Genomic DNA, 144179 nt, shown 5'->3' with positions numbered 1-144179 from the left:
TCAAGAACATGGCCCACAACAGAGTGCGATGGCGAAGCTTTGTAGCGGCCCTATGCTCCCGCGAGGAGTGAAGAAGGAAAAAAAAAAAAAACTCGTATATGTATGTAAAGATTCTAAATATGAAAAACAATGTAACGACAGTATTTCGAACTCCAAAAGTTCGAGTTCAATACAATATGGAAATTGAGTCACTTCGTTTACAAAGTTTGAATTGAATCGAAATTTATTTATTTCAACTTTGTGAAGGAAATTTTATTAAGATGCACAATTTTGAATCACAGATTCCTTCATGTGATGTTAACGAAGCTAGAACGAGCTACAGTGAATTTGATCGAATACTTGCATAAGAAAAATGTAAATGCGTAACAAAACTCCGTGAGAACGAATGCCAAAAATGCAAAAAACGAATTAATTTCTATACCAAATTCATTTCAAATCAATATTCATTTGTACATATGAGTAGACAACGAGGGTTATTCACTGATGAGAAATGTTCATTGCTATACAAAGTTATCAAATTGACTTAAAAAATAAAATTTGAGAACATAAAACTTTTTAGTAAAAAGTTACGTTTTTCCCATTATTACTGAAAAACTTACTTTCAATTTCCATTATAATTTCTTTAGAATTATTTTTCATACTCATATTGAACCCATAGTACTGCAGGTATGGTCTCTCTGAAAACAATTTTTAATAAAGGTAAATATATTTTATTGAATAAAAACGGTGCAAACTAAAAAATATAAATAAGAAAGAAAAAAAACACTTACAATCGTCATTTACTCTAAATTACCCATATAAAATTCAATTCACATGCTCATGCTTAATATAAAATAGTGGGTAATGGCACATTATGAATGAACTTAAGCTTCACAGACTCTGTTGTTTCCGCGCCACTCATATGTGTATTTAAGTGTGTATAATAAGTATGTACGGGGTGTAACGTGCGAATAATTTTCTTCTATGTCTGAAAAATTTAAAAATGATTTTATTACCAGCATTTCTTTATTATAATAAACATTGAATAATTCGTATTTTTCTTTATTATGTTGAAAAATAAAAATTTATACTTTTTTTATTATAAATTTCCAATATTTTTGCATACATTCCTGATTTCCCATTTGATTTGGAATTACAATATATTTAAATTAAATAAGAGGCAATGATATTTTTGTTCATAACACACCACATCGATTTAGAAAATTAAATTAAAAATGCAATTGACTGTGCATTGCACACAATGTAAAATTAAAAAGTTGAAATTTATTGTAACACTATACAATTTTTACTTTTCAATTTCTTATCAGTATTATCGGAAAAGGACGATTTTCCATCGGGGTACCAATACACCGTGACCCCCATGGATCTATTGTGTCCCTCGCATACCATACCCCCTTGAGACGCGCACCACCTCAATGAATTCAAGTAATTCGTGGGAATTACTTCGATTCATGAATGGATATCTGCCTCAGTTAGTGTATAATTACACAACGTTTTCGTTTTCTTCCGGTTTAGTGTTCCAAACTCCCCGAGAACCGTGAATATTCTCAACTGGTTCTTACCCTTTTCAATAATTTTCTTAAAGTGCTTTTGGCTATATCAAAAGACATTTAGTCTGTCGAAACCCCGCAAACCCTACATCCATTCTTCCGATTGTCCGTTAGAAATTTTAACAAAAATTGTGGCAGATGATTCGTCTCTTACAATATTTAGGGAAATGAGTATATAAATTATAAACGTCAAGCTTCTTATAATATTTTTTTTCAAACGGAAATTCCTAAGAAATTAATTTCTCGCAAAATTACTGTCAATGGCCAAAAGTCATGTAACTGCGCTTTTAAATTGGAAAATTTATTCAACTGGTACCTTAAGGTTGTCAAATTTAAATATTATTATATTTCCTTATTTTTATATTGCATTTTCCTTATATGCAAATGAGTGACACATGCATAACCATAAAAGCACGATATCGTATATAGTCTATATAACATTTAACTACTAACACACAAAAATTTTTTACTGCAATGAATTTATTAAGAAATCATTTTATTTTTTTTATACGAATATATACGTTAGCACGAGTTCATATACTGTAGATAGTTATTTTATGATAGTGAGCATACATATGATGTATATTTATAAAAAAAAATTTACAGGCTAATAAAGTTGATAAATTTGAGTGAATAGCATACTATGGGTGTCAAAAATATTTAATGATTTTATCTTTTTATTAATATTTGGAGATTAATTTAATAATTTAATACAATTAATCCATATAATTTCTTAATTGTAATTTTAGAGGTGCGAAAAATTTATTGAGTTTGAGATTTTTTTTATTAACCAAAAAATTACACATTTATTTCTTTAGCAAAATATTTATTTGGCAGTTCTGAGCATTTGTAAGGTATTAGAAGAAAATAATGGAAAAGAGAGTGGGCGAAGATGGAAAAACAGATTTTATTGTTATATTTAATAAACAAAGCGCATTGCACAAGCAGGAGAAAAATTAATAGTTTTAAAAGTGTGGTGTACGCAGGAAAATTTTCACAAAAACTATTGATTTTACATCTTTTATATAGCTACCGAATAAACTTTGAGACTATTTATAGGAGCTGTTTAACAAGGACAGAAAATTGAAAATTCATGCCATAATCATATTTGCCAATTTTGGAAACTATTAAAGTAGTTTAAAGACTACATTTTTTGACAAAAACAATAAATTTTTGTTTGAGTTTTGTTGATTTATTGATCGTTTGACAACATATTTATGATATTAAATTTATATGAGATTTTGCCACATGAAAAATTTTTTGTATATTGGCAATTTCACGTATTTTTTTTGCTATTATTCACAAATATTGAATAAAATTGGATTTTTTCTATGTCATTTATTTTAAATAAATGCAAGTTATTTTCAAAAATATTGTAAAACCATTTAATAGGAATACAAATTTAGGTTTACCAACTATAGAATACGTACCACTGAAAGCCGTTTCAAAAACTGTTTGTTTGAAGCCTCTATCATTTTTGACATGCAAGTTATAATAAAAAAAACTCAAGTATGCTAAAATTTCACCAAATTTTCTTAAAATCCCTGTTTGGAAACGGTTCCGATTTGACACTACATATTATTTGAACAAAAATTTTACTCATTTTCACCGTCTAATCGATGATATATGACTCCTAACTTGTTACTAAATCATCCTGTATAAGTTTCTAGAAGTAAATGAATTTCTTCAGAATTTTTTTGGTCCAAAATTGAATTTTTCCAATTTTTGACAGATTTTCGTCGTTGTTCCTTCCATTTATAATTATTTGCATTTACAACTGCATTTAAATGTTTTTTTTATAATTTTTTTATAATAGCACAATAAATTATTTTTGTTGACCAAGTATTTTGCAAAAAGAAAAAAAAAATAATTTTGATTAATTTTTATAAATTTATTAAGTTAATAGAAAATTAAATTTTCAAATATTTCAACATTATATTGGTAAAGTTTCGATGGGAAAAATCGATTAAAGACTTTTGTAACATAAAATAAATGTTTTTACCCAACTGACCTAATAATTAATTTATTAACAATGATTAATTTTGTACTGGAATATTAAAACTTTTGATTGTATTTGATTTAAAATCAGATTAAAATTATTATTTGCAATTATTTCCGCTGTTTGGAAAATTTACAATATTAAATTTTAAAATTAATTTAAAGATTTTTTATTTAAGCTCACACGCAATTTGTAAATTTATGAGGAAATAAAAATATAAAAAAAAGTATGCAAGTATTATACAAGGAATTATTAATTTTTAATATTGCAAAAGTGTAAGCTAAATTGTTTTTCACTATACTAATTTATTACAATATTTTTTTTAAGAGTATATAATTAAATAGAGTTAAACTAATCTAGTTATTTGTAATTAATTTATAAATGTTTTCAAATTAAATAAAGAAAAATCTTTTTGTTAAGATTCGAAATGAGTGACGCAATCGATATAAATTTCAACTTAGGTCTTAATTTAGGCTTCAAAATTTGAAATTAATTAAGGCATAGTCATATTGATAAAGTAGGTCATTGTTATGAAGCTGAAGAAGTATAATTTGCGGATATTTTTTGTTAGGTTATATTTAGGTTCGGTTTTAACGAACATTTAAACAAATTTCCGAAAATTAAGAAAAACTTTCTCCAAAAAAGAAGCATTTGAGAGCGGAGATAATTTATTTTGCAGAAAATTGTAAGGAATATGCACATAATTACACGTGAAAAAATAATTGTCAATAATTCAGTGTTCTTATTGCTGTTTTTGCTATCAATTAGTTGGAATTTTAAATTTTTTTTTTATAATTGGTAACCAGCAACAAAAATGAGTTTTTCAAAAAAAGTTCGCTTACTCTTTTGTAGCAAATGAAAGAATTACACCCCAAGTTTTTTTCCTCTTGTGCCAAATTTGTCTTAAACTCTTTATCCTGAACTCTCAATTTTGTAAAAAAAAAGAAGTAAACAAAAAGACCTACTATTTCATTGTATTTCATTGTACATATTGCATATCGCAACAATTGCAGTGTGCCACGTTGTAAATTCTCATTTATTTGCATACAAGTCGTGCTCTTCTTTAATATGTTTAGTTTATTCACTATGTCCCGTTTTCCTTATCAACAAGTTAAGTTTGTAGTTCTGTAGTTGTAAATTTTTTTCTCTTGTTTAGTATCAAAAATTTTTTGATTTATCATGTATGGCAAATATGACGATTTGATATTATGTATAACCAATTCAGTTAATTTTCTTGCGACTATTCAAGATTAGAAAATAAGAATATAATGTGACAAGTACACGGATTCCCAAAATTACAAAAAATATTGTTTTGACTGTTTACTTTAAAATCCTGTCGATATACTGAAATACTGCTACTGCGTATACAATAAATATGCGTATATACGTCCATCCATCATGTATAATATCAAAATGCAAGGGAACTTGGCAGTTCAAGAGAATTTGCCGCTACATAAAAAGCCTATAAATCTCAATTATAAAAACAGTTATCATATTGAAAAACTATTCAGATTATAAAAGCAAGAGCATGGTGATATCAACATATTGTAGTTCAAAGCGATGGCATAAAAATGTTACCCTATTCATTCAATAATATCGTAAATCAATATATAAAGTACAAATCGTGAAATATCAGAAATATCAACAATTTATCCAAATTTAATATTAACTATATAAATAAATTTTTTTTTTTTTAATAATATTTATTATAATACAGTTTGGAATTTCACACAAATGATATAAGAATTTAATAATAATCTTATTCAGGATAACTTACATTTTTGCCCGGAAAATTTTTTTTTAATTTAAAACAAATATGTATTAAAATTGCTGTTAAATAGTTGCAATTGAATTAAGTCAATGATATAAAAATCTAAAAAAAAAAATGAGAAAAAAAAACAAATAGGAGGCAAAAGCAGAAACAATTTCTTCCTGAACTGGTTTACAATTGTAATAATTTGTAAATTGTAATACCATTAAATTAAATAAGTTAAAAATGCAAATATTTCACTAACCTCATTATATCTCCTTCTTCCTTATATTATTGTAAATTTAAAAATATTTATTAACGTACGTAAATGTAAATATTTGCGATATTGAATAGCCGTTATACCCGTGTATACAAGTATTTGACATCCTAGTGTTATCGTTTCAAAATAAAATGACATATTATTATGCAGGTTGGTACGAGTATATGTGATTTAATCAACATAGTCAGTCAACATTGTCTAACACTCTTTGATTATTTTAACAATAATTTATATAATATAATAAAAAATTGATAATTAATCTGGAAATATATAGAAAATTTTAGAAAAACAAAAATTAAAATAATTAAGCGTGACTCACATTGAAAAAGAAAAAGAGGTAAATCAAATTATATTTGTGTGAGAGAGTACATTATTGTAAATTAAGAGACTTGTTGAATTACATAATATATACATAATATTTGCTGTTAAATTTAATTTAAATCGTTGAAAAATACATGATTTAACAGTTCAATTAATAATTATTAAAAATTAATGAGATCATAAATTAACACAACTTTCTTATGTGCATAAGTAACATTTTGTGGTGTAAAACGAATTTCTCTCATTTTATAAGAGCTATTATTGGAGAGTACTTATGACGAGTGCTTCAAATCAAACTATGACTCTGTTACTCTATCGGTAATCTTTTTTTACTCATTTTCAAATTTCAAATGTAATTCTCACTTGTCTCAAAATAATATGTCAAAATTTTAAAACATCAGCCAGAAAAAGTAACTGCATTTAATGTATTCCAAAAACTTTCTTGTCACTTAAAACTTACATTTCAACATGAACATATGTTGAATATCATTATTCTTGTGCATTCTCCGTCAAAAAATTTAGAATATAAAATATCTTGGTCTATGAAAGGTAGCACACTTTTGAATTTTACGTCTCACTCATTAAAAAAACTTATTTGTATTTGCCAATGTATTTTCTGCCTAAAATAACAATAAAAATATTATGTTAACAACAAAAATTTTTTCTATTTTTTACCTTATTTCATTTTCTTGTAAAATGTTAAAAATGTGAATTATCTACGTCATACTTTATAATAGTATGTGATGTATGTATAAAATATATACAAGTATGTCAATCTGCATGATTAAATTGTTGATTTGTTTTGATATAATTTTTATATTTTTAATGGTCATTTTGATATTATTACTACATAATTTAAATTATACCAACCGATAAAGATATAAATAAAGACAATAATAATTAAAGTAGTTTGGCAACATAATTTTCAGTTTCAATTATTTAATTGTTTAAGCTTAAAATATTATAAAAGAAGATAAAATAAAGTTTTAGATTTAATATTATGGATTTGTAAACAGCAATTTTTTTAATTTTTTAGATATTGATACATGAATGCATATGTGTGCGTTATTTGATATCAACAATTGGAGTTTAAAATTTGACTGGAACTAGGTGTCATTCACTCAGTATTTTTGGCAAATAATGGTAAGTAACATTATCCAATAATTTATAAAGTGTTGAGAAAATAAGAAAATTAATTTACGATAATTTTAGATACTTTGGTACATCGCTTTTTCTCGAGGATCGAAAAAGAAATTTCGACAATTTGTATCAAGTACCGAATAGAATTAAAAAAATTTATTTTGAACTTTAAAAATTACATACTCGTATTTCAATTTTCAATGTAGTTGTGCTAATTACATTTTAGATTTAAATGTTACAGCTTCCGAATTTCTAGTCACGTGATTAAAAATCAACAGTTGAAGAAAATATTTAGTCAACAATTGATTGTATGCGCTTTATTTTTCTTTTACACTCAAAAACTTTTTTGTTAAATTATCGAGAATTCAATTTCAATTTTCTTAGAAATAGACCTATTTAACAGTTTACTAGTTAGGAAATTGACCTATTTAACAGAAGGTCTTATCTTCCTTGTCTCAGGAGAAACATTTTCTTGTCATTATACTTTTAGAGATAACTTGTTGTATTCCTTCAAATGGAAGAACAATTCAAAAATTTTTAGCAAATATTTTTACTTATTGGTCTTTAAAACATACCAATAGCCGATTGTGGGATTATTAATGCACTGTCTAGCACACATACTTAACACATTTGTAATGATATTTAGTTACTTAGTGATCGGAAACAAAAAACAAAACAAAAGTTGAGTTTTTGTTTTCTGTTTTTTTGATTACAGCGCTACTCATGAGTGAAATGAAAATTAATATTTGTACTTTTCTTCCACATTTCTTTTTTTTCTTCTTTACTTTTATTATTGTTTTCGAAGAAAGAAGAAAAGCAATTCAGGAATTATAAAAAAAAAGCATTTTTTTTTTTAATTTTCTTTTCGATATATAAAAGCAATAAAATATTGTTAGGAAAATACCAGTCTTTCAATTGAATCGGTTCGGTTTGGATACGTTTTTAATACAAAAAAAAATAACTATAATGAGACAATAAAAAAAAATAAAAAAGAAACAAAAAAAAATTTTTGATTTGTTTCAAGTTCCTTTAACTAACGGTAAAAACGTGAAGGAAATTCAATAAAACAATACCAAAAAAAGTAGCTTGTATTTAAAAAAAAAAAAAACAGTTATAAATATGAAGAAGTTTTCAATTGTCAGTTTAAAACAACTTGCTATCATAATAAGCATAATAACAGTGATTTCCGGTATACATGTACCAACTGATACACATTATACATTCGGTCGTGGTGGATCTTTAAGTGCTGGATTATTAGGAAATTATGCTGGTGGATATAGTGGTAGTCAAATTTTAGAACATTTAAGTAGAATTAGAGATGATACAAAATCATATGAGAATAGTGATAATATTAAAACTTTACAACATAATTTTGATGACAATATTAAATATCATACAAGTGATGATACAAATATAAAAAGTTTTAATGAAAAACCTAAAATATCAAAAGCAATAAAATCATCATCACCAAAATATTTATATTCGAATGGAAAACATTATGGTTTTGGTGGACCATCCGGTGATATACATTCATTTCATAAAATTATTGCTGATCATAATGATGAATATGGTAGTGGACATTATAAATTCTATACAAAACCAGATGAATTAAAAAATTTTAAAGGATTAAAAAGTCATGGTTCATCAGATGGTTTTAGTTATTATGATATCGAAACGGAATTTAAAGGAAAAACAAAAGATTCAAATGAAAATTCTGATTTAAAGAAATATAATGAAGATCAAGTTGAAATTGATTATGGAAAATATAAATTTAAAGATGATTCAAGTACAGAAAAATATGATTTTAAGGATAATGAAAGTGATATGGTGAAATATATATTTGAAGAAAATGGAGATATGGTGAAATATGATGTTAAAGATAATGGTGATGTGGTAAAATATATTTTTACAGCTGATACTGAAACTAAAAATGAAAAATATAATTTCAAAGATAATAATAAAAATGAGAAAATAATTTTAACAGAAGATGAAATAAAAAAATTTGAATTAGATAATAAAGAATTATTATCATCACATGATATAGATAGTTTAAGTCCAGGTTATGATAAAAAAATGATTGAAATACATTATAAAGATTATGGAAATGATAATATTGAAGATGAACATAAAAATTTCATTAATAATGAAGAACTATTAAAGAATCAATATAAAAATTATAATAAAAATAATAATGATAATCATCATGAATACAATGATGATGAAAGTCATCTATTTAAATATGCTGATATAGAAGACATGAAAGATCATCCTATATTAAATATAAATGATGAGCATAGTGCATCTTTATTAGAAAGTTTCGGTGGTGAAAGTAATTATGATCATTCACCACGTGAAACACCAGAAGTTAAAGTAAAACTTAATGAACAAAGTTATGGTGGTAAAGGGAAATTTATTAGTAAATATGAAATGCATATAAAACATGATACTGGTATTCACCATCAAGGTGTTATTAGGCATTTATAGATTTATAAAAAAAAAAAATTTTTAATACACAATATTTTTTTTTTTTAAATTCTTAAATTTTAAGTTTTTATATTTGTTAAATTTACTATATTTTTAAGATATTAATTAAAATAATATGATTTTAAAATAAAAATATAAATAATTATGTAAATAGGAATTTAATTCAAAAAATTTAAATAAAGAAAATATAAAAAATCTCGACAAACTTGTTCGTTAATGAAAATGTGAGAGCAAAATTCCATTTATTAAAAATTGCATACAAAATTTTTGATATTTTTGTGCTGCACATATTGCGTAGATTTTAAAAATTGTGGGCATGTAATAATGCGGTTATACAAATTTTCAAATTTTTCTACACAGAAATCCTATAAAAATTCCTATGGAATTGCTATAAAATTCAATTTACTATTGAATTGTGTATAGACTATATAAAAGGGGCTTAAGACATTACGAACATGCTTTCTAAGTAAATTTATGGTCATAAAACTGAAAAGAATTATGCTTAGCTTTAAATTATTTTCTCAATAAAATTTTTGCTGCTTTAGAAAAGAATTCTCCTTAAATCTATTTACAAAATACACGGAAAATACTAAAATACCAAAATTTTATTTGTATAGCTACGTAAACTGGACATTCTTTAGAATGTAACGGTATTTTAAAAATATTTTAATCTCAACATAAATTTAATTCACCATAAAAAATATTTAATAAATTTGCATACTTATAGGGAAAATATCATTATATTTTCTTCAATTTAATAAACTGGGGAGTAACAATAGCTTTAGGAATTTCCTATAAGTATGCTTTTTTTTTCTTAATAAAAAATAATTTTTTTTTATGTTTAAAAATAAAGCTGTCCGAGCTTTTTTCCTCTCAAAGAAAATGTAACGAAGAAAAATTTTTTTCCTTTTTTTTTTTTAAAAAAAATTTAAAATCAAAAAGTTCAGCTTTAGAGGCTATTTAGAAATATTCAGATAATAACTTTTAATTTTATATAATTTAAATATTTAAAGTTGCAGCTTTTGTTGCCCGCCCGTACATGCTTGGAGTAAAATATAATTGTTTACGGTAAAAGGAAGTAAGTAAAAGGAAGTAAAAGGAAGTAACCATAACGAAAATAATCATGAATTAAAAATTTGCAATAAAATATAATTTTTACCCAATGCGTCGTATTGGTAAATTCTTTAGGTTTAGAGGAATGATACATATTCCAAATATTGAAATTAAAGTTAAAAAATATTTTTTAATTTTAAGTAAATACTGGTTATTGCAGTTGTAAACAATTTTCTAAAAATTTTATAAAAATTTCCTTCTTCCTACCACATTATAAGCCCTTAATTATGAATGAAAATGATAAAATAGGAAATTTTTCATGAGCAACCATGAAAATAACTCGAAAATGAGTAAAGCGTATGAAAGCGAAGAATAAATTCAATTCTAAACTATAAGAATAATGTTTAGAATTTAATGCATTTATTATAGCAAACACAAAGTGTTTTATAATCATTATAATACCTATTTTGTTAATTAAGAAAAGATTTCATTTTTTCAAGAAAATTTTAATTGTAATTTTTCTTACAAAATCGCGAAAAAAAAAATAAACCACGCTATACATGAAAAATTTATATAAACTCATACTCTGTTTTTTCTTGTTTGATAAATTAAAAATTTGAATACATGAAAATCACAATTTTACGAGATTAACGTCAATCCCATAGTAATAGAAGACATTAATTAAAAATTGATTAGACCAAAAACTTCACATTACTTTTAATTTTTTTTGCTTATGGAATGTTTTTTTCTTCTGTTAACTTATTGGTGAGTAATAAATTTCATGTTCCAAATTTGATGATAGATCAATGAATTCAATATGATTTATGACACCTTAATATATGAAGTATATCGATGACATGATTTATTGCATATTGTTTACAACAATGGTATATTATTAATAATAGAAAAAACGCATAACATGTACACAATTGTGAACATATAGTGACATATAAGAAAAAAAATTACAATACAGACCCCCGAGGAGAAAAGATAATAGAAAAGCTGTAAAAATCGATAATTATAAATTTCATTAATGTAATTATTCTTTTTCAAAATAATATTTGTGTTTTGATTTTGCTTTTTCTCTTGATTTTGTATTTATTTGTTGATCTATTTTTTTTTCCATTTTGAAAACTGACTTATGTAGATTATTGATTTTTATATGCAGATTGGAGAAGAGATGAAAAGGAATGAAAAAATCTTTTTTTTAATTTTACTTTTCAGGAGTCATTAATTTGCATAAATTTATTGTCATAATTTTTGTGTTTGCTAAGATTTATGAAAATTTAATTTTTGAATTATGTTTGGTGAGAAAAGAAATTAGAAACTTTTTTGTTGTAGAAAAAATTGTTAATTTTTTCATTAAATTTGGAAGATTTGAAAAAAAATTTGGAATTATTGGTAATATAGGCTTACTAAAATAATTTAGTTTATGAAAAACCTTTTCTGAAATAACCTTCTGATTATTCCAGCCACCTGATAAATTTTAGCAAGCTGTCATACTTGTTAAACAGAAGCTCCTGCTTTGTTTTTTTATAACTCTCCAATATTTTGTTTCTTTAATATTCTGATTGGATTATTGGATCAAAATTGCAAGTTTTTACATTTTACCCAGAAAATAGCTGTTGTTTTTTAGAGTATGACAAATTCAAATTTCGATTTAACATGACATAAGTAGATTTTGTTTGTAAAAACAAAATTTTTATGAATAATAACTATTATAAGCTGATTTCTGTTTGTCATTGTGAATTGTTTTCATATTATTTATAATTTTCACTTTATATTTGAACATTTAATTCATATATTTTCTTTTTAAATTAATCCAATTTTTATTGTACTCTTAATTTTATTTATATTGAAAATTTCACATGTCATTTATTAATTTTTTTACAAAAATATTATTTTCAAAATAGAAAAACAAAAAAACGCAACAATGTGTTTTTTTCTTTTGGTGATTCACAATCTTCCACTTGTTTATTTTCCAATTGATGAGCTATAAAACTTGTTGAAAATATTATGAATGTATTGAAATATCGATAAAATATTAAGTTTTTTAAAATAAAAACATAAAAAAGAAAAAAATTAAAAAATTATAAATATAAAAATAAACAAGGAAATGAAAATATTAAAAATAATAAATCGATTCAGTTTTTTTTTTTAATTTTTTGCTACTTCAAATTTATTAATCGATACAATAAGTATTATTTAATCGATATAACTATTGTTGTATATACAAACATTTGCACACGTATATAAATTTTCAAAATATAAAATAAAAATCTTCATTTTATTCTATTGTTATTTAAATTTCTGCATAGTTTTGAACTTCTGCATATTAAAAATAAAAATTTTTGAATTGTTTAACATAACAAGTGAGTTAAGAAATCAATTAATAACGAATATGAAACAAAACAAAAATAAGGAAAGGTTTCTGGCCTATGACCAGCAAAAAATGGAAAAAAAGTGATTATGAGTTTTAATTTGCTCGTCAGTCCACCTGTTCGTCTGACTATGCGTTCTTTTTTGTCATCAATAAAATCATCTTTGAAACTCCTATTTTCTTGGAAGAAAATTTGTTCCTTCCTCCTCTTTTTTAAAAGTTATGATCCCTCAAAGTCCTAAAAATGCAATTTTTTTTGAAAATTTTTTTGTGAAAATATATCTATAAATTACTTACTTAATTCCGCAAACACAAAAAAAAAATCCGCCTTTCTTCTTCCAGTACGAGACAGTATTACCAGACATTGAACATTGAAGTGACCGCTAAAATTAATCGCTATTCTTGTTATGCTTAAGCCATTTCGTTTGAATGTTTGATATTGTTTTTCTCCTATATTGTTCTCTCCCCTAAAAATATGCAACATTTTTTTATTTTTAATATAATTTTGGCAGATCAGCTATTTTTTAAAAAAAAAAAAAATATTTTCACTCTTTTAAGGGAAATGTGCTACTTTATTCAAATTTATTTTAACTTTAGATTTTTTGATGAAATTTTTAAAAATTAGTGGCATAAAATTTTATTAACATGATTTTATAATCAAATCAACAAAATGTAAATTTTTCATTCAAAGGGAAAATGCCATTTTGCCTATTGTGTTTATAAATACACTTAAATATACCGCCTATACCATAATAGTTTGAAATGAAATGTTAAGAAGCATTTTGGATCTGATTATATTTCATTTTAACGTAATAAACATTATAACGTAATTTTTATATTTTGAATATTAAAATGAGTCTAGTTCTCATGATATTTTGTTAGATGTATTATAATTTTTTTGATTTATCTATTAATTTAAATGATGTGAAAAAATGGAAAATGTTTCAAAATTTCTCTATATTTTCAAGATCTCATAAAAAGTTAAGAAAAAATTAATTGTGGTCTCAACGAAATTGATAAATAACTCGCTTATTACAAATGACTTTCTTTCTTGAAATGATTTCTTAAAATTTCAGATTATTAAAGATTATGTGTTAATTCTTTCCCAATACTGGGTACAATTATAAGTACTCGGCCGAGAACTACAAGCTATTGTTAAACTACAAAATTTTCAGAACTCAGAAACGAGGTGTTCTGGTTGTAAAATTAATATTCTACTAATTAATTATTTAATTATTAATATTCTATAGAAAAGTTTGGCCAAAATTAAACCCGTTTTATAAAAAAGCTAGTGAAAATATACAAGGTGCTATCGTAATAATTTTAAAAATTTGTAGTACATTATAGAAAACCAAACCTGGTTTTCTTAGAGTTGTGTGCCTTAGAATATTTTAAATAAATTGATATAAATTTCAAGTAATATTTTTATTTTAGCACAAATTGATTAAAAAATTATTAGATTTTTTTCGCTTACGGCAACAAAATATTGTTGCCAACAACATGTCGGCTTACATATTTTCTGTGTAGGACTAAATTTATTCCGTACTGAGAAATATAATTATAATTTATATAGTAAGAAGTAAAACAATTATAATTTAATTACTAAAATTAGTGAATTCTCCTAAAACAAAATTAATAGTAAAAGAATAATTTTCAAAATGGTTAAATTTTACTGTATGTCATAAAACACTCAGATTGCATAACAAAAATTTAATGCTTATGTATTTAATCTATAAATTTTATTTAATTTATTAATATCAGCAGGTAATCCTACCCATATGCGCTTAATTATTTAATTTTCTCTTAGAAAAATAAAACCAAATCAAATTAAAAGTATAAAAATATTTTCCATTTTTTCTGATTTAAATTTTCCAAATTTGAAAAAATTCAATTAGAGAAAATGAGAATAAAAGACATTAATTACATAAGTATATATACAAATATTACCACACGACTATATTGCATGTCAAAATTTCAATAAAATTATGATGAAATTCCAAAATAAAAATTGATATTCGGCTAATTCATCTCCCATATCTCACTGAATTTATAACACGGAATGCTAATTTAGTATAAGATATGCACACATAAAAAAAAATTATCCTAAAATGGTCATAAAACAAAATAAAATAATTTACAATTTTGTATAAAATTTATTTTTTCAGTTAGATTAATTTTATATTTTTTAAATAAGCATTTGAGATGTCGTAGTGGTAAAGTAGTTCACCAACTTCTCTTTAATGTCAGAATAATGATATTATAGCCGTCTTATTCCAGCAGTCACTATTACGGCTATAAATCGAATTTAGTAAAATTTAAACACAATTGTAATTAGAAACTTTATTATCACTTTTTTTTATATTGCGAAAAAAAAACTTATAATTTTTAATTGAAACCACCTCATACAGGTCAACACACTTTGGAGAATAGCATAATTTTTACAGATATCAAGTGACTGTTAGAATAAATCCATTTATTTTTCACTCTTCTAAGTACAGATACATATTATTGTTGTTGTTGTAATGTATAAGTTGGTTTTTATAAATTTCTATTTATGAATTGAATCTTTCTCCTTCCACTTTATATCACGAATTGATTTTAGCAAATAAGCCTCCAATTTCACAAAGTAGTTACCCAGAGTTCATAAAATAAGTAAGAGTTCAGAAAATGAGTAAAATTTTAAAATCTTAAAGAGGCCTTAAAATATTCTGCACCACCGTAACTTTTCGAACTAATTTTTTAATTTCTTATTTTATTTATTTATCATTTTTTTATAATTTATGTGTATATAATATTTCTGTATTTTTATGACAGAAATGTAAATTTGTTTACATAAGCTTGAATTTCATACTTGTGATACAGAAAATCTATGATTTGTTTTTGATAAAATAATTTTTTTTTTCATTCACAAAAATAGTTACTATGTTAGTTAAATATCGCGTATACCCATTAGAATAACAATTCAAACTTTTAAAAATTGATAGTTATTTTGTGCACGTTTCACATAAAGTTATTAAGTATTTTATTTAAGATTAAATAAGAGGCATATAGCTATACAAAGGGGCATATTTATAAAATAATTTCCTAATTTTAAAAAGTCTAATTATGTGGGATGCTCTTATAATATGGAAAGCGGTACTAATTATTTTACCAAATTGGTGATTTTCTGAAAATAATTAATTGTTTACAGAAGCGAATAAAATTTTTGGATAAATATTTATAAATTCCTAACTTGATTGCCGTCATTAGATCCTACATAATAGTTTGTTTGTAAAATTTTATTTGTTTAATTTTTAAACATATTCCTTTTCAAAAGAATTATTGTGAATGAAATTATTTTTCTTACCAAATTTATTGTTGTCATGAAAATACAGAAACTTTGCTTAAAGTTCAACGCGTATGTCAGAAATAATGCATATAAGGTTAAATATTTTGCTGCTTTAAGAACTATTTTATAAATATTTTCGACTTAATAAATATTTTGTGAATTAATTCAAGTAATTCTGTTTAATGTTTTCACAACCGCTGACACCATCCAAATTTATGTTAAGAGTTTGAACTTTGTTTATGAATTATGACATTATGTATGTGGAGTTGTCATGAATGAGAAAATATTGAAGAGAAAAGAGAAGGAGAAATTTTCGATTCTTATATACCATAACCTTACTTAATAATATTGCAATTCTAACTTCCTTCTTCTCTTATCAAAAAAATCTTTTCAATTATTGAATTTAAACTAACACAAACTTTCTAAGGCCTTGTTATTTTAATTGCGTCTTATGGAATTTATTCGATTTAATTATCAACCACCATTAACTCTTTTCTCTTCAATTTTAATTTTAATTTAATCAAGTCTCATAATACTTTGCCCGTCTTTATGGGGTTTGTGATGAAATAATCTTTAAATTAATTCAATTATTTCTTAATAACAAAATAAACTATAATAATCATCTTCAAACTTTATTGGCATATTTATATCAAAGATCTGGCAAAAATTTCTCTAATAATTTATAAAATTTTAATTTTATATAAATTATTTCTGGCTAAACGATTGAATGTGCGAATCGATATCTCATCAATAATTTTGATGAGATATTTTGAACATTGTTATTAAGCTGATTGATTGGTTGTATTCAATTTGATAACATTATAATTATCAGTTTTCAGTTTTATCTTCAATGTTCGTTAAAATCTTCAATGCCTGTTAATTGGATAGACTGAATAGACTAAAAAAAAAAATTATAATTTTTATGTTAAATCGATGAAATTAATTTTTTTTTATTTTCGTTTCGCGTATAGATTTAGAGAAATTTTAGTTTTGTAAATGACGAAGAGTATTAAGATGCATGTTATTTTTAATCATATACGAAAATTGAATTGATCAACATGGTATAAGAAATTTATAATTCCATTTTGAATTCAATTAATTTTTCAGAGATCATGAGTTCTTATGTGTTTTGTTTTATTTCTTTTATTTTTCTTGAAAATTTGTTTATCAAATAAAGTGGTTGGATCCTTGCAAAGCCTACTATGCTATTCTATATATGTATTTGTATTAAACTTAAAATTTTATTCAAACGCCTGGCTATCCTACAGTTGACACTGCCAATATTCATTTATTTTATTTTTTGTCTTTCTCTTACATGAAAATAAATAAAAATTAGTTTATTTTATTTTAAAAATTTTAAATAATAATGACTGGCGTGAAATGCTTTTATGGCTGATATAATTTAATTAATAAAAATTAAATGCTTTAATTTCTTTTTAAAAATTTTAGAAATTATGTAATATAAAGCGAGTTGATTAATTTTTTTCAATATATTAAAAAAATTAAATTACATAGTAAATTGTAAGGAAAAATACAGTGGAAAATGAATAACATCTACACGTACATGCTTTCTTTTCATTTATTAATAGTTGGTGTGCACCAACATTTTAATTTTAACTTGTATGTGTTTAAATCATAAAGAATAATATTTATATTGTCCAATGAAATCCGCTTTATTTCGTTCGTCCTTCCATCCATCCATCCATCCACATTGTTGTAAAAGTTCTAAGTGCGAAAATCCCACTTCTCTATAGAACAACATTTCCATATAAAAATCTCAAGTTTAAAAGTTATTGAACTTTAAAGTCGTATAAAAATACCATTTTTACCGACCGCATTGCATACAATAAAAGATGTTATGTGATAGCACCAAATTTCGGATGTCGAGTTTTTCAGTGGAAACGGACTTCCCCATATCTCAAGTTTGGCTGAACCGATGTTCATGAAATTTTATGTGTGAGTTTATTTTGGCTATATGTGACGAACTGATCAACTTTTGGGATATGTCAGGTCTCGGGAACTAGACTTTTTTGCCGGCCGATTTTACAGTTTTGCACAAAAATACGAAATAATCAATCAATTTCCTTGAAATTTGAAAGTATTGAAAGGTGTATAACAGCTTATAAATTTTTTGGAAAGATTAGGGCTCAGAAACCAAATTATGGGTCGATTTTACATTTTTTACCATATCTACGAAAACAATTGATAGAATTTCTGGGAATTCATTATTTGAGTTCTGGTTGTTAGAACCGGACATTACTGTTGATTGAACTGGCTTAATTTTATTATCCTCCAAAAAGTATGCAATGACACCACATTTAAAATAGCAAATCGTTTTTATACAAAAAGTGTACGTAATAATACACATAAGAGCATAAGTGTGAAGAGGTATGTGTAATAATTACAAAATAATTTTTTCCAGTATTATTTCCAAATAAAGGTTTAATTATTTACAGGACCTGTAATAATTTCGTAAATTTTATTCCCTTTCAGATTCTACTTCAAGTTCAAAAACTGTACTACTACACCCAAAAAATCCAATACTTCTAAAATTTAATAAAAAAATTATCATGCAAATTTTAAGATCAAGTTTAATGGCTCTGAAAACACGATTGCTTATTAAACAACACTTTGCTCTCTGAACTATTACTTTTATACTTGATTTTTTTTTTTTCAATTTTTGTTATACACAAATTTTTTGTTTGTTTCATCTATTCTTTTGTATTCATTTTATAATACAACAATAATAAAAGTCTGCCAGTAGCTACAAAAATGTTGTACAACAATTTATCAAAATAAAAAAAAATTTTATTGTTTCCAGCAAAATTAAAAACAAATAACAACAACATTTTATAAGCTCATCTATCAAACAAATTATTAATGATAGTAAGGTTAATTGAAACATAAACCAACCAGTCATATCAAATATACCACTTGACGTACTGTATAACAAAATTTATTGTTAATGTACATACACACAAACATTCATATACACACAATGTTTGGCAATAATAACATCAAATATTCGAAGCGCCACTTGAAATTAAAACAGTTACACTTCTATCATTTCATTCTTCTTCACAATAATAAATTGATGGTAATAGAAAAGAAATGATCGTGGGAGTTCATTAAAAATGCTTTTATTTAATTTTACTTTGTATATTTTCGTTTTTGAAGTTTTTCTGATTTTTAAATTATAAAAAAATGTCTATTGATGATAAATTGAATTTTAATTTAAAAAACAAAAGATCGAACACATAAGAGCATAATAATATCATGTAACCTCTATAATACATTTGTAATACTGCCATACATTAATAATAATTGTTATTGCTTTTATTTAATTATTAGTTTTGTTAGAATGAACATAGCTAAAGTGGAAGGATAGGGTGAGTACGAACTAGAGTATATAATAGTCCGTAAAACAAAATTTTAAAAGCTTTTGATATCTTGTAGTATGTAGAAGTCATGTTTTCTATGAATATAAAACTTCGAAAGCATAAATTTTTCTTGCAATAAGCCAATATATTCGCTAACAACCGAATTCCGCATCGTGATTTTCAAAAATGTACACATAAATTTTGAACAATGGCAGCATTTTCTAAAGAAATAATCGAAAATATCAAGATCTGCGTATTAATGGTAACACTTTCTTTTACTTCAACTTACACTAGTTTCAGAAGAAAAGAAATGAGAAATTCCAAAATTATTAATTATCCCGGGTTGTGGCTCTAATATTTTTATAATAAAAGTAAATACGGAAAAATCCTTAATTACGCTTTTATGACAAAATCAGCTTTCAATTTATATATTCTACTCATATTTTTCTCTCCAAACATAATTACTAAGACAACCTTCGCAATTTTCCTATTAAATGTTTCAATTTTCAAATAACATATTTTTCTCAATAATTTTTGAAAATCACCTCTATAATTCACTAACAACACCTTGTATTCATATAAACACGTGTATTATAAAAATATTTCCGATGTTTCCTCTTGAATTTCATCATTCATTAACATATTATTTCTCATTTAATTCATTAATTTTCTTATTCAAAATGTCTTCTTTAATGCCAAATTTCGCTTGAAATCTATGCTGTTTGTCGCTATTTTTCCAATACAATTGCATTAAATTAAAACGAAAGAAAGATGAAATGAAATTAATAATCAAGAAAGAAAAAAAAACAACAACAAAGTAAAAATTCACACAAATTAGATTGCATACGTGCGTATAGTTTGCATTTCATTAATATTTTTCGTAATTTTTATTAGGTAATAGACGGTTGAACCCTGATCGTCAAGATAAATAATATGAATAATTAAATAATGTAAGTTAAAGTTTGTTACACTTGAATAGGACATTGAAATTTTTAATCAACTTGAAGTCATTTACTGCAATAAATATGTGCCCTCCCTTTTGTGTAAGCCGGGACGATTTAAGAAACTGCCATACATATTCTGCGTGACTATCCTACTCTGGCTGTCAGAAGGCACAAATGGTTTAGGCGGGGCTTTCTCAGTTTTGGGGAGCTAAAATCTAACTCCTTAAGACATTTCTTAGAGGATTTACTTGGAATCGAAGTAGTATAAGTGGGATATGGGAGGGCTACAGTAAATCATTGCTGGTTCCGCTGGTTGGACCTTCAGTAATCTATAATCTACAATCTAGATTTACTTAAATTTAACGCGAAGTACAATAAATATAAGATAAGCAGTAATATAAATGCAACATAATATTTTCTATGATTAAATTTAATAAAATTTATTAGCTACATTTACAAATAAATAGCTACTTCATTAGTCTGTTATTTTTAAATGACCGTGAGTGTGCTTTTCAGAAAAAATATATAAAAACTAATATATTTTTATATTATGTTTTTAGGGGTACAATAAAAACATTTTTGTGCAAAATTTTTTTTTATATGTTATAGAGAAGTTAAAAATTCATAAATATGCAAAATTAATTATATTGGTCCATGAACTTTATTATAACCTAATAATCAATATATTATACAATACAAAAATATTTCATTATGTCTTAGAGTTTAATTTTTTTTTAAATCCCTCATAATATTTTGTCAATAAAAATTATAGTAATTTTGATTTTGAGCTAAAATCTTTGGAAAACTATTTTATTATAAAATTATTATAATAAACATTTAGAATAAACTTAAATATAAATGGTTTAACATTTTGTATAATTAAACCTGAAAAATCAAGAATATACGTATATTTGGAAAGAGTTCCAAAAACAGAATATATGTATTCATAATGTGGACATACTCTACTCAACGCATCGTCACTCTTATAAGTCGAAAAGTGCATTTATTCGTTCTTTTGTCGAGTTTTATGCGCATACTTGCATTTAGGCTTAGATTAGTTTGCATTTACAATATCCACAATTCTCTTTATACTTGTAAATATTGTAAATGCTGACTTAAATTTTTAGGCCTATATACGTTACTAAAGGAAAGAACTTATCTCTCTAAATATTTCATCGTTTCTCTTCTACTATATGGATTTCTGAAATACAATAATATTAGTATGCAATATATATTTTCTGTAAAAAAGTAAAGTTTCTCGTTTCAGTCTTTTGTTTTAATGCAAGTGTTATTGTTTGTGTGTTGTTGTTACATTTCATTTTACACTTTTTTCCCTACAAATTAATTTTACACTAGAATTATTTGGCATACAGAGAAATCACAAATTTAATGATAATATTTTGAGCAACACGATATACGTATAACCACTAATATTACTTTACAGACTGTATTGAATGTTATACACATAATACATTCCTTTATATTATTATTTTGTAATAGTTTAATTTGTATAACATTAAAATTTTAATAAAATTATTTATTTTATATTAAAAGCATATTTAATGAAAATAATTGGCACATCTGCCAATATTATAAACTTCCTTATTAGAATAATATTTTGTTTATTTTTATAGTTAATTATATTTGTATATGAATTTAAAAACACTGTTATATTTGCATAATATGTCAAATATAAATCATTTTAATGTCGATCAAAACAAGATTTTCCGTATATATAATACCAGACGTACACAGATGTTCTACAAGAATTGAAATTATATAAAATGTTATATTATATGAAAATAAATAAATTCAGAGTGTTCATTAATATAATTTTAGCGCGGCAAATTTTTCACAATATTCAACTTTGTATAACAATCATTTTTATGTATAACATTTTAAATACTATAAAATAGTAACTTGAAATTGTTTTACGCTAGGCGCGTAAAATTTTTCTTACTTTATTTTACTTTTCATATTATGTGGGCAGACCTGTTATTTTTCTATACTTAAATTAATCGGAGATAAATATTGTATATAGATTGTATTGACAGATAAACGTAATATATATGTATGTTTGTATAACATACTAACAATAGGAAAGAAAACCAACAATAGATGACCGTATCATCATAATTTTTAAATGTGTGTCAACTTTTTGTTTTGATTTCTTTTAAAATTTTTTTTGGAATTTAACTTATCTTTGGAATTCTTTTGATACGCTTACCTTTTATTTTTGTGTTTCTTTTATACGCACCTTATCAACTTGTTTCTTTTTTTTTTAATTTTAATTTGAAATACAATATTATTTGCAACTATACATACAGGTTTACACTTTGTATTCATTCAATATTAACCTTAAACTTCAAGAAAATTTTCATTAACAATAAGTAAAATTTTTCTTATTAAATGTACTTTGTTAGTAGGTGTAAACTTTTATAAATATTGAACTAATTGTACTCGCTCTATGTACATGAAATATTTTTTTAATTAAGATTAGATTTTAATCGACAATATAAAAGGGCAAAATGAGGGATGTCCTCGTCAAAATATATCAATTTCATACAAATATTTAACAATTTTAATATGCCTTTTAATTAATATTTTTGGAATTTATTTTACAGTATATCAACTTGCATATAAGTTTCAAATTATAATGAGAACATATCATAATTGCAAAATTATTTCATTATTGCCTCTAGATTTTCGAAAAATAATTATGTTTTTTGTTAATTTAAAGAATTGAAAATATTTGAATACTGTAGGCTTGAAACACGATATTTTATACAAAAAAAATATTTGTGGTTATGGAATTGCGGAAATTCAAATTAATTTTTTTATTTATTTAAAAATTTAAGAAACATTTAATTAACTCGGAAATATAGAAATAATTTGATTTTGAGGAATTGTTTAATTGATTGTTATAGGATCTCTAAGATCCCACTCTATTGTGAGGTATTACTTTTACTTCTGGCCATGTAATGCCGGCAACGCTATTCCTTCTTTATTTATTTCTTTATGTACTATTCTCCGCCACGTGTTTTTGGAACTCCCAATACTTCTCCCTTGCGGGTTCCACTCCACTGCCTGTCTAGCTATCGTTTCGTGTGGTCGGCTTATATGACCAATCCAACCCCATTTTCTACGCCTAATTAATATTCCAATTTTTTCTTGGCAAGTTAATGACCACAGTTCATTATTGCTTATTCTCTGGAAAACTTCACATGCGTTTTTCTTGTCATGTGTGAGGACTTCCAAATCGCCCACAGTGTACCAAAAGCAACTCTTCCATCTTCAACCTCTTGTTTATATCCTCCTTAGTGCCTCCCGATGTTGGTATGATGCTGTCAAGGTAGTTGAATTTTTCCACATCTTTTACTGGCATAGCGTTGACGTTGAACGGGACTGATTTTGTTGAATTTATGCGGATCGACTTGGTCTTACTTGCATTGAATTTGAGCCCTACTTCTGCTGTTTGCGTTTCTAAGTTGTTAAGCTTATTTTGCATGTCTCCATTTGTGTGGACCAGTAGAGCTATTTCGTATGCATACTCCAGATCGTCTAGACGGCTCATTAGTCTCCATTGTATACCTTTTGGGGAGGATGTTACGTTGCGCATTACCTCGTCAAGAACCAAGTTTAATTAGGTTTAATGGTTCTCTGTTACTATTGAAAACTAATATATATTAGTAAGAGTGGAGTTTAATATGTTATTTACTTTGAAATAAGTCCCACATCCTTTTAATATTAAAACTTTATGTACTCTTGTAAATACAAAAAAAAAATTAATAAAATATTTAATTTAATTAAAACTAAAGAAATAAATGTCTTAAATATTTCGATTTCTGGTAACGCCTTGTTCCGAATTCTGAAAATTGCTTCGATAGTGCGGAAATTCGCTTTTTTAAATTTTGATAGTTTGTTTATAAAGTAAAAAACGCAAGAAACCAATTTTATTTCATCTTGTTTCTCACAACAGACATTCAATAAAAGTGCAGTTTTCATGATTTTTTTACATCTACTTTGCAATTGTGTACCACTTTGGCAGGACTCACTTCAGGTACAAATTCTTAATTACTACAAAATTTACAATGTAATTCACGTAAAGTTCGATCGTCGTGCGGCTTTTCAAATTTCTTGATTTTTTTCATTAAGAAGCCTGCAATCTCCAAATTTTTAATTAGGTAATCTATAAATATTTAATTAATTTTTAATTTTTACTATTTCACAGGAAACTCTAATAGGAATTCCTAATTAAGCTCTCAATTTTACAATCTGTTAATTTGGATCCACATAGGGTAATTTCTAAAAGAAGAAAGTAAAATAAAATAAATAAAAAAGAAAAAATTAATTTATTTCTCATACATTGAATTAATAAATTTCGTATAAATATGCCGGCTGCTATATCTAATTTTAGAAAATTTCCAAATTTTATTAATAAATTTTTAAAATTAACATGTTTTAAAATTTTTAATGAACTAAGTATGTATGTATGTGTATACGAGTATATAGTACGCGTGTAATACTCTCGTTCACAATATTATTTCAAACCGGTTTCATATCATTATTACTACGTATTTGATAATAAGTTCACAATATTTTTGTTTTTCAAATTACAAACAAATTATGTATTGGCCATAGTTTTTATATTTTTAAAATCACCAGTAGCTTTATATTTTATTTACTTAATTTTTATTTATTTAATTTGTTTAATTATTGAGTACATACATAATTTTTAAATCAAAACAAAACTTGGTTAAAGATGGAAGCTGGATAACAAATTAAAAATTCAAAATTTTTTGTTTTCAATATAATGCTTGGGAATTATTCAAATTTAGTGTACAAAATGTATGTAAGTTTAAAAGTTAAAGTAAACAATTCGTCATTATGTGTGTATGGCATAACAAATTTTTTTTTATTTTACAAAATTTTAAAAATACTAACTTCAATATTAGCTATATGAACCGAATGTTCCAAACGGTTAAAGAAAACTTGATTCACAATATAAAAGAAGTTCAAAACAAAACTGTTCATCCATAACTTTAATGTTAACACCTTAATATGAATTTTCACCTGCGCGATCTTTTGTTTTCAACCATATATAAGTATTATGGAATGAATTTTATTTTAAATTTTTATTCATATTTAGGAAATTGAACAACAACACCCACATTTATTATTTAAATAAATAAAAGAAAAATACACAAATACTTGCAGTATGCACATTTATTGCCAAAGATCATTTTAATGTTAATCACAGTGATTTGACCAATACTGGAATGAAATGTAAATAATAATATGCTTGTATATATAGATAAAAAATATTTTAATAGGGATTGATTTTATTTAACCATAAAATAATAAATATATATTATGTTGTAGCTTAATAGCTAATTTAATGAATCTTAAAACATAATATTTTCCCCATTCATAAAAAAAAAAATGTTTGCCTACGATTTTATGCGTACTATATGTTGATCATTATAATTTGATAAAAATATAAAAATAAATTTATGATTTTTCGTGTAGGTTAAAAAACTCTATATAAATTTGATTTTTGTGATTTTAATTGGTCTTAAATTTATGAAATTGTCCCAATAAAATATTTATGATTTGCAAAGAAAAGTATTTCATAAATAATTTATATTTAACAGTATAGAAATTTGGGGGATTCTAAAATAACCAGGTAAAATAATTGTTTAAAAAAATATACCTGATTTGCGTCATATTGCATACGAAAATCTTTTACAATGCACGGAAAAAGGAAATAGTACTTCAAAAATATCTTAACACTCTTTGTAAACTTTGACAATTCAATGTCATAAGTTCGTAATGTATTGACAATTTATATTATAAATACGTTCCATATTGCAGACTAATACTTTAACAATTTTCAATATGTTACAAAATGTAAAAATAATGCACACTGCTGAACGATTGTTTAAAAACTAAATTGAACGAAAAAAAAAAAAATATTTGACAAAAAGTTAATTTACCAAGTAAAGTTTTTTTTTACTAAAAAGAATTTAAGTCAGGAATACTTTAAGTCAGTAACGTAAATTTTGAAAGTATTATATTCTTTTCCATGACATTCGTCAATTGATATTACTTTTGACAATTATGTCATTTTGTTTTAATTTCTTTTTGTTATCAAGAGTATCATATCCTCTCAATGGGTTTAGAATTGTCTAAACTACGTCTTTATCTAATTAAATCAGAAGAATAAATTTACTATAATTAAAGATTAAGGATTACTTATTTTTCTGTACAAGATTATTATTGACGGGTTGCCTGAGTTTATGATTACATTTAAAAAACTCAAGTCATTAAACCTTGGTGCAATCAAAACCGTTTTTTGTAAATTGGTTGTGAAAAGCATTAACATTGGAAATGCACCTAGGCAACTAGTACTGTTAGCTAAATTAACATTGAATTTACAATTTTTTTTTCTGAAAAACGAGTTTAAATTTCTATGAATAATTTTTTTAAGTATTAAATCAAAATTTCACATTGATTCAAATTTTAAATGAACGTTGTATTCGTAATCGTAATATTATATTTGGCCAAAAAATTTTGCATAAATTTTAAGTACGAAAATTTAATTATAAATTAAAAAATATTATTATGAATTTTTCATTTTTACAACATTTTTATGGCCATATAATTAAAGTTATAAAATATATGAATATAAAATTTATATAAAAATCAAAAAAAAATTTTAATAATTAAAAAATTGGATAAAATATTAAAATTATAATTTAATAAAATATTCATATAAAATATTTATTTTTGACCAATTAAATGTTTTTCTTTTTTTTTTGGTGAAATTATTAATTTCGAAAATTGCATTTTGCATATTAATTGTGAAAGACATTAGAGACATCAATTTTTTGAGCAAATTTTTTTTTGTTTGTCTCATTTGGGTTTCTTTATAAATCTAAGAGACCTTTGGTGAATTTTTTTTTTTATTTTTACCTAAAAATACATTATTATGTAGGTTAACGAAATCACATGTAATATATTGGAATTGTGTAAGAAAATTTAAAGTCATTAAATCTGATTAAATTTTAGTTTACCTTAAATATAAGATTATCGCTTTAGTTCAGTACTATGGTATTATAGAGTTGCTATTATTGTAATATTTAGTATTACATCTAATATAATAATAAAAATTGATTGAATGAAATTTGATGAGCTCGTTATTTTCAATAGTTTAATTTATTAATGCAGTATAATATATAATAAAATGAAACTATAACAACAATAATTAGATCAAAGTGTGATATGTCAAAATATATCATATATGTCATAATATAGAGACATTTAAGTAATAATGAATAATAGCACATTGTTAGTAATTGTTAAAAGAAATTTAATAACCATATTATTGTAAAATCTTTGACTTACAAACCAGACTATTCAGATTTGCAAAATAAACAATTATGTCTTTGGTTATTAGTACACATAATGTCATTTAACAGCTGTCAAACGTAACAAATTACATCTATTTAAAATATAAACAAAAAATAAAAGGTTCTAAAGGTTAAAAACAAAAACAAAGCCACCAAAATTATAAAAGATCATTTGAATTACCAATATGACTAAAAAAATCAATAAATTATTAAAAAAACAAATAAGAAAATTCAAAACTACAGTATCGAGAATCGATTGGTTACCTACTATTTAAATTTTACAGTAATTTATTTGTTTAGCAAATGACAGTTCATTTTTTTTTGTTTGTGATACGAGTATGATAATGACTTATGATAATGTGATATGAAACAATGCAATCTTTAATCAGATAAACGTTTGCCAATTGTTGCAATACAAATTATATAATGCCTAACAATTTGTAACAAAAAAATTATTAAAACCCAGTGCATGCTTTACACATACAATGGATTAAATCAGTAAAATGTGCATGTATAACAATTATAATTATTTTTTATTGTCTTTATGAATTTTATGCATTTGTTTTATACGTGATATTTTTTTTTTTTTTTAGAAAATTTCCTAATCTTATAAATCGCATCTTGTTAGGAATAATGAAAATTTTATGCGCACAATATTTAAATTTCGTAAGGAAGTGGAGAAAAAAAACACCATTAAATATTATGGTATACGTGTTGGATTAATAATTTTTCGCCCACTGCATTATATATGCAACTATTTTATTATACAAAACTTTTTTGTACAAAAAGAAATATTTCCCAAAAAAAAAAAAACAAGAAAGACAACAGGTTCATTTTCATTTCACTGATTGCACATCAACACTTTTCATATTATTCATGAATATTTTTTTAATTTAACTTATTGTTTTTATTAATGATCTACTTTTTATTCCATTCCCTATACAAAATAATTATGATTACCTTGGTGTTATACTAAGTTATGACCGCATTCATTGCTATCTAGCAAAATTTTTATGAAACATTTCTCAAATGCATTAACTAGCAAAAAAAAAATATTTTAATTTAAATTTTCAACTTTGTGAAAATTTACTAAAAATATACTTAATATATCAGCTACATGTCAAATTTATATTACGTATGGAATTTGAATTATTATAATAATATGTAAATTTCCAGCATTTGATGCATTATACTTGTAACTAAATTTAACATGTATAAAAAAAAAATAAATTTTAGAAATTTTACAATGATTATAAATTAAATAATAATTAATGACTAAAATTTGTATTTTAATATTGAAATTTTACAATCAAATAAATTTTAGACTTTATAACAAATGCAAAAACCCAGTATATTGATTTTGTTTCTTAAAGTACCTGTTAAAGTCTATATACTAAAAAAATACCTAATTAATATTTCATATACTTATATAAAATTCAAATATACTCTTATATATTTAAGTATGATATACGAATGTATGGCACCCAATTAAAAGGAAAACACCAAAATATTTGAATTTTATTAAGATTAATTTCACGGATTAAATATAAGTTAAGTAACTGACAAAAAAATCTATACAATAATTAATTATTTTGCGGTGCATCTTAAAAAATTTTTTTTTGTCTAAAAATTTATTGACAATTTTTTTTTCTATGTCAAATTATAAACAACTTTGTAACATATAAAACTATGTATTATACTTGGTTAAAATGAGCCAACTTTGGAATGTTCGTATAAAACGGTGTGAACTATTGACGTCTAACAAAATGCATATATTTAATGTCAATTTGACCCATTCAGCAATTTAAATTGCATTGCTGAATAAATGAAGTTGATCGTGGATTTAATAATCACAATATAATTTTGCCGTAACTTCTATAAAAACGAGTATCTATTTCAATCTTTACTAAGATTAATCATGAATGTCAACGGTGACGAGAATATTGACAACATAATTAAAAAACTACTTGAATTGAATTTTTAGTTTATTTTCCGTTTTATAAATAGCTTGGCATCCAAAAATCAACCTACAGTCTCGGAATACACAGGAAATATAAGAGAATTGTAACCGATTTTAAATTTGTGTGGTTGTGCGGCCCTAAGGATCAAATATTTTTCTGTCTGAGAAATATCAGGCCTGTAATAAGGTTTACAATGAGTTATTGCCTAATTAGCACATATCCCTGCAGTAACTGTTGTGTATAAGAGGAGTAGTCGAATATGAATCGAAGGAAAAAATTTTTGAAATATATTTCTTTCTGGACGTTTTGAGGTTAGCGCATACAATTTCTAAGTCTCTTTAATTTCATGTTGGGATTAAGATAATGTGCAGATAAAATGGCAGTAATAATTAGATTATGCAGATAATAATTCTTAGGCTTACCGTTTCAGTTTGAAAAAAAAGAGTTGTTTTATTAGTAGAATGACTGTTTGACGATTTCCGGTAGACATTTTAATAATCAAGAGTTTGAATATTTAATTTGAATACCATTTAATAAAAGAAATATCACACATAAAATAATAAATTTTTATTATAAGACTTTATTTTCAAAAATAAATTTATGTAACTCCTTATACATTTTACGATTTTTAGAGCAATTAACTTTTAATAGAATTTTGTATAAGATTGTGATTGTTGACATAATCACAATTAACAAAAATTTTTTGGAACTCTTACAATATGTCCGGAAACGATTATTTAAAATTTCTTTTTCTATAAAATTTCTATGAAATTTTTCATATTTTAATTTCTTTGTTTTGAAAATAAAACTCTACAAAATTTAATCTCTACAAAAGAGAAACGAAATGGTTTCAAAAATTGTTTTATCAATTTCATTGCCTTTGTTTATATTTTCAATATTGCAAACTTCCGAATTTCAAACAAATTAAAAATTTCGCACATTATATTTAATTTAAAATTTCGCACAGTTGAATAACCATTTAAAAGCAAAATAAAAAATGTAAATTGTAAAAATAAAATTTATATGAAATATAATAAAATAATAGAAAATAACGCAGTAATTAAATTAATCTGTAAATAATGTCATTAATGACATTTCATTTCACGCTCTCTAAATAAATTAAGAAATTTTTCGATCAATATTTTGTTATACGAGCAGATCGTTATTGATTAGAAGTGATCGAATCATCATTATTATCGTTGAAAGATTTGTTGAAATGTAGCAATCTGTTGTTCAATGAGTTGTTAATTTTAATGCTATGTATGATTTGCAGTGAATCTATCAAAAAGAGACAATTATGGAATATTGTTTTGAAATAATTTAATATTTTTCTCAAGAGTTATTTAAAACTTAAAATTATAATTAAAAATATTTTAAATTTTAATTTATTTTAGTACATAAATTACAAATTAAATTGATTTACATATTATTTACAACTGCATCAACCGCGCGCATCTCATTTCGTGCATATCATAATTGAGATTCAAGTATCTTGCTAGAAGACCGATTACTATATTGGCATTCTTTCTGCTAAAGAGTTAATCTGCGTTTGTAATATGAAATGGAGAGTTTAGGCTGCCTTATAATCCATCTCCGGTACAGGACTCCTACAAAATTATTTATGTATTATAAATTTGATTAAACTTACTTAATATAAAAATTTGACTTAATTCTAAATCCCTTCATCTTACAATATTTTTAAAAAAATCATTATGTATATACATATTTGCAATATATTTATTTATGTAGTTACGTAGTTTTATTTGTAACAAAAGTACCCATTATTTGTAAATTTTATGCACTCCCATAAACCTAACCTTACCTATAAAAACAATTAATATCAATTCATTCAATTTATTGAAAAATCAAATAAAGATTCTTTAACAATTTTTTTTTTTTATTTTAATTTTCAATTATATTGGACTTTAAATTACAAGATTTTATTTCAAAATCGAAAACTATTAAAATTGAAGAATTAGGTATGTTGTTTTTTTTTCCTTCTTCAATACTTTTGATTAGTTATACAAAAATTTGGTCATTTTTTTTGCTTTAAAAAGAAAATATTGCACAAAATTTAAGAGGAAAAAAAATTAACACTTGCTTATTTTTAGATGTGTGTGTGTGTTTATGTTTTCGAATATGATTGGCCACACTTATTTATAAATATGCTAATTAATGAATGAGTAAATTGATCAAATCACTAACCGGCGTGTTACAGAAACATAAAAGTAATAAAATTGAGCAAAAAAGAAAAAAAAAAACAAAAAATCCAAATAAAATTGAAATTGAAATTTTTAATCAAAATTTTTTTAATTTTTAATAAATTGAAAATTTTAACATAATTATATTGTATAATTTAAGTATGAAAAGAAGGCAAAAATATCAAAATGATAAGTGATATTTCAACATAATATAATTTGCAATAAAAATAGGAAAAAAATATCAAAACATTGGCAAGAGGTTTGACATTCAATTTTTTTATCAAATTAATTTTAATAAACCAAAAAACAAAAATTTCTGGGTGAATTTCTACGCAAGCACAAATTACCTATTGTATTACTATAATGACCAAAATATTGGAAATGCCAACAATAAGTAGCAAGTTAATAATATCAAGAAAGTATGAAAAACTTTTTAATGCTAGTATCATGAGGGGGTAGTTTTCTTATGTGACTTAGATGGCATTATCTGTAAAAATATGACATGTTGTTGTTACAATTTAAATGAATCAATTATTTATAAATAAATTACAGAAAATAATAGGAATTCAAGACAAAAAGCAATCAATAATACTATAAAATAATTTTCTTAATGGTAGAAATATGAAGCAAGGAGATAGCAAAATGCTTATATGTATTTCTGCAAAATATTGTACAAATATTAGCCCCAATATACTTTTAAATTGATTTCCTTAAATATTTAATTGTAATTCAAAATGCAATGCAATTTAAAAATAGTGCAAAATATTTTAAAACATCAGTTCTTGTCTGTAGCAGACTTAAGTATTGACATCATATTATTTAAAACAAAATTTCGTATTGCGTATAATTGGGCGTATGTACGTTTAAGCAGAGAAAAAAATATTTTATTTAATATCGCACATTTGCGAGAACAATCAAATAAGTCAAAATGCAGAGTCGCAAACTGATTTTTATTAAAAGCTTTTCTGTACCAAAATAATGCAGAAAATTTGTTTTTACACGTCTTGTAGAATAGTTCTATACCATCATTTTTTAGTATTCGATAGTAATTTACACAAGAAGTCGAAGCTTTATTTTTGAGTTGTGTCGTTATTCTTTTCAATGTGCGATATATCAAACTCACGTTTATCAAATTAAATTACAAATAATAATTTAATACCTAAAGTAAAAGATACTTCTGGTTGAGTTTCTAAAATTAATAGCATTTTCCGGTGAAAAAGGCTAAACACTCGTATGTGACATAAATTTAGTTAAAGTTTAAATTGTAGTTATCATCATTTGAAATTATTTTCATGTATTCTTATAACTATGTTTTACTAACAACAATAATATTTGTACCTATGAAATGTGTTTACAAGAGAAGAATTTGATAATTTCAGACGGTAATAATTGAAACGTTTTAAAATATAATTGTGATGACAGTAAAAATGATATTATGTTTGTGCCTTGTCTAATGTGATGAAGTTTTTACTTTTATTTTTCAGTAAATAGTGTGATAGTGTAAATTTGTGTTCAGATAGTTATTGCCTATTACCAATAAATTTTTTCCTTATATGACGTTTCACTTTATTTTTATTCGCATCGCATGTTTACATTGTTTTTGTTTCCGCTTTAAAATATATTTGGATAAATTTTATAATTATTTATACAAGCAACAATAAATTCTTAATTTTTGTTAAGTAAGTAGTTTTTAATTATATAAATTTTGTTTAAAGAATATTGTGTAGTTGACAATATTAACAGTGACTTTTAATAAATATTTTTTTCTATAAGCACTCAAAATTTGATATTTATATTGTTTACTATTCTTACACTTAAAAAAACTAAGAATCTAAGTTTGATTTAAGACACTTTATAATCTTGTATATATAAATTGGTTATTAATCTTCATAAATTGAAAAGGAGCCAGTATGTGTATGTGTATAAATTTTAAGTAGAGTATTAAGCTATCTATCGGAGTAAATTTGTGTAAACACCAAGATTTTAAAGTGATATATATCAAAGAAAACAATATGCCGAATGCGAGAATATAAAAAGCGAAAGTATGTTAGTAGAGTATGGAGTAATTCAAGGAAGTTCGCTGGGGCCGGTTTTGTTTGCGTATTACATTGACACCTTCTCTAAATTAAAATTAAGTGGACGAGTTTTTATGTTTGCCGATGACATAGCCATTGTATATAATGAAAAGTCTTTTGAAATTATGGAAAATATCATTAATGATGACATGAAATCTATACATAAATGGATATGTCAACATAAATTATCGGTAAATGTAAAAAAGACTAAATATATGCTATTCAACTCCAAGGAAACTGAAATTAATATAATATACGACGGAAATGTCATAAGTAAAGTAAAGAATTACAAATACTTGGGCGTAACCGTGGATCAAAATTTAAATTGGAATCAGCATGTTTCCGAAACTTTGAGTAAAACTAGGAGAATCGCTGGGTTATTTAAAATACTAGGCAGACGTATACCTGAAAATATCAAAATTTCAGTATACTACAGTCTATTTCATAGTATTCTGACATATGGAATAGGTATATGGGGCAATACATATTCGAAAAACATCAATTCTCTACAAAGAGTTCAAAATAAAGCTATTAAAAATCTTTTTTGCCTACCAACTAGAACTTCAACCAGTGAAATACATAAAAAATACAATATTTTAAAACTAAATGACTACAAAGAAATTATTCAATTATGCCATATCTTCAATATTAAAAACAAGTACATAAAATCGAACACAATTCTAATAACCAATAATGAAATACACAACTATAATACAAGGAGTGCCAATGAATTCAGATACATCACAGGACCTGGTTTGAATGGTATCACACCAATTTCTGCTTCTTCCATAACATTATTTAATAATCTTCCCAACTACTTCAAAGATTCGTCCAAAACTAATTTTAAGAAAAGACTGAAGAAATATTACATGGATAAATACAACACCTAATATCCATAAAACTTACACGAACATTATATATAATTAGTTGAATTTATATCTTATTACGTTGGAAATTTACAAATTCTAGTTAATATTACTTATGTATGTAAATTTTGTTTTTATTTTCTTTTGTTTTTATTTTCTTTTGGTTAATGCTTGTTTTGTTAAAATACCTGAAATTAATGATTAGCTTTTTCTTTTATTAATCTTTTAAATTATTGTTCTTTTAAGAATTAGTTTAGACATAATGTATTCTTTTTTTTTTAAAGTTATATACTCTACGCGAGCTAAAACAGCTCATTTGAGATTGAATTAATAAATAAATAAATAAATAAAATTTCTAACAATTTTCCTTAAAATTCAATTAATTTTTTTTGGAAAATATAAAATTTTATTCCCTAAAATAGCTTTATACCGTATTAAAGTCACTGTGCACAGTTTTGGAAGTTTACTAAAATTTGCAATCGAAAAATTTCTTTCTGTCATCTTCATTTATTTTGACAATTTTATCATATTTTTTTTTTTGCTTTTGCATCGACGTTTTAATTATTTAATCGGCATTTTCGGCAAATTATTTTCAATTTTTTTTTTCTAACAGAATTAATTTAATTTTTTATCTTATTTTTATTTTGTTAACTTTCGCTCTCAATTGCGACATAGCAAAAAAAAAAAACAAAAGAAAGAAAAGCAACAAAAAAAAAATATCCAAACTGAACCAAAATTAAAAATTTTTTTATTTCAAAAAAAATTCACAAAAAAGAAAAAAAAATTATTTTCTTCTTGAATGAAGTTCAAGTTGTTGCTTTTTTTATGTACGTATACATATTCCAACACATATAAACAATTTTTTTTATTAATAAACGAAATTTAGATTTGCTTTTGATTGAATTATTCGGTCAAACATTTAGGTGAGGTGCTGTGAATTAATTTCTTAAGAAATTTAACAGTTTGAAAATTAAAAGATTATTCGAATTTATTTGAAAATGCTATTGTAATGCTAAAAAATTATTGTACTCTGTTGGCCATTTCAAATTCATTACAAGTGTAAACGTCAAATCGGCTCAAATTAGATTGAAATTTCCACGTAAAGGATCTGTTACCTGATTATTAATAAATATCCTTAATAAAAAATTAAGAATAAGTTGGATGAGCAGAGCTATTAAAGCCAGATTGGATTGTCGTGTAAAAACGTTTAGGTATGTAGATCTTTCTTAATTTGAAATCACATGAAAGATCTAGTTCGAATTAATACAGCGTTTATGCATGTCACTAATTTTACTAACACTATTTACTAGCATTTACTAGAGAAATGATGATAGTATTTGTTATGCTTATACATTTATATATACATGTTATCTAAAATTATAGCAAATGAATAAATTCGCAGAACAAAAAAAAAGTCGAAATTGATATGAACCCATACACAGACATTGAGTCACCTAGCGCGGGATTGCTGCAGCTTTTACATTTTATGCGTATTATTAAATACATATATGGATATACTAATGAATACATTCATAAATTCGTAGTCTAATATAAATAACGTTTATTTTAAATTAACCATAAAACTGAGATTCACTTTTTTTTTTGTTATTTCATGATATTTTCATGTATTTAATTTTTTGTTGTCTGTTTGAAAAAAAAAACATACTTTACACATAAATCGAGGTTTAATAATGTCCAACATTTACATATTATAATAGCAGTAACCGGTGCTCATCATTAGATTTATTATTTGTGTGTTCGAATCGATTTTAAATAGATTTTTTTTTTACTTTCTTGAATTCTCTTACTTCTTCATTTTTTCTTTATAACCATAGTATAAAAGAAGAGTTATACCATCATTGTAGTACCAGATTAGTTTTATCATTTGTGTGGATTAGTTCGTGACATACTATGAAGGTTTGTTTTATATTTTCATATCGATTTTCAATTGAAATATTGTAATTTATTTTCGTATCATTTGGATTTACTTGCATTTATGTGGATTAATGTCAAAAATGGATTTAAATATACATTTACAATATTATCATTAATACAAAATATGGATTATTAATTAAAACTAAACGTTTAATTTTTTTTTGTTTCATTTTTATCATAAACGTTTAGGTACTGTTACTTATTTTAGCAGTTGTATACTGCATTAACGGTCATGCTTTACGTAAAGATAATGGATTACGTCCAGCTAAAAGAGCTGTAGATGAACAAGGAGCCGGTCAGGTTAACTCAGATACTTATTCGATACATAAATCTCGGGAAATATCCAAAAGTGCATATTTACCACCAGTTATTAGAGATTTACCTCAATCATCTGAGCAATTAGCTAGACAGGGGATAACTCAATTGAAACCAGTTTCAACTAAACTAAATTCAATTTCTCAACCGAATTCTAATCAACCATTACAAGCTGGTTTTACACCTGTAAGTAATGCGTTTGGAGCTCCAGTAAGAGAGCAATCTTTGTTATCGCAACAACAAACACAAAATCATCATCAACCTCAACGTCAAACTTCTTCAATTCAATTATCACCTACAGTACAACGTACCCCTCATGAAAATTACGGAATTCCACCAGCTTTTACTCAATCTCAAATTTCATCGCAATCTCATTCTGGATACCAATCTAATACACCGCAACGAACTCATCAAATAGCCCAGCAACAACGTATACAGCAAAATCAGCATACTGAAGCAATATTTACTCAGAACAATCAACTGTCAAATATTCAACAATCACAAAATTACCAAGCCCCAGGCTATTTGCCACCAACACAACAAAGTATCGCATCTCAAGTGGCGCAACAACAACAGCAACCTTACGAAGCTCCAGGATATTTACCACCAACACACGAAGAAGTTTTACCTCAAGCTGTACAACAATCGAGTTATGCAGCTCCTGGCTATTTACCACCCAGTCACGTAGAAAACCAAAATGGACAATCAGCATCAATACAATCAACATTAACGAATCCAAGTACATCGTTGCAGCAAGCTCAAGGAGAAATTGTTTCTCAGACTCAATCAAATTCACAATCTGGCTATTCATATCAACATAACAACGAACAAATTGCTTCTCAAGTTTCCGCGGAACAGCAACCAGGATATGATTATAACAGACAACCCCAGCAACAGATTAGTTCGCAAACACAACAAGCTTCAGCATCACAATCTGGTTATGCGTACCAACAGACACATGAACAGGTGTTACCAGAAGCTGTTGAACAAAAGCCACAATCTGGTTATTCATATTCAAATAACCAGGAAGTAGCCCCAAATGCTGCCATATCACAACAACAAAAATCTCAAAGAGTTGAATCTGGTTATTCGTACTCACAAAGTGACACTCAAAGAGTACAATCGTCATCATCAGCCGTAGCGTCTTCGAACCCAGCTCTGCCCCTAACATCATTTCCACCAAATCGAACTCCATATCAACATCAACAACTTATTAACTCCGCTTTAAATAATCCAAAACCTTTGACTTCATATGATCCACCACCTTCAGGAATTCCAGAAGGACTGATTCAACCACAAGACGGAGGTCTCCCAATCATTAAGGAAGCTGAGGGACCACAACCTTATGACCAAATTCAGCCTATTTATAGACCTGAATATAGTGAGGGTGGTCAAGAAGGTTACGATTATAGCCCGCCAGAACAGAAATTTGAAGATGGGCAAGTATCACCCGATGCGGTAGCACAATCCATTCCTGATAATCAAAATTATGACGTGTTAAGCGGTTCTAGTCTGGATTCAAGCAATATCAACATAAAAGATGATTTCAATATTAAACACCAAGAACAACAGCAACTACAACTACAATCCCAACAAGCTCCGCAAGAACAACCGCATATACACCCAGAAGCTCCTTCTGGTGCAATAGGTCCTGTAGAAACCATTAGAATTATTGATGAATCCAATAGGAATGGTAAAGGGCGATCTGTTAAAACGGTTCAGATTTATAATGAAGTCATTCCAAGCAACTTCCCCGGACAGATTGGGCCAAAAACTATTAAAACTATAAGAGTTTTAGATGCACACTCAGCTTTAAGTGGTGGGGCACTTCAAAGTAATAACAATGGATACTTACCACCGGAGAATTCAATTTCTCAGGTAGATTCTGGAAAATCAAACGGACAAACCAACAATGGATATCTTCCTCCTACTTCAGAAGAACTAAAACCTGAAGCCGTGTCTGACAACGGTTACTTGCCACCTCTTCAAGAAACTGTACCGCAGTCTCAGCCAGAGGTGCCAACTATTCATCAATTGCTTCCACCACATCCACATGTAAATATACCAGAAAATTCAGAAAACAATGGCTATTTACCTCCAGTTGGTGAAGTCCCAAGACCTAATTTACATTCCTCCGTCGCGTCTTCTCAACCTATTAGACAAGAAACTAATAATGGATATTTGCCTCCACCACCACTTCCTCAAGATATAAATCAACAAGATAACGGTTACTTACCACCAATACAAGAGCCTTCAAGAGGTAACTTGCACTCTTCAATAGCATCTTCCCAACCAGTAACACAAGAGACAAATAACGGATATTTGCCACCTCCTCCGGCTTTAAGCCAAGAAATTCAACAACAAAACAATGGTTACTTACCACCTATAGGGGAAGCTCCAGGAATTAACTCACACTCTTTTGTGGCTTCTTCACAACCGATAAGACAAGAGACAAATAATGGTTATTTACCTCCTCTATCATCTCAAGGCCAACAAAACAATGGCTATTTACCGCCCATTGAAAATCCACCGTCAACGAATTTAAATGTTCATCAGCTGCTTCCTCCTTTGCCTGAACTACCAAAATCTCATAGTCATAATGAAATTCTTCCTATTGAAGAACCCCAAACAAACAATGGATATCTTCCACCGGCAATTCATCAACATGAAGCTCTTTTACCAACAGCGGCAGAACAATTGCATAATGGTGGTCAATACCAAGCACCAGGTTATTTACCGCCAGTACCAGAAACACCACCGGTTCCAGTATCATTCCCACAAGACCCATCATCGTCCTCAAATGTTGGACAATATCAAGCTCCTGGATATTTACCACCACATTCAGAATTGTCTGAATCATCCCAAACTAATAATGGATATTTGCCACCTACTTCAAATTCAATAGAATCAATAGCACAACAATCAATTGCAAACAATGTGCAATCATTACCACCTCAACAATCATTGCAGCCATCAAGATCAAATGTTAAAGTTTTAAGAATAATACATGAAAAGAAACAACGACCAGTTTCATTACCATCAGCGCAACAACAGCAACATCAATTACCACAATTACCACAAGCGGCTCCTCAGTCACAGCAAATTATTCCACAAATTTCATCACCAAAAGCATCAATTTCTGATCAACAAGCAATTTATGCAGCTGCTGGACAAGCTGTTAATAGCAATGTAAAAACAATTAGAATTATACACGAAAGAACTGCTAAAACATTACAAGGCCGATACGGTAATTCCAAAACATATTTACCACCATCAATCAGAGTAATTAGAGTATTTAAAAAGAAATAATCGCCATATTTGTTTTTAAATTTTTTTTTTTTTATATAACTGAATAATTGTTGTTATAGATGTATTATTTTTTTTTTGTCAAACTGATTTAATGTTTTTGCAAATGTTTTGTTGTAATATCGCAATTCTGGCAGATAACATTAAAAATTTATATATTAAGAGACTTCATGAAATTAGCATAATGGTTATATATAAAAGAGCAAAAATTGCTTTAAAATGTTCCATGTAGATGGCATACAGCGAACCAAAAAACACAAAAAAAAAACCTAGACAACATGTCTAGACACGCAAAAAAATTAAAAGATATTAAATGCCATTTTCATAAATTTTTAATTCCATATAGCTAATCCGATAGGTTTCAAAGCATATTATTATAAAATTAAATATTTTTTACATAATAGATTAGACATAAGAAAGAGAGAAGAAAAAAAATGGCGCCTATAGTAGGTGCAAGTGATTTTTGTTACTGTTAATTTTTAAGTGAAATTATTATTTTTTTTTTTTTATATAAAATCAAAAATCAATTTTTTTTAATGTGTTTCTAAAATAAATTGTGAACAAAAAAAATTTTAAGAAAAACTTATTTAAAATTGTAAATTAATTTTTTTTTTTTCATTTTGTTTCAAAATTAAATTTTTTTTTTTGCCTTCAACAAATATTACAGAATCAAGACAATATTAATGACCTTCCAAAATGAAATAAAAGTGAAAATTTGATTTAATTTCTTCTTATAATCATAATTAACATATTGGGATGCATATATGGATATTATAATGAGCTCCTAAATTATTTTAAATCTAATTTTTATGTTTTATTATACAAGTATTAATTTGATAATATAAACAAATTATCATTTAAAATTTAATAAGATTTTCGATTATATAACTCATGTAAAATGTTTGAAGTTGACGATAAAATTTTTAAGTGAAAGCTTAAATTTACATATTTTTTTTTTTTTTTTTTTGTTACATATTTCAAATATGTAATCTGAATAGAAAACGTGCAGTAAATTTTATTTTTAAAATTTATTGATATTGTAATATTCATACATAAATTTGTTTTTACTCTTCCACAATAGTTTTGCTATTGATCTTACATAATTTCTAAATTAGTTTGTATGAATTTATAAAGGACTTTTTAGAGTATACTTTATACTCTAAAAAAATAATTCTTTTACCATTTGATTTGTTTATTTAATGTAAACATAAACATTTAATATTAAAAGAGAAAATTTGCATAAATTTCAAAATATTTTTTTTTTAAATAAAACAATACATGCAAATGTTTCTATGTATTTGATATTATATAATCATTATTCTATTAATATTGCAAAAAATCAAAAAAGCAGAGAAGAGAAAACAACACTAAAACAATATAAAATATGTCAAAAAACAACACATAACACATTAAAAAATCAACAATACAACATAAAAAAAAATCGTAACACTTAAAATCATGTTACACTACCTACTACCATTTGATTAACTTAATGTCAAACCTTAGCTTGAGGTCACTAGAGAATATGTAAAAATTACTGTTATTTTTACAGAAATAATAATCACTTTCATTTTCTTGATTAATTTTTTTGTGTTGTTTATCTTCTTTCACCGGTGATAGGCGCATTCGTTTTGTTTGTGTTTGTGTTCAACATTTTATACAAAAAAAAAATTTATTATACTTTATTATGAAATTTACGAAAAAAAAAACAGATAGTATGAAAAAAATGCAAAAGTTTAAACATAATTTAATTAACATACTATTTATCAAAAGATAAATCAGTATCATCGTCACTATCATCATCATTATCATCATCATCGCATTATTAATATTATTTTGATACTCCAACATAATTGACATAATCATCAACATGATCATTATCAATAATATTCGAAAAAAAAAATCAAAAACGTACTAACATTTCGAATTTAAAAACGAAACTATCAGATCAAGTCATAAATCTGGATGAAGTATTAAACCAGAGGAAAAAAATTGAGTTCAAAAATTATTGTATGTATAAATATTTCAAATTACGAGTAAGTATGCATGTATATAGTTTGCACATAATATAATAAAATTTTATTGAACCACTTTAGGATATCCATGTTACATGGATAATCTTGATCACATAATGATATTTAAAAGCATGTCTCATTATTCAATGATGATTTTATGAAGCCTTTTTCTCTTGTATCATAGTTACTGATGGTAGATAAGCAGATGTTTGCAAGGAGATTATACTATCAATGCATAATAGAGTTAATGGAATCAATCAAAACAATATATTTATATATATACTCGCATCTACTTTAATTGAGGAAATTTTTAAGGAAAAATTGCAAAACTTCAGCAGAAATTTGCGTTATTTGCGGTGATTAAATTTAATTTCTATTAAAAATAAATTGTATATTATTAAATGCAGTCCTGTTGACTTTATATTAATTTAATTGACTTACTTTGGCATCGTTTCACTTCAAATATTGTCACGAAATGTCATTATATTACAAACGGCAAAGAATATGTTGCATATACGTATAAAATATTATAAAATAGCATTTTATATTTACGTATGTGTGTATATGTAAATGAATTTTCGTTATGAATGAAAAAATTATAAAATTAATATGAATATGTAAACAAAATGTTGAATAAATTAAATGTCATCATAATATACATATATTTTTGAGTACGACAATGTATTTATTATAAAAATTATATGTTTACTAATCTATATACATATATATACATGTAAGATTTTCTGTAATATTGATGAATGATTATTCAAATATAATTTTAACCACTTTTAATTAATGAATATTTAAATGATATTACATATTATATATGTATGTATGTATATTTATGTATATTTGTGATTTTTGATTTGACAAATAAACAAGATGTTATCAAATAATATTAATGTTAATTTGAAATTTTTGTTTTGAATGCAAAATTTAAATGAAGATCCGTTTTTCATATAAACCTAATATATATGTATACAATAATAAAAGAGCTTAATGACCTTGATTATTGATAACAATTTATAAGCAATTTCTCATTTTATTATAACACTGTTAAACTAATTTTTTATAAAATAATTTGAGTATGTGCACAACTAGTACGTAATGTGTTATCATCATAATTAATTCTGGCAAAATTTCATATGAATTTCATATAACAATATTAAGAAAAGAAGCGACGAACGGCAGATTGTACAGGCGGGATAACAGTGCATTAGTTATGGGATACGCACCTACCCACTTGAAAAGTTCGGCAGATCGTAGCTTCGCCGGAGTAACAATGTGATTTACCAATAATTACCTTCGCCTACTGGTGAGGGCTCCACAATCTCCAGAAAGTATACTGAGCTCTGCTCAGCCTTTCCATTAAATTTGCAAGTGTCTCCATTATCCACGCCAAATTTTCTCCCTGAATCAGTTTGACTCTTCTAAAACCCAAATAAAACCAAGAAAATAATATATTTAGTCTTAAGTGTGGTGGTTACGCCAAAAAAAAAATTTTTTTAATAACATTATAAATTTAAATATGTCGAAATATTTAACGTTTTTCCATGTTATTCTATCGGAATAAAATCAAAAGAAAGTCATAAAATTATTAATTATTTAAAATAAATTTTTTTTTTTATTTTATTACGTGTGCTTTTCAAAATTAGAGCACTCCATAATATTTAAGAGCAGTGATTTAAGTGATTAGATAATAAAACTAATAAAAAATAATATTTCCTCTTTTTCGTTCGTTTCATTTCTAATTTTAAAATCAACAAAATTTTTATAATTTTTGTATGAGAATAAATTTTTTATTCAACATTTTATGGAATTTTTATACTTAAGTAAGCAACGAATATGTAAATTCTATTCATATTAATTGAAAATAAATTTTTACGAGATTGGTTTTTAGTGCTAGTTTGCTCCTCGCTGACAAATTTTCTTGGAAGCATTTGGAAGCATTTATAATTTTTGGTGTTTTATGGAATATTTGGACATAATAAGTCAAAAGCGTTGATGTATAAAATAATAAAGCTAAAAAAGGTGATAGCTAATATTTAAAATAAGCGAAATATTGTAGAACACGTACCGAACTTTCATTTTATTTTATTTACTCGTTTACAAAACGTAAATAGTTTTATTTATTTGATGCAAAATCGATTTGTCAAAATTACATATCTAAATCTCAATTTGGAATGCAATGCTATTAATTTTTTCAATATAAGATATATCGGGTTTCAGGAAATGAACCCTTATTAAAGAAGCCCATAACACATCAATGTATGGATTGACTTAACATTTTTTATCTCAACTCCATTCTTTTGAAGAATGATTTGAAATAAAAAATTTAAAAAATATCATCGAGGGTCCCGTTTTATGTTTTTGAAAAAAATCTTAAACGCCAGTCCCTTAACAACAACAAAGATACTTCGGCGGCAATACATGATAGAATACGTGCTGCACACAAAACATATTTTGCCCACATAAAACTTTTCAAATCCAAATTGCTCTCCAGCAAGTAAAAATTACATATGTACAAAACATTGGTAAGACCAGTTTTAACAGATAGCTGTGAAACTTGGACTTTAAAGAAGGCGGAAATTAACAAACTTTTGAGCTTCGAACATAAAATATTCAGAAAAATATATGATTCTGTACACAATGTCGCCGACAATATCTATCGAATAAGATATAACAACGAGCTTGCGAATCCAATAGGAAACGAAAGTGTCATTAGATTTGTAAAAGTCGAAATAAACAGGTGGCTGGGATATGTGATTCGTATGCCACAGGAAAGAATGGTAAAGATAGCATTTAATAGAACCCAGGATGGTCATAGAAAACGTGGGCGCCCAAGAAAAAGCAATGGTTCATACAAGAAGAAACCTCAGTTCACCAATGTGGTTTGTAATAATTTTATACAAAACATTTTCACTTATCGTAAATACTACTGCTTGATCATTTGGGAAATATACAATGGCGGTCGTTTAAATGCTGTCCACATCAGTTTATTTTTGTTTTTTTTTTCTAAAAAAAGAAAAGGTCAACATACTACGGCAGTGCCCATAATTATGCTCGTATTACTTTTATTTTATAACATTTTTATAATAGTATCGATTATAATATTGCAATATTGTAGCTTCTATAATTAAATTATAAAAAAGGAAAAAAAAACCATTTTGTTTACACATTTTAAATTTAATTTGATGATAATTTTATTCAGATTTTATTTAAATATCTAAATTTATTTATTATTTTTATACTCATTCATATACATAATATAAGAGTATAAGTATATGTGTATGTGTAGTGTAATAGTATATATTATGTAGTTGGTAGTTATTTTTAATAATATTGTGAGAAAAATTGAATTTGGGTTACAAACCTAAGGGAAATAATTAAATATTTATAATAATATAATTTTGATGTATATCAGTATTGCCTTTGGCTAATTTAAATGGCAATATACGCATAAATTAGCCGTATATTGTTGTAGTATTATACTTCATCCATATATTATATACATTTATACAAGTGTATAACATGATATAGCAAGTAAAGAAAAAGAAACATTGCTTAAATAATTAAAATTTAAATCATTTTAAAGATTTTTAATTTTTATTTCAAATTAAGATTGAAAATTATTGTAAACCAATTTTTTCGGATTTGGACCTAAGAAGAAAAATATATTGTTATGTTAATGTTTTTTAAATCAATGTAAAAATAAAAATTTTTCAAGATTAAAACGATTAAAATTAAAAGTTCTTTATCTTTGGATTACTTAAATACATAAATGTAATTTTTTTACAATGTCATTCATTTTAAAAATTCATTCAAAATCGGAAAAAAATGTTCAATTGTTTTCTGAGACACAATTTCATTCATCTATTAAAATTACCGATTCGGTAATTTTTTATACCTTATATCAGAAATGTAGTATATAGATATACACAACCGGCTCTGGTTAAATTTTCTGACATTATAGCCCATACTTAGTCAAATAATTTTGTGCTACTATTTTTGGTGATCATCCCATTTAAGAACGGTCAAATGAATGTACATAATATGTCTACAATTTTATATAGTTTCAAATAGCTTATATCCCATAATTAATCATTGTTTTTGAGTTAACTAAATTGTCACGATCATTACCATTAAATGATCAACAGTAAAATTAGTTGTTTGTTGACAAGTCTTTGATAATTTGCATTTGACATTCGATTAAATCTTTTGTAGAATACTTGTCATTGAAAATACTGGAACAAAAGTTTCTTGCCCAACTCATATTTTAGAATGCTATGCCTTACAATAACCGTCGGCAAACTTTTGTTTTTTTCTATTGTTGTAAAAAAAATTTATTGCGAATTGTCATAGTCCGCCGTATGAATATTGTTAATTTGATTTTAAAAAAATATATATATGTAATATTTTAACTAATCTAAATTTTTATTTTCAAAACTTAAAATTTTTAATTAATTAAAAATTTTGAAATCACAATATCTTGCAATCGATATACAAAAATTAATTGCATATTTACTATATGCAACAAATCAACAGTGTGTTTTACAACATTGTCACAAATATCCCAATTTAATATTAATTTTATTCAAGTAGATTATGCAAAATAATTCTGCTCTTAAATATTTTTTAACACTATTAAATTTGTGCAATAAAACAAAATAAAGCAAAAAAAAAAAAAATTTACAAGTTTTGGCAAAACTTTGAATAATTTATAAAAAAAATTTTATTATTTTTATAGAAATTAGGTTTTACGTTTTTGATTACCATTAATTTTTTAAATGCCTAATATTTATAACAGTGTTAACAAATACTTGAATTTTTTTAGATATAAAAGAAAAATAAAATATAAAAGTAAATATTTGATAAAATTATTTGTTTAATTTTATTGATAACTTCGAATAACATTTTATTTTTAGTATTTGAATTAATTAGGGAATTTATGGTCAGTAGTTATTTATATTAACATATAATTAAATTTTGACATAAATTATAATATGTAAAGAGTGTGTCATGTTTTTATTATTTTGTTGGTTTTTTGTTTTAAATTGAGTTATGAAAATTGTAACAATATTGATACTTAAAATGAAATTACATAAATATATAAATTATAAGCTCCTTAATCAAATAATCAATTGCAACTAGTTAAAATTTGCATATTTTACACAATATTATTGAAAAAAAAACATATTCATACATATATATACAAGGCATTTATAATTACATTTATTTTATTGTTTCCTGCCCAGTTAATTTGCAAATAAAGTCCACCAACAAGAGTTACAATATTTTTTTCCAATTACATAAGACATCAAATGACATCTGCGTTGTTCCTTGTTTGGGTTAATATCCAATAATAATTTTGAAAAAAAAAAAAATGGTAGAAATCTTTGAAATCTTTCTATAACAACACCCTCTACTATTATATTTGCTGATGTTTTTCAAAAATCTTTTGTTTTCTCAAAAGCACTTTCAGAAGAAATATTGAAAAAATCTTTAAAATTTTGAGAATGACGGCATTGTCTTAACAGATTGTTGACCGGGTGTTTTTTATAAGAACTAACGCGTGTGTCCGGCGATTTTTGGGAAAAATTGAAAATTCTCAACACTTTTTTACATAATATATTTATTAGAAACTTTTTTATTGCATAATATATTTATAAGGAACTTTACACACATTGTATTAAATTACATGTTTTAATATTTTTTAAGAGTATGATAGGCTGTGAAGCAAGCACCTGGGTGGAGGGGAACGTCACACTGATTACAAGTGAACCTAGTTTCACTGCGTAATCCTTTGGAGGAGCAGACTTTGCACCTCCTGTAGGCCCTTTTTTTTACTCCAATTATTTTGTCTAGGATATGTTCATTTATTTTACCGCTTAGTCGGCAAGGAGGATCTTGCTGAGAGGTTTTTTTAGTAGCAGAGGAGGATGAATCAGTTGCATGACTACATTCAGCAGAATGGTCATTTACCCATTCTCTAGCATTCCATAATCTGAGAACTTTTCAATAATACATTTACAGTTTCAATTGTAAATATAACGAATACAAATGGTAAACAGTAACCACAATTTGAACGTATAATCCTTCGCTAATTACATTAGCTTATCGAAAAACGTCATATGACGTTGCCGATCAATAACGTTTCGTTATCGAAAGACGACAATTGCATAAATTCATATTTGAAAATTGAGCTCGTACAATTTATAATGCTGCAACAAAAATCTTACAAATAAATTATTTAATACTATTTACATTTATCTAATATATTTTTCATATAAAGCATCTAAGCATTATCATTTATAATATTCCATGAAATAATCATAATAAATAAAAGTATTTTAAATTTATTTTTCTTAATTTGCTAGTGTTAAAAGGAATATTAAATAAAATGTGTAATTAAAATTAAAATGTTGCTATTTAAATACTGAAAGAGAAATTCAGAGCACATAACTATTTGATAAAAACAATTAAATTATAAGAAAGTTGTTCCTCAGATATTAAAACTAAGACTTTTAAAATAATTTAAATGTATGAATAAAGCTTTCCGTTAAGAAGAACAAGTACACAAAATACTGCATTAACTATATTCGTATGGCCAGTATTTATTACAAATGAAATAATCAAATCACCATATAACAGGAGGAGCAATCGGTATACATTTCCTTATTTTGTATACTGTTTTTAAATTTCACACAAAGTAATTTAGACTTTCTTGAAATAGGTTCTCTTAGCCATAAAATAGGTACAATTACAACATTTAAATACAATAATAGAACTTTTAAATTAGCAACAAAATTTTTTTTTTAGAAAATACCATTAATAAACTGTTATACTAATTATAAATTGAATTTAAAATAATTATAACAATATTATTAATAGTAAAGTTCATTTGAAATAAAAGCTTTATTTCTTTAGCTCATCCTATATTTATGCAATATTTTTACAATCGCGATAATTTCAAAATAAACAATGGTAAAATATTTCGTTAAAATAGCTGATGCTAAACGGTAATTGTTTGTATGTAAATTTCTATAGTACAAATGTATATACATACATTCATATATATATATTTTTAACAATAGCCAATACATTGTCAATTACATATAAATTTATTCAATATTATAAAAATAAAAATGATTTTCAAATCTCGTTATGAAAATGTTGGTAATAATTAAAGCAGATTAAAATTTAGAAAAAAAAATAAACAAATTCTAGTTAAGTTTTTTTCGCCTTCCTGTTCTAATGCCAATACGAATTTAAAAAAAAATTCCATCTTAATATATTTTAATTTTTGTTTTTTTATTTTTGGTATTCTTATATAATTTTTTAGTTCTAACTTCTATAACAATAAAAATTAAAATTATAGTCTTAACTCACAATTATATTTACAAAATAAATTTACTAGAATTATTTGCATTATTTATGCTTTAAAATATTATTGATTTCTAAAACAAAAATTTATTTTCCCCAGCCCCCATTTCCACCTCCATAGGCATAGCCACCACCAGATGAACCATGAGCAACATGACCAGCATGTCCATGTCCACCAGCATGTCCATGTCCACCAGCATGTCCATGTCCTCCACCATGTCCACCACCATGAGAACCACCAACTGAAGTAAGAATAGCAGCAAGTAAACCAACATCTAAATCGCCACCACCATGACCATGACCGTGTCCTCCAGCAAAACCACCTCCATGACCGCCGGCTCCAAATCCACCACCATGACCACCGGCAGCGAATCCACTACTATGTCCAGCGTGCCCATGGCCACCGGCTCCAAATCCACCACCATGACCACCGGCAGCAAATCCACCGCCATGTCCACCATGTCCGCCAGCTCCAAATCCACCACCATGACCACCGGTAGCAAATCCACCACTATGTCCACCAGCTCCAAATCCACCACCATGACCACCAGCAGCAAATCCACCACCATGTCCACCATGTCCTTGAGTGGCAACTAAAGCAGCAACAATCGGTATAATGTCTATTCCATCTCCACCATGACCTCCAACAAATCCACCGCCATGACCACCACCATGTCCTCCTGCGAAACCTCCTCCGTGGCCTCCACCATGGCCTCCACCATGGCCTATAGCATGACCTCCACCATGACCTGCACCTCCGCCTCCTAGAAAACCGGCATTAGCAGCAGCTATCGTTAACAATAAACAAATAAAAGCCTAAAACAAAAATATTGTTAACATTATTTCAAATTAAAAATTTATTAAAAAATATTCTTACCTTCATTTCAAGAACTACTTTTTCAAGGAATTGTAAAATTAAAACTAAAGTTAAAATTTTCATAGAATTTGTATTTATATGGAAGACAAAAAATTTATTATAAAATTCTTTAAAAGAATTATCATTTCTCATAATATAACAAGAATTAATTTTTATATTAATTCCTCAGTTAAACATAGTTTTTGCACAAAAGTAAACAAAAACTTAAAAAAAAAAAGTGTTTGCATCTTCATCTTTAATTAGCCTTGAAAATTTGTTTCGTTTTTTGAATGAATTCTAAAACAATTAATACACAGAGAAAAATTAATCTGTGCAATTCAGTAAAATACTTTTTTATTTATTTATAATTCAAATACTGATAAAATTTAACGAACCTACTCCCAAAAACACATGATTTTTAATAGACTTGTATACAATTTCGAACATTTTAAATATAGACATAATTTTGTGGTTTTAAGGAAAAAATCGCTAACTGGGAAAAAGAACATGGTCCGAAAAATTTACTATTTAACAATATTTAATGTATGATTTCGGAGTTAGCTCCGAAGTATGCATTTAGTGAGGAGCATTGGCAGATTCAACTATATATAGCGAGAAATTAATTATCCTTCATATAAAAGTTCTGTATTGTGTTGGGAATAATGAAATCTTTTAAGTAAAATATTTTGCAGTATATTTTACAAGAGTGTAATACAAAATTAATCAGTCAGTTTGAAAAGCCTACAACATTGGGCAGATATATAACCCACGTATAATATGAGATATATAGCCAAGGCATTAAATTTAAGTATTTAGCAATATTCTCAAAAAATTGTAATATTAATTTTATTTTTTACTTCAGTGCTATACTTAAACTATTTTAGTCAATTAATGAGTTATACTAAAAATTATACTTGACTATACGGTCATCAAGTAAAAATACGATCGAGCCTACGTTATAATTGTTATAATAACTGAAAAAATAGTAAAACTTCTAGTTTTTTTTTATTATACCATTGTGTATGCTTCTCTATGACTATTATACAGATTTGCTAGACAAAAAATAATAACATTATTAAATTTTTTAAGAAAAACCAGTCAAAAAACAAATCAAAATTCAATCGATAACAAAATAAAAACTTAATTTGTACTTAAAATAAGATTGCCAACTATAATTATCTTAAAAGAATAATAATTTTTCATTAAATTTTTTATTAATTTTTATGTATGTAGTAGGTCACAATGAAATTATTTAAAAAAAAAATTTACAAATTTCAAATTTATAAAAATCCTTATTTTCCGAATTAAATTTATTCAGTCTTGTAATTTAGCAGTATTAAAGTTTTTGAACTCACATTTTTTCACTGTATATAAATCAGGAATGTCAACAATATTATGTGTAAAACGATGTGTCAATGATAAATCATTTTCAGCACTATTATTAAATTTCAAAAGACGCAAATTAGAAAATCTTGTACACTCTAATATTGGAGATTCAAATGAAACTACCGACGAAATATCTATAATATTTGAATTCATAGGTACTGAAGAATATAAAGATGAATCAATTGTGTCACGAATAACAAAAGACCATACCAAAATAATTGACAAGAAGCGTTCAAATCAAAGAATTGAAATCGAACAGAATGTAAAATATCAGGAAAATGAAAATAATTTTAATATTGTAAAATGCTACCATGTTATTAAAGATTTAAACAATAAAAATAATGATCAAAAAGAAATTACAGTAATTGATGTGGAAATGACGTCTAACAGTCAACTCAATGAAAACAAATTGGACACATCAAGCTCTTCAACAAATTTCATTAATTCAGGGAATAAATTACTACCTTATGTATATGACTTTTATTTATCAAAAAATGATGAACAAATGCCCTTTGAGCATATCGATAATTACAACGTAAGTATTAAGCTAATTGATGATTTAATCTTTGAAGATCTGTTACAAGAAAATAATGAAAATCCCAACAATTTCGATAACATTAACAACTGTAATAGAAGTAATGAAATAATTGATGAACTAGTTTATGAGAACACATGGGGAACTCCTGAAAAACTTGATTCAGATGATTCTAATTGTGAAAATTATTATAAAAATGATTATCCAGATTCTGAAGACAATTTGTATGGTAATTCTTTGGATGATGAAGATATAAAAAAATCTTTAGAATGCTCAAATATTGATAATGAAAATAATTTATCAAATGAAGATCTAGATCACAGTAATGCTTCCATTTATTCAATTGAATGCGAAAGAATAAATAATTGCTATTTAAAATGAAATTACAAATACAATTTTGATAATTGGAAAAAATTATACTTTAACTAAATTTTTCAATTCAAAATTAAAGCTTTCATTCTATTATTTTAAATTTTTCATACTTTTTGAAAACAACCGCCTCAAGTTGAGCTTCGCAAATTGTGATTTTTTAAATTAATTTTCCATATTAATTTTTTGCATTGTATTGTGTTTTAAAATAGAGTTATTTTTTTTTTTCCTAAATTTATGCAACATTTTTTTGTACATTGGAGAATACAGATTTTAGAAAATTGTTTGTAAAAACATAATTGCCTGGTAAAAGAAGTATTAAAATGATTTCATAAATTATTTCTGTTTAATTTAGTAAATATTTAATTTTGTACTTGTTTTATGAGTGTTCTTATTTATTTTCACGTAAATAATGAAAATCGCCTTCAAATAAATTGAGCAGAGAACGCGTGAGTTAGTCGATATTCTTACTATAAATTTAAAGTAAGTCGAAGTTTGAATTCCTGAACGTGAAATGAATCAGAGACTTTCAAATATAAAAAAAAATGTGACTGAACATGTGAGATATAGGGTGAGACTAATTTTGTACAAAATAGAATTAAACAGTTTCATTAGAAATATTTTAACTTGATAATTTATTTGCGGGTATATTTAGATAATTAACTTCAAATTTAGATCTTATTATCAAATATGTTCGACATGTATTGAAGTGATCTTTTCTCATCATACTTTTATTATAAATATTTGATCATAAAGCTCAGTTCTCAAATAGAACTGATGTATGAGACATTGTTAATATTATTATTATTATTAATATCAAGTATATTAAAATTAAACCACATGACGTATCCGGTAGGATAAAAATCTACACTCCCAAAGAGAATCTCACAAACCAAAACTGTAATCGAACATTATATGTTCAACGAATATTTGCTACAAAAGAAGAACGTCAATTCAAAGCTCTTTTCCATTTGAGAGAGATATACTACCTCTAATAAATTTTTTATATACAATTATTATATTTAATATGCCATAAGTAACACAGCATAATCATTGACTAAAACATTTTTAAAATTTTATATTGGAAAAATTCAAAATAGTAGATATGTTGTTGCATAATTAAAACTAAAAAAACGATAAGTGACTCATTTAATGATTATATACGAAAACATTGATTATGTGATAAACAATCACCTAAAAAAACTTTCAATGGCAAAAGAAAAAATCTAATATTGTTGCTACCTGAATTAAGCAAAATTTAAATAAACAACATTTAGTATAACATAATTTTTATATTGGAATTTTAATTTTTTTATCAATTAATTAATTATCGATACAAAATCGAATGTTATAAATAATTACAAAAGATGCCCAAAAACCAAAACAAAAGAAATGGCACACACTCTACCTTTGCATATTAAATTAAAAAAATTAAAATATTTGTTTGTATGTTTCATTGTATTAAAACTACAATACAAAATATATTCGAAAAACATAGTCTGTGGTTACAAAATAAAAATGCGTAAGTGAAATATTTAGTAATTATTCCAAATTTTGCTGTTAGTTCAAAATCTCTATCTTTAAAAAAGAGAAACTTTCAAAGTGATTCTCTTAATTTTGTTGAAATTCTGTTTTTTATTTCCTATATAACTTTTAAAAAAATAATTCAAATTTAATGGAAGACAATTTCAATAAAGTCTCGTCCATATATTTTGTCTGCATATAGTTGTCTCAATCAATTCTGAAGAATGCATAAAAGCTTAAAAATGCTTTCAATCTAAAATTCCTTTAAATCAAATCTAAATTTTGAATTTAGTCAGTTTTTTCTCACAACCACCGAGATATTTTTTTATAAAATTCAATAAAAATTGCCTATTAAGTCTGATATGTGCACTGATTACGTCTACATAACAATAAAAATGTGTAACTATTAAACTAAATTTAGATGTAGGTGTTTTATTGGGTTTAAAATAGACCAAATATGGATGAATAAACAAAATTTTTTAATTGATTTAGTATGCGATTGTATAATTTTTGCATAGCTGTTCAAAAAAGATTAAAGTTTGAATTACATGGTGCGTGCCTATTAGTCTCATAACATGATTACACGATTCTGGTAATATGATGACGTATTTAAATTCAATTTGATTCAATTCTTGAAGTTTTATTTTATTAAAATTATACCAAAATTTTACTAATGAATAAAATGTTAATTAGTGTTGTTTTTATATATTTTATTTTAATAATATAGACAGTACTATTCTAACATGATAAATGTTATACGTCATATGTAATTTATTTTTCATTTGAAGTTGGTTCACTTTTTTTTGCTGAAGTATAGTGAATTATGCGATTAATTTAACATGGCCATTATAATTTTTAACCTTGTTCTTAAAATGAAAAACTAGTTTGCATCAATTAATTGAAATAAAATGGTTCCTTCCTCTAAGTTGTCTAAATGTTTAATTACTATTGACCAGCAATTGAAAATCTCGATATTTCACAAATCCTAGTTAATGGATAATAAATTTGGCAATGCAGAATGCATGGAATAAATCACAGGTTTTTCTTGTTAAAATTCTTCAAATTAAATAAATTACTTATACAAAAACTTTAATCTTCGTTTCTCTTTAAATTTTCATTTATTTTATTATAAAATAAGAAATTTATATTGTACATTTTATTTTATTTTAACTAGCTATATAGAATTTTATAAAAATAACTATAAAATTTAATCATATAAAAACCTAAAACATTTAGTATGAACAGTATAGCAATTTTATTTAACCCATCCACCAGGTGGTGCCCATCCTGGTTGAGCCCAACCACTAGATGGTATCCAACCATGATTTTCATGAAGAACTTTAACAATAACTGGTGGAGAATGATGTATTGGATGAACATGCTCTTTAATTACTTTTATAATTTGGGGTGGTGGTGGTGGTATTGGATGATGATAAGGTACATGAACATGTTCCTTATGAATCACTTTAATAATTTGTGGTGGTGGTGGTAATGGTGGCGGTATTACTTTATGTACTACTTTAACAATTTTATGTATTTCTGGTTGATGAATATGATGATGATGATGTGGATGTATATGAACAACTTTTAAGATTTTTGGAGGATGAACATGATGATGATTATATCCATATCCATAATCTATATGTGGATTATTATATATTCCAGCATTACAAATTGTTATTGTACAGTATAAAATAAATATTGTAGCTAAAGAGATCTAAAAAGAAAATTATTGAAAATTTTAATTAAATGAAAAATGAAGAATTTAGAAAAAAATTTACCTTCATTATGAGTTCAATTTGCTTATAATTTTGCCTCTATGATTGAGTTGATTGAAACTCAAAATGTTAAATGATGCTAAAAACAAAAAAATATTCACTTTTATATACTAGGCGCGACTATATCGAAAAAAAAAAGAGAAAAAATAAATTAAAATTTTCATCTAATAGTATAGAAAAATTTTGAAATTTTATTTTTTATTTTGAATTAAATTTTGAATTTAATTATTATTATATAACACAGCTAGTGTCTTAAAAAGTGTTTTACTTTCATGTATGACACATGAATTTTTTGTTTTTAAATTTTTTCTATTTTACTTATTTACAATAAATTCACCCTCTATTTTCAATTAAGGTTATAAAATCATCTAAAATTAAATACGAATTTTTAGCACATTCCGAACAAAATTGGAAAAAATATGCTTTTTATTTTCCATCTGTATATGCGTCTGTTTACAAAATTTCTACAGGCTTTACGATAAGAAGCTGAAATTTTAGTCCACCTCTAATTTTTTCCAATATATATGTTATAGCATCTCCAAATTTTCTTTAATAATTTCAATTTTAATTTTCGGCTTGCCATTATATCCAAAACTGCAAGCTTTTTCAAATTTCTATAAAAATAAAATACTTACATTTAAATAACCTCTCACCAAAAAATGTAATAGCTATTTGTCTTAATTCAACTAATCAGTTGTAAAATCGGAACATTATGTAACCCATATTTTCTTACTCTCATCCTATAAATATGCAATTATTTTTTAATTGCACAAAATTATTTTAGTACATTATTAATGTAATGATTCTTAAGAAAAAAATTATTTATTTACTTATTCAAAGGAAGTGTACTACTTTAAAAACCATCAATTTCATCCGAACTTATAAATCTTTTATGACATTCAAATTTACTTTTATGTACACTTTACTAAAATAGTTTTGTTTTTGCATCTTTTATTTCCTTATAAATTACAATACTAATAAATTTTTGGTCATTTTGAATTTCGGATGATGGCGACACATAAAACGTATTTTTGTGCATTATTTACATTTTAATGCCATAGTATATATATATAAATATATATATAGATATATATATATATATATATATAGGTATATATAAAACATTTCTTTTTACTTAAAAATTTATTTTGTAATCAAATTAAAAATATAAAATGAGAGCAAAAAAATTGCAATAGATCTTTCATCTTATATTTTTTAAATAACCTAAGCTCTATAATGTTTATGAGTTCAATAATATTTTTGCTGAAATTCAATACACTGTGTATGTCTTATGTTAATTTGTTAATTATTACATTATAAAAATGGACAAACAAAGTAAAATAATAAAAATAAAATTTATGAATTCATTTTGTTTTTAATTTTTTGTCGTATAACAATTTTAACATTATTATGTGATTTAAAACCAATAAATTATTAAGATAAAAGTAAACTTAAATAAAATAACAATAATGCATTGAATTTATTCAAAATTTATTTAATAATAATGTAAGATTATTTTACTTTTACTACATTGTACACAAATTTAATTCATAGACGAAAGAACGCACAAATTAAAATACTCTTGTCGTTTATAATGTTAGTTTGCATTTCAAATGTCAAATTATACAGATGGATGGCGTATACAAGTATATTCAATTTGTTATTACAATGTCATTTCCAAAATATTAGCATTTATTTGAGTTTACGAATTAATTAAGATATATATATACATACATACATACACATACTCGAAATCAAATCCTGAGTCAATCAAGAAAGGTCTGGATTTTATTTTGGCAATGAAAAGAGGTACAAAATTTTACTTGGGGCACATATTATGTTCCTGAACAAAATCATCGTAATATCATAATGCGAAAATTTTTAGGCTTACTTCTACTTACTTGATAACTTTACTTGACATAACCAACTTATTTAAGATCAAAGTAAATGGTTCTTTTTAGGTAAAGTGATTCATGTTCAACTTTATTCAAGCTTTTGAATATTAGAAAATTTTCAAAATATCAGAAATTTTGAATGGGTTCTTCATACATTCTTCTGGGCTATTGCAAGTATCTGACATTCACAATTTTTTAATTGTTATAAAATGCATTCCTAGATTCTCAATTTTTCTATACATAAGTATGAAAATTAATGTATGCCTGTCTGTCTACTCGTCTTTTATGCTGCTAACACATTATTAATAGAATCACCGTGAATTTCTGAGGAGTTCTTAAGAGTAACACAGGGATATTTTCCAAAAGAACAATTTTAAAAATCAGTCAAATCACAAGTTATATTAATTAAAAATAAATTTGTTTCAATTTTGGCCCTGTTATACCAATATAATATAATTGAAAGTCGAAAAAGCTAGCGCCTACAGCTAATTAGACGCGTGTTTCTGCTAGCGTAATTCTGCTAGTAATTATTAAAATTTATATTCAATTATAAAATTCATTTGAATTGGAAAATTAAATAATATATGAACCCGAATATGTTAAGAATTAACTAAGATAAAATTTCGAATATTTGATACAAAAGTATTAAATTGCATTTGAGTATGCAATTGAAATTTACTTTTGTAATAAAATTCGAGTATTAAAGACTTGAATCAGTTCATTAACCTCTTGAATATTCTGCATTATATTTATGGAGAATAAAAATAAACCATGAAAAAGAAATCACATTTCATAGATTTTTAATCAAATTATTTGTTAATTGTTAAAATTGTCAAAGCATCAAATAATGTTTTCGAAATGCTATTCAACCTTTTCTATGAATGCACTATAAACTCTAATAATCGGATTACAAGTATAATATTGCGCGATTGTATTTAAACCAAGGTCAAACACAATAAAAATCAGAGTTTTTAATTAATAAAGTGAAATTTCATAAAATAAACGATTAACATAAGAAAAATATATAGAAAAATAAAACCCAGAAGAGAGTAAAATTTAGTTTATATTTAACAGAAATTGCTCTTTGTACCTTTAGAGTTGAGGTTTTTTAATTTTCTTGCCTAATCAATGATCAATGAATCAAGATGCACTCACAGCTTAAACATAATAAAGCTGGGTCAAACCAATGGTTTGTATTGTAGCACTTTTCCCTTCAACAAGTGAAAATACTGCTTTTAAAAACAGTCTATGTACATCCACCACACTATTAAAATTATTTTCATTTATAAACGAAACTATTTCTAGGATTGCATATATTTAGGATGAACCATTTATGCAGTCTTTGAAATAAAGCAAAATTTAATATAAACAGGGGTTAACATAATGCTCGATTTTAAGGGTTAATTGTGTGAGTTAAGAAAAATAATTATATTTTTTAATGTCATGGAATTTACCGTTAACTTTTTGCGTTTATAGAAATTTGAAAAAACTTGCGGTTTCAGAAATATAAGGTGTCAAAAATTAGAATTTTACAAATTTCAAGAGGCGATACCTTGAGAGGGGGTGGAGATGGAAAAAAATTTTCTTCTAACGAAATGAACTACTTGTTAATGTCTAAAAGCTCCTAAAATTTCAAGCTTCTACAGTTTGGGGTCTAGAAGAAAAACGACATCAAAAATTTGGAAAAAAAGGACTTTAGATAACGGTAAATTTGAACGGCCATTTTGTTTTTCTAAAATTTAACTATAGTATACCGTGGGAGGGGAAGCAAGCCACTACCTTTCTGCGTTTGCAAAATTTCAAAAATGCTTATAGTTTCATTGCAACAAATAGTTATAATAGGCCGTTTTTAGTGCTTTGGGGGGGTATAACTTCTAGAGGGGGGGAGATAGGTAAAAATTTTGTTCTACGAAAATAAGTTTCTAGTAAAGATCTATGTACGTATTAAATTTCAGCTTTCTATCTTTAAGAATGTAGAAGTTTTGTAAACAGACACACGGACGGACGGACGGACGGACGGACAGAGTGAAACTAATAAGCACTTTTTTTCAAAAAATTTTTGGAAAAGTGCTAAAAAATTAAGTTTAATTTTAAATTTAAATATTTTACTTTCTTTTTCATTAGCCTCAATATATGCAATTTTTTTTTAATTTTCTTTTATTTGCTTGCATTAATTTTTTTTATCATTCCAAAAATTATATAAAAATTGCAAATAAAATTTTTAGTTTCCAAGATTACTCCTGGGAAAATATGCAATCAAATTCAAGAAAACAGTGTGTTACTTTGAGGGCAATTATAATTTTTATTATTGTTTTTTTGACTGGTATTAAATTTACGACTCCTTTAAAATTTTTTCACCAAGTTTGCAACGTTAAATTGGTATATGAATTTGGAACTCGAAATTTTAAATAGATTTTTAATTGTAGTTTATGGTGCTGTGCTATTCCTTACCGAAATGTTTATAAAAAGGCGAAATATTTAAAAAATTTTTCAACCTAAAAAATGTTCCGTGAAATGTTCATCAAAATTGTCTTGTTTGAAATTCGATTTTCCAATAGAAAATCTTATTCAACTTGCAAGAATATTGATCTAAAAATTAAATAAAACATTCTAATATTAAATTTTTAAAAATAAATTTATATCTATACATTAATAATACTTAACATTGTATAAAAATAACAACTTATACTCGTATAAAAAAACAAAAAAAAAATAAAATAATAACAACAATATTAATCAATAGAAAGTCTTCATTAAAAAAACAATAAACAATTATTCATATCCTGAATCAGATTCTGCTAATACCCTTAAAATTAAAGGAACAGAATCATGACCATCATCAGAAGCACCTTCTTCACCATGTTCATTTATAACTTTAACTACTTGCTCGTGTTGTCCATTGTGTTCATTTCCTCCATGCTCTTTAATAAGTCTAACAACATGTTCTTGTGGTGGTGGAGGATTTGCACCATGTTCTTTAATTACTCTTACAACATGTTCTTGTGGTGGTGGTGGTGCAACTGGTGGATGAGATGGTGCTTCTTCTTTAATTAATCTAACAACATGTTCTTGTGGCGGTAATTGTTGAACAGGAGCTTGTTCTTTAATCAATCTTACAATATGTTCTTGGGGTGGTAACGCTTGAACTGGTGCTTGTTCTTTAATTAATCTAACAATATGTTCTTGTGGTGGTGGTGGCCCACCAGATAAACCACCATCTTCTTGAATTAATCGAATTGTATGATGTTGAGGTGGAGGATGTGGTATACCACCACCATGTCCAGATTCTTTAATTAATCTTACTGTATGAACTTGAGGTGGTGGTGGTGCATGATGATGTCCTCCTGAACCTCCTTCATGTATAACTCTAATTACACTTTGATGATGATGATGATTTGGTGGTGGTCCAGATTGACCAGGATTTTGTAAAAATCCTCCATTTACAAGCCCCAATAATGCTGTTATGTGAATAATTAAAACCTAATAAATCATATTATTTTATTTTCATTACAGAATTAAATTAAATAAAAATTTTTAATTTTAATACCTTCATATTGAAATTTGTTTTATTTAAAATCAATTCAAACAACTAAAATTAATAACTGACTTTATTTTAATTTCTGTTTGAACTTTTATACTCACTTAACATTTGAAATTATTCCCGTTATTTGTTTTATATTAATATTACCAAAAAAAAAACAATTATGCAATTCGTTGTTTTTTTTTTCTTACCATACGATCTAAATAACTCCTAAATCTCATTTCAGTGCCATCTTCTGTCTGGCAAAATATTTCAGTTTTTTTTTTTTCTGTATTTAATTAATTTTTCAGTATTTTGTTGAATATTAGTAAAACTTTGATATTTCAAAATTTTCCTATAATGGGATCTTCATTATAATTATGAGGAAAAGAAAGAAAAAACACGCAAAATATTTTATCGTATAGCGTAACACAATAAAAACAAACGAAAACAACGAAACAAAAAACACATTTAATAGTGATTACCTGAGTATCACTCAATGACTCCTTTTTTTTGTGAAATGATACACTAAAATGGTCACTGATAACATTTGAAATTCAAAATAAAAATTTTCTACAACAATTTGTCTGTAATTTTCTTTTCAAAAATTTTTGTTACAGTACTGAACAAAAAATTTTCAATAAATTTTAAAAATAATCAGGATTGTTTCGTAAATTTTTAAGGGCATAATTGTTTTCAACAGAAAATGTCGTGTGTTCATGTACCAGAGTAAAACTTTGAATTTACTACAAGAAATATTTGTGTGGAATAAAAATTTCCCTATATACAGCTAGTTCAAATTTCTTCCGCAAAAAAAATGGTTCACAAATCTAGAATAATATTGTAAAACTTTAAAGTGGAATTACACGATATATTTAATTAATTATTGTGAATTAAAAAATTCTGATGTGGTCAGCACATAACTGACCACAATGTATATTGTCTAGATTAGTAAAAGTATTTCAAAAGATTATGAAAATGCATTTTAAACACTTCTTTACAATTCTAAGGACACTAATAATATTTTAGTTAACACAACCAGAAAAATGTAAATTTGGCTCTTATTTGAGTTTCATTTTGTGCCGCCCGAATTATACGAAAAGTTTTACTGACGAACTGGTAACCAGAACTCAAATATTAAATTGCAAGAAATTCCATTAATTCGTTCCGTAGATATGGCAAAAAAGTTCAGTTCTCGACCCCTGATATATCCCAAGTTGAGATTTTGGCTATGGGAACCGAAATATACTCACATATAAAATTTCAGGAAAATCGGTTAAGCCGAACTTGAGATACACGCGTGCACACACATAAAGACAGACCGACACCTCTCTAAAAATAGTTTATATTTACACTTCCCTACCATGCAGAAGTGCGCTCCTACCAAAAATTCGATATGCAAAATTCTTTGCCTTCACATAACCTCCCTTATTGTATGAAAACGCAATGCGGTCGGTAAAAATTAATTGTTTTGATTATTTTGATTTTTGAACAATTCATTAGATTTTAGACTTTAAATATTAGTTATAAATTGGCTCAATGAAAATGAGGTTGTACTCTACCTTTTCCATCATCAAATAAAGTTCACCGAAAATTTTAAACAAAATCAAAATCATGTTGTGTAAACCCTGACAAATAAGGTTATACAATCACCATATTTTTATGTCAATTAAATTCAAAAATAACTTTTTCATTTTTGTTGTGGTGTGTATTTTTTTTTATCTATAACGCTCTTATAAATCATAGGCAGTTTCATATATTGATAGCATATTTAGTACATTTAAACAAAATCTACAAAATGCACGTTTGACTTTAATGCTATTGCCTATTAATTATTAAGGCAACATTTTTTTTTTTCTCAAAAATTGTTGTTTCCAAGAAATTATAAAAACAAATATTGATTAGCAAAAATATGAAATTAATTTTTAGTGTTTTTTTCTCCCTCGACGTCATTAACCCGTTTGTAGGTTATTATTATATTTGTATGTGATTTTGTTTATATATGTATTTAAAACGCAATCATATTAAAAAACAAAAATATATAACAGAAAATTAAATAAGAAAAAAAGTGAACCAATTAACTAAGGCGTCTGACTAAGATGATTTCAATCATTGAATAAATTATTAATTTTTTTGTTCAGAATTTATTGTTTTTGCTTAAATATTAGGTTTTTTGATTGTATGTACGAATGTATGTGTATAGTACGTGTAACTGAATTTATGAAGACAATAATTAATGATAAAATTATCTACTTCTCTTTTAATAAAACTTCAAACCAGAGTTTTGCTCTAAAATACCTTACATTGTTTGTAATCTTAATATGTTTGTTAAACATATTTTTGTACAATAAATTTGGCCAAATATTTCAACCGATTCTATTGACCAATTTTTTTAGAGGACAGTAATCTCCTACTCATGCTAAATATGCGTACATTATACTTACCTCAAAAATATGAATTTTGTCAATTTCAATTTTCGATTATTTTACAAAATTTCGATAATTTGTAATAAATAAAAACTAAAATATCCACAAATCTCGTACCTTAACTAAACGACTTCTAAAATTTAACAAAATAATCAAGAATCTATATTTGAATTCCCGGTTGAAATTTCTTCTGAAATGTCAAAAATAATATTAATGCCGAATGTCGATTCTGAATTTTGACTAACTTTTTGACTTACTGAGTTGCCAATTAATTTAAATCATAAATATTGTGGCCAATAAGAAGAATTAGAAAAACATGACGTTTTACTCTTTTTAAATATTTTTTTTGATCTAATCAAAAAATAAACTGGTAAACAAATAGCTGTAATGCGAAGTCAAGGGTTAAAAAGCATTTCATTCATAATATCAACAATAAAATGGCGGGAAAAATATTAAATAAATAATTTAATTATTTTTTTTTTATTCATTTGAATATATTATTGCTTTATTGATTGCAAATATTAGTAAAAATATTAAACATTTTTAATAACAAAAATAATTTAGTATTTCACATGAATTGACTAGTCAAATTTTAACAATATTTTTAACCTTATTAAAATGACAATTTTTAAAAATTTATTAAACAAATTCCAACCAAAAAATAATTTTTGATTTCTACAATTTAAATCTAAATATTATGTAAAATAGAACGAATTTTTTTTTATAAAAATCACCTATGTATTTATAAATATTTTAAAAAGGTGTGATCAATTCAATAATTTTCATTTTATTTATGCATATTTTTAATGAATTTCCTTATTTTTGGGCTTAATTATAAGAATTACTAAAAATTTACATAAAATTAATTTTATTTTAACAATATTGGCAAAATCTTAATACATACACAAATATATTGTTTAAACAGAATCTGAATATGATTGTGAGAATCCCAACCAACCAATTTTTTCAAAAACGATTGAAGTATTGAAACGTTTCTTTATTACCTAAACTGATTTACTTTTGATTAATGATTTGTACTCAATACTTAGTCAATACTGTCACGTATTTAATACCAATGAACAATTCAAAATTAGAACAAATAAATAGTTTGATAATTTCAAAATCTTAGATGGTTCCGGTTCTTTTGATTTGAACAATTTAAATGAATCACATGTAATTTTTCTTTTCATCAAATATAACTAAATTAAAAACGTGTTTTATTGTTATATATATTAGGTTTTCGTTTAATAAAATCGCATTCAGAAAATTTTAGTAATAATCATAATATTGTCAATTAAGTTATAAAAATAATATTTATGAATCTTTTGGAATTAATTAAATAAACGTTAAAAATTTATCGTTTGAAGAAAAAATGAATGATTTTATTATAGTAAAATTAAATTCATTAATTTCATTTTGTTTATTTTTGAATAAATATTATTTAATTATAAAAAAAAAATTATAACACAATATGCCTTTGCGCATATAAAATGATGCTAGTGGCATGAAAGCATAAAAAATTGCTTACAAAAAGCAAACCAGCACAATATTTTCTGTACCTTGTTGAAAAAACTACAATAGAATTTGATCAAACCAATGGTTTGTAATGTAACACTTTTATCTTCAACAAATGAAAATACTGCTTTTTAATGGCATGAATTTAACGTTAGCTTTCTGCATTTATAAAAATTTGAAAAAGCTTGCAGTTTCGGAAGTACAAGGTGCCAAAACTTCCAATTTTACAAAATTAAAGAGACGATTGCTTGAGAAGGCGGTGGAAATGGAAAAAAATTTTCTTCTAACGAAATGAACTATTTATTAGTGTCTAAAAGTTAAACTTTCAGACTTTTACAACATTGGGGCTAGAAGATAAACGACATCAGAAATTTGTGCAAAAGACGAATTTTAGATAACGGTAAATTTTAACGGCTCATTTTTTGGGATTTTTCAGATCTTTAGCACTCTTCACTACGACCCGATTCAGACTAGATCACGCGTTAGCAAATAGATTTTTACCACGGGTCAAATTTGCATTTTTCTTCGTGTGCAATGAAATAGTCTCGGAAACAGAACTTTCATTAAGAGCCGATTTTACATATTGACCATATCTCAAGAATTAATCAAGGAAACTTCTTAAACGATGTTCTGGTTAAATTGCCTGAGAAACTGTGTAGAAAAATCGGTTCACGGATAAGGAACCTCTTTTAAGAACCAAATTTACATTTTTCGAAGTATATTAAGCCTACCCTCTATCTTTCATAGAATTTGAAATAAATATTTAAAGAAAACTTTCATAATCTTATGCAACACTTTGAGAATTTGGTCGGTTATGTGTTCCATCAAATTTAATTTTATGTGTATCACAAAATTCAATTCATAATTTATTTATAATTTGATTGCAATTAATGACAATCTTAATTAAGAGATTGTTTTTTAATTACATTATTTTGTATTGAACAGAAAACACAATTGATAACGGTTTCATTTAGTAGCCTATTGTATGTATAAAAATACTTTACTAAATTTGTCTTTTAGAATTACTCACTAACTAATAATAAAATTCTTAAATTTTTAATCCTGTTTTTTAAATTTCAACAATCATGAGCTCAATTATTATTAAAAATCATGAAAAATTAAACAATCTTATAAACTCAATCAATTTTTATTTAACTAAATTAATTATAATGTGCTGTAGTGTAAAAAAATAACAAAAAAAAAAAAAATCATAAATGTCTTAAATGTATTGGTTTCTTTTTTACGGTATAATTTGTATTAAATGAAAAATCTTGAAGCACGTGTAGAGATTATTATGGATTGATGGTAACAAACTATTCAAAGTAATTTTGGAAAAACTCAAAACATGTTTAAATGAAAATAAAAGCATTTATTAGTTCAAGTTATTTGAATTGAATGCTAACATGGTGAATTGAAAAATTCTATACTTACGATCGGAACATTACATCAGAATTGAGGAAATAAAATCTTATGGTTAAATTAAAATTTGAAAAGTATTCAAGATAAAGCAAGTTAAATAAATATTGAGCTACTGTCTTAATTGTGGTACTTTCTATAGACCTGGGAATTGAGAGTATCAGAAATTCTAAAAAACACACATTGCTTCCATTAAAATTTAATACGAATTTTTAATATTTTGTTGACAAAATTCAAAATTTAATTTAAATGAGTGCGATATTTGAAATGAAACACTAAAAAACAAATTGTTCTTAATTTTTGTTGTGTCAAGATTTGTATGTAATTTTTTTAAAAGGTACATTTTGTAATACAACATGGTTAACATGCTGGACAATCGTGATGAATTCTTACTATATTGAGCAACATTCAATGCAATTATAATATTCGCTGAAATTTTTAGGTTAAATAAAATCCATAGCCACACACATCATAAAAACAAGATTTTATAAATGCTTTATTTTGCTTGAATTCAAGAGAACAAGTACATTCTGAAATTAGTTACTTCAATTGCATTTTCTAAGTTATAAAAACTACACTGTTTAAAAGCTTGAAGCTCCTTAAAATGAATTTATACTTTACTTGTAGTTTCAATAAGTGCCAATATATATTTAATAACTATTTCATTCCACACACTTAATCCAACAAAATTTCCAGAAAAATTAAATAACCACACAACAGTGATGCTTATTTGTTTTAAATTATGGAAGTGTCGAAAATTAATATTTTGGTGTCAGTACTCCCACATGTATGCAAATTTTTTTATTATTAAAAAAATATTGAATTTCTTACTTTGGTCATTTCAAATTCGTTAGCATTAGCTACCATTCTTTGTTTCATTTATAAATCGTTTGAATAGGCTTGGTTGCGTGAAAATCTTTATCAGGTTTTCATATAAATTTTGATTTCAATATTGCAGAAATTCTAAAAAAAAAATTATAGCGAACATTTGATTCTGTACGTAGTTGTACAACTGTTCGTGTATTAGTGTATTTGAATACGAACAAATATTGTACAATATTGCGTATTTTTTGAAAATATTCTAAAAGATCATTTTAAAAACTACACCTATAGATTAAATTAAATGTGAAGGCCATCTTTATAAAAGAAAGTATTTTTTTTTTTTTAAATTATCGTCTGTATCTAAAATATCATAGTATTTCAAATTAAAACAAATAATAAAATCGAATAACCATACTTATTTAAAGCGTGTCAAATAATGAAAATTAACTGAAGCAAATAATGAACGTTAACTGTTATATGAATATTCCATTGATAGCATATGATTTAAAAAAAAAAAAAAGATTTATTTTTTAAGGTGATTTCACACTGCATTTCACTCACAATCTATATTGCTTTGTATATAGAATTTATGTTGATTTTATAAATGACTTTGAAAGACAGTCTAAGAGCGAAGTATTTGACTTTGGTTCTAAAATCAAAACACATTAATTGACAAAGTAAATTAAATCGGAATAATACTGAAAATTGAATATTTCATTAATTTCCAATTTTTCCGTATTATCAATTTCAGAAGTTTATACATCACAATTTAAAAATAAAGCTCCTGAAACACAATATTGAAGTCAAACACTGTAAAAAGCAACCTCAAAACAAAAATATAGTTAGGGCAAAAAAAATTTGTGTTGTAATTTGAGAACAATTTCTTAATGGGGTTTTAAGCTAAAAACCAGTCTTAAAAATTAAATTGTATATTACTTTCTCAAACTAAAAATCACTGTGACAAAATTTCATAAAAAATATGGTTTCCGGAGATCTTGTAAAACAACATTAAAAATGTATACCAAAATTTGATAAAAAGAAAGCATCGATTACATACTTATTAACTTACATACACAATGACTCGTCGAAAAAATGTTCTGACATGAGGCCACACGGCTTTAGAAACGCACCTTAATCTCAAATTTAATAGTGTAAATCAAACTTTATAATTTTTAAAATTCGATTTCTATGTATTTAATCGAAATATGTTAGAAAATAAAAAGTATTAACAATATAATTAATTAATTAGTAATAAATCTATCATTTTAATATTGACAAAATATAATAGAACAACTTTGAAAAATTAAATAGACTCAAAAAATTTTTAAGCTTATATTCAAAAATTCAATAATATTTTCAATTTAATAAAATCAAAAACTAATAAGTTTGAAAAGTCAATTATAAGATATTTGGATTTTATTGACATCTATGGGAGTCAAAATTAATGGTAAGAGGCCGTACAAATAAATCAATTATTTCGAATTTCGTAGTTGATTTTACTTAATGAGCACGTGAATTACCTCCGAATTTGTGAAAAGATTTCATAATGAACACATAAATGTCAACTAATCAATTAATTTTCATATTTTACACTAATTCATATTTAGGCTTAAAAAATGCGTGAAATTCGTATTGTAATTCCTTGCACACCAACAAGTTAACCGAAATACCAAAAAAAAAAAACTATCAAAATGGTAAATTATTAAAATTCTTCCTCCTTACAGAAATATTGACAATATCTCTGATTAAACAAAAGAAATCATATTATAAGTTTTTCTATTTAAGCATTATGTGCGGAGATAGAAATCAAGAAGTGCATGCATATATCAGTTTTACATATGTACACTTAAAGAGCTTTCATTATTATCTTCAATTTGATCACAATTTATTTGTGAAATAATTTGGTAAATTACATTTTGTTCAATATTTTGCTAATATTTGCATAAATTTTGAGGTTATAATAATCATAACTAAAATTGATCTTGTTTTTCCGGCTTTTTCTCTTTTCTTTACCGTATTCTGAAAAAAAATGTAAAGTACTTTATGTTCAAATGTCCAGAGTATATAAAATGATTAAAATTAGAATTTTTTATATCACTTCTTCTTAGAAGATCAACAGAGTTAAAACAACAAATTTATTGGATATTCTGCAACAAAAATGAAGGTATACAAATCACATAGCATTGACAAGGATTACAAATTTTTTGGATTACAACTTGAAAACTATTCTTTCTTTTTTTGTTATTGATCCTAGGTACTTGCATGTTTTTTGGCTTATTTAGCTGTTGCAAACGCTGTTCTTCCAGCCAATGATTTAACAGCTCATAAGCATCAAGGACTTGGTGGTCGACCAGCTTTAATTAATGTAAGACAAGGTATACCAGGTCAACATATACATGTATCACAAGCTGCACCTCCAGCTGCTTTAGTTCGTGTTCACCAAGCTCCAATTATACCACCACAAGTACAAGTTTCTCAACCACCAGTTCCCCCACCAATTGTACGTGTACATCAAGCTCAGCCATTACCACCAGTTGTACATGTACAACAAGTGCATGCTCCAGCTCCTCATGTTCATGTTCATCAAGGTGCTGCACCAGCACCAGTAGTTCGTGTACATCAGGCAGCGGCACCAGCACCATTAGTTCGCGTTCAACAACAACGGCAACCATCTCCAATTGTCCAAGTACATCAAGCAGCCGCACCAGCACCGTTGGTTCGTGTTCATTCGCCAGCTGCACCACCACCATTAGTTAGAGTACACCAACATGCTGCTCCAGCACCAGTAGTACATGTACAACAACATCAAGCTCCAGCGCCCGTAGTTCGTGTTGTTCAACATCCTCAACCAGCTCCAATAGTTCGTGTACATCAAAACCCAGTACCTGCACCAACTGTACACGTACACCAAGATCCAATTCCACCACCTATAATCCGAGTTCAACAAGCTTTAGTACCCCAACCGGTAGTAAACGTACAACAATTACAACTTCCACAACCTGTTATATCAGTACAGCAAGATCCTGTTCCTAGACCTGTTATAAGAGTTCAACAATCGCTTGCTCCTAGACCAGTTGTTCACGTAGCACAAGCACCAGCTCCAGCCCCTATAGTTCGTGTTTCACAAGCAGCAGCTCCTCAACCCCTTATACATGTACAACAAGCTCCAGCACCACAACCAATTGTTAGAGTATCCCAAGCACCTGCACCTGCCCCACAAATACATGTTACTCAAGGTCATGCTGCAGCCCCAATCGTTCGAGTAAGTCAATCACATGCCCCAGCTCCAATTGTAAGAATATCTCAGGCTCCTCTTCCCGAACCAATAATTTCTATAAATCATGGAAGAAGAAGACGTCAACATTAAAATTTTTGAATATCATGGATTGAGACACGGTTGAGTGATTCCTCTTTAAAACCAAAACACTAGATTATCGCGAGATTTTAGATAATTATAATGTGATTTCTAAATTCAATGTGCTCTAGAAAAACAAAAATGAAAAATAAATTAGAATTAATGATAAAAGATTTTTATCTGAATTTTTACAGCAACTAGGATTAAAGGATTTTGACAGCTTCTGACTTTCAAATGGACATTGCCTCGGAAGAATAAAACTGCTTAAACAAGCCATGGACCTCAATAAATATAATTCTGAAAAAGGAAGAAAAAATTTGGAATACTTTCTTCTTAAAATTATTAATCATCAGATAATTAATTTTGTTCAATTCTAAAAATTTAAGTATGCTCCAATTCTTAGCAAAACCAAACATATCCGTCTGCAAAATAGTTAAATCGAAACTGTAAACGGTGAAATGGCCTCTGGTTCTACAATATATATTTTTCTTATTCATTCCGGACTAGACCAATTCACTTAATTTTAATCTTGATATTTTTCCTAATATATTTCAAAATATACAATAAAACCTTCGGGAGAGTAAATCATAAGTCAATCAATCAAATTAAAATATTAAAAGTTCAAAAAAACTTCATCTGAATATCAATGCTATAATTTTTTAAGACCTACCATAAATTCATCGTTTGTCATTATCGTTCATCAATCACTATATAACAAATATTTGTTTAAATTTATTTAAATTTTTTTAAACGTATACTCTGATAAAATCTCTAATAAAATATGGCAATGATAAAGTGTAAAATATAGCAAATTACAAAAATTAATAAAAGCCTATAATATGTAGTTTTTAACGTGTGCTTGCATTTAATTAAAAGTGAAGAAAATTTTTCTCATTTCAGATGAATTCATAAAATGTTAGTGAGGTTATTAGATTGTCTAAAAATGTTAATTTAGCATATTAAAACCAAAACGAAAAAAAAACTATAAAGTTTTATCTCGACTAAATTTAATTCAGTCTTTAGAAAACCATTGAACATGCTATATTAAAAGCGCATTCATATACATAAGCTATTCAACTTGCATTAGGACTCACATTAAAAATTTTTGTCTTTTATAAGAAATATTAATTGATATACGATAAAAATCATTTAAAATAATAGAAAAATTTACGATATGGTGCCGGGAAAACATAAAATTAAAATTAACTGTCTTAAATATGCTCTTCCTGAACCTAAAACAATAGTTAAATTTGTGATGTGTGACAACAACAGGACAGCAATGCAACAAAACAAAGTTAACAAAAAAAAAGTCTAATGGTTAGGAAAAGCACTTTCGAAAGGAATTTACTATCGAAAAGGAATTTCGCAAAAATATTACCATTTGTGGATTTTATAAAATAATTTTTTCGAATAATAATTTTCATATGAAATTTTTTCCTTTGAGATAAAAAAGTAATTTAGTTGCTAAATCAAAATAATTTTTACAATTTTTACAAAATTATACAAATTTCAAATATAATTAAAATATAAACCTACAAATCTTCAAATGCTCTGATAAAATCGCTAATAAGAAATATTAGCGTTTGTATATTGACGTAACATAATGATATCGTAAATATTTGACATAATGTCAGTTAACAGCGTCAATCACATAAATGGACCATTTTACAACATAATGTATAACTAATTTTTTTTACATAGGTGCATGTATTATAAAGATTAATTAGGGCAATGCTAAGGTTGAACATTAAAAACATTTATTGTAAGCATTTAAAGTCTTTAATTTCTTTTCTTATATTCACATCTCAAAATTTCGTTAAAAACTTTTACGTTTGTAAACAAAATTTCGAAATTAATTGAAATTTAATGATTTGAAATATTCACATAATTCACACCAAGTTTAACAAGCATAACTTTAATATCGAAAACAAAACATTAAAAAATTTTTAGTCATCAAAGTCCAAACTAATTAATCTTAGTTTAATGAATATTTCTTAACATATACAAAGGTAGTCTGTTTATATATATATATATATATATATATAAATATATTCGATTAAACCTATGGTATGCAAAGAAGCACATTTTCCTTTAACCATGTAAGTTTGCTCTAAAGCTATCATTTACAGACATCTAGGTAGAGGTAATCAAAACGATCTATTAAAAAATTCTCTTATTTCCTGCAGCTATCAGCAAAGTGCGGTCCATGGACAGCACCCGGCCCGTTAAACTTCAAATTGCAACCCATCATTCTGCTTGCAAGAAAAAAATATATTCGATTGCGACTACTAAAATTTTTCAAAAAAATTTTAAGAGCTCAATCATAGATACTAGATATAAAATGGACATATAATTGAATACAAATTTATTACTTGTCAAAACAAAACAATCAATGTCAATTGAAAATGTCATTTCTTCGTGTAAGTTGCAATGTAAGAAAAACGAGCGGCCCACACCCATATAGTGCATATGTTATATGCCCACAACCCACAAATATTTGCCGCCCGTTGGGTTATAGCATAAGGGTTCTTATGCTTTTCGACAAAAATACTCCTCCTCGAAACTGCTACATTTTTCATTTTATAGAAAAGTTCGGTCAAATAATTAGGTGTAAAAGCGCGATATGGACGGGAGTAATAATGTTTTTCTACTAAAATAAATTATTTTTCGGTACCTATAAACTGCTTAAATTTAAGACTGCTATATAAAAGAAAACTTCCTCCGAAAATGATCGAAAAACCAGTGTAATAGAATGATAGAAGGAATAATTTTCTAACTATTTTTCTCTTACAGAATACAAAATACAATTACTTTTATATTTACAATTTTTGAGATAAATGATTACAACTGAAATGAAAGGGCTAATCATAACAATTTGTTCTAGAGAAATAATAACTTTCCTAAAATCCATTTGTGTACAAAATTTCGTGGTCGGTTTAAACGTGTCGGTTTCCCATGAATATGGCAATAAACAGGGTAAAATTAATTGGCATATTTTTTTTAAAAATTTGATGGAAATGCGCCAAAACAGTTATGATAAATATATCAGTAACAATAAATTTTCGCAAAACAATATTCTTTGCAATTAATAAATAAAAAAAATTTTTTTGCCGATCTTATTTACGAAATAAACTACTAATTTTTTACGAATTTGTTTACGAAGAAACAACTAATTTTTTTTCTTGAACTTCTTTTGTTTTTTCATTTTATTTTATTGCATAAAATATGTGTCAATACAATAAATATTTTAATACCATTATTAGTTCTGTCACCATTTTTGTTAAATTGTTTGTTATCGATTATAATTTAAGACCTCTCTATAAATGACAGTATGGTAAATATTAAATATATTTAGTAAAAATTTTTTTTGACAAAATTGTTTTATTAAAACTATTTAGTTAGATTGATATTTGGAACCGATTCGAGCAACATTAGACTTGACACAATATAGATTTGATTTAAAATAGCAAAACATTCCTAATAATAAATTTAATAAAGCGAATCATATAATAATTCCATTTTAACATTTTTTTACTATTTACAATAAAATAAAATTTGAAACTAGATTGTACAATGACTTCCATATAATTATACTTTTTTATTTTATTTATACTTATAATTTATTAAAAAATTCATGTGGCGAATAATAAAATGTAATAGTGTCAACTGCTACTACTCATAAAATTTTAAAAAATCAATCAACAGGATATCTTGTAAGAAAAGAATTTTCTAATATTTGATATTTCAACATCAAATAATTCTAATTAATTTCGGCGTACCAACATGAAGATTATTCACTCTCTATTCTTTTCAGATTGTCCCGATATTTTGAAATAAAAATTATGATAATATTTATCCGGTCTACTTCTCTCGACTCATGGTCTACCTCTCAACTGCTTATATAAATTATTTCTATGAAATCGAACTCATATTAATCCCTTTATATGCAAAGATTCCGGAAAACTAAATTAAAACCAAAACAAAAATTCGTATAGTTTTATCATAATTGCAAATTAATTTTTTTCTAATTTTTAATAATTAAAAATCGGAAATACTATTAAATTATCGAATTTCCGATTATAACAAGCTTTTAATATATAAAAGAATAACATTATTATGATAATTAAAAATAAAAATGTATAACACGTTTAAAAAAAAATTATTCGCAAAAGAATTTGCATGCAAAATAACAAAACAAACAACAAAAAATAACAACAATATCTCCACTTTACTTTTTCTGTAATTTCAATAAATTCGATAGAAAAATATCAATATATAAATAACATAACTCTTGGCAATACTAGGATACTTGTAATTTATTTACTCAATTCGATTTCTTATACTTCAATTAGGAAGCCAGTACTAAACCAAAAAATACTGCTAAATAATTTTAATGTCGGTGCTATTACGGTATAGATGGAGATGAGAGATCAGGTGGTCTCGACCGGTGGGGAGCGGCAATTTCTTTCTTTGGGCCGGAGTCATGCTTTGTGGTGCCAAGGGCAACGGCCAAATAAGTTTATTACATGTAAACACTGATTTGTACTTTAATTTTTGCCTCAAACCTTTTAAAGGTTCCTAAAAATTGTATTCGGAAACTCATTCGTACGATAATAAAAATAATCTCCAGTATAACCGATTAACAAATAAAGTAAATTCAAATTTTTTGATTACATCTCCATATTCACAAGTTTCAATTGTGTCTTAATCCATCATTGTTACCTTGTACTTAACGTTCTCGTTTGAGTGATGTTAATCCGATTCGATTGGAATCAATGACATTATTTATAATTTAAATTTAAAAAAAAAAATATTGGAAATTTAGCAAAATCATTTTAGTAAAATGAAAAATTTATCAATTCTAAATGGAATACAAAATCATAATACATTTATGAATTGCTAACAAAAAATCCAAATTTTGTTTTTTTTTCTACTTTTTTTAAGATCCAAAATGTTTAATAGAGAGCGACATAAAAAAAATGGTTCAGTTCAAAAATCTCATTTCGCTTATAGCGAATAAAGGTAATATTTTTTAATCCAAACTATCTAATGTTATTAAACATGTTTTTTAATCTCATCCCACTCAACAAATAATCATTATTATCTAATTTCTTTAATGGATGGTCTACCAATTACATAAGAAAGACACATATACACAGTAGAGTAGTGTTAAGGCTGATGTTGTTTTTTTGGTGCAATTAAATTTTACCTTTGCATAATTTGGCACTGTTGTTTTTTGATATGGGCACTGATCTGTTTTGATTTTTTTTTTATTTTCACTATTATGAAGACGAGGCGAAACCTTATAATTTAAGAAAAAAAAAATAATAAAAAAAATAAATTTAAGTTTTTGATTTTTTAAATTAATAAAAATGAAAAATTTACCTTATAAGAAGCAAAAAATTGCATTTCATTATCGAATATAAAATTGGCAATATTTAGAAGAGGAAAAAGTAGTAAAATTTTTAATAAAAATTGACTTAGTATAAAAACGATTCAAAGATATCAAAAATTTATCAGTTAACTAACTACATTAAACCGTTGAACAACTTGATAGCAGTTACAACCGCAATTAAGTTTCAATATAACAAATAATGAAGGTAAAATAAAAGTAAAATTAATTTTGACATTGAATTGACATTTTTTATAATTTTAGGTTTTCATTTGTTTGGTTGCAATAATTGCTTGTACTAAGGCTGGCTTCTTAGGAAGTAGTGGGGGAGGAGCTGGTGGCGGAGGATTCGGTGGCGGTGGATATGGTGGAGGTGGTCACAGTGGAGGAGGAGGAGGACATGTCCAAACTATTCGTGTAATTCAAGCTGGAGGACATGGTGGAGGTGGCCATGGAGGTGGTTTTGGCGGCGGATTTGGTGGCGGCCATGGTGGGGGTGGCTTTGATGGAGGTCATGGTGGTGCCGTCGAAACCATCCGTGTCATACAAGAACATGGTGGTGGCGGACATGGAGGTTTCGGTGGAGGTGGTGGTTTTGGAGGTGGTCATGGCGGTGGTTTTGGTGGTGGCCATGGTGGTGGTTTTGGCGGAGGTCATGGCGGTGCCGTTGAAACAATCCGCGTCATACAAGAACATGGTGATGGCGGCCATGGTGGCGGCTTTGGTGGTGGTCATGGCGGTGGACATGGCGGTGGATTTGCTGGTAGTTACGGCGGTGACGGCGGTCATGGTGGAGCTATTGAAACGATACGCGTTATTAAAGAGCATGGTGGTGGTGGAGGTTTCGGAGGAGGTCATGGTGGATTTAGTGGAGGTCATGGCGGTAGTTATGGTGGTCATGGAGGCGGTCACGAAAAAATTATTAAAGTAATTGCTGCTGCAGCTGGTGGTGCTGACGGGGGTTATGAGGGTAATGGTGGCGGTGGATGGGGAAAATAAAAAAAATTTCTCTTTACATCACTAATCATAAACATCTTCATGTTAGTATATTTATTAGATTACATTATTTATTAGTTAGTTAATTGAAAAAAAAAGCCAAATAAAAGAGAAAGTCTTTGTATTTTTTTTCTAAAAAAAAAAATAAGAAAAATCGAAAATTAGTGGTTTGCATTTATGAAATTCCCAAAAAAAAAAACCTTTTTTTATTTTAGTTACCTATATTTTTTCGCATATTTGTTAATTAATCAAAAATCTATCGAACGTTAAATTAAACCATATAATTAGTGTAAAAAAAAGGGGCTTAAATTTTATCCATCTTCAAGCACCTCAAAATATTAATATAATTTTTTCATGTCGTTACAGCCAACATAATTATTAGTTTATATTTCCATTTGAAATTTATTTTAAAGCAATCATTGTGCGAAATAGTATGTGTAGAATGGAAACACTTGTTGTACGTAAAATTGTTAAACCTTTGTACATGTTGATCCAGCAAATTTCGTAGTTGAATAAAACCGTAAAGAAATTCCAAAGCAAAATTAACGAATATTATTGGGGCAGCTGATTTTCATAAAGTACTAAAAAATACCAAATGTCAATTGTAGTTTTTTGAATAAAAACTTACATATACATACCTTATGTGTTTACAAAAATAATACCCAGTGTTGGGCAAATTCATAACTCGTCCTAAAAAGCAGTTTTAGAAAATATTTAACCTGATAACAGAACTGAACAAGTCTCTCAAATTCAAGTGAACACTACAACATGTTCTAAAACAAAAATTATTTGCTTTGATTTTTTCCACAATTTCTAGAATAAATCTCGATCCCGTCTTTCAAAATTTATCTACTAACGTTCTCATTATCTCTTGTAAGTATCCAATAATATTGTAATAGTCTTCTAAAAAATTCATTCTCCCTCTTTATTTCATTCTGATTTCATTTAAAATTTGATAAAAAAATTTAAGCCTGTACGCTCTTCCGCTAATTTTCTCCAAAATTCAATTTTATTAGAGTAAAATTATGTTTTATAGTAAAGTGTATAAATTAAGTAAGAGTAACAAAATACCAGAAAAAAACCAATTTATAACCGAAAAAAAACAACAAAATAAAATGCCTTAAACCTTTTTAAGTATTAACCAAAAAACACCAAAAATTTGGTAGTTCCGAAATAAAAATGAAATAACAACTAACAAATTGTTTATATACCTGAAAATTTTTGTGGTGCAAATTGTATGAATTCCATTTCATTAGACCCTCTCTTTTCTGCCATAATAAAGAAATAAACGTTACATAATTTAAAAACCAAATTTAAAATAACAAGATAATACAAGCTACAAAACGCGTTTATATGAAAAGATAACAGAAAGAAGTAAGAGAAAAGCAAAAGTAATAAAATTAGCAAAGAAATTTTAAAAGAAAATAGAAAAGATTTTAAATTTTTAGTATGGATTATTCGGGATATCCGATTTTTAATTAAATTTTGAATTTAGTACTGAAAATTGTGTGGTGTCAGTCCAGATGTTAGCCCTACTGCATATCCAGAACTTTTCAGAAGAAAAATTTCATGCGTTTTTTTCAGAATTAAATGCTGTTATTTTGCAACTTCCTGCATGATCCATGTACATCTTCTCTCCCTTTCTTCATTTCCACTTTAAACATATTTATTTTGATATTAAAACATTAATTTGTTGCCAAAAAAATCTAAAACTCTTTTCGTTTACGTTCGTTTAATTTTATGCATAAACCTTCTTTCGTTTAATTTTTAAGTTGATTATTTTTCTCTATACTATATTCGCCCATATACGTTTGCCATCATACCCAGTGTTCCCAATATTAAGGGATTTTTCCCGTATTATGGTAATTTGAGCCAATTTTAATTAGAAATAGGGAATAGGAATAAAAATATATGGTAATTTTTATAAATCACAATAATTTGACCGTTCACAGCACTAACTGATCAGATATCGAATTTTTACAATGAAATAAACTACAAAACAAAATTCGTAACGACTTCACACAGTACATTTTATTATCAAATGTTTATCGAATTTTTATACCGTACAATAACATTTTGTATGGAAATAATCTTTATTTTACTACGTCAAAAGATAGCCGTAATTTTACTACGTCAAAAGATAACCGTTAAACTTATGATTTGTCACATGCCATATTATTTTCACTGTCGAATTTTATCATTTGTTTTGACGTTTCGTAAATTTGAAAATATTTCAGGAATTTTTAAATGGTTCGGTGCAAAAATATAGATGAACATTTCATTTCGCGGAAAAATCACAAGTCTAAATATTAAAACACTTGATCATACACTATTGTGTGTAGTGCAAGTGTTCTCTCATAATTTAAAAGAAATTTAATTACAATCTGAAAATCCGTATTAATTGTAATATTTGACAATTTAGTTTAAAATTCAAATTTTTAACTTTAAACTTATAATTTAATTAAAATCATTTCATTTACTATAGTAAAATTTAATGGAACATATGATATATGCACAGATTGAAGGTTTTTCACACTTTTTTAATACTCTTTTTAAATAACTTAATGGTGATTTAACTTGTATAATAAAAATGTGATGAATTTGAAGAAAAAAAAATGTAAAATTAATTTTCTACTTTTGTTATTTCCATATTATGATCACATGGTATTTCTTTTACACCTTTGTATTCCATTTAATTTTATGCAAATGTTTGAATCCTTGTACAATGGTTTATTTTGGGAATTTTTGTGGTATTATAAGAGTAACAATAATTAAATCAGAAAAACTTAAACTATATAAATTATAAAACTGTACTTTGTTATATTGCAATAGTAATCCTGAGAATTGTAAAGGCAAAGTGATTTTCAAAAACGATCATAAGATGCGATGAAACTTTGGAAAATAATAATTTTGGTTTGTATTTCAAAATTATTAAGATCTACGATTTCAGTTAAGAACATGGCCAACTATAAAGAGCTACGTACGAAAATTCTGTAAAATTAATATGTCCGATTATTGTAAGTAATGTCAAAATTCTATGATTATTTCCTCTTTTAAATGCTCTGCTTTTCTTAGAACCTGCAACTTTAAGAAAATTTTTTAGTGTTACAGTTCAAGCATACAATTTCTTATGCAAATCACAGCTGCCATTTAAATAAAATTTCTTAAAGTCAGTAAGACCGAATTTTATTCATTTCCATTTTTAATTTTGTTTTGTTCTCTTGCACATTTTAGTGATTGAATCATTTCTAATGAAAGCAAAAATTTTTGTCAACACTTGCTAAATAAAAATTAAAAGAAAAATTATACAACTTTAATGTTTTGTTACTTTTGCATTTCTTTTTGTTTTTTTATTTTAGTCACATTTGATAATAAGTTACCAATTGCTGTGATAATTACAGAGAAAACTTCATATTTGCTTTTAAACTATTGTTCATATAAAACATAATAAAAGTGCGTATTTAAAAAGACCGTTAAAGAGATCTAATAAAACATGTAACCAAATTTTTGTCAGGTGAGAAATTTTCATTCCTTCATTGTGGGTAAATTTTTTTTTTTTTTTTTTTGAACACCCGTAATGTAGATGTCACATATATAAGAAAAAAATATTTAAATAAATTTCATCAGTACAGAATAGTAAGTTGTACAGTTAGTAACTAGATTTAATTTCTATTTTTATCGGAAATCTTCATAAAATGAAAGTGAGTTTTAATTTCATATATATGGATTTGAAGTTTGGAATTTCTGTCACATAAAACACTACGATATTTATAATTTTAATTATCTTAAAATAATTTCAGATCCTTTTAACAATATTAATTTTTGGATATTGCTTTATGGAATCGAATGGTGTTCTATTAGCCCTAAAAGCAAAATTATTAGGATATAAACTTGGTAAAGCTGCTGGTATTGCAGCTGGTTTAAAAAAAGGTGCTATAATCGGTGGAATCGGTGGTTATAGTTTAGGTCAACAAGGTGGATATGGATCTGGTAAAGTTATACGATTATATACAAATCCAATATACAGTTATGATCCAAGACCTATTCCTGCATATGGACATGGTGGAATAGGTGGATTTGGTTATGGTGGTGGTGGAGGAGGAGGATATGGTTATGGTGGACATATTGGACCAGTTGTTAAAGTTCTTCATAAACATTTACCAGAACCACCAAAAATTGTTAATGTTTTTCATCATAACCATCACCACCATGGTCATTACGGTGGTGGTGGTTTTGGTGCTGATGATATTGCTACCAATAGTATTGGTGATATTAGTTTTGGTGGCAGTGGTGGTGGCGGTAGTGTTAAAATTCTTAAAATACTTCATGAAGATACTCCATTAGGAGGTGATCATCATCACCATCATGATAATATCGGTTTTCCAGCAGAAAAACAAATTAATGTTGTTAAAGTTATACAAGAAGAAGATCACGGTGCTGAAAGTGCTGATCATAGTTGGTCTTAAAATTAACTATTTTTAATTTTAAAAAACTGAATTGTTTATTTGTCGTTTTTTTTTGTTTTAATATTTAAGTAGATTTCTAAGCTAGTCCATTCATTTTATTCATTAATGCATTTAATTTATAAAAAAAAAACACAAGCAATGAATATGCCAAATTCGATTGAATTAAGAATCAATTCGAAAAACAAAATAATAATTAAATTAATTTTTAAGCAAAATATAGAAAATCTAATAATGTTATGAAAAAATCCAACAAATTAGGCTTCTATTTTTGGAATCTACGATACGAAATTTCGTTGTCATTAATAAACTACGCATAGGCATTTTGTAAAGCATTTTATGTTCGTAAGTAGTTTTGTTTTAAAAAATTCAAAGTACAAAAAAAAATTGCATAGATTCAGGCTGATATGTTTTACTATAAAATGTTTGCATATCGTAAGGTTACTTGAATTAAATTTAATAATAAAACCGTTATTGAAAAAATAAATGAGTTTTTATATTCCTAAATTTTTGTAATAAATTGACGGCTCAAATATTAAAGAGAGATAGAAATATTAAAGAAATTTAGAAAATTAAATTACCAATTGAAATGGGAAGAAATAATTAAGTATAGCAATAATTATTTATTATATTTAAACATATAATTTTTTATTACAATTTAAATTTAATGCATAATTTTAGTTCAGTTAAATGAAAATGAAAAGTAATTTCAATTTGATTAGATTTTATTAAAACTTCATTATAACATACAAGAACCATCCTTGTTTGTTTCATATACAACACCTGCAATTGTAGTATACCACATTGGATTTCAAATTGTTTTGCGTTTTAAAAGCCTCCTATACAGCGAAAAACTATTTTAAAAAATTCTAATGAAAACACAGCAGATGAATGGAGGGTTTTTCTCCCAAATTTAGCAAACTTCTTTTTCACATTATGGGAAATCATCAATATTTCCAAGATATATTTTTGAGAATGCCAGCATTTTTTCTTAAACTTATAATCATAATTTTTCAATGTATTGGCTTTTAGAAATTGAGTTAGTTTAAAATAAATATTACCGCTCCCCAGCCAATCTAAAAGGGAATCAATGAAAACCAACAAAACACTATCTACAATCTACAAATCTATAACAGAGCACTATTGAAATAAAAGTAAAATTGATACTTGAGTTTCGAAGGAAATTAAGAATATGACAAATGAAACTGCTGGATTTTTAATGTTATACAATATGATTTTATAAAACTTCCAACATAAATTAAATTCCCAAATACATATTATAACTATTAACAATGCATAATTTTATTATTTCATTAAAATTATTAAAAATATATGAAAAACATAATTTAATATTTTAAAAATCTTAGAAATTAATCATATAATATATAACTTAATTATTACATAATAATTAAATAACAAAATTAATTTATATTCATTTTTTTTATTACCATTCAATTTATATAAAAACTAAATTTTCATTCCAAATAAATTTGTCACTTTATCATTTCGGGCACAGCATATATGTATGGGATAGTGTTCAACATACAAAATACAAATACACAGCCATAAGTAAAGCAAGCATTTAAAAACTAACTGTCCAACAGTGAACCTATATAATTTGTTTAAAATAAATTTTTTCCATATACTACGTCTCTTTCTTAATTTTAGAGTTTACATTAATGATTAATTTGATTTTCTTATATCACTAATGATTATGTTAATTAATTTCCTATAATATTTATAACAAAATTTCAAAAAAAAAAAAATTTTAGCACTTTTTTGTTTTCATCTTTTCTCCCATTTCACTTTTATTTGTGTATTTAGTATATATGTACATATTTATGTATGTGTTTTAATTCAGGAGATAAAACAAATTAAATGACTTTAAATTTTAAAGTATTTTATAACACAAAAGTAAACACACATATTTTTATTGCTTTCATTTGTCATCAAAATTTATTCGTGCGCTGGTACTCGTATTTACAGTTCTTAATATTATTACAGTTCTTAATCGCCAACTTGTCAAACTCTCTTGAGCTGATGAATTCGCTATAGTTTAGTACTAAGTATGGCGCATAGATTTATTGTAAAATCTTTTTTTGCAATGGCAGCATTGTAGAATATTTAAAGCATATTAAAGTGAACTATCACAATAAAATATTTTGCATTTTTGGAAAATTTGCGATAAATTTTTGCAAATTTCTTGGCGAATTTCCCATACATGGCATAATAAGCCTATAAATTGCACGTCCTGAACTCCAAATTTACTGAACATTTCTTAGTTTGTCTTCATCATTAGATCTCTTCATATACTTTTTTGAAATTTGAGAAAACGCTTTTCTGACAGAATTCTCACAAAATGGAATAAGTAACAAGTATAAAATTCTCTCTTCTCTCACTTCCTTTTAAGTTTCTTTTTAATAAAAGAACGATTTTCGTTTCGTAACAAGTATAAGGAAGCTTAAACATTAAATAGAAGCTATAATATTTTGGAGTTTTTTCGTTTTTGAAAAAAATACGCAATATTGTCATTTCTTTTTTTTGCCTTGTTTTCGCTTTAAACCAATTAAAACTGATTTATGTAAAAATGATCGTAAAACTATTTTAACTGTCTCAAAATTTACCGAGAAAAAAATGTTATTACTGTTATAAATGAAACAAAAAAAAATTGTATAACTTTCGTGTGAGCTTGTATTTATTCATATATAAACACTCATATAGAACTACATCACAGCATCTTCGTTCAACGTAAGCTCAAATAAGGTAACATTAAAATTATGGATAAAATTATGGACAAAAAATTTTGACATTGAAAATAAACTGAATAAGGGAATTTCTAACACTTAAACTTTTTTCTTTACTATTATGTAGGAAACAAAAATATAACGAATATACATACATACATACAAATACATATACACTATTGTACTGTCATTAAATATACATTTACAAAAAATTGTTATGATTCAAAAGTACATACATGCGTACTCTTTGTTATTTATTTTACACATAAAATGAAAAGGGCTATTATGTAATTATAAGAGCCCTTTTGAATTTAATTTAAAATTTTAGGAAATCGTGAACTGATATTATTTTATTTTATTTTTTCATTTTTTACATATACGCGTTACATTAGTGTTATTACATAATAATTACACATATACTTATAACAAGCAATAAGAAAATTGCTTCCAGCCTTATAATAGTAAAATAGTAAATTACATAGAAAGAATAATTAAGCTAATAAAAAATGCGTTATATTAGAGGTTTCAGGATTCTATACGCTTATTAATAAGTAAGTTATAATAAAATTATATAAAATGAATACCATATACATGCTTACCTCTGGGTATTAGCAATGAATTGAAATGAAGGTAGCCTCGGCTAGCAGCAATGATCCTTTATTCTTTGGTAATTTTCTTAAGACTGGCTTAATTAATATATAATTAATGTATTGTACTAAAATATATTGAGAGAAAAGATGCTTAAAGTGGTTGTATAAGGCGTTGTACCGTTAGGTAACAAGACATGATTCTAATATTAATTTTTTCGATAAATTACGTTGAGTTTTTGTGCTATCATACCAGGTGTATCATTCTATTGTATATATACTATATTCAATATATTATTTGTGATATTGTCATAAGGGAACAAAATGTTAAAACAGGAAATTAAATTATTGAAAAATTTAAAACGAAAAATTGTAAACCCATTTTAAATTCAAATAATTTTTAATTAAGTTTTTTATTAGGTCTGCAGACCTTGTTTTTAAGAAGCTACATAACTTTTCGACCTTCTGAATTTTACAACTTATGTTCTTCTGAATTACTGCTGAATATTGGGGAAAAAAAACAAAAGTGTAATACAATAAATGTGATATAGAAAAAAAATTAAAAAAATACCCACAAATATTTGTTTTTTTTTTTCTCAGCAAATTATGATAATCGGAATAGTGTAATGCACAAAAAAACCAAAACACTTTCGAAATTCTTTCAATATTTTTACTATTTCTGTTAACAAAAGCAACACAACAAAAAAACTAATAGTTTAAATTCCGAATTTTTGCAAATTTATTAGATAATATTTTTTTCTCTAATTTAAAATTCAATAATATTTATAAAAATCATACATTTTATTAATCAAATCCGGCTGTTAAAAATTTAGTGTTGGAATAAATTTGAAATTTTATGCAGGTGAAAAATATAAAATTTGTATTGAAAATTCCTTATATTTGTGCTTGTATATGTACAATTAGCCTAAAATATAAATAATAATCTAAGATTGTATTGCATAGCATATAAGGTACTACCGCACTCAATTTGTTATAAAGATGAAATTATATTATTGGTATGGACTGAATGAAAATCAATAGATTTCTCTTCAATGTATATAGAAATGACCAAAATTATATAGGCAAATTTTATTATATATATATTTAATATTAATTATATTTTAACACCATACGCTACTTAAATATTTTGCTAATTTATATTTTATATTGTAGAAATCATAAATGTATTTTTTGGGGGATTTTTTATATACGTAGTTTTCTTTTTTTACAAATTTTAATGGTCATCATTTACAAATGAAGTAGTAAATTCGATATATGTAATACATATATGTATATAAAAAGAATATATTGTTCAATTTGTTAAATTTCATTCCTATTTTTGTTTTTTCAACGTTAAAAACAATTTTTCTTGCATAATATCTTAAATTATTGATTATAGATATGAATATGTATTTATATTTGTTTGAATGTTTCTTAATTTATAAAGAACTAGTATCACACAGTAAACCACCTATATAAAAATTACATGAAGATTTGCAATTTAGAGAAAAAATCCCTCATTATATTTTTTTTTAATATTGGAACTTGAGACAATTTTAAAGAATTTATTGTAGACATGAATCATTTTTATAGGATGTTTTTACTTTAATATTCATTAAAAAAATCCGATAGAAATGATTCATGTCTACAATAAATTTAAAAATAATTCGGCGACGTGCGGAATCTAGAACCTACATTAGTGCATTCACAATAAAATTAATATTTTCCCCATGAAATATTAAAAGTGAATATTTTTTAATAAATAATTATCAAAAGTTTTAAACAGCTTTACCTAAAAATCAACTCTAAAACAATTTCATTATGAAATTTTATCAATTATATAAGCATACAAATATAAATTTTCATATTGTGAATTATTATTAATTTTTTAATCATTCTTCATTTTTATTGCTTCACTTATTCACAGTATGATAATTTGAATTTTATTTTTGAGCAATTGAATCGGCTTTTATATAATTTTTTGAGCGTGTAAATTTAATATTGTTTCGAAACCCTTTTTCAATCATTTTTCTCTATACATGCATAATTATGATTTTATAAACAATTAATTAGCAATTAATTTTAAAATACTTAATAAAATCATTAATTATATCAAATTAAATAATATTTCAATTTCATATTTTGTTTTTTTCTTTAAAAGAAATTATATTTTAGCAAATACCGTAAATATCGATTTTTTCCATTATTGTAAGTTACAAAAAAACTCAATTGTGGGTATTTGATTTCGTTGACCTGCACAACGCACATTTTCGATCATAGGAAATAAAATGAAAAATGAAGAAAAAAAAGTTGAATGGTGAATAAAAATTTCGATTTTATAAATAACACACGCTTGTTTTTAAAAAGAAACGAAATCAAAATGATATAAAATTTTGATTGATTACTTCGTGGGGAATCTTACGTGAATTATTTTTCGTAATACTCCAATATCTTCTATAGCTCAGTGTATAAAGTAAAAGAATTGGAAGAGCAATTTAATACAAATTAAATTAAAAAAAAAATAAAGTTAATTACAAAAGTAAAATTTTTGATATTTCATTTGTAAAAAAAAAATTTCTGCCCAATTAATGCAATTTTTAAAATTATCAAACTAATTGTTAATTATGAGGAATTATAAATGGTCCTAAAACAAGTTATTTACATAAATTGAAATACGAACACCGAAATTGAAATAGTGCAAGCTGCTTCAAAAAAATGGGAAAGCATTTAATTTGATGAGAGTATTTTAATGACCTTTTTAATTAACGCAACTCTTTTTCTATATTTATGATCTCGGTATCCAACCTCTCTCACTGAAGCGTGAAAACACAGCAAAAAGCAAGTAAAATTTAAAATATTAGTTTCTGAAATTTTGATAATAAAGGTGATAATTTTGACATCACCTCTTTATCTATATTAAAGATTTTCCAGATATTGAATTGAGATAAAAATCAATCGGGATTATTCATTAAAGTTTGACAAGCAAAAGCTTCTTTGGTTCATACATCTCTTAGAAACTATTTGGCTTTTGAAAAGTTGAGTGAAGCCACATTTGGTGACATTTGTAAGAAAATTACAATTATTTGAAGATGCGTAACCTCAAATAACATTAACATGAAAGAAATTCCAAGTTTTATTTATAATTTTTAGGGGGCATAATTAATGTTAAGTTATTAATTTAACTTTCTATTTATAACTAAGGGGCTGTAATACCTTATTCACTTTTAATAATGTAGTGATTCGCACTAATTTTAAATATCACTCTCACCAATTTGCGTACGTACACACTTATGTTTCCAAAATTCAAAATTTATTTACTTTAAATTTATTTTTATTGTAATCAACTTCACAATTTTTTTTCTTATCATTCTGGTTATTGTAATTATTTTTGAAATTTTAATTAACAATTTTGAAAAAGTCAAAAAAAAATCAATAACGAAAGCATCAATAGAAAATCAACTTAAGTACCATACATATAAGTATCATTGCATAGTACCGGAATGTAATGAGGAAAAATTTGATTTCAAGTGTTTACAAGTAGGTTGTATTTCCCATTTGAACCGGTTTAATGACGTAATAGGCAATTGTAACAAAGCTGTTACGACATAAATAACATCATTAGGTACATATATCTATATTTTACTTATATGCACGTATACATATAATATAATATCGTTTACATAATATAAACAGTTTATACATTTATAATAAATCTTTAATACAAACATACATTTGTACATCGTGGAACAAAGATATTTGATTTTTATAAATGTTGCGTGAAACATTTTATTCGAAACTTTTCTCAATTTAGTGCAACAAAAATTCACTTTTTAAAATTGATGAAAAGTATTGTTTAGCATTAGTTTGTCAGTCTATTTGTCTAACTATGTACAATGAAATTTCAATGAAATAAATGTCCCTATATAACGTCTTTTATAAGAACCGGGCGAATCCGAGGCTTCGGTAAGCAAAAGGCTTTTGAGGAGTTTTAATCGGGACCATTTTGAGACGACCATAAGGATGCCGATGAATCACATGAGAATTCTCACGGGTTACCTGGCGGGGCACACTGCAAGTTTAAAAACTGACGGCTTTTGCAGATTCTTTGAGGAAAAGGAGGAGACCCAAATGCAGCTTCTCAATGAGTGTGAAGCGTTCATCCACAATAGAAGGAACTGCTCGGATTTATTAGAAGTGAGGTTCTCGAGTGAATCAATTAGTGAATCATGGTTCCAATTTGCAATTTACAACCTACAAGAGCAAAAAAAATAAAATTGATTGCCCTTTACCCAAGACTAACTTTGAGGTGGAAAGGGATAAAAAACGAATTTAAAATCATACGCAATCAAAACTTCTTAAAAAACAGAAACAGAATCTTAGAAAATTCATTATTAAAATTTTTCACCCAATCGCAAGTTTTACGCAACCTGCATTGTGAGATCATTATTGTCACCAAATTTTTTTATCAAAATTTGGAATGTCTTTTTTTTTCTTTTTGCTTTTTAATTTATTAGTGAATCAAAACATTAGAAATTATTATTTTTTTTTGTTTTGGTTTTTCTATTGTGTTTTAGTATTACAAAAAAAAACGGGTTAATCACTTTCACTATCAATTTGATGGTTGTTCGCGGTTTTTGTATGTGAAATATGATGAGGGGGCTTGGATGCGATCAAGTGATTTAGACGTTTTTTTTTTCTAATTATTAGGAAGTACATAATAACATGTGTTAAGAAAATCATCATTTCTATTATCATCATCATCATCATCATCATTTTATGATGGTAAATAACAAGAGATGATGATGATGATGAGCAGTTTCAGTTTAATATATGACCATAATTAGATTTTTTTTTTGGCTACTTGTATTTTTTTTTTAACTTTTTTAAATCTTTAATTTGGACCATCTGGGGAAAAATAAGAAAAAAAAATTTGTTGTTGATCGCGTCAAGATACGAGATCATTTTTATCTCTTGAATTGGTTTGTCGTTAAATTGGATACCAAATTTTGTTTTGAGTTTGGTGTTGCATTTTCTGGCGATACTTTGTTCAAAGTACATATATATATTATGTAAAAGAAAGTAATATCAATATGTTAATATGTGTAAACATTTATGGATTAGGCATTGTAAATTAAAGTTAACATGTTCGAAACGTACTGTTATAAGCCAGTTGTATTCAAGAAGAAAAAATGTTAAGTTACGAGTATCGAACTGTTTGAACCAGAACGAAATAAAGAAAAGATTTTTGTAAAAATATACGCCTCCTACGATGTAGCAATTTGATCATATTAGTCTATCTTAAAATTGGCTTGTATATATATATATGTAGGTAAGACCTAAGATCTAATTCATTAGAAAAGGCAAAAATAAATAGCTATCAATTACCTGTAACACAAGCGTTTAAAGGTTACTGTATGTCGGCTCCGGACTCATGAGTATTTATTTGTATAGAAGACAAGGACGAGACTCGTTTTTTTTCAACTGGCTTTAACTGGTTTTATTGTTCAATTGTAGATTGAATTGATTGGCTGTTCAATTGTAGGCTGAGAACAATCATATATATATAAATTCTTCCACTTCCCTTTCATTCAATTTTCTGACGGAAATTGATGAAAGATGGATGATTCTTTAAATACTTAAAAGTAAGAATTTAACACTGTATTTTCTTCTGTGATAACTATATCCTATGATGATTTTCACAACTATTGTTATATTTTTGATAAAAATAGCGCTGTTAAACATTTTAAAAATTGTGACACACGAATAGTTTAAATAAAAAATAATTAATTTTGGTCAAAATGTATAAAAAATTAAGCATCCTTCAGCAGCAGGCCATGTGCGATTTTCAACTGTCGTTTTAATGCTAATAAATTGTGGCAAATTTCGGCGGATGATTTGAATACTGCCGGCTATCCAAGTTGTCAATGCATTTTTTTAAATGTTAAGTAAACAGAATCTTTCACTTTCATATTTCATTTTTGTAGAATTGTCAAATATCCTACCAGACGTTAGATTCGAAACGTGCTTGCGGTAGCAATTGTATTTTCAATCACATTTTTATGCGCCCAATTTTTGATGCATTTATTTAATATGGTAGGGCCCCTCGCCTGATATCGAACAAGATCTTACTTTTAAACTAACAAAATATCAATTGATGATAAAAAACTAAAATCGATTCAATTTATTAATTAATTTCGCATGCATAATTTGGAAAGCTTTATTTAAATTTTTTGCTTAAATTTATAGACAAATTTTGATGTGTTATGAACTTTGTAACAAAAAAAGGAAGAAAACCAATTCAACATCATTTTATATAAGATTTTTTTATTTTTATTGTTATTTTTTCAATTTTATTTTGATTATCATAATCATTTAAATTTTTTATTTTGGCTGTTAAATTTTCACAAAATTTGTGACGTTTTAGGCCATTTTTTTATACATAATTTATAAAAAAAAAATTTTTTTATCATTTATTTTTATCATGCTTTATTTCAATCGATATTTTGATTTTCATTTTGTTATAAAAGGTAACGAATTAGGGAATATTTATAATTATATACCTCCATGTTTGTGTGTACGTACTTTGCACTGCGTATATTAGAAAATGTTGCTGAAACAAAATGCTAGATATTACAATAAAAACAACAACAACAAAAATAATACACGAGATGTGGTCAATCATTATTGTATTGGTCACGAAAACTTTCTTTTATATGAATTTTAAGCAAAAAATATAAGAAATTTTTAACAATAACAAAAATTCAACAACTCAAATCATCTCTCTAATTGATGAATTTTGGAAAAAAAAATTTTATACCTTTTGGACTATAAAAGCATATCGATTCTCTGGCATTGTTATCAGTTTCAGATTTTCAATTCGATTACTAATATCGTAAAAAAAAATTATAAATAAAGTATCGAAAAAATGAAGGTAATAATAACAGAGACATTAAAAGGATTAATACTGTTGCATGTCACAAAAAGGATTAAAAAAAAATAATAAAAACAAAAAAAAATTTTAAGCGGAAAAAATGAAATGCATAAATTAATACAATATATATTTTGGATAAATTAGCTTAATAATTCACAAAATGAAAACTATAGAATGAATCGTGTCTTTATTCATAAATATTTTTGTAAATATTTCCAGATTATTATTTGCTTATTAATTTTTGCATCGGTATGTCGAGCTAATCCGTTATTTGGTGGCCTCTTTGGTGGTAGTGCAGGTGCACAAGTACAACAACATCCTCAACCTCAATTCGTAAAAGTATTACATAAACATGCTGGCCCACAAGTTGTAAATATTTATCATCATGGTGCTGGTGGTGGCGGTGGGCATGGTGGAGGTTTCGCTGCCGGTGCAGCTGGTATTGGGCATGGAGGTGGTGGCGGAGCACAAATTGTCAAAGTTGTACATGAACAAGGCGGTTTTGTCGGTGGTTCCGGAGGTGGCGGTTTTGCCGCTGGTGGTTTCGGCGGCGGCGGTGCCCAAGTTGTAAAAGTTGTTCATGAACAAGGAGGTTTCGCTGCTGGAGGTGGTGGTGGCTACGCAGCTGGTTTTAGCCATGGCGGTGGTATTGGCGGAGGAGCTGCACAAGTTATTAAAGTAGTACATGAACATTCTGGCGGTGGTGCCATTGGTGGTGGAGCTATTATTGGTGGTGGAGGTGGTGGTGCTGCGCAAGTTATAAAAGTAATACATGAAGAATCACATGGTGGTGGTGTTTCTGGTGGCAGTTATGCATCTGGTTTCAGTCATGGTGGAGGCATTGCCGCCGCAGAACAAGTTGTTAAAGTTATACATGAACAAGCTGCCAGTGTACATGGCGGCGGTCATGGTGGCGGTGAACAAGTTGTAAAAGTTATTCATGAAGAAGCTGGACATGGACATGGAGGAGGTTTCGGTGGCGGTGGTGGACATCATGAAGAAATTAAAGTAGTTAAAATTATTCAAGAAGAAAGTCATCACGGTGGTCATCATGGGGGAGGTTGGGGCAAAAAATGAGATTCATTTAGCGCTTAAAAAAAATCTAGGCATTTATTAAATTGTATTTCATTTGTTTTTATGTAAATTAATTTTAAGTAGGTCGTTTAACAAATTATTATATTAGATAATATTGTTAGACTATATATAGCTTCTATACCAAAAGATGCCATAAGTGAAGAACATTCAACAAATACACACACAAAGAAAAAACAAAAAAAAAGACAAAAAAAAAACTCACGAAAAAAATTACTCAATATTATAAAACATAAAAACTGATCATGTAAATAATTTTATTAAATTATATCAGTTTTAAAACTGAAAATTTCACCTAACGCAACACGACATACTTAGCATAAGTAGAATAATTAAAAATTATTTTTAAGACAATAAAGTAAAAATAAATTTTTGTAAAACAAAACAATTTTGGTTATCAAATTTCTTTTAACTTCAAATACTTTCGATGCGGTAAGAAACAGTTCCTCAATTTCAATTTTATATTTTAAAAACTTATTTTATATAGAAAATTTAAATTTAATTATATAATACATATAATTTTATTTTAAAATGGTAAATTTATTGGAGACATTTAGATTTCCGCTAGAGAAGTTTAGTTCAGATACGACAAGTATTTAAAAAATGAATTTTTCGAAATATTTCTTTAAATAACGGAATTTTTTTCGGTGTCGTAATATGAAAACTGTTTAAACCTTTTTAAGATTCTGCACCTTTTAATTTTAGTAATAACATTTTTTAACGTAGCTGATTACAAAATAAGTGAATCAAAAATAACATTTTGGAAAACAATATGCTTTTTTATAATTAGGATTTGGTTCTTAGTTTAGATTAACTTTTAGGGCCTGGTTGTTCTGAAAATTTTATTATTTCAACAGAAATTGATTACAAGCAAGCTAGGAATATAATTTATTAACAACCAATTAAGGTCTAATGATATAAAAGTTTTATGCAATTTTAGTAATCCACCAGAGTTTATAACTTTGCTAAATAAACATAGTAGCGCATGTGGATATTATATAAAAGAAAATTTTATTTTATTAATAAATTCATTAGTTTAAAAAATATTTAAAAATAAATTTATTGTCAATCTCAATTGAATTTATTATTAAACTTATTACATGTAAACAGTGAAACTTATTTAAAATCAAATTTTGATATTTACTAAAACAGTCATAAAAAAAAAATTGGGAAATTGAAAATTTTGATTTTATTTCCTTTCCACTTTTAGGTTAAAAGTAGATTGTTTTAATTTTCTTAAAAATTTTAAAATGAAAACTCCTTTCAATTTGAATATGGCACTTTATTTCACTTTATTTTTGCTAAAGTAAATTTCGTGTAGAAAAGACGCACATTACGAAAATGCAATTTCTTTTTTTCTTTAATTGTGATTTATACGAGTATTTTTCTTTCAAAAATAATTGGAATTCGAAAATTTGCAAAAATTATCAATCCTTTTTTCTCAGTTTTTTTTTTTTTTTTTCTTATTTTAGAGATTAAAATTACTAAAATCCGATTTTTATTAAAGAAAGATTTTGAAAAAAGCTCAACTTTTTGATTTATTACAAATTTTATAATTAAAGTTCCTAATGTTTTAAAAATGTTCCTAATTCCTTCTTTGTTCCTGTATAAAATCCCATGTTTTTTTAAATTTCTGTCCTTTTTTTTTTAATTTTCTACAATCACATCAATAATTTTTTTTTTATTTAAGCCTTATCACTTAAATTTCTATTGATACTAGTTAACAGTCATTATAATATCACATAGTTCGTAAGAAAATGTAAAGTATGATAGTAGACGAAAAATCGAGATTCAACTGTTTTTAGTTATACAAATGTTTTAAATTTTTAACTTTTAATTGAATATACTAATTATGTAACGTAATATAAATAGATAACATAAACATATAGGACAAAATATATCGCATTAAACAATAAATTCAAATCTAGGTGATATTTATTTTTATTTTACACAATAATAACTTAGATAATAGATTATGTATTTTAATTTTTACAAAAATTATATTTGACTTACATATTCATTACAAGTTGCAATTTTGCTCCAATTTAATTTTATTGTATTATAAAAATGTTTAACCAATAGCCTTATTGTTAAATTCAAAATAAAAAAATCAATAGGAAATTAAAAGAAAAATAATAAAAATATGAACTCATCACATTTACTTAAAACTTCTACACACCTTTTTTCAATTAAACTTTGTCACATTTACATATTATTATTTGATGATTATTGTTACATATTATAGGTAATATTATATTTTAAAAAAAAAAAAATGGTATGACATACACAGAGTGTGTTAGCAGAGTGAATTGAAATATTTACTTTTTTTAATTTTTAACTTTCTCAATAAACTGATATTGGATTTTTACTAAAAATTATAAATTATTCTATTATGAAAATATTTCCGCATAATACGAATGATCTTTATAATATTATGGAAGCCTGATTTTGTATCTCTCATTTTACTCACCGAATAAGAAATGGTTAAATCAGTATCATATTTTGGCATAATTTAATTTTTCATGTAATTTTATTTTTCACTTAACTTTTGAAAATTGCAATTTCAATTATTATTTTAAAATGTTAACTGATATTTTGATATGAAATTAGAGAATCCAATTGAAAAAAATTAGAATCGTATTAGAGAAATGAGAATTCTGATTTGGCAAGTGACTAAAGAATGTGACTGAAAAAAGTAGAAAGGTACACAACCAAACAATTAATTCTATACCGAAAATGAACCAAAAAAAAATATGTAAATCTTCTTCTTTTGCAATATTTTTTTTTTCACTTCGAATTCAAACATTTAAAACACCTTTCAATTAAATAAGATACACTCATTATTTGATAACATAAATAATTTGATTGTTAAGTATAAGACAAATATATTTTGTGCCTAATTTAAACAAAAAAAATAAAGATTTAGTTTTTTTATTTCTCTTTCCTTTTAATATTAAATTTATAAATACATATAAACAGTGGAAATTGCATTAATTTGCACAATCAAAATTGTCTTAACATTATGTTTACCATAACAATATAGGCTTCTGAAGTAATTTGTAAACGATTATGTGTTATCAAAATTTTAATTATAATATTTTAAAGGAATCAGAAAAATTATGCACACAAATTTATTTACGTACATATATAAAGTGAAAAATTTGGAAGGTGCGAGTTACAATTATTATTAACAAAATGCTTTCCTACTTAGTCAATTTCAAAAAATTTCACTCTAATTATTTAGTATAAATTTCATTCTTACTTCATCATCATGTGTCATGAATTAATTTTAGTAAAATGTAATAAAAATACGTAATGAGGCTTGTATAATTTTATATTGCTTTTAGTACAAAGTCTTTTTCAAAACCAATTCAAATTATTTTTTCCATTTCCTTCATGATGAACTGATGAATTTTCAAAACTATATTTTAAACCTCAATTTTTTAAATCAATTATGTTAATTTTTTTTTCTTTTAGCAACTTCTCAAAACAAAATGTTGATTTAATTTACTTTACAACTGTATATTAAAACCATTCAGTTGCAATATTGTCCATCTTTATAAATTTTATTATTAAGACTATTCAAATTAAATTTTCCAACAAATTTACATAATTGGAGCTATAAAATCTAATGTTATTGTTTTTATTTCTTTTCTTTAATTGTTAACTAAGTAATTTTTGTTATAAAGTAATTGAATACAAAAACTCTCTTCAATTTTCTATATATAGTCAACGATGCAACTAATTTCAAATCAAATTTCATTTAGACATCCAATTGCAAGCATTTTTAAATTTTTATCTTTTAAAGAAACCAGATTATGAAGGTAACATTATTCAAATTAAAATTTTGTTTTAATTTGAAATATAAGTTTGGATTTCAAAAGATTAACAAAAATTTTTGTTTCATTAATTTTCCTATTTAGTTATATTACACGTTACATTTAGTTGGAGTTTTATTCCCCGCATTCATATTTTGTGGGAGCATCAGCAATAACATTTTAAGTCCCGTGTCTAAGTATGGCTCAGATCAAATTTCGCCGTCTTCATCAGAACTACAGATTGTAAAGGTTAATGAAGATGATTTAGACGACGTTCCTTCTTCTGAAGAGCATGTCATTCGTGTTATACATGAACAAGCGCCAACAGTTACATACCAAGATGAAACTGCTGTTCCTCAACCATCTCCTGTATTACGAATAATAAAAGATCATCCTCCTTTACCGCAACCTTTACCACAACCAATACCAGCATCGGTAGACTTGCAGCATCATCAGCACCAAGCAGAAACTACTGGAGTAGAAAAAAGTTTAAGTGCAAACGATCTTCATCAACATCATAATCATCACCACTCAGAAAAACTAATAAAAATAGTTCACGAGGAGCCACGAACTATTCTTCATCCTGTTCCACCAGCAGAAGCTACTCCACTCTACAAGCCACGTCATACTATTTTAAAATTAATAAAAGAACATATACCAAATCCTGAACTAACACACATTAAAAACGTACCTCATCATAAAGAGAAAATAATTCAAATCATACATGAACAACCCAAAGCATCAATCCCAACACTTTATGAGTCGCCAATTCCGATTCATTCCTCACAATATTATCCTATCGACCATAAAAATACTGTTATATACCCTCAAAATACAATATATCATCAAGATTACTTTCCCGCCTCTAGATCATTTCTTCATCGTAAAACCCACACTCCGATAATTCAGCCACTACAATTACCGTATCCTACAAATTCAATTTTTCCAACACAACACCAAAACCCAGCAAATACCGTACCTCATACAACTAACTTTTTAAAAATTATTCATCAAGTTGCACCTGTGGGGAAGATCTATAACAATCCACATATTATTCATCCGCATAAAAATATTAAGATTCTTAAAATTTTACATTCAACTCCTTTAGAAACTCACAATCATAAAAATTATTTCCCGAACACACAAAATCACTATCATCACCAACATTTCAATCGAGTCAAAATTATTAAAGTCATACATGAACCAGTTTTTTTCCATTCATCTTATAGAAATAATGGTTGGACAACAAAATGAATGAGACCATATTAGAGTAAATCAAAAATTTGTATGAATGTAATGTAAATATAATTAGTAATTAAAGAAAGTTTTGAGTATATTTTTTGTTTCTGGTATGTGATGGTAACAACAATATAAATTCTACATTCCACCATATTGTAGTAAAAGTTATATGCTTATGGACATACATACATATTATGTATATTATGTAAATTAAAAAATTTTATATATGTATGCACTTATGTATATAAATGTAGTTTTAAATAAATAGGCAATAAACAAAGAATTAATTAAATTTTTCTTACCTGTAAACCGTGAGTTTTTTGATCATTGCATTTCTCACATATTTTTTTCATGTTTTGAATCCTGAATCCGATTAGGACTAGTTTTTATAAATGACTTATTTATCATAAGATAAATGACTTATCTTGGCCGGTCACTTTTATTTTGACGATATCTTCGGTTTCTTTTTTTATGGAAAACTAATTTTTTCACTATTTAAGAAAATTTTCACGCCATTTTCGCATTTTTCAAAATCAAGAAAAAGAATTATTTCCTGGCGCGAAATGTCGAAATTAATATAGAATACGCATACTTAAAAAAATAGCGGCCTAATTTTTTTACCGCTGTCGGTTTTGTTTTTTGACTTTATATGTTTCAATGTGTGTATGGCATTATATGCAAAATACTGTATAGTTGTTTAGCATCGTAAATCGTCCGCAATTGCCTTTCATTTCTCCGTTTGCTGACGCAATCTCAAAATTCAATCAATAAAGGTTCAATGAATCAAAATTCAATCAACTCAATATCAGTAAATAACAATAACGAAGAAGTGTGTCTTTGGTGTTTTACACAAAATGAAGTATGAAGAGTATAAAACATATTTTTTGCCCAAAATTGAAAAACAACTGAGATCTATTTTGACGTTTCTTTTACCAACGTCGAAAGAAATTTTTCACGCAAAAAAAATTACTGTGTATTTAGTGTTTATTATTAGTAAGAAAATTAAGCAATATTTTTGGAATGAGTGTTTTAGCGAGATAAAACACTGACGTGTGTTTTATCTCCTAGTGTGAAAACACTGATTGATTAAGAATAAAACGAAAAGTACCGTAAATGTGAGTTTATTACTTCGTTGCTTTTAAGCTGAGCTAAGTTTTTCCTTATTACACTCTATTTTTTGAAAAGAATGGTGTATATGTAGTTGTAGAAGTGCAATAAATAAACCAGTAATAAAACTGATATTTTAACACAATCTGCGCACAAAAATTCTATTTGATTCCACTAGAAAGAAATTTTTCTAATTATTTTCTATTTTTGATGCATATGCTCTTTTTTTTAAATACATCCTTTTTATTGAAATCTTTATCATTAAATATTGTTTTTTTATTTTTATTTTGTGGTCATTTGGTATATAAAATTCCATTCTGTTGGAAAATTCAATTTTTATTAGTCACTATTACAAACAACTGGATATTTCTATTTCTTCTCAATAGGCAGAACTTATGCTCCTTTGGCATTTACATATGCACTTTTTCGTCATTTTGGTAAGGCTTCTGGTTTGTATTATTGTTAAATAAGGACCGCAACAATCATGTAACCTTTTGCAGTAATTTGATTGTATTATATTAATATATAAAAGCATGTACACATGCATTATAAAAAAACTTGCATGTCTGCAGCATCTGTATTTACTTTGCAGATGTTTATATTTTGCTCGTTTAGCGCTAAGTTAAAAAAATAGGTGCTAACGGTTTTAAACCGCTTGCTAAAAAAACAAGCGGTAACACTAATAACAGAATGTCAACAATAATTTAACCTATTTTGCAACATTTTGACAGATTCTATAAAGAAATGTCAGATTGAAGCAAAACAAATTGCATACACACACATTTGCTGCCGTTCTTTTCCTAGTGTGTCTGCTGAAATACCAAAAATTGTGTAAGTAGAAATTAAAATTTGTACAATTATCTAGAAAATTTTAATATTTTTATTTTATTTAATCGTCAAAAAATTGGGACTAATATTTTAAAATCAAAAATATAAAAGCTTGGTTAATTAGTGTTTTTTTCTCATAATGATAACCTATGTAGTTACATAATATGACGAGAATTTTTGAATATTTGATATATTTTAGATACAAAAATGTCTTTCGCAATGAAGGGAGCCCGCATGTTAGCCTCTAGAAGTGCTAGATTAATGCAATCACGCGGATATGCTGATGAAATGAAATTAACATTCGCCGCTGGAAACAAAGTTTTCTTTGACAGCGCTGATGTTAGACAAATTGATGTTCCATCATTCAGCGGAAGTTTTGGTATTCTAGCTAAACACGTTCCCACTCTAGGTATAATTGGATTGAAAGTTTTCTTGTTTTGATTAATTAATTTAGTAAATACTTTTAGCTGTATTAAAGCCAGGAGTTGTTCAAGTTTATCAAAATGATGGAAAAGTTTTAAAAGTTTTTGTATCCAGTGGATCTGTATCGGTAAATGAAGATTCATCAGTACAAGTACTTGCTGAGGAAGCTCATTTGGTTGAAGATTTAGATTTAAGCCAATGTAGGCAATTATTAACCCAGTATCAACAAGAATTAGGAAGAGCAGCAAACGACGAAGTAAATTTGTAAAATTCAAATTAGCTAAAAAATTACATTGTTTTGTTTAATTATTATAGGATCGCGCTGCAGCTGCCATTGCCGTTGAATGTTGTGAAGCTCTTGTTAAAGCTGCCGAATAAAAATTATAAGTAGTTTAATTAAGACTTTCCAAATATGTATGTTAAATTTTTTTTTTTCTGAATCATACTTTTCAAAAAAGTCATATTAGAGGATTCAATAAAGAAGGTAAAAATGTCATCTGGAAGCTTATTTTTTCATTATAAAAAAAATGTTCAGGAGTAATAAGAGTTGATATCTGTACCTATCTTTACTTTAATGTACAAAAGTAAGAGATGAAGTGCTGATATATAAAGACATCAATATGTTCTCCATAGAAAAACCTTAAGATGAAATAACTTGATCAAATTAAATATCCATTTATTTTTAAATAACTTTTTCCTTTTTGGAATACATTTAAATTTTGTCTTGTAAGATTTGGACAGTTTGGCATACGGTCAACATTCACAACAATTAAAATATTAGTCATTCACAATTCGTCTCCCCATGGCTATTTGTTCTTTAAATGTTTTATTACGAAAAAAATCGTCAAAATGTTCTTTTTGAGCCAAATCAAGTTTGAACCAATGAAAAAAATCTTTTTGTTTATATCGAAATTTGTATGTAATAGAAAAGGATGAATTTATAAAACGAATGCACGTATATTGTTAGAAATACTAAATCTTTAGTTTTAACACACATTTTAAAAATACTTACATATATTTGAAGGACAAAGCAACCAATTAAGTTCTAAATAAAACATGTTACAAAAATATTTGGAAATATGTATTTATGTACATATATACATACATTTGTATTGTAGTTTGAATTATTCTTAAGTCTTAATATTATATTATAATATTGTCTTATTGTTAATATTCTTTTAATTGCAAAATATCCTTGGTTGGTATCAAAAGTTGGTTACCCAAAATTTGAATTGCAATATTGCAGTAAATAGGCAAGGATAATGCCACTGATCATAATCTGGAAAGAAATTTTGAAGAAAAGCTGACTGTTGAGTACCAAAAAATACAGTAATTTTTTGCAACATTCATATGCATATGAATAAAATTGTACATAGCTGCATATATACATTCACATGTACCATACAAAAAGTCAACTTTGATTACAATAAATTCTCGATTGACCAAAATACTTCAATATACATTAATGATAATTTAATATAATCAAAAAATATGATACAAATCACCAATCAAACTATTTTAAAAGTAAAAGCTGTAAACAAATCTGTTGATTTTCAATTTTCATAATTTATATTAATTATGATTTATAGTCAACATGATGAACGCGCTTAAAATTAATATGGAGAATGTAGACATATATTACGTGTTTTCTAGCTTGTTCCTATTATACGCATGAAATTTTCTTGCAGTTTAATTTATGTATTTTTATTATAAAGAAATACTAGAACCATAAATATTTATTATATTTATTATATTTATGGTTCTAGTTATCACTAAATATCCTCTTTGCCTTGGTTTTACTTATACTTAAAAATTCTAATTAAAATTTTAAAAAACCTTAAATATTTTGACTTATTTTAAGATAATTATTAATTTTATTAATGAATATTTCAAATTTATTCAAAAAATAATAAATTGTTCTAGATTTTCAATTACATATTTAATTTTGGTTTGTGTTCTAAATAAATTATGTATTTATAAAAATTATAGCAGTTTCAAATTTTTGTTTTTGCTGTACATACTTCTATAACTAATAATATGAAATGTTCTAATTTTTTATTAAAAGTTAGTTGAACAAAAAATTAAATAAAATATTATAAAATAGATAATTTTTCAAAAAAGTAAACGTGTAGATTTAAGCATTTTCATAATTTGTATAAAAATTTATTATCATAAAATGTTAATTAACAAGAGCATCATCTTTAAAAAATATGAAACTTTGTTTATACATAAATATGTATATCTGTATATGTATGTATGTATGGATTAAGGACCAACCCAACCTTTTATTAAAACCTTAATTAAAAAAAATAAATCCTTTCTTTATTTCAACAGTTAAAATTTAATGAAATTATTTCTTATATAAATAATCCAATTTATTTTTTGGCAAAATTATTAAATTCATATTTAAAAAATTCACAATTGTAATTCAAAATTTTATTTTACAAACGGCTTTTTTTTCAGGAAATTTAATAAAACTGCTAGAAAACTACTAGAAAACTGCTAGAAAACATTGAAGAAATGTCAAAACATCATTATTTTTTTTTTACCTTTCAAAATTAAAGTGAAGTGCGGTCTATATAGATTTACTCAAAAGTAAAAAAATCAACGTTGAAATTTTAATGATGTGCAAGAGCAATAATAATAAAAATAAAGGAAAATGAGTTAATATTTTGATTGAAAAATTAAAAAAATAAATTAAAGTTTTGTTTACATTAAAAAAATTATTAAAAATATAAATACAGTTTGAAAAGGTTTAATTTTTTATTTGAAAATTTTTGCTATAAAAAAAAATAAGGAAGATAAAATATTATGGAGATTGTAGTACCGAAGCAAGACTTTAATACACATTATAATAATGTTTTAATAAAATATCAGATACCATTTGAAATTAAAAATGATATAATTTATTGTCAGAAAGCGTTAAGGACTTATTTGAAAGTTCACCAGGTATGAAATGATTTTTTAATTTTTATTTTTATTCTTAGCAATCAACCTTATGCATTTTGTATTATGTGATTATATTTTGTTATGTGTGTACAATTAAAATATAGAACTACTAATATGGCATTTAAATTTTGATATTTTAAAATAAGTTTATAATAAATATTTAATAATTTGAAAAAAAACAAAACAATGAATAAAAAAAATTTTGAAAAAAAATCTTTATATTTTTCAGATGGTTATCATAAATTATGGACAAAAACTAACAACGGCTGTAAGTATTAGTTACATATGTAGGTTTGTTATAATAAGCAATCTTTGTGCTTTACATACAGTTTCTTTTTCAGTGGGTATATTACCTGCTTAGGTAATATTTTTGCAAGTTATCTACACACATTACGTAGATAACATTAATTGATTTAAAATAAAAATTTGTATGGTTTTAGACATTTTTTGATTTTGTAGCTCTTATAACATTATAATTAAGACATAATTTTTTTTTATTTGAAATTATATGTTATACATAGGAAATATTTGTTATTCAGGATATTTAATTATTAGGATATTAAGGTATCTTAAATAATAAAATATAACATTATTTGAGTATGTACTTAGCATAGGTACATAAGTATATAGGTATGTATATATTTTATCTACATAAATGAATGCATGGGGTAAATATAGGTAACAATTAAAAATATAAATTTTTAGCTAAAATTTCATGTGGTTACCATATAAAAACTTTCCTTGATAGAAATTTTTACAAATTTTAATATCTATCAGTAACACACATATATACAGATATTTATATATAAAATTCAAGTTTTTTTTTTTGAATTATGCTGAAAAATGTAGGTAATATATGTATATATTAATTTTAAAAAGCATGGTTGTAATAACTTGTAGTATATATAGTTTGATGTATTATAGTAAGGTGACCATAAGTATCGCTTTAAACCAACTGTTCTGTCAATAATAAAAATTTAACTTCTCATTTTTAATTTCGCTAATTTAATTCTATATCATTGACGTTTTTGAAGTAAATTGTATAAAACAATTTAGTAATTTATTTTCCCACTAATTAATTTGACCCATAAAAATATTTCGAAAAAAAAAAATTTTAATTAATATTTTTTGTATTAAATATTAATGTTTCTAATTTTTGTAATAGAATTATATAGGCTTTTATTTTAATCAAGCATATATAATTAAATAAACATATCGGGACTTAAATTCCAGTCTAGATCAAGGATAGAAAATAAAAATCAGATTTATTCTAAAAAATTTGATCTCAAAAATACAAAAATTTGATTTTTGTGTTTTTTTTGGGTAAATTAATTTTAATTTAATTTTATACGTAATGGTTACCTCAATATATTTGACTTTGACATTTAAACGTCAAGAATTCCAAGTTTCCGTTTTTACTTTTATTAATGACTTCGTATATGTGGATTTATTATGATTAATATAAAAATTCGTGTTTAGAGAATTTTCAATTATAAAAAAGAAATATAAATCTTATTTTCGATACTAAAAGAAAGTTGAGTATTTAATTAATAATATAGAGTATTGCACATTCGAAAAAAAAGTATTTTTTAATTAATTTCATATTCTTAATTGTACATATTGGGTGAAAATAAATTTTCATTTGTTGGAATGCAAAACACTAATTAAAATATTTATGGGCAATATAGAAATTTGATAAATAAGAATGGCAGCTTCACCGCGTTCTGTAGATACTGTATCATTATGTTCAACTGCATCAAGTTGTCCGGATCGTAATGGATTTTATGGTGGTTTTCAAAGATCAGAAAGTCGTAAAGAACCATTGTCGAAAGCACAAATTATTGCAAGAGAAAAAAAATGGCTTCATATGCTAAATAACTGGTCAGCATATATGTCAAAAAATTACAAAAAAATTCGAGATAGATGCCGTAAAGGTATACCGAAATCTATTAGACCAAAAGCTTGGTTTTATTTATCTGGTGCATATTTATTAAAGAAGAAACATGGTAATTTATATGAGGAACTATTACAGAAACCAGGAAATCCACAAATTATTGAAGAAATTAAAAAAGATAAACACAGACAATTTCCATTTCATGAAATGTTTTTAGATGAAGACAAAGTTGGACAAATCGAATTATTTAATGTTTTGAAAGCTTATTCAATTTACAACCCAAAAGTTGGTTTCTGTCAAGCTCAGGCTCCGATAGCAGCTTTCCTTTTAATGCATATGCCAGCTGAAGATGCATTTTGGTGTTTTGTCAGTGTTTGCGATGTTTATCTTGAAGATTATTTCATTCCTGGTTTGGAAGTTTTACAAAATGATGCAGCAATATTAAACGGTTTGTTGAAGAAAACATGCCCAGCTGTATACAGGCATTTACAAAAACATAAGGTCGAACCTTTATTATATATGACAGATTGGTTTTTATGTGCAATGACCCGTACTCTCCCATGGGAAACTTTATTACGTGTTTGGGATTGCTTTTTGGCAGAAGGAATCAGAGTTGTATTTAAAGTCGCATTAGTTATTTTAGGGGCATCTCTTGGGCGCAGCAAAACACGAAAACAGTGCAATGGATTATGTGAATCATTAGAAGTATTACGTTCCCCACCAGAGCCAGTCTTAGAAGAAGATTTCATAATGGAAAACATACAAAGGTTAAATTTAACAGTGCAAGATTTTCAAATAGAACACACAAGACAAAAAGCAAAGAGAGCTAAACAAAAGTTGCAAGAAATTTCAAGTAATAATTCTAAATAGTTGATCGTTTGTACCCTTGTTTTGGCGACATTTATATCGCAGCAATATTATATTTAAAGAAAAGTTAAATTAAAAATGGAAATAAATATTTTTATAATGAATTAAATGTGAAGATAATATATAAAACTAATAAATTAATTTTCACTAAAAGTAGATTGCACTGTACATTGTTAACTTTATTATTATTAAATTTAAATTAAAAATTTTGTATTCTGGAAAATACTAAGATTTCATTATAACATGGCAGAATTTATAAGTAATAAGGTATGTAAAACCGATGCATGATTCTTAAAATTTAGGAATTTTTACAGATTGTTGATTATTCGATCGTTATTGTTTTGTTGCGGTTATTATTGATTAATTGTTGAATACGTAAAGAGCAGTTTGTTATCTAGTTTTTGGGGTGTAAAAATTTTTCATATTTATATACTTTTTGGAAATACGTATGAAAAATTGTAGGTACATTTTTTTTATTTTCTCTTTTCGTATGATAACATGCTTTTCAAATAATTGGTCGTAATTATAAGAACAATAGACAAAAAAATTAACAGGAAGAGTAGCGCGTTAAACGAGTAAACAAACAAATGTTTTTAATTGCATATCCAATATTTTGCAAATATGTATGTATTAAAATTTTTTTGAACTTTTAAGATAAATATTTTAGAAGTAAGGCACAAAGAAAACAGTATTCGCTCGTCAGATAACCTTAATAATCCTTTTACTATTTATTCAATTTATTATTTTAATGAATTTTTAAAAACCAAACTATATACCTAGAATTGATAAATGATAGCAAAATACCTAGATGTTGATATTGTCCAAGTTATAAATTATAAACCATTTGTTTTTAAATTAATAAAAATAATTTTTTTTAAAATTTTAGCTATCGGCCGTTCGAAAATTATTGGATGACTTGGAAAGAGAAATATATGAAATAAATGCTGAACAAGGATTCCTAATATATCGCCTTCGTAAATCACTTGATGACTTTTATAAATCACTTCCTGTAAATAATATTATTATTGATCGAGATGCTGATAACACATTTTTACGACATACATTTTCAAAATATGTAGATGATCCAAATTATCCATGTGAAGCAATTACAGTAAAAACTCGGAAATCATTTAATCAATGGAAAAAAAAATTTTCTTTAGATGATCCAAAACGGATATTGAATGTTAAAAATCCTGTTTTAAATAATGCTACTAAAATAAATTTTTCATCTTGTAATGGTAACAGTAATGCGAATGTTAATGGCTTACCACAGAAACAAAGAGTTTCATTATTGAAACCAAAATGCGAAAGAGATTTAACAAATTTAAATGATTCAAATCAGAGTTTAGATATAAAAAATGAAGATGATAGTCTGTCAAATGAAAATGATAAAATAATTTTAAATAACGATACTACTAATACCGTACTTGAAAATGATGAAAAACCAGAATTAAAAATTGAATCCAAAGTTGAAGATCAGTCTTCGATTGCACTTAAGCCATCTCCAGCTATGAATATTGGTAGAATGAAATTATTGCAAGCATTAAATAAAGCTAAAAATCAGAAGGATACACCAACAAGCCAATCACCAGCATCTACAGGTAAAGCGGTCGCTGCTGCAATCAAAATAACTCAAAAGTCTCCTGAGCAACAAAAGAATTCAAAATATGCTGACGTATTATCGTCTTCAGACGATTCTTTAGATGGAATTAACGCTTTGCCACCAATTGAGCCAGAAAAACAAGAAATATCTGAAATAAACCAAGAAATGTTTTTAAGGCAATTCGGATTGTATACGTTGCAACATAGCGCATATTTAAAGCAACGTAGATCAAAAAGACGACGCCGCAATGTTCAATTTAATGAACGCAAAGATTTTCATTATGGCACATTAAATTTTGCAGCTATTGATGTAAGAATGTTTTTATATATATTTTCACATCTGAGTTAGAGACTTTAAAATTGTAATTAATTTTATTTGCAGGCACAAACAGCAACTTATCCAAAAGAGAAAAAAAAGAAAATATTTTTGGTATCCCCAACAATTTCGCGAAGAGCCGCCAAACGTCGACGAAGTGCTAAAGATGAAATTATTAATAATAAAAATAATAAATCAGATCGTTCTTCAATGTCTTCCCCAGATGAAAAACTTTTTTGCAATGTATGTTTTCGTAATAATGAATTATTGGTACTGAATCGTTGCAAGAAATGCAAGCAAAATTATCATACTTCTTGCCATTCAAAAATATACTTTAATACCACTAAAAAAATTTGTCCAGTTTGTCTTAGAGCTAAAAAAACGTCTCGTTCTGCTAGCTCCGAAGATTTTACCAGAGAAAATAATGGTAAGCTTTATAATATTATTTTGAATTTTATATATATGTATATTAATATAAAAATTATTTAGGAAATAGGTCGAAATCAGGTGAAAATAAAATTAGGCGATCCTCTCTGATAGATCGATGCAATGAATTAAAACAAAAATATGCGACAGCACAAATTCATCAAAACAATTTATTGAAAGAAAGCGAAGCCTACAAAACAAAAATGAATGAATTGTTTAATATTGTAGATACTATAAAAAATCAACAAACGGACAATGAAGAAACTACACCCGAAACAGTTGTTTTTTCAATTGAAATATCAGATGAAGATGGTGAAGTAATGGAGAATGATGATATGGACAGCAGTGAAAAGGATTCTCAATTATCAGTTAATTTTCAGGAAAATTCCGAAAAGGAACAAATAAATCAAGTTATTTTACCGCAAACTAACGATGGTAAAGATCATGATCATGATAAATCGAATGGTACTGATAGCAGTTGTGAACCTGTAGATAGTGATGAAGAAATTTTAGTTATTAAAGAGGATGCAAATGTTGTAGAAATTGAAGATGCACTTGAGGCAGTTGATAGTGATGATATCGCAATGGCAGAATAGTGTTTTTCTTTTCGTTTTTTTTTTTTTTTTTTCAATATCGAGTTTTTTGCCACTTTATTAAAATTTTATTGTAAAATTATTTATTTTTGCTCCTAAATTATAATTAATTTACAAAATTATAAATTTTTATTTAAAAAAGTAACATTTACATATATATATTTATCTATATACATACTAAATTTGCTTGTTCACAAATATAACTTTGATTTTTTTGAAATTATAATAATTAAAGCTCCAATAAATCATATTTTGCCTGTTATTATTGTATCAAAATTTTTGTTAAGTTAGATTTAAGATTATATTCAATATATTATTTTTTAGTTTACTAATTTCAAACATAATATGTATTTTTTGTTTAGCAAAGTTATTTAAAATAAGATCTCAGCATGGAAATTTTTTTTTTTTGTTATGACGTGGTAGTATAACAATTGTACATTAAATGTATATTTGATGACCAGGCGAAAATTTGACGAAAAAATTTTGTGGCGGTAAACCAAAAATTAAGGTTCTTATTGATTTGTATTTCGAATTAGAAAAACTACGTATTCGTGTTGTCTGAATATGCGTTCATCCCTTAATTGCGATCTTTTTTGTTAGATTAAAGAATGAATGAGTAAATCGAAGCATTAAAGTAAAAAAGTGAAAATTAAAATATAAACTTTAAAAAAATGATTACATATGTAAATTTCAAAACAAAAATTTGTGTACATTCTAGTAGAAAATCTAAATCGCTATTTTTTAATAATGCACACCACATTCTATCAATTTCTAATTCAATTTTTCAAATTGAATTCAATATGTCTAAAAAAAAATTAATTCAAAGTATAGATCAAGTTTTATTTACACTATTATTTATTAGAAAAACTAACAAAGTTTACCAGCGTACTTATAAAACATTTTACATACGAACACATATACGTAGCTTCTTTAAAACTCAAATTCCAAAATTAATTTTTTTTCTACTAAAAAAATTCGTTTCTTTCAAATTTTTCTGGAATTTTACTATGTAAAAAGTTTAGAACTTCCATTTTTATAGATGTATGTTTTTCATCGGGTATTTGATCCATTAGTTCACAAACCATATTTACAAAATTTTCATATTTGTTATTAATTGATTTGTTATAATAATCTTCTTTTTCTTGCAGCCTTCTTTTTATTAAATTTATTAACTCATCTGTTGTTGAGCTGTGTGTTCTTTTTCGAGATGATTCTGGTGTTAAGTTAGAACTGTTATCGTTCTCAAAATCTAAGTTATCTTCGAAAACAACTTCATTAATTTCCGTATTATTAGTTGATCTAAAATAAAATAATTTATTACAATATTATATCAAATGCAAAAGAAACAAGTGCCAACATTGGTGGGAATATGGATTTGTCTAAAAAAGACATGGTGTCACAATATTTCCAAATATTATGCGACTGATATTTACTTCCAGATGAAGTATTTGACTTTCTTCTCTCTTTCAAGTATCTGTCTCTCAAATTGCGCCACTTTAATTTACAGATTTTTACTAAAAATATAATAAAAAAGTAATTATAGGTGTAACAATGTTTTTTTTTAAATAATAACTGGTAGTATTTAGATGCTCTGCGATTTCTTCCCATTTTTCTTCTTTAAGTTTTTTGTTTTTATATTTGGCATCAGTTTTATCCCACAAACACGGAAGTTCTCTCATTATTTCTATGAGTTTTTCATTATCAAACTAGAAAAACACGTATTATCACTTAAAGTTTTAAAATGTAGGTAGGTTCTTCCTACCTACTTAATCCTAACAGTTAATACTTACAACCCCACTCATGTTCCCTTTAATTTTATTTTCACATTCGAAGCTATATTGGGAAGCATCCTCAGGCATTTCCACATAATTAATTGTTCTAAGCAAAATTATTTTTTATAAATTTGTTTTATATGAACACAGTTACATAGGTAGATACTTACATTGTTGGAAGTATCGATTCGTCTAAAAAAGACAATGTGTCACTATATTTCCAAAAACTGTTTGATTGAAATTTGTTTCCAGATGAAGTATTAGACTTTCTTTTCTCCTTAAGGTATCTGTCCCTTAAATTACGCCACTTTAGTTTGCAGATTTTTACTAAAAGTGTATTAAAAGAATAATTATAGATATAACAAATTTTTTAAATATCAACCTGTAGTATTGAAATGATCCGCAATTTCTTCCCATTTTTCTTCTTTAAATTTTTTGTCTTTATATTTTAAATCAGATTTATCCCATAAACACGGAAGATCTCTCATTACTTCTATGAGTTTTTCATTATCAAACTAGAATAGCACGTATTATCGCTCAAGTTTTTTAAATGCATCATACTAAATTTTAATTTTTTAAATGTACCCTACTTACACTCTCACTTATGCTTTCCTTGATTCTTTTTTTACAATCGAAACTATCTTCAAAAACATCCTCAGGCATTTCCACTTTAGCTCTAAAAATTATTATTTAATATAAATTTATTCCATGTAACTGAAATTATGTACTTTAGTTGGTGAAACGATCGTTTCATTTAAGCGTTGTGTCACTTTATTTCCCAATACTTAATATAATAATTAAAAATAAGTATTATCTTTATATTTGTTATTTTTTGGCGTTTAAAACATTTGTTTTGTAAAACTTTATTTACCTTTGAAAAAACAAGATTTAAGTTATGATCTAAAAATTTAGAAGGTGTATAATTGATGACATCTATCATTTTTATCATGAAATTGACGTCATCTGGTATATATTTTATATGAAATGATATGACATGTGTTTTTTCCACCAAAAAACTTTTCCCAAGTCAGTTTAATTTTAAGCAGATTTTAGAAATTTTTAGACTGTAACCTTAAGTAATATATGATTAAAATTTTTTATAAGAAGAATAAAGAATATAAGACAGAAATTGAAAAGGGATCTTAACTAAAAAAAGTTGAACTATTTTTGTAATGCTTATATGCAAAGAACAAAAATGTTCTTTGGCATTTATTTTGTTTATTACACTTTAAAATGAAAATTTAGGCGTCGTTGAACGCAGTCAATAAGTGGAAGCATAATACATAAGTCAAAATTTAGAATCAGTTTATCATTTTAGAATTATTTTTATATATTTACTAACAGCAGTTTAATAAATTGTTGTTAATAATATTTGTGTTCCATTTATATGCTCTAACTACTCATAAGCAGCGGCAACTGAGCACAACTATACTACCTTGAGTAAATTCGTAGATGATCTGTGCAATTACGTTATTTTTTTTCCGGTAAGTGGAAATAGCGTTTCTAATCTGTAACAGCTAAATTTTGTGTGTTCGAACCTATTTTGGTATTTAATTTTAATATTTGAAATTTCTTTTTTATTTTGAAAATTAACATTTGAATATAGTTTTTGGTTATACTAAAAAAGTCAAGGTTATGTTTTATTCATAAATCGAAAACGACCATTCCATTTAGAAACATTAAAATATGTGTGGCTATTCTCATTATTGTACAATTTATTGACACCAGGTCTATTTTACAAAGAACGAATAAATTGTATATTTTCTTAGCCGAGAACCTTTATATGTCATACTTTATGTAGAAATGTTTATAAACATTGTGGTAACACATTGTTTTTATTTATTAATGACAATTAAATTATATTTGTGGCAATGAAATAACAGCAACAATACAACTTTAATAAAATAAGACAATTTTATTTATTTTTTTTTAAAGTATATCACTGCCTGTTTTCAAGAAATTTATAAAATGTTAAATAATTTAATTAAATATTGCTTGATATTTGTGATAATATTTTTAAGTTTTCAATACTCTGAAGGTGTGATTTTTTGTTGTCTTTTGAGAGAAAAAAAATGTTAATAGAAACAAGAAAGTTTTTCGCTTACATTGTAAATGGTCATTAAAGTCTTTTAATTTGCCTGCAAGCAAAAAAATATTTCTGTGTCAATTTAATGGCTTTTTTTTTATTTTGTGCCTTTTTTTTTATTAGAATGACTAATACACTTAATATGAAATATAAATTTTTAATAACTTTTAAAACTTGACAAAAATTTATTGTTGTTTTTCAGTTTTGTTTAATTAAAAATTATAAGAATTAATAATTTTAAAAGTTGAATTTTAATTTATTTTTAGGTTTACTTCGCAGATGTTATCAATGTCGTTCAAGAGGTGAGTTAGGAAGTTGCAAAGATCCGTTTAAATTTAATTTAACACAAGCTGAAAAAGAACCAGGTATTGAAGCTATTCCATGTGCCTCAGGATGGTGCGGTAAAGTAATTGAAGGAGGTGGTTCATATTCTGTTGATGGTAAATTATTTTGATTTTTTAATAACATATAAAGTTTATTAGTTAAGAAAAATTTAGAATAAATAGAACTAGATATATATACAATCAAATATATGTAATATGTGTATGTATTCTATCTTAAATATTAATATAATTTAAGTAATTTACTAATTCAATTAATATGTTTAAAAAATTTTAGATTATGACATGGCAGTACAAAGAATGTGTGTTCAAAGAGGTCCAGATGATTCAGAAGATCGTTGTGCATTTACAACTTATAATTATAAAAAAGTTTATATGTGCTTTTGTCAAGGAGATTTATGTAATTCAACTAGTTCATTAAGTTTTTCAAAATATTTGTTTATTATTGTTATATTTGGATTTATTTTTAAATATTTTTATTAAATTCTAAACTATATTTGGAAGGAATGTAAGTATATGCATAATATATATATATGTGTATATAGTAATTTCATTATAATTTTTTTCTTTCTTATGTTCTTCAACAAAATACAAATAAAAAAAGTATGTAGGTATGCTAAATTTATATAATTCTTTAAATAATACAAAATTTATGTTGATTTGCTTAATTATTATTAAATAAAAAATATTTTGTAAATATATAATTTATATTATGAAAGTTATATAAATAATAGCTTATTTATTTTACATATTTTTGTTTTCAGAACGAACTTGTAATAAAATTAATATTTTAGTGAGTAAAATATTAAAATTATAAACTTTTACATTTTTTTAAGAGTTCAACTTACTAATTGTGCATCTTGACTTTTCGTTTCGCTTCTACTCACTTCCAAATCAGAGTTTTCATTTTTTTAATATGAGTAAGGCATTTTTCTAATAGGATTACTAATTTTTTCAATTGGATTTTCGCACTCAAAATGTCAACTATGCTTAGCCTTATACCTTCAAAAACAATGTGAATAAAGATAATGTTAAAATTTTGTATATATTTTGGAAAAAAGAGCAAGGAATACGGAGAAATTCTTCTCATTTGAAAAATACGTTGCATACAAATTTACGTTTGAAGAATTTTTCCATATACATATATAGAAAATTGTTCTTTAGTCGTTGTACAAGAATTGCACATCCCGAAAATGACGAATGGAAAAATTAATTAGGATTTATTTAATAAATATTAATTTTACTATGTATATATTTTGTACATATACTATATGAAGTACATTCGAAGAAGTGATAGATTTACTAGGTTGTATTGAAGATATTTTCCTTACATAGGCAACACCTTTTTGCGTTTAATATTCCCCTCTGGCCTCTATTATAAACATCGGTATCGGCCGATATATTATCGGCAGTTCTAATCGGTTTTAAGTTTCTTCTGTATTATGAACAGATACCGATAAAAATATTTCAACCGATTAAAAGAAGCTTTTTCATACAAATTTTTGTTTTTGTAAATTGGAGAAAAAGTTTTTTTTTTTTTTTCTAATGACATTTGTTTTCTTTCAAAAGTTATTTTCAAAAAATTTTTAAAACTATTTTGAATTTGGTTTTGATGTGCTAAAAAGTTGTTGTAAGCAAATTATTTTCTGTTAAATTTGTAAAATAAAAATATACATATATCGGGAAAATGTCGCGCGCATTATATTTTGAAAGTGAAGAAACGGTAGTAAGTGAAGAAACGCAAGCTATTCAAAGACGACATATAAGAGATTCAACTAATCCATTGGGTTTAGACAACAAAATGTATGTTTATGTACCTATTTTATTTTATTATTTATATAATATGTACACATTTTTTAGGTTTATCCAGAATTTCAGATTATCATTCCTTGCCAGGTTTAAGTCCTCTTCCACTTTTTCTACTAACCGCGCAATTTGTTTTTTGTTGCTTACGATTTTACTCCTAAATAAAATATATGAATAACATTTTGAAAGAAAATAATTTAGAAAAAATGCTTACATTTTAAAAAAGCAATTAATTACACCAGTTTCCTTGATAAAATGAAGATTTTACAAAAAAAAAAATCTGTCGTCTAAAAATTTGTACCCGCTTTTAAATCGGTGAAAATCCGACAATTTATCGTTTTCATAATACCAGCTAATACGTTTCCTATACAGGAAAAAAAGCTTTCCCGACTCCGATAAAATTTACCGATAAACAATGTTGGTAATACAAACACAAAATTTTGCCGATAAATTATCGTTTATCGGCCGATACCGATATACATAATAGAGGGGATTGTTGCATTAAATTTTAAGAACGAATTTCAAAAAAAATTTAATTTTATTTAAAATTAAATCAATCAAAAATGAATTGACAAAAACTAATTGTTTGTATTAAGTTGCAAATATAATATTCTCAATTGAAATGAATTATTTTGTTGCCCTTATTTATTTTATGGACATAACCACATAATATTAAGGTAAGAGCTAAAGTTTAAGATTAATAATTAAAGAGCTAAAGTTTAATAATAAACAAATAAATAGATTTTTCTCATAGATTTATTATGTATATACCTACATTATATATATACATATATGTATATATAGATATATTATGCTTTAATTAAAAAAAATGAATTCATTTTATTACTTTGAATGTAAAGTTGATTAAAAATATTTCTACATAATAATATTGATTATTGGAATGTGAATAAATATTTAATCATTGTTTGCAAATACATTGACCGTCTTGGCAAATTCCTCCATTTTCTTGTCCAAGAAAATTGCATTTAACTGAACATTTTGAATCTCCAATTCCGAAATTATTTGCAATTGCATTACAAGGATCTAAAAAATTAAATTTAATTTGTATATTAATGATTTAAGAAAAATTTAATTAAATAAAATGCAAATTTAGTAGCAATATTATTTTAAACTTACTTAAAAATAAACGTCCCAATTGGTTTGAAGATGAAATACCTTCAAAAAATAATTTAAATTTAAAATTATTTATCAATTATAATATGTTATAATATTTATATGAAATGAAATTTTTTACCTTTATCCATATTTGCTTTTAATTCGAATTGTTCTCCTTTAATCAACAATACTGTAGAAATTATTAAACAAGCTGCTAATACAAATTTCATTTTATTTATTTCTTATTTTTTGCCTATGAAATCTTATTTTTAAGTTTAAATGTTTTTTATATTTTGAAAATATTATTAACAACTTCGGGTTTATATAGTAATAATAGACTGAATAACTAAAATTTTATTTTTACTATGTGTAATTATCTTATCTACATACATTCAAGAAATTTTAAGGAAATATGAAATAATTATGAAGATAAATTTTCTTTCATTATTTAAATTTATTCAAATTTTTTAATTATATTCATAATGATGTAAGTATTATATTTTTAAATAAATTGTTTAGTCATTATAGCAATTTATATTTTAAAATATTAATTCAATGTTAAATATGCAATTAGTAAACTAATTTATATAATGTGCGAAAACATTATTCAAACTCAAGGTTGAATAATATTGATAATAATGTTTTTATTGATAATATGTTAAATTCACAAAAATTTTGATTAATTTCAAAATTTAATCTAAATTTTATATCGAAGTTAAAAGGTTGTGTATAAATTTAAAAATAAACAAAATTTCAATTTAATATTAATATTTTTTCATCGTGAACATATTTTGTCTAATTATTTTTAGTATTCAAGTTTGTATGGGTAAGCATAAATATACTTTTTTATTCATTAAATAAAATATTTTTGATTTATTTTTAAATATTAATCGAAATTTATTACATTAATTTCGTGTAGTTATTATGACTACATTGCACGAATTCACTTTAAATGTATGTAATTGCCCAATGTACGTTTTTTTCGGGAGTGCGCCTTCCTGCTACGTATTGGATAATAATTTGAAAATGTTAATGCCAACCCCAAACAGTGTTGATAATCTGTTTCTGATCCGAAAACATTTAATATCAAATATGTAATCTTCTTCAATAATTTTTGTTTAACTTATTCTTGAATATTATTTTAGAAAACGAAATGGATTGGAGAGTAACACAATAAAAATTAATTAGAAATATTTATTCATTTTTTAATTTTATTTCAATTATTTACATATTCTTAATATAATATTTTTTTATATATTACATAATTATATTCTTTATATTATATTCTTCTACATTCTGAAATGCCAAATAATGTATTAATAGTGTTAAAAATAAAAAGTCGTTATAATGCCATAATTTAATCTGATAATTTTTGGTATTTTTGGCAAACATACATAATGTTTTTGGAGACTATTAGAGATCAATTGAATCAATGAAAACATCCCTACATATAATGCACGTTAATATATTTATATGTTTATGTTATATAAAAAACGAGAAGATAATTATAATTCAATTCAGTAAAGTTATTATTTTTCACAATTCGGAAATTTTTCTTCCATTCGTTTATAATAAGGTTCCGACTTGTTTTATGTGAATAAAATAAATTAAAGGATCTAAAATAACTCAATTATTTTGAAATATCAAACTTTGAAGTTAGTCTTTAAATACCTAAAATTATTTATTGAAGTTTTTTCCAAAAAATAATGTTCTTGAACTAAATGATGAATTTAAATTTAATTATTTTCTTGTGAAGTGACCTTACGCTTTTAGATTGAAAATCTAATTTGACTTTAAGGAGCAATTCATTATAGTACAACATTATTTATACGTACCATAAAAAAAGTATGTATGTATGCTAAATTTATATATTGATTATAATTATTTAAATAATACAAAATTTACGTTGATTTGCTTAATCATTATTAAATAAAAAAATATTTTGTAAATATATAAATTATATTATGAAAGTTATATAAATAATAGCTTATTTATTTTACATATTTTAAGGAACAATTCATTATAATACAACAGAAATTTATTTTAAGCAATTTATATAAATAAAATATAATATCTTATTTACACGTACCATATTTTTACTTGTACATAAATTATAAGCCATATTTTTAAAAAAAATTATAACATTACCAGAATACTTTAATAATGGTATTTAATCCAAAACGTGTATTATTATAAGTTCATATATTTATTTTTATTAGAAATATATCAAAATTATTGCATTTTTCAATTACAAATTAAATTTTTCATTTATTATAGTTTCAATTAGAGATTCATACCATTGTACATTTGAAAATGCTACGACAGAATTTGAACATTTGTCTCTAGGCGAACCTGTTACATCTAAACTAAGAATACCCCATAAATTATATAATGTTGTGCCATTAATATCTTCAGGAATTAATAATCCTGTACCAGATGAACAAATGTTATTTTCTTTACCTAATTTGGTACAAAATTTATCACTTGAAACCTTATAAACTGTTGTATAATTTTTACATTCGTTTACTGATATATATTGTATTGAACGTATACCTTTATCCATTTCATCAAAATTTAATAGTGCCCAACCAGCAATTCTACCTTCTTTATTCTCAGGTAAATTTTTTTTTTCATATGGCTGCCATAAAAGGCATGCAGGTCTGATGTGATTTGTAAATATTATATGATCTTTAAGTAAAATTATAGCTATATCACTTACGTAATCATATGTCTGACCCTCGTACCTAAAATATATAATTTTTTTATTGGATTGGTTTTTTGTTTTTCTTTATTTTAAAATGATTTTGGTGGAAAAATTTAAATATAAAGCTGGAACAAACTAAAAACGCTCAACTGAATTTAGACATGTAAATTTTTTTAATTTACTTACTGGACCGGGATTGTTACATCCATAATTTCAGTTTCTTGAATTAATCCTTTGTCTTTATTCGAATAATAATCTTGAAAAAGTTTTCCGGCTACTATCTTATATTCTGAATATATTCCTTTGTCAAATACTTCTAATCTAATATCTGGCCAAAAGCAATGAGCAACACTCATTACAACCCGAGACTTAACCAAGGTACCGGCACATATAAATTTATACATTGTTTTGTCATATGTAGTATGGTACATGGCAATATGCCATGGTGCTCTATAAATATTTGCAAGTTGGTTTTTTTCATTTGAAAGTTCTTTATCAAATATTCCACAAATTTGTTTACATTTAAATACAGAATGGTCCCAATCACCATCACTTTGGCATTGTATTTTATCATGAACATGTACATTTAAAGGTTTTTGATACATAAAAGCACAACTGATTTTAATTATTGTTCCAGGCCTAAATGGTTTGTCACAAGAAATTTTTTTCCGTTTATAATTACAATTTAATTTAACAGTATGATCATGTGCAACTGGTGGGCATATTTCTGTTGAAAGAAAAACGACTATAATTAAAAACAATAAAAAATGTTATTCTAAAGTTACCTGTGCATTCAGGATGTGAGTTTATCCAGTCTCCATAACAGGTATTCGTTGAATGATCTCCATCAAAAAACAGACCCTTGGGGCAAGCATATGTAATTGTGGTTAATGAAGGAACATATGTCCCTGCTATTAGTACGGAATTTGTAGAATTTTCCAAAAATAGTACATGGCGTATTCGTGGAATGTGACAACCAAGATCAATAGTTGAATTTAATTGTTTTTGTGCATAATTTGCAGATTTTGTTATTAATGATTTGTACATTTGAACATTTGTAAATATTGTGGTAGGATTTTTTAATTTTAAATTCTTATTTATAATTGATTTTATGTTACTAGAAATGCCCCAAAGATGAAAATATACTGCGCCATCAATAAATTCCGGAACAACGAAACCACTACCTTGTAGAACTGAATAAATTTTATTTTCAATATTTTGTTGTGCACAGAATTTATTTTTCATAATTGAATAACTTTTATTTAAAATTTTTGTACATAATTCATAATGTATTGTAGATAGCATTGTAGAAATTATTGTTTTATTTTTATTTCCGATTATTTTTCCTTGTACATCATTTAAAATCTGTTTATCCATAAACTTTCTCCATGACAAACATGCCGGTCTAATATGGTTTTTGTATATAATATTATCATTTAAAATTATTGTAGCGATGTCATTCGCGAAAAATTCTCCTACTTTTGTAAAGCTAAAAATTAAAAATTTATTTTTTTGTTTAGGTTAATATTTAGATACATATATAAACGAAATAATTCTTACTTAGAGTTGTATAATATTTTAGATATGTTGAATTTTTGTATTATTTCAGTTTCATTTTCTGCATAATAATCTAAATACAAATTTCCGATAGTGACAACATAATTCATGAAACTCCCTGATCTTATATGTTTCCAAAAGCAACTGGCAGCGGTAATAACAACTCTGGAATTAATTAATGTACCACTGCAAATGTGCTGATATTTTCCTTTTTCATTTTTATAATATATGTTTGCTTGCCATGGTACATTATGAACTTCAGTTTTTATAATTTCTGAATTAAATGGAATCGTACTGTCAATAGTTCCACAGACTTGTTCACATTTGAATTTCGAATAACTCCAAATACCATCTTTTTCACAGTGCAATTCATCATTTAGATTTGGAAATTGTAAATTTTTGTACATAAATGCACAACTTATTTTAGCTACGGTACCTGGTTGAACGGGTTTATTACAGGAAACTCCGATTCTTTTTTTATAACAAAGAACATTCATATTAAATGCTTTAATTGGTGGACACAGCTCTAAAAACATAATATAGAGAAAAAATGTTAAGTTATCGTTTTGCTTTTAAATTGCAGATATAGATGAAATATATTACTTATACATTTGGGGTGAGGTTGTACCCAATTTCCATCACATAAATTAGTATGACTTTCACCTTCCAATAATGCATTCTCCTTGCAAGCATATTTAACAGATGTTAATGATTTGATATATGTTCCCGGCTCTAGTATGGTTTCAGATTGACTATCCGTTAAAATAAGATAACGTTTTGTTGGTATAAGGCAACCAGAATTATTATGTGTAACTAATGAAAAATTTTTAACAGATTGTGTGACTAAATCTTTGTAATATTGTATGTTTACAAAATTTGTAGTAAATTTTGAATTACAAATATGTACATTATCATTTTGATTTTTGAAACCATTACTAACAATACCCCATAAATGATAGTAAATTGTTCCATTAATAGGTACGGGAACTAAAAAACCGCCTCCACTATCACCTGAACAAACATTTTTTCCTTCACTTGTTTCAACACAAAATTTATCATTAGAAATTTTATTAAATTTTGAAACTCTTAATTTACAGCTTTCACCATCTAATGATAATAACTCTACTGAGCGTAATTCTTCACTGTTGGCTCCACTTTCAGTAATTCCCCAGCCAGCTACAATTCCAGGAACATTACTCGAAATAAATCTATCATTATAATTTTTCCATGTTACACAAGCAGGCCTAATATGAGATTTAAACTCAATATGATCATGTAATAATAGAACTGCTATGTCACCCAAATAATCATAATCTGATCCTGAAAATCTTAAAAAAGAAAATTAATTTTTATAAATTTTCAAGTTATTTAAGTTTTCCTAACTGAATAGCTGTATTTATTTGTTGAATAGTTCTAATTTGTACATTTTCAGGTTCATTCTTCGCATAAAAATCACGATAAAACTTTCCAGCAGCAACAATATAATCAGATTCATTGTTTAAACTTGATGTTTGTGTATTCCAAAAACAATGTGCCGCACTTATAATTACGTTGGGATAAATTATTGTACCACCGCATAACTGTTCGAATTTTCCTGTTTCGTTTTTCCAATAAATTGCAGTATGCCAAGGAACTTTATGAATTTTAGTTATTTGACTTTTTAAACTAAATGCAGTTTTTGTTTCAATTGTACCACAAGTTTGTTCACAAGTGAATGCTGAATAATCCCAATTTCCATCTAATTGACAAATTAAATCTTCATGAACAAGCGTATTTTGCGGTAGTTCGTACATAACTGCACAAGTTATTTTAGCTGTAGTTCCAGGCTCAACATATTCGTCACAGGATATTCCTTTTCCTTTGAAATTGCAATTTACTTTAATAGTATGTCCGACTATAGGTGGGCACATTTCTACAAAATAATTTTAAAATATTTTTTTTTAATAAGTTGCGACTAAAATAAGTCTATTTTAATTTAAAAATATCATTACGAGTATAGAACTATCCACTCTTACATTTAGAAAGTGGCGTTACCGAATAAGGAAATGTCTAGGGAATAGAAAGCTTGTCAGGAGAAGTGCTTTATTGCACTCTCATATTACAAGTTATTGATAAAAGAAAAATTATTTTAAATTAGAATTTTCCATTCTGTAAAAATGGTTCAAAAAAGTATCTACTAAAATTGTTGCTAGAACATTTAAAAGTTAGAACTGCTTGTTTGGAGTTCGTGTATGAAAAAAAAACTTAAGTGAGTAGAAGTTAAATTTTTTGAAGTAGGTCTGTAACTCGGAAATAATTCAGATCTGTCACTCATTTTCAAATAAAAGGTTTTATAACGGTATATATTGTTGTATACTTTTCGAATAAAATATATTATAATGGTATATATTGTTGCATACTTTAACATATTATCTTTATATGCAAATTATTTTTCTTTTAGATTTAAGCTCAATTATGAGATCGTATTTTTAATCTAAAAAAAATCTTTTAAAATTATTTACGTATTTTAAAATATCAAATTTGATTTTCAATGTAAAAGACATGAACAGTGCAATATAAATTTTTAAAAATATAGTATTATTTAACTTTAATTTACTTATGCATTTGGGATGAGGATTAAGCCAATTTTCTTCATCACAAAAATTTGTTAAATGTATTCCATCTAGAAATGATCCTTTTGAACAATAATAACCAATAAATGTTGCTGATTGAACGTAAGTTTCTGGATTTAATGTAATGTTAGTAAACTGATCCTTAACAATAAGAAAATCTCTTTTTGGAATATAACATCCTGTATCAGATGAATCTGTTTGTTCTAAAAAAAAAATAAAATTACTGTGATTGGTATTCTTGATAAGGTTGAAAATTAAATTAAATTTTAAAAACTAAAATTAAAAAAATAAAGGGAGCGTCAATATAAATTAAATGCAATCACTAAAGTAATAACAACAAAATGTAAAATTCAATAGACCTTTATAAAATTTTAAAAAATTAATATGTTTGAAAATAAAATTATGTATAAAGTTTGATTTCTTGTATATTTTTAATTAACCATTTAATTAAAACTAAAATTCCTTTGATTATAAAATTATTATATTTTAACTTTTTAGTTCAGGTAAAAATTTGCAAGTTTTTTGAAAATTTACTCATGTGTTTTCTTTGGAAGCCCCTTAGATTCCACATTAGTAAAACATTTTCAAATATTGAAATTAAATAACACATTTTCATTTTAACTTACCAAAAATTATTAAAATTGCTCCAAAATATCTTATTAAAAAAATGCTCCAGTTTAAGTTGGTCATTTTAAATATTAAGAGTTCATTTGTGTATGTAATATGCGGATGAAAATTTTTTAAACGCAGGAATAACCAATTTATTGAATATATGTATCTATGTATTTTACTTCTGAACGGTTTCAAGCAACTGAGCAAACTAAAATTAGAATAAAATTATTTTCATATAAAATAAGTATAAAGAAATCAAATTTTATAAAATTACTACAAAAACCACTGGTCTGCCTTACTTTTATTTAAATTTAGCTTATTTTGTAAACATGTCACATATTTATATGTAAATGGGAGGAAAATATTAATGTAAGAATAAATAAAATTGATTTAAAGTTCAATGTTTAAGAATTTGAATTTTTTTAATTTGTTTTTGTTATTTGTATATGACATATCTGTCAAAAATTAGTATAACACAATTGTTTATTATTATACGTAAGTAAACCATAGGTTAAAAACTCATAATATTCTGTTTATTGTAAAAGCATAACGAAATCGGTGAACGGTTACGCCGCATGATCTCCGTTTTTTACCCAATACAACAGCGGAAAACTAAAATCGGCAAAATCAATACTTTACAGTATTTTGCGTATAATGCCGCATACAATATGGAAACAGAAAAAATGTCAAAAATATGTACATATGTACTGTATGCATTATGTTACTAATAAAATTTAACATATGTACATAATATACATACATATATAGATCATACAGAATTCTGATTTCTGACATTTCGTCACGGATAATCGCACTTGTTCTGTTTTAAACTTAAAATATTCAAATTTGAATTCATCAAATTGTAAAACATGGAATAATGTCAAACAGCTGAAAAAAAAATCTAATTGAAATAATTTATATAAATTTTAAAATTAGTGGTTATTCAAAGTACAGTAGAATATAAACACAAGAAGAAAATATTAATAAACAGGAGGAAATATTGTGCGAACAATTCAAACCACAAGCAATGAAAAACAACAAGAATAAAAAAATTTACAATACATTTGTTGTCTGGATTTTTAATGTAGTGTCTACAAAAAGTTTGGATTTTTTGGCTTTTTATACATATTTGCTTACCATACCATTATTAAAAAAAAAATTAGAAAGAGATTAAAATTGAGAGCAAGAACCACTACCTTTGATTATTATTGAATTATAGGTAAGTAAAATTAAATGAATTTTACTGTTATAAAATTAAATTTCTATGCATTTTATTTCATTTTTAGACTGGCATTTTTTAATCAAAATACAATGAAATTATGACGGAATGAAGCTAAGTAAATTTCATCAGGTAAGTAAATTCCTATTCTTATGGCTTGGAGATTTAATATCTTTAAACATGATAGAGTAGTATTATTTTATAAATTTAAATATTTTAGTAGACTCTATTTGAGTCCTGTTTCAATTTTAAAGTGTATGTACATGTATGTATGTATTTTTAATAATACAATATGTTATTAATAATTTTTATGCAAATATGTATAACTTATAGTTGGTATTTCGAAAAAAACTCTGAAAGTTGCTTTCTTCTTCAATTAAATAAACTCAAATTCATGGAGCTACATCAAATAATTTAGTGTAAGGATTTGGAAATTTTACAAATTCCGTTATGTCAAATGCTTCTACGAGTATTAGGGGTCTTAAACGATCATTAAGGTGTCTTATTTTAACAATTTTATCAAAATTTCATGTTATAAGCTAGGTATAGATAATTAGGTTAACGTTGTTGCAATATTATTATTACCGAAATATTTTAATAAAATACTCAGTTCGGTTAATAGCGTAAAAACGTATTTTTAATTTAAAACATACGACGAAAAAAAAAAATATTTTTTCAAAGTTTAAGTTGTTTTTATTGTGTTCAAATATATTTTATAGTTTACATAATTTATTGTAGTTTACATAATTAGTACTCGTATCGGCTAGAATTTTTAATAGATTCTTGCATAATTGATTGAAAATTTAAAATATTGTTAAAAGTTATAGTGTGACGATTAAAATTATTTCCATTAATTTTAGTATCTCTTATTTGTGGCGTGTTACTAAGAATTCCCAAGAGATAATAATATGTTACATTATTAATAATTTTGGGAACCAATAGTGCACTACCATCATCGCCAGAACAATATTCATTTTCATATTCTCGGTTTACAAGTTTTTTATCGCATTCAATACAATTTTCATATAATAAATCAATAGAACATAATTTTGAAACGTAAAGGCCAACACTATTCATATGCCAATCAGCAATCACACTAAAATTATCATTAATATTATAATTATTTTCCCATATTAAGCACGCAGGTCGGATATGATTTTCAAATATTATACGATTTCGTAATGTTAATACAGCTATATCAGAAGAGTAATTATTAGTTGGGCCCCAAATCCTGCAAAAAAAGTTGATACTCATTATATTTTTAAGAAATATTTTTTTAATTTTAAAAGTTGTTTATTATAAAAACTTCTTACGAGCTAATAATATGTATATTAGAAATTGCTGATGATTGAATTTCCTCAGTTTTTATTGCATAATAATCACGATAAAAGTTTCCTGCAGTGACAATATAACTTGATAAATCGTATAACGTTGAATTCTTAGAATCCCAAAAGCATTGAGCTGCACTAAGAACTATTTTAGAATGAATTAATGTACCGCTACATACGTATTCATATGTTGTTTCTTGATGACTTTTAAAATAAATAGAAATTTGCCAAGGAACTTTTTTATTAAATGATTGAGTGGTGTTTGTCTCAAGTTTCGAGTCAATTGTTCCACAAATTTGTTCACATTGAATTGGTGAATAATTCCAAAAACCGTCATTCTTACATCGTATGTTTTCATAAAAGTATTGATAATGCGGTTTTTCGTACATAAAAGCGCATTCTATTTTTGCAATCGTACCTGCTAAAGGACGAACACAATCGACTTGTTTTCCTTCATAATGACAACGTGGAACTGTAGTTTCTACCTCTAATGTTGGACATGTTACTGAAAACAAAAACAAACTACTTTGAAATTTTGTTTCATTTGAAACTTTTTACATTTAATTACTTAAGCATTTAGGATGCGGGTTTACCCAATCTTCTTCACACGTATTATTAGTGTAATTACCAACAAACTTATATATTATTGGATATGCGCATTCGTATCTTACTTTTGTATTTTTTTGAGCATATGTGTCCGAGAATAATTTGTATCCTGTATTAGCGTCTTTAATATAAAGAAATGGTATTCTTGGAACTAAACATCCCATATTATATTCATCATCTCTATGAAAAATTTTCAACTGTGTGACAAAACCTTGATATAATTGCAGATTTGTAAATGTCGTAACAAATTTGGAATTACAAATAATTTCATTAGCTCTTGGATCAATTAGACCATTACTGACGACACCCCAAACGTAAAAATATGTTATATTGTCATGTTTAATTGGTACTAGAAAGCCACCGCCGCTATCACCACGACAAACATTTCTCCCTTCGTCAGTGTCCACACAAAATTTATCATTTGGAATTTTATTATTTCTCGTAACTTTTCTTTTACAATCTTCACTATGTACTGCTGTTAGTTCAACAGAACGTAATTCTGGACTATATGATCCAGTGTTGGTTACACCCCATCCAGCAACAACACCAGGTTTATTGTTCAATATAAAATTTTTTTCATTAAGATTCCAAGGCAAACATGCAGGTCTAATATGATTTTTAAATAAAATATGATTTTTTAAGGTCACAACGGCTATGTCACTCACATAATCATAATCTGCTCCAGAAAATCTAATTAATAAAATAATTTTATAATAATAAGTAAAGTTTAGGAATAAAATTTTATAATTAATTTACTGTGACGGTATTTTTATGTTGGAGACATCAGACAATTGAAAACCAAAGGTTTCATTATTTGCATAAAAATCACGATAAAATTTTCCAGCAGCAATAATATAATTTGATTCATTGTATAATTTTGATATTAAAGGATTCCAAAAGCAATGTGCTGCACTTATGATTACATTTGATTTGACTAAAGTTCCACCACATATATGATGGTACGTTCCATTAGAGTCTGACATATAAATTCCAACTTGCCATGGAACTTTTTGAACTTCAGTTACTTGACTATTTACACTGAATGCAACCTTTGTACCAATTGTACCACAAATTTGTTCACATTCAAACGGAAATTTATTCCAAGTACCGTCACGGTTGCAACGCATATACTCATTGGTAAAAGTGTAATTGCTTTCTGATTTTTGATACATGAAAGCACATTTTATTTGTGCTACTGTTCCAGGCTCAACAAAATTATTGCAGGGAAACTCATTTTTTTCATATTTGCATTGTGCAGTAATAGAATGCTTAATTATAGGTGGACATTTTGCTATGAAAAGCGAATAAAATTACCTTATAAATATTGTTTCAGTACTAGTGTATATGTTATTGAACTTACCACATGAAGTTAAAGTAATCATAAACCATAAAGTAAAAGAATGTTGAAAATATAATGGTATCATTATTTTTGTATCTGAACTAGAATAAATTTTGATTGACAAGTTGTAAATTTTATTAATTTGATCAGAAGATTTTTTAAAATAATTCAATATAAAAATTACTTTCTAAAACCCTTATGTAAATTTGTATATTATATTCCTCGATATTTCTATATTATGAATTATAATTGCTGAATTGTATAATAATATCATATTGATTGAATTTTAAAGTCGGAAGTAATTAAAGCTCAAAATTTAATTACTTATTTCACCACTTCTAAAGTACTTAAAGTACTTTGCATGTTAAATGTAATCAATTAACTCTCGCCAGGATATTTTGGATAAAGTACTATAAAGTTTATTTTATTGTATAATTTATGTGATTAGTTAAGTTTTCGAAAACCAAAAAAATATGTTAGCAGTACAGAACTAATCCGATATCGTACTGAACTGTTTTCTGATACAACAAGCAATATTACTTTTCAATATGTGCAATTAATAAGAATCAGTTTGTAATTTATACTAAACAATTAAAACTGAGTAATATGGTTCTCATCCTAAATATATGCAATGAAATCAATCTGCTTATTTAATAATAATTGAAAAGAAATTTCGTGTCATCACCAGCTATTTTGAATTATTTGAATTATAAAAATGTAGAAATATGAAAAAATTTATATATTTTTATTTCAACTTTTACGTTCCCATTATTTAAGCATTTAATAAACATCTTCTTAGTATAAAAATTATTATATAATTTTAATATATAACAAATGTGAATAAAATCACATATTAGATAGAATAATTCTACTACAATATTAATTGTAAAATAAATTATTAATATGTTAAGGATTTCAATTAATTCTTAGTGGTTTTTAAATGCTCGTATACCTCATATACTTAGATGAATCATATTTAATGATCTGTTATTAAACACATTTGTCGTGTGCTTCTTATTATTACTCTAATAAGCAATTAAAAATATTGATAAACAAAATGTATGTATGTGTAAGTAATAATAAGGTGAGTTCGTTTATGCATCAAATAATTTTTTAAGCATTTCATGTACATATTGTAAGTGAACAGGTTCAGTACTCAGCACTGACGTTTTATACATATATACACATAATTTAGTTTTATACATATAATTTTCGGAACTTTAAATTTAATGTGTTAAAATTTTTGATTTTTAAACCTTTTACGTTTTTTCTACAAGTTTCTCTCCTTATTTTCGAAATGATAATGAACTTTCTTTTATAAAATAAAAACAACAGTAGAAATATTGTTTAAGACCGTAATAAAATTAAACTTTTAACAAAATATTTTTTAAAATGTAACTTAAAAATTTTTGGATGCTCTACATACCTTATTTACTGCGCAACTTTATTAAATGTTGCATTAAGAAATATAATTGTGGATCAAATACGTACTTCATGCAAAAACGAACTCTAGGCTAAAAAACACTATACGTATATATTATATATAAAATTATGCAAAACGTTTTATAATGTAATCAATATGTTTTAATTTATATATAATTTTAAAAATTAATTAATTGATTAAAGATTGGAGCCAACTACACTATGCAAAATATTAACATTAACTAAACTATAATTTTATATACTTAGAATTAATTAAAAATGAGAGAAAAATTATTTCATATGATCATTATCATTTCTAATTTGATAACAATAACTAAGTTTATATTTTTGTTTTTGATTTTATTATTGTAAATTCTAAAATAATTCTACAATTTTTATTAACTGCATAACACTCAACAATATCATAATTTTTTTAATCAAATTGGAAAAAGATTGAATCATTAATTAACAATCAAATAATACCGAAGAGTACCGGCTAGTTAAGAATTTTTTAGGATTTTTTAAATTAAACTGAAATTTAGCTACTGTATATATGAAAGTGTAATATTAAAATAACTAAACAAAATTAAAAATCATTGTAATGATATATAGTTTCAGGAACATATTAAATGTGTTATATTATCATTTAACAATATTCTTTTGCATTGTGGCAGTAGGGAAAACCCTATTATAATATTTTTTCTCTCTATGCATTATTACATATGTGCATATTATGTTTGAATGAATTTCAAATTACCGCACATGCATAAATAAACGTGACTTGAATTTGATTATGTATATGAATATACATAAAGATTTTAACATTATACCTCGTTCTCTAATGATTTGATTATTATTGAGAAAAATAAAGTTTGGTTTTTACTCTTTTGATATTTATAAGAATTTATTTGTATGTTAAAATAATTCAAAGATTGCACGGTGTTCTGTATTGTTATGCATTGGCATATATGTATGTATCTACCAGATTATTTGAAATTCGCATTCTAAAAAAGCATTCCGGCTATTTCAATGTGTTGTACATTGACCGACGGTGCACCCTATAGTTAACTAAATTTTTATATATACGTTTTTCCCTAATGTTAAACTGTTTTAGAACTTTACATTGACAATACACTTCTTAAAGAAAATTTTAAAACTATACGTTGAGTTATATGTACTCGTATATCTATAATTTTAAGATTGACATAGTGAGGGAAACTTCTAAATTCATGATTTAAGGGTAGCCATCATTAATCATTGATGTTTTCGCTATTCAATTTCTTTTATATTACAAGGTTTTATTTTCGACATTTCGATCATCATTCTTTCAATTTCTACATTTGGCCATGGGATAATTTAGAATATTTCTGTTGAGCAACTATCTTTACGTTGTACTTTTTTTCATTTTAGATCAATTTCATATTATAGTTCAAAGCCATGCGAATTGACGCCTCTAAATTAGTTTATGATATTAAGGAAATGGGAATTACCATCTGGCAACTATCTTAACTTTGCAAAGCAATATTTAACATATGAAGATATCTCAATTAAAAATTCGCTCTTGAATAAAACGCCTAATACAGAGTAACCAACAAATTATATATGTACAAATTATATATGATATAGTACAACATGTATATCTAAAAAGTAAATGGAAACTATTGATTTAACGATTTAACAACAAAATACATGCAGGTTTTCAATTTTTTGGGTATTTTATTTAAATTAAAAACTTAACGCTTTACAAAATCAATTTTCGTCTGCTGCAAAACATTAATACAAAACGCTAGTTTTCTTATTTTGTAATATTTTATTGTACTATAATGAAAATACACATTTATTCAAATAGAATAATATATTGAGTTGCATTTTTCAGGATTTCCATCAAGTCTGACTTAAAGTTTGAAACGTTATTGAAAGTTACTATTCGAAATTTAGAATCACATTCATCTGAGTCATTACCTTGTATTGCAAGATTATTGCTAATAATTCCTAAAAGATGATAATATATGGTATTATTAATTGTTTTAGGAATTAATAATCCTCTGCCATTGTCTCCTAAGCAATAATGCTTCTCATGCTCTGTTTTCGAAATTGAAGAGTTTTTACTGCATTCTGGGTTATTTTTATGAAATAAATCGATAGAACACAATTCTGAGCTGTAAACACCTTCATTATTAACGCGCCAATCTGCAATCACACCTAATTTCTCATTTATAGAGTTATTGGCTTCTAAAATCAAGCACGCAGGTCGAACATGATTTCTAAATACCACATGGTAATATAACAATATTACAGCTATTGGAAAGGCATCATCTCCAGTTTCATCCGTAAAACTATAATAACAATATAAATTATATTTTTTTGGTCAGTTATAAATAAGTAACATTATTTGAGTAGCTTACGAATCAGGGACGTATATCTTAGAAATATTTAATGCTTGAATTTCTTGTGTTTCATTGATTGTGGTATAATAATCACGATAAAAATTTCCAACAGTGACCATATAATTTGATAAATCGTGTAAAGCTGAATTTTTGGAATTCCAAAAACAGTAAATTAAGCTAAGAACTATTTTAGAATGAATCAAAGTTCCGCTACATATATACTTATATGCGAGTACATTTTTGTCTTGGTAATATATAGAAACTTGCCAAGGAGTTCTATTAAAAATTAATTCTGTGTTATTTGCTTCTGTTTTCAATTTAGGTTCAGTTGTTCCACAAATTTGTTCACATTGTGTTGGTAAATTGTCCCAGAAGCCATTATTTGTACAAGTTATCGTTTCATGAAATAGTTTATTATGGGGTTTTTGATACATGTAAGCACATTCAATTTTTGCTATAGTCCCGGGTCTAAGACGTCGTCGATTGCAATAAATTTGTTTTCCTTTATAATAGCAGCGTGCAATTATGCTTCGTTCAAAATATAGTTGAGTACAGGCTCCTAAAATTATACAATAATTTTTGTGTCAATATTTTTTTAAATTAAAATAAATAAATTTTGCTGAATTACTTATACATTCAGGATGAGGATTAAGCCAGTCCTTATCGCAAGTATTTGTAGTGTGATTACCAAAACGAAGGTATTCCACAGGGCAAACGTATCTGATTTTAGTATTTTTTTCAACATAAGAACCTGGAATTAAAAACCGATCTGTTTCGATATTTCTGAGCAGAAGAGAAACTTTTTCTGGAACCAAACATCCTATATCATATTCATCATCCCTATGGAAAATTTTTAACTGTGTAACAAAACCTTGATATAATTGCAGATTTGTAAATGTTGTAACAAATTTCGAATTACAAATTATATCGCCCGATCCTGGGTTAATTAAACCATTACTGACAACACCCCAGAGGTAGTAATAGGCTACATCACCATCATATATAGGTACCAAAAAACCACCACCGCTATCACCACGACAAACATTTCTCCCTTCGTCAGTGTCCACACAAAATTTATCATTTGGAATTTTATTATTTCTCGTCACTTTTCTTTTACAATCATCACTATCTACTGCTGTCAGTTCAACAGAACGTAATTCTGGGCTATATGATCCAGTGTTGGTTATACCCCATCCAGCAACGACACCATGTTTGTTATTCAATATAAAAATTTCTTCATTAAGATTCCAAGGCAAACACGCTGGTCTAATATGATTTTTAAATAAAATATGGTTTTTTAATGTTACAACAGCTACATCACTTACATAATCATAATCCGCTCCCGAAAATCTAGAAATGGAATAATTTAATAATAAATAATATTGAAATAACATTTTAATTATAGGTTACTGTGACGGTATTTTTATGTTAGAGACATCAGACATTTGAAAAGCTAATGGTTCATCACGTGAATAAAAGTCGCGATAAAATTTTCCAGCAGCAACAATATAATTCGATTCGTTATATAATCGTGTTTCTAAAGGATCCCAAAAACAATGTGCTGCACTTATAATAACATTTGATTTGACTAAAGTTCCGCCACATATATGATGGTATATTCCATTAGAGTCTCCCATATAAATTCCTACTTGCCATGGAACTTTTTGAACTTCAGTTACTTGACTATTTACACTGAATGCAACCTTTATTCCAATTGTACCACAAGTTTGTTCACAATTGAAATTACTGTTAGTCCAATTACCATCGTTTTGACAATGTATATATACAGTATCACTATTATCTCTACTTTTTGATCTTTTATACATGAAAGCACATTTTATTTGTGCTATTGTTCCTGGTTGAACATGCTTATCACATGGAAATTCATTTCCATCAAATCTACAATGTGCATCAATTGAGTATTTTATTATAGGTGGACAATTTGCTTAAAAAAAATTCTTTTCAAAAAAATTGTTTCATGTAATTTTTTTTGTAGAATAATTCTACTTACCATATGTTACCAAATTAGTTATGAAACATAAAATTTTTAAAGATTGAAATATTATCCATTTCATAGCTCTGTCTATGTAATTTTGGGCTGTTATGTATAATTAATCTAAATATAAATTTTTCTGTCGGTTTTTCTTTTACAGACTAAAAAATTAAAAAAAAATTAAAATTCTAAAGTATTTCGCTAAGATTTTTAAATAAAATTGAAAATAACATTCCCGTGTTAGCAATTAATAATGACTAATTGAATTAAGCTTAATTTTTGATCTTGAATTGATTTTATAAAATTAGAGCATCTAAAATTTATATGTATAAGAACCGTTATCAAATTAATTGTACTTTAATATCAGTAAAAAAACTATGTATACACACATACATATGTGTGTAGTTAAAGAAAAATAAATCAATATTGCGCTCTCATATAAATTTATGAATATTATATTTTTTTTTTTTAAGATTAAATGAAAGAATTATTATAATTCACAATTAATACAGAATTCAGCAATTATATTTATAAGCTGAACTATCCATTAATACTGTATATTACTGCATTTGGAATGCAATTTGGAATTTATTGATAATTATATTTATTAACAAATTGCGATTCTTTCCAAAAAAAATTTCTGCCTTAATTAAATTTTTTATATTATAATTTAAAATTTCATAAATTTAACAATTACATTTCGTAAGTTTGACATCAATTTGAATGTCATACAATTAATCATTGTATGACATACAAATAAGAATTTTAATTTAATACAACATGTACCCTTGAAAATTTTTATAAATGTTAATATCAAACAAATTTTTGTTAATTATTGCATTTTCATGGGTTTAGTAATAGGTAAAGTTTTATTGTATTTTAAAAATGTTTAAAACGAAAAATAAATTTTAATAAATTTTTTACTAAATGTGTCCTCGTCATTAGAATTCAAATTTGATAATATTGTCTCATCTCAGTCTTTCAATTCGCAACTATTTATATAAAGACCATAAAAATGTCGTTATTATTTTTTATGCTTCGGTCCATAAAACTAAAATATAAAGGGTGCTTTCTTTTTAAGTGCCTAAAAGTAAAACAGGTGTACAAGTGTAGAAGTAAAACTTTTGTATGAGGATATTCTTTGTCAAAGCTCAAATCAATTTGGAATTTATTTTTAATTCAATTTGTTTTTTAAGATAGACTTGTTATTAAAATATGATTTTGAAAGTTAATAGCAAGAAATTTTCACGAATATTTATACTACCTTATAATTTTTGAAATTTTCGATATCACATTGCAATTTCTTTAAAATTTACAAAATTTCAATCTTTAATTTAATTAGATTTCCGTAAGACCATGGTGCTATTCACATTCAGGATATTTTATGATTTAATTTTTCCTATATTGATTTTTATAGTATATGGCGTTGTATTGTATTTTAATACAATTATTTTGGCTTTCTAAAATTGTTATTTGTGTTTGCGATTAAAATGCTCTTATGAGGTCATCATTAAGGTAAATAGATTGATAAATTGTATTGTGTGGTAAAATATTAAAAAAAAGAAAAACATACACAAATTTAATTTTTTTTTTTTTTGAAATATTGTAAACTATATTTTGTAATTATAATTAAATATTTTTACATATTATTCCTGTTTCTCTTGTAAAAATAAATCTTCGTATGGTAATGATGTAAAAACATCATTTAAAATATCCGTAATGAATTTTCCAACAATTTTACCAACATCAGATCTAACTTCAGTCCAAATTGTTTGCCAATTTTTATTTAAAAGTTCATTCATACTTTGACCTAAATTTTTATCACCTTTGAATAGATTTTTAAGATTGATCTTAAAACTGCAATTACAAAAAAAAAAAAATTGGAAATTAAATAATTTATTAAAATTAAAAAAACAAAAATTTTTTACCTTTTAGCATCAATTAAAATTTTATATTTATCAACTTTTGTATATGTTTTATCGTCTTTCTTTTCAGATTCTTTCAATTTAATTTTTAATGAAACATCAACATTTCCAATTTCCATTTCTAATGGTCCATCACCTTCAATTGGTAAACCAAGAACTTTACCTTTAACATCATATTTTGCATTAATTTTAAGATTTGGTATTCTACCATAAAATTCAAATTTACTCTTTGTAGGATCTTTTTCGAAACCTCTATACAATTCAGAAAAATAAAAACACAATATTATAAAAAAAATAATTGAAATTTTTTTTTTGTATACTTACACAAATTTTTCGAAAACAATTTTTGATAATCCAAATAGATCAAAATCAGACATTTTTAATTTAACATCAAAATTTTCTCTTGGTGTTGAAGCGTCACCAAATGTTGCATTTTCCAAATGAAATGGTTCAAGATCAGGAAGTTTTAAACTTTCTAAACCATGTGGATATTTTTGTAAAACATCACCTGCAACTTTTTTTATGCATTCAACATCACCATATTTACATTTTTCGATATCTTCCGCTATATAATAAAATTTAATGAAAAAAAATTAATATTATTAGAGCTTTCATTATTTACAAAGATATTTATTCAATATATTTAAAAATAAATTGTTATTATTGCTAACAGTATATTTACAAATATCTAAATATATACAAATGTGCGTGTATTTATTTTACAATATTATCATGTATTATCGATGGATATGTATACGTAAAATATACGGCAGTAATTTGAGATACTGCGGAAATTGATTTAATTCAACTATGGTAGCTGTGATATATGCCTGGTTCTAGTTGAATAAATTGAAAGTAGTTCTGCGCTTTTCAAATTCGTAATATTATAAAGTTTTATTTCTCATCTATTTTTTTACATTTAAAGCAAAATTAAAGTGTAAATTATTTATGGCTTGTTTGTATATCTTATAGTCTCGTAAAAAATTAGTTGAATAATAGCATATAGTAAAAAATTAATTGAATAATTCAAATTTATTCCCAATTATAATTTAATTGATATTTTAAAATTTCAAATATTTTCGAAAATTTCCGAAAAAATTTTAATAGGAAGAATTAATATTAAAATTAATTAAACAATTATTTTACAAAAATTTTGAAAATTCGATAAATTTTTGAATAAAATCTAGACAATAGCATGTTAATGTAAGTACAATTTTTTTTTGAGAAACGTTAATTTCTGTTTAATTGTTTTCAGGATTTTGGATATTGTAGAGAGATTCTTAAAGTCTAAATTATAATTTTTATTATTTTGAGAATTCGATTTGAAAAAAAAAATTAGTTCACATTGGCATGTCGAATGTGCATGGTGTATATTCGTTGGTTCTATTTTTTCCTTGGAGTGTGGGTTTACATAATTTTCTTACTTTATTTAGGAATGTTCTTGTACATAGTCCTAATAATTGTACTACTTAATAACTTGTTAAAAATTTATTTAAAAAATATTGTTGAGTTCCATATTGTATAGTAATGCAGTAATTAAATACAATCCAATTTAACCATAAATTTCTGAATTAAGTTTATTGACCATATGCAGTAGCAACATGGAATTCAATTTATATGAAAAGTTATGTATCTAAATATATATTTATATAATTCTGAATTTGATTAATAAAATTTATTTTTTTTTGTAGAATTCGCTGCACTGTAAAGCAATCTCAAAAGACAAGTACAAACTATTAATGAAATTAATTAATATACTAAGAATTAGGCATGTAAATGTTGTGTATATTATTGCTGATTAACAAGATCTGAAACATTTTGTAGTTATTTAAATTTGTAAAACGATTTTTATTCCTAAAACACTTTGTGTGCACAGAGCTTTTATACCATTTTCGTAAAATTATTTATGCACTACTAATTTAATTCTTTAAAGCTCAGTTTAATTAAATATTAAAATTTTAAAATTTTTTATGCAACGCAGTTGTATTTTTAAGTATGTATGTGTAAATTATACAAAATCACATAAAACTCATGCGGTATTTAACATCAGAATTTTTTGTATAAATACACATAGATACATAAGATTTTACATCTTGTAATTTTTTACATTTTGATATAAATTACATAGTATGCAAAAACAACTAGTTTATTCCATGTTTATTCGTAGTGTTGTTTATTCTGAAAAGAGGTTATGACCTGAAATTAAAATTGTAACAGTACTCGTATAAGCTACTAATACAATACTAGTACACTACTAATGTATAAATTTAGCTTATGAATTACAAAATTGCTGAATTGTGTTGCAAATAAATTTTACTAAAATTTGACACGGTATTTTAAGTTGCAAAATGATGTTCAAGTGGTAAACGCCCATTTGTAAAAATTGTAAATTAAATTTAAAAATAAAAAATATTTTTAAATTTTTCAACTAATATTCAATTTGATTCACTCTATTACCATAAAATAATTTTTTAAACAATATCACAGTTTTTTTTTTTTTAATATTTTTTTAGAAAATTTTCCATTTAATTTAATACTTACGAAATTTTCCAAAAACACATCCAATTATAAAAAATAAAACAATAAAATTATCAAAAAATTTAAATGCCATTTTTTATACACAATTTTAAGGATATTTTTTTTATCACAAAATAATTATTATTTATGATGGATATTAAAAATTTATTTAAAAAAAAAAAAGTAATATCACTTAATTTTTCTATACTATAAATTCTAGTTAGATCTTAGAATAAGTATAAAATAACTATGAACAATGCATGAACTAATTTAAGATATTTATACTGATTTCAAGATTTTATAAATAAAGAGAGCACTATAGTAAGAGTACAGGTTTTTGTTTTAGTAAAGGTCAATAATAATAATTAATTAATTTAATATTAGATTTTATAATAGAAATATTGTGTGAGGTGAATAAAATAGTTTCAATTAATTGATTTATGTGCAAGCTTTTTCAATTTGAAATTTAATATTTCTTATTTCATTTTCAAAATCAAATGCCAAATCAATTGGAACAATATTTTTAAGAAAGTATTGCAAAAATTCTTTTTTATTAAAATTTTTTTTTTAGTTAAAATTGAGATCTCAAAATCTACAAAAGGTTGTGCTTCATGAATTTCAAATTAAATATTCCAATTAAATCATACAAAAATTTAGCAAAAAGAATTTCAGGTAACTTTCATTTAATGTCTAATGTAAAGATTTTGAATCAAAAACTGGTTAACTCGCCGATACATATACGGGCGGTACTTTTCTTAGACAAGAGTATTAACTACTCTCAGGGTGGCTTAGTTGATATTTTTAGTGGTGCGAGATTTTTATTAAGGGAAAAATAATGACCATGTTATAATTTGAGGTTGAAGTTAATGAATTACAAAGAGAGGTCTGAAGATATTTTACAAATTTTGAATTTTTTATAATAATTTGAGAGAAGGAGGAGGAGAAGGAGGAGAAGTTACAAAGAAATTTCTAATAAAATAAAATGTTGATTTTATAAAATGAGCCGTGTTAAGAAATTTTATGAATTGCCATATAGAAAGAAAAATTCCTCCGAAAATTAATGAAAAATAAGTTTCAAATAACAATTAATTTGAAGGGTGAGTTTTGAAGCTTGTTTAGTTTTTTGTTACACTAGAATTTAAAAATTAGTTTTGTTTTGGATATAGTTTGTTAACACCTTACATTTTTACAATATGAAGGAGTCATATCTTAAAGGATGGACAGACAGATTGACTTTGTGTTGTTTTGCAGACATCAGTCAAAATGTTATAAAATTTTATTTTATATATTATAGAATTAAATTCTACACTCATCGGTAACTAAATAATTGATTTCTATGTAAAGTAAAAAAAAAAACAAACTTTAATTATAACAATTTAAAAACAATGCACATATTTATTTACACCTGTAAAATGTATATGTATACACGTTTGGTATTAACAATCGAAGTAAATCTATTTTACATGGCGTATAACAATAATAATAACAATGATATACGCATTTGATTGAATCGATTAAAGAAAATTTTTAAAGTTAATAGTTAAGGTAGTTAATTGTTAAGGTAACCAACACACATATTTATACATATAAATATATTTAAAGCTTTTATTTATTTATTTAATTTTTTTTAATATATGCACATATCTATGCGTACTATATATGTACAAAGCTTAATACCGTGCGCCTTTAGCACGCGTGTAATATTATGTAGTTCAAAATAATTTCACTTGTATTATGTATATATTATTGTGATGATTCATAAATAAATTGATTTAATAATATTATAATTATTTGGTATATATCTACATATATATATATATGTAGATATATATGTAGATATACATTACGTCAAAACAACTTTCTGTTACTGTTTAAGAAATGTTAAACTTTTTTGATTTAGTTTTTTTTTTCAAAAATAAAAAAAAGTAAGATTATTTTAAATTTATATGGGTCAATAGGAGTTGAAATAATAGTAAGTGTACAAGTAGCAGTAGTAAATGAATTTACTGAACTTTATGCATTTTTTAGGAGCTGTTATGCATATACAAGTGTTTATGAAGGAATCAAGGACTTTTTAATTATTGGAAAGTGTTACCAGGAACTATATATTCTAACATGTAGGTCTTATGGCATGGCAAAACTTTGTAACATTAATTACGGGAAGTATATACCAGACTGGCTAATAAAAGTTCAAATCTGTCATATTGACATCTTCGCTTTCATTTGAAGTCAATTAAGTATACAATTGCTTCTATTTCGATTTGTGATTCATTTTTTAAAATTACGTCATTAATTGTCATATTAATATTTACATGTAAACAAATACCATGCTCAGACATGAAATTGTTTACATAATGCACTTACGTATTTTACAGAAAATTTTTAATTACTTTGAACTTCATGAATTTTAAACTTTAATCTATTATCCATGGAATATTTTATTTTATTTTATTTTTTTTGTTAATTTAAAATTAATTATCAATTTCCATAAACAATAACAACAGGAAATTTAATATTTGTTTTAAACAATTTTCCTTTTAAAAAATGGAGAAATATTTTTCATATAACGGAATTTTTTTTTTTTGTTTTGTATACAACAATACGGAATGTATGATATATTGTATAATATAATTAAGGTCAAATTTATATAATTTAATTTATCGTAATTTCGAATTACAATCAATTTAAATGAATTTATTTGGAAATCGGAGTTAAATGTTTAAATTAGAAATTTTACACTTGTTTAGGTTTGATTAAGTAAACAAATATGAAAGGAGTTTCTAGTTGTTGTGGGCGGATTTCAAAATATTCATTTAGTTCATCTAAGCATCAACCGGCAAAATAGTTTGTAATTGTCAGTTTATTCATTGGTATTTCGAATTTCAATTGATTTTTCCACGTTACTCATGGTTTAGTAGGTTGATAAGAAGGCGCCGTTTAAGCTCACAAACTTATTTCTGATGGAGTTATTTGAATTTGTTAGTCAATACAAGTAACACGCTATTGTTGCTGTATTTGTGGGATAAGGTTCCAAATATTGTCAAATTTATTTCGTTATACGTGCTGCTGAGGTGCCCACCAGATTGGTGTTCTATTTCACATATATTATTGGAATTTAACTCTTTTTTTTTATATAATATTTTATATAATACTACAATATTTTTTTTAAAATGTTTAAATTTTTACTTAAATTATTATTTATTGGTACTGACGTTTTTTAGTTGTTAATTTACGTAAAACAGTTTCTTCACATACATACATACATATATATATGTGTCTCATATATATCCAAGATAATAACAAGAAAAAGAGAAATATGAAGTAAATTATTACACCGGTAGTAAATTAAAGAATCGAATTTTAATTTTATTTAAAATGAATTCCATAAATTTGGATTACACCAATATGGTTTGTAAAGTAGCACATTTCTTTCGCAGAAGTGAGAAAATTTTTTTTCTTTTTAAAAATAATTTTTTTGCGTGAATTATATTCATTTATCTTTAATTTGTACTAAAATTATGTTATCAAAGAATAATTGTACACTTTTAGGAGAAGGACCTGAGACCAAAGAAAAGTTAATATAATAAACGAATTAGTCGTCTGCTGTAAGGTGAACTTCGATAAATAGCTATTTTTTGCAAGAAGTCATGAAGAAAATTTAAATTATTTTGTGAGACGACAACTTGGAGGGGGCAGAAGTTTAAAATAAACATTTGTTCCGACAAAACATACAAATTATTAATACATATATATAAACTGTTAATATATAAGAGTTTAAAGTATGTGAGCTGCAACAATAGATTTCTTCCTACAAATAGAGCATTTATGTATTAAATTTCAGCTATTTATTTTAAAAAGTGTATAGAAGTTTTATTAACAAACGCTCGTATAAATGGACGAACGGCATAATAAGTGTTTCATTTATTTTTCCAATTTTTTTGATATTGTGCTAATAAAATTGAAAATAATAACATTTTAATGTGATAAGTGAATATATGATTCATAAATTTTATTCGTAAATTTAAGAATTCATATAGATGTAGGTAATATTTTTATATAAATGATTTTAATTATTAATCACTTGGACTAGTTTTAAATTAAAAGCTTATAATCGCATATAAGTAAATCAGATTTTTAATTGCAAATATAGAAATAAAATTGCATTAGGTGTTTTTCAACACACACATATTATGTATATACAAGAAAATTGTATTTTATATTTACAAAATAAAGCTTATCAGGAAGAATATGTTATTCGAATTCTAAATTAACTAGTTTGTTTTTGTTATTTTCCAACAATTTTCAATGTATTATAAATATTTATATATTAAATTTTGTTATCTACAAGTATTTAAATTTAAAATTCTAAAATCTGTAAATTAATATTTATATATACGTATATCTATAGTACAACAATACCTACAGTGTATGCTTTCTTTAAAATTTGTCGAAAACAAATTTTCTTATAAGTAATTTAATTATTTACGTTAGAGTTAGCATGTTTACCAATGATTGCTTTAAATGGAATGAAATTATTTCAAGAGAATTGCAACTTGAATAGAAATTATAAAGGGCATATACTTAATATAATTAAAATAAAATAAGAAAATATACATATAGAGAATTTATAAATAATTTAGTATGCTAAATATTAGCTGATTTATTTAGGGTTTTTAAGTAGTTTTGGCCAATAGATAATAAATGTACAATTTCAATTTGAGCCTGACTATATTTACACCAGATTTTAATTCTATGAGAGCTTAACAGGGATGAAACAGTTTTATTGTACTAAATTAGTTATATATGAATTTAATTTGAAAATATCTTCAATAAATTAGTTTATGTATAAAGACTTTTCCATTTACATATTAAGCCAATAATGAATCTTTGATACCTTAAATAAGGCTAGTTTAGGTATAGTATTAGTAAAAAGTTTTATTGTTGATATTTTCATTTTAATAAATCTTAAATAATCATTATTAACTATTTCAAAATTACTCTTGATTTAATATTGACCGTATTATAAAATCACTAAAAGACAAATTTAAAATTTATTTTCAGGTGTGTAAAGGAGAGTTTTTCAATTTAAATTGCA

At 25.6% G+C, this 144179-nt stretch overlaps 17 protein-coding genes across 19 annotated transcripts; 9 read left to right on the top strand and 8 right to left on the bottom strand.

Annotated features, from left to right (window-relative positions):
• Positions 1-50165: 50165 nt before the first annotated feature.
• On the bottom strand, positions 50166-50961 carry LOC129613294 (uncharacterized). Its single transcript, XM_055527293.1, has 3 exons — positions 50956-50961; positions 50735-50894; positions 50166-50659 (listed from the first exon to the last, which is right to left on the bottom strand). The coding sequence occupies exons 1-3, from the start codon at positions 50959-50961 to the stop codon at positions 50166-50168; spliced, it is 660 nt and encodes a 219-aa protein (XP_055383268.1).
• Positions 50962-52315: 1354 nt separating this feature from the next.
• Positions 52316-55198, top strand: LOC129613293 (probable serine/threonine-protein kinase clkA). The gene is made up of 2 exons (XM_055527292.1): positions 52316-53177; positions 55170-55198. The coding sequence occupies exons 1-2, from the start codon at positions 52316-52318 to the stop codon at positions 55196-55198; spliced, it is 891 nt and encodes a 296-aa protein (XP_055383267.1).
• A 15080-nt stretch (positions 55199-70278) lies between these two features.
• Positions 70279-71487, top strand: LOC129613292 (cardiomyopathy-associated protein 5-like). The gene is made up of 2 exons (XM_055527291.1): positions 70279-70284; positions 70375-71487. The coding sequence occupies exons 1-2, from the start codon at positions 70279-70281 to the stop codon at positions 71485-71487; spliced, it is 1119 nt and encodes a 372-aa protein (XP_055383266.1).
• A 5582-nt stretch (positions 71488-77069) lies between these two features.
• LOC129613291 (uncharacterized) lies at positions 77070-77866 on the top strand. Its single transcript, XM_055527290.1, has 2 exons — positions 77070-77075; positions 77132-77866. The coding sequence occupies exons 1-2, from the start codon at positions 77070-77072 to the stop codon at positions 77864-77866; spliced, it is 741 nt and encodes a 246-aa protein (XP_055383265.1).
• A 3833-nt stretch (positions 77867-81699) lies between these two features.
• LOC129613290 (uncharacterized) lies at positions 81700-82329 on the top strand. The gene has a single exon (XM_055527289.1). The coding sequence runs from the start codon at positions 81700-81702 to the stop codon at positions 82327-82329; it is 630 nt and encodes a 209-aa protein (XP_055383264.1).
• Positions 82330-92582: 10253 nt separating this feature from the next.
• On the top strand, positions 92583-93665 carry LOC129613289 (uncharacterized). Its single transcript, XM_055527287.1, has 3 exons — positions 92583-92588; positions 92733-92793; positions 92848-93665. The coding sequence occupies exons 1-3, from the start codon at positions 92583-92585 to the stop codon at positions 93663-93665; spliced, it is 885 nt and encodes a 294-aa protein (XP_055383262.1).
• Positions 93666-100770: 7105 nt separating this feature from the next.
• On the top strand, positions 100771-101598 carry LOC129613221 (ATP synthase subunit delta, mitochondrial). Its single transcript, XM_055527203.1, has 4 exons — positions 100771-100787; positions 100872-101081; positions 101140-101351; positions 101411-101598. Exons 2-4 carry the CDS (start codon positions 100880-100882, stop codon positions 101471-101473), a joined length of 477 nt encoding a protein of 158 aa, XP_055383178.1. The 5' UTR covers positions 100771-100787; positions 100872-100879; the 3' UTR covers positions 101474-101598.
• A 2101-nt stretch (positions 101599-103699) lies between these two features.
• Positions 103700-110156, top strand: LOC129613115 (uncharacterized). Of its 2 annotated transcripts, XM_055527057.1 has the most exons (5): positions 103700-104044; positions 104274-104312; positions 107692-108717; positions 108790-109150; positions 109213-110156. In XM_055527057.1, the coding sequence occupies exons 1-5, from the start codon at positions 103907-103909 to the stop codon at positions 109743-109745; spliced, it is 2097 nt and encodes a 698-aa protein (XP_055383032.1). In that variant the 5' UTR covers positions 103700-103906; the 3' UTR covers positions 109746-110156. The 2 variants fall into 2 exon arrangements, with proteins under 2 accessions (XP_055383032.1, XP_055383033.1); XM_055527058.1 differs by lacking the exons at positions 103700-104044; positions 104274-104312 and adding an exon at positions 106930-107072 and having other exon boundaries at positions 109213-110149.
• On the top strand, positions 105584-106961 carry LOC129613116 (TBC1 domain family member whacked). Its single transcript, XM_055527059.1, has one exon. The coding sequence runs from the start codon at positions 105750-105752 to the stop codon at positions 106806-106808; it is 1059 nt and encodes a 352-aa protein (XP_055383034.1). The 5' UTR covers positions 105584-105749; the 3' UTR covers positions 106809-106961.
• A 96-nt stretch (positions 110157-110252) lies between the features above and the next one.
• On the bottom strand, positions 110253-112376 carry LOC129613249 (uncharacterized). Of its 2 annotated transcripts, none has more exons than XM_055527232.1 (8): positions 112243-112376; positions 112100-112190; positions 111897-112029; positions 111685-111841; positions 111533-111620; positions 111316-111448; positions 111100-111256; positions 110253-111041 (listed from the first exon to the last, which is right to left on the bottom strand). In XM_055527232.1, the coding sequence occupies exons 1-8, from the start codon at positions 112266-112268 to the stop codon at positions 110708-110710; spliced, it is 1119 nt and encodes a 372-aa protein (XP_055383207.1). In that variant the 5' UTR covers positions 112269-112376; the 3' UTR covers positions 110253-110707. The 2 variants fall into 2 exon arrangements, with proteins under 2 accessions (XP_055383207.1, XP_055383209.1); XM_055527234.1 differs by having other exon boundaries at positions 112109-112190.
• Positions 112377-113385: 1009 nt separating this feature from the next.
• Positions 113386-114593, top strand: LOC129613244 (uncharacterized). The gene is made up of 3 exons (XM_055527229.1): positions 113386-113552; positions 113867-114040; positions 114219-114593. The coding sequence occupies exons 1-3, from the start codon at positions 113483-113485 to the stop codon at positions 114422-114424; spliced, it is 450 nt and encodes a 149-aa protein (XP_055383204.1). The 5' UTR covers positions 113386-113482; the 3' UTR covers positions 114425-114593.
• A 1955-nt stretch (positions 114594-116548) lies between these two features.
• Positions 116549-117143, bottom strand: LOC129613267 (uncharacterized). Its single transcript, XM_055527255.1, has 3 exons — positions 117003-117143; positions 116885-116923; positions 116549-116791 (listed from the first exon to the last, which is right to left on the bottom strand). The coding sequence occupies exons 1-3, from the start codon at positions 117091-117093 to the stop codon at positions 116667-116669; spliced, it is 255 nt and encodes an 84-aa protein (XP_055383230.1). The 5' UTR covers positions 117094-117143; the 3' UTR covers positions 116549-116666.
• Positions 117144-119055: 1912 nt separating this feature from the next.
• LOC129613263 (modular serine protease-like) lies at positions 119056-120702 on the bottom strand. Its single transcript, XM_055527249.1, has 3 exons — positions 120353-120702; positions 119754-120294; positions 119056-119607 (listed from the first exon to the last, which is right to left on the bottom strand). Exons 1-3 carry the CDS (start codon positions 120612-120614, stop codon positions 119112-119114), a joined length of 1299 nt encoding a protein of 432 aa, XP_055383224.1. The 5' UTR covers positions 120615-120702; the 3' UTR covers positions 119056-119111.
• A 740-nt stretch (positions 120703-121442) lies between these two features.
• LOC129613288 (modular serine protease-like) lies at positions 121443-123034 on the bottom strand. Its single transcript, XM_055527286.1, has 4 exons — positions 122508-123034; positions 121728-122452; positions 121530-121650; positions 121443-121476 (listed from the first exon to the last, which is right to left on the bottom strand). The coding sequence occupies exons 1-4, from the start codon at positions 123032-123034 to the stop codon at positions 121443-121445; spliced, it is 1407 nt and encodes a 468-aa protein (XP_055383261.1).
• A 3264-nt stretch (positions 123035-126298) lies between these two features.
• LOC129613234 (uncharacterized) lies at positions 126299-130305 on the bottom strand. The gene is made up of 6 exons (XM_055527218.1): positions 130267-130305; positions 128862-128941; positions 128258-128792; positions 127464-128191; positions 126881-127400; positions 126299-126798 (listed from the first exon to the last, which is right to left on the bottom strand). Exons 2-6 carry the CDS (start codon positions 128923-128925, stop codon positions 126315-126317), a joined length of 2331 nt encoding a protein of 776 aa, XP_055383193.1. The 5' UTR covers positions 128926-128941; positions 130267-130305; the 3' UTR covers positions 126299-126314.
• Positions 130306-132072: 1767 nt separating this feature from the next.
• LOC129613219 (modular serine protease-like) lies at positions 132073-134735 on the bottom strand. Its single transcript, XM_055527201.1, has 4 exons — positions 134060-134735; positions 133278-133999; positions 132668-133208; positions 132073-132598 (listed from the first exon to the last, which is right to left on the bottom strand). Exons 1-4 carry the CDS (start codon positions 134473-134475, stop codon positions 132100-132102), a joined length of 2178 nt encoding a protein of 725 aa, XP_055383176.1. The 5' UTR covers positions 134476-134735; the 3' UTR covers positions 132073-132099.
• A 1479-nt stretch (positions 134736-136214) lies between these two features.
• On the bottom strand, positions 136215-139322 carry LOC129613214 (protein takeout-like). The gene is made up of 4 exons (XM_055527192.1): positions 139109-139322; positions 136892-137132; positions 136571-136819; positions 136215-136499 (listed from the first exon to the last, which is right to left on the bottom strand). The coding sequence occupies exons 1-4, from the start codon at positions 139176-139178 to the stop codon at positions 136289-136291; spliced, it is 771 nt and encodes a 256-aa protein (XP_055383167.1). The 5' UTR covers positions 139179-139322; the 3' UTR covers positions 136215-136288.
• Positions 139323-144179: the final 4857 nt, after the last annotated feature.

This window comes from Condylostylus longicornis, unplaced genomic scaffold, assembly GCF_029603195.1.
Source record: "Condylostylus longicornis isolate FDR11 unplaced genomic scaffold, ASM2960319v2 ptg000081l, whole genome shotgun sequence".
In the NCBI taxonomy this organism is placed as follows: Eukaryota; Metazoa; Arthropoda; class Insecta; order Diptera; family Dolichopodidae; genus Condylostylus; species Condylostylus longicornis.
This window is presented reverse-complemented; position numbering and strand designations above follow the sequence as displayed.

What these genes read in the sequence shown, in the direction of transcription:
- LOC129613249 (XM_055527232.1), bottom strand. Translation starts at nt 112,268, where the DNA reads ATGAAACGATCGTTTCACCAACTAAA. An exon ending in CGATCGTTTCACCAACTAAA is followed by an intron (nt 112,191 to 112,242) that starts GTACATAATTTC and finishes AATAATTTTTAG; the next exon opens with AGCTAAAGTGGAAATGCCTG. An exon ending in GGATCATTTCAATACTACAG is followed by an intron (nt 111,842 to 111,896) that starts GTTGATATTTAA and finishes ATACACTTTTAG; the next exon opens with TAAAAATCTGCAAACTAAAG.
- LOC129613288 (XM_055527286.1), bottom strand. Translation starts at nt 123,034, where the DNA reads ATGTGCCCACCTATAGTCGGACATACTATTAAAGTAAATTGCAATTTC. An exon ending in ACCTCACCCCAAATGTATAA is followed by an intron (nt 121,651 to 121,727) that starts GTAATATATTTC and finishes TTATGTTTTTAG; the next exon opens with AGCTGTGTCCACCAATTAAA. An exon ending in AAAATAAGTTGTGCATTTAT is followed by an intron (nt 121,477 to 121,529) that starts GTACAAAAATTT and finishes ACTGTGAAAAAG; the next exon opens with ATGGTATTTGGAGTTATTCG.
- LOC129613214 (XM_055527192.1), bottom strand. Translation starts at nt 139,178, where the DNA reads ATGGCATTTAAATTTTTTGATAATTTTATTGTTTTATTTTTTATAATT. An exon ending in ATGTGTTTTTGGAAAATTTC is followed by an intron (nt 137,133 to 139,108) that starts GTAAGTATTAAA and finishes TTTATTATATAG; the next exon opens with CGGAAGATATCGAAAAATGT. An exon ending in ATTTTAATTGATGCTAAAAG is followed by an intron (nt 136,500 to 136,570) that starts GTAAAAAATTTT and finishes TTGTAATTGCAG; the next exon opens with TTTTAAGATCAATCTTAAAA.
- LOC129613234 (XM_055527218.1), bottom strand. Translation starts at nt 128,925, where the DNA reads ATGATACCATTATATTTTCAACATTCTTTTACTTTATGGTTTATGATT. An exon ending in AACATAAAAATACCGTCACA is followed by an intron (nt 128,192 to 128,257) that starts GTAAATTAATTA and finishes TTTATTAATTAG; the next exon opens with ATTTTCTGGAGCAGATTATG. An exon ending in CCCGCATCCTAAATGCTTAA is followed by an intron (nt 127,401 to 127,463) that starts GTAATTAAATGT and finishes TTTTGTTTTCAG; the next exon opens with TAACATGTCCAACATTAGAG.
- LOC129613267 (XM_055527255.1), bottom strand. Translation starts at nt 117,093, where the DNA reads ATGAAATTTGTATTAGCAGCTTGTTTAATAATTTCTACAGTATTGTTG. An exon ending in AAAAGCAAATATGGATAAAG is followed by an intron (nt 116,924 to 117,002) that starts GTAAAAAATTTC and finishes TATTTTTTGAAG; the next exon opens with GTATTTCATCTTCAAACCAA. An exon ending in ATTGGGACGTTTATTTTTAA is followed by an intron (nt 116,792 to 116,884) that starts GTAAGTTTAAAA and finishes TTAATTTTTTAG; the next exon opens with ATCCTTGTAATGCAATTGCA.
- LOC129613244 (XM_055527229.1), top strand. Translation starts at nt 113,483, where the DNA reads ATGTTAAATAATTTAATTAAATATTGCTTGATATTTGTGATAATATTT. An exon ending in AAGTTTTCAATACTCTGAAG is followed by an intron (nt 113,553 to 113,866) that starts GTGTGATTTTTT and finishes ATTTATTTTTAG; the next exon opens with GTTTACTTCGCAGATGTTAT. An exon ending in TGGTTCATATTCTGTTGATG is followed by an intron (nt 114,041 to 114,218) that starts GTAAATTATTTT and finishes AAAAAATTTTAG; the next exon opens with ATTATGACATGGCAGTACAA.
- LOC129613290 (XM_055527289.1), top strand. Translation starts at nt 81,700, where the DNA reads ATGGAATCGAATGGTGTTCTATTAGCCCTAAAAGCAAAATTATTAGGA.
- LOC129613116 (XM_055527059.1), top strand. Translation starts at nt 105,750, where the DNA reads ATGGCAGCTTCACCGCGTTCTGTAGATACTGTATCATTATGTTCAACT.
- LOC129613221 (XM_055527203.1), top strand. Translation starts at nt 100,880, where the DNA reads ATGTCTTTCGCAATGAAGGGAGCCCGCATGTTAGCCTCTAGAAGTGCT. An exon ending in TAAACACGTTCCCACTCTAG is followed by an intron (nt 101,082 to 101,139) that starts GTATAATTGGAT and finishes AAATACTTTTAG; the next exon opens with CTGTATTAAAGCCAGGAGTT. An exon ending in GAAGAGCAGCAAACGACGAA is followed by an intron (nt 101,352 to 101,410) that starts GTAAATTTGTAA and finishes TAATTATTATAG; the next exon opens with GATCGCGCTGCAGCTGCCAT.
- LOC129613219 (XM_055527201.1), bottom strand. Translation starts at nt 134,475, where the DNA reads ATGTATAAAAGATCAAAAAGTAGAGATAATAGTGATACTGTATATATA. An exon ending in AACATAAAAATACCGTCACA is followed by an intron (nt 134,000 to 134,059) that starts GTAACCTATAAT and finishes TTCCATTTCTAG; the next exon opens with ATTTTCGGGAGCGGATTATG. An exon ending in AAGATATACGTCCCTGATTC is followed by an intron (nt 132,599 to 132,667) that starts GTAAGCTACTCA and finishes TTGTTATTATAG; the next exon opens with TTTTACGGATGAAACTGGAG.
- LOC129613294 (XM_055527293.1), bottom strand. An exon ending in ACATGGTGGTGGTCATGGCG is followed by an intron (nt 50,660 to 50,734) that starts GTGGATTTGTTG and finishes TTGCCACTCAAG; the next exon opens with GACATGGTGGACATGGTGGT.
- LOC129613115 (XM_055527057.1), top strand. Translation starts at nt 103,907, where the DNA reads ATGGAGATTGTAGTACCGAAGCAAGACTTTAATACACATTATAATAAT. An exon ending in GACAAAAACTAACAACGGCT is followed by an intron (nt 104,313 to 107,691) that starts GTAAGTATTAGT and finishes TTAAAATTTTAG; the next exon opens with CTATCGGCCGTTCGAAAATT. An exon ending in TAAATTTTGCAGCTATTGAT is followed by an intron (nt 108,718 to 108,789) that starts GTAAGAATGTTT and finishes TTTTATTTGCAG; the next exon opens with GCACAAACAGCAACTTATCC.
- LOC129613263 (XM_055527249.1), bottom strand. Translation starts at nt 120,614, where the DNA reads ATGTACAAATCATTAATAACAAAATCTGCAAATTATGCACAAAAACAA. An exon ending in CTCACATCCTGAATGCACAG is followed by an intron (nt 120,295 to 120,352) that starts GTAACTTTAGAA and finishes TTCTTTCAACAG; the next exon opens with AAATATGCCCACCAGTTGCA. An exon ending in GATGTAACAATCCCGGTCCA is followed by an intron (nt 119,608 to 119,753) that starts GTAAGTAAATTA and finishes TATATATTTTAG; the next exon opens with GTACGAGGGTCAGACATATG.
- LOC129613293 (XM_055527292.1), top strand. Translation starts at nt 52,316, where the DNA reads ATGTCAACAATATTATGTGTAAAACGATGTGTCAATGATAAATCATTT. An exon ending in AAATGAAGATCTAGATCACA is followed by an intron (nt 53,178 to 55,169) that starts GTAATGCTTCCA and finishes AACTAAATTTAG; the next exon opens with ATGTAGGTGTTTTATTGGGT.
- LOC129613289 (XM_055527287.1), top strand. An exon ending in CTTTATTCATAAATATTTTT is followed by an intron (nt 92,794 to 92,847) that starts GTAAATATTTCC and finishes CGGTATGTCGAG; the next exon opens with CTAATCCGTTATTTGGTGGC.